This window comes from Chiloscyllium plagiosum, unplaced genomic scaffold, assembly GCF_037043375.1.
Source record: "Chiloscyllium plagiosum isolate Xiang-an unplaced genomic scaffold, Cpla_swu_hap1 HiC_scaffold_51, whole genome shotgun sequence".
NCBI classification, from domain to species: Eukaryota; Metazoa; Chordata; class Chondrichthyes; order Orectolobiformes; family Hemiscylliidae; genus Chiloscyllium; species Chiloscyllium plagiosum.
This window is the reverse complement of record NW_028270189.1, coordinates 2426130-2569875: the sequence shown is the minus strand read 5'-3', so window position 1 is coordinate 2569875 and position 143746 is coordinate 2426130. Positions and strand designations below refer to the sequence as shown.

Here is a 143746-nt window from a genome sequence, read left to right as displayed (position 1 = left end):
TGGATATAAACCCCACTGCAAACAGGCACATATACTGGATATAATCCCCACTGCAAACAGGCACATATACTGGATATAATCCCCACTGCAAACAGGCACATATACTGGATATAAACCCCACTGCAAAAAAGGGCAAGGGAGACAGTGTCAGAGAGGGAGAGAGTGGCAGAGAGAGAGAGAGAGAGAGACATAAAGATAGAGGGAAGAGAGAGAGAAACTGCAGTGGATATAAACCCCACTGTGTAAATCCTGCCCTGATTCCTAAATGAATATTTTGCATCTGTTTTTACTGTAGAGAAAGATGTGGAAGGTAGGGAACTCGGGGAAATAAACAGTGATATCATGAAAAGAGTCCATGTTCCAGAAGAGCTGGTGCTGAAGGTCTTAAAACACTTAAAGTGTCCTTTAGGGATGGAAACCACCATCTTTTCCTTGGCTGGCCTGCATGTGACTCCAGACCCATAACAGTGTGGTCGACTCTTAACTGTCCTCTGGGCAATTAGGGATGGGCAATTAATGCTGCCTAGTCCGCAACAGACTCATCCCGTCAATGAATGAAGACAAGAAAATCCTCATGTCCTAATCAAGGTGTCGCAGGACATTGCAAGAAGTTAGGGAAGAAGTTGCCGAGCCCCTAACAGAGATAGTTCTATCATCGCTGGCCATAGGTGAGGTGTTGGAAGACTGGAGGCTGGCTAATGTTGTGCCTTTATTTTAGAAATGCTGCAAGGAAAAGCCAGGGAACAACAGATCTGTGAGTCTGACATCAGTGGTGATCAAGTTGTTCAGGGGATCCTGAGAACCAGGATCTACAATACATTTGGAAAGACAGGGATTGATTACAGAGAGTCAGCCTGGCTTTGCGCATGGGAAATCATATCTCACAAACTTGATTCCGTTTTTTGAAGGGGGGACCGTGAAGATAGCTAAAGGCAGAGCGATAGAAATCATATATGGACTTTAGCATGGTTGATTGGTTAATAAGGTTAGATCACATGGGATCCAGAAACAGCTAGCCAACTGGATACCAAACTGATTTGACCACAGGAGACAGATGGTGGCTGTAGAGAGTTGTTGTTCATTGTAACCAGGGTGTGCCACAACGATCGTTGCTGGGTCCACCGTTATTTGTCACGTATATAAACGATTTGGATGAAATGTGGGGTGCATGATTAGAAAGTTTGTGGATGACTCCAAAATTGGTGGTCTAGCGGACAGTGAAGAAGGGTATCTAGTGGGCCAGTGAATGGCAAATGGCGTTTTATTTAGACAAACCAGGTGAAGATTTACACAGTTAATGGTAGGGCCATGGGCAGTATTGTTGAAGACAGAGACCTCCGGGTGCAGGTGCATAGCTCCTTGAAAGTGGCATCACAGGTAGACAGAGTGGTGAAAAAGGCATTTGCTGGCTCAGTGGTTAGCACTGCAGCCTCACAGCACCAGGGTCCCAGGTTCGATTCCAGCCTCGGGCAACTGTCTGTGTGGAGTTTGCACACTCTCCCCGTGTCTGCGTGGGTTTCCTCCGGGTGCTTCGGTTTCCTCCCACGGTCCAAAGATGTGCAGGCCAGGTGAATTGGCCATGCTAAATTGCCCATAATGTTAGGTGCATTAGTCAGAGGGAAGTGGGTCTGGGTGGGTTGCTCTTTGGAGGGTCGGTGTGGACTGGTTGGGCCAAAGGGCTTGTTTCCACACTGTAGGGAGTCTAATCTAATCTACTTCATAGCTCAGAGCTTTAAGGACAGGAGTTGGGCTGTCATGTTACAGTTGTACAAGACATTAGTAAGGCCACCTCTGCATACAATTCTGGTCACTCTGCTATAGGAAGGATGTTATTACATTGGAGAAGGGGTAAAACAGATTTAGGAGAACATTACCGAGACTGGAAGGTATGAGTTATAAGTCAAAGAGAGTGGTGCTCAGGTGGTATCCGAGGAGCAGCAGAGTTGACATTTTGAGCATAAGCTCTTCATCAGGAATGAGGTTTACAAGAATGATCCCAGGGATGAAGGGCTCGTCATAAGAGGATCACTCTGGGTGTCCGCTTAATGGGGGTTAGAAGGATAACAGGGTTCTCATTGAAGCCTTACAGGATATTGAGAGACCTGGAGAAACTGGATGTGGAGAAGACGTTTCTACTAGTAGGAGAGACTACAACTTGAGGGCACAGTGAAGGGACTGAGGTGAAGAGGTATTTCTTCAACAAATGGATAGTGAATCTGTGGAACTCATTGTGGCAAAGTGCCGTGCAAGCCAAGTTATTGAGTGTATTTAAGACAGAGGTTCGTAAAGGGATTAAGGTAGACTGGAGTTGAGAAACGTATCAGCTGTGGAGCAAACACAATGAGCCAAATGGCCTAATTCTGCTCCTTTACCTCATGGTCTTATGCAGCTTTCTACAGCTTCTCTCCACTTAAATAACATTGTTCTTTTGTCTTGCCTTCCAAATGAACAGCTACGCATTTTCTCACCTCATATCCCATTTGCCAACAATTTGCTGCCTTAGTTAACTGACCAACATCTCCCTGTAAGCTGCCTGTATCTGGCTGACAACCTGTCTTGCCATCTACACCTTTGTGTTCCATTATCCAGTTGCTGCATTCTCCCGCTCCACGCCCCTAATCCACAATCATATAGTCTGCTGACAAACCCTTGGGTTTAATCAATGGTTTTGGGACCTTCCTGTCCAGCAAAATCTACAACAGGGTAAATCTACACGAGCGGGAGATTCTCGAACTGGTGGCGGTGGGTGGGGCGGGCAGGGTTAACATATTCTGACAGTTAGGGCCAGGCCATTCTGAAGAGCTTGAGGTGCTGGAAAAGCGCAGCAGGCCAGGCCAACACCCGAGGAGCAGGAGAATCTCCAGCATCTGCAGTACTCACTTTCTCCATTCTGGAGAGATGTTTGGAAGCACTTGGTGGAGGTTTGGAACTCTCTTCCACAAACGGCAGAGAATGCTGGATCCGTTGTTAATTTTTAAATCCGAGAAAAATAAATTGCTGTTGAGCAAAGATATGACTGGATATGAGAAGGTGTCTGGAGTTGGGCCACAGATCAGCCCTGACTTCCTTCAAGGCCCAAACAGCTGAATGGTTTCTTCCTGTTCCGAATCCCCTCCAGATGCCCCTCCCGCACTCATACTCTTCTCCGTTGAGTGTAAGTTGTGACCAACGCTGACATCGTGGATCTGAGCCAGAGAGATGGTGAACATGGAGAACTAGGGATTAAGCAAAGCCCAGCCACTAACTTGCTCAGTCTGCTTCATGTCAATTTGGAGGGGTGTTTTCCTTTTCAGTCACAGTTTCAGCACTGAGGGCTGGAAAGCCGAACTGTTAAAGAGAGTTGAGACTTGGATGCTGGTGATGTAGGCATAAACGCCACAGTGAATCAACATCAGAATTGTTCATTAAATCAATACGCAAGAGCTCCACTGATTTCACTATGCATTCCGTTCACAGCAAATTTACAGGGTAACACAACAAACCAGGACTTAGGCCCCTCAGCAATACAACCATTAAAACACTGACCTCCCACCAGTGTGCCCGGTCCTCAGCACTGACCCTCCGATAGTGCGGCACTCCCTCAGCACTGCCCTCCGACAGTGCCCACTCCCTCAGCACTGACCCTCCGACAGTGCGGCACTCCCTCAGCACTGACCATCCGACAGTGCGGCACTCCCTCAGCACTGACCCTCTGACAGTGCCCACTCCCTCAGCACTGACCCTCCGACAGTGCCCACTCCCTCAGCACTGACCCCTCCGACAGTGTAGCACTCCCTCAGCACTGACCTTCCGACAGTGCCCACTCCCTCAGCACTGACCTTCCGACAGGGCCCACTCCCCCAGCACTGACCCTCTGACAGGGACCACTCCCTCAGCACTGACCTTCTGACAGTGCATGCTCGCTCAGCACTGACCCTCTGACAGTGTGGCACTCTCTCAGCACTGACCTTCCGACAGTGCCCACACCCTCAGCACTGACCCTCCGACAGTGCCCACTCCCTCAGCACTGACCTTCTGACAGGGCCCACTCCCTCAGCACTGACCCTCTTACAGTGTGGCACTCCCTCAGCACTGACCCTCCGATAGTGCGGCTCTCCCTCAACACTGACCCTTCGACAGTGTCCACTCCCTCAGCACTGACCTTCCGACAGTGCGGCACTCCCTCAGCCCTAACCTTCCAACAGTGCGGCACTCCCTCAGCACTGACCCTCCGACAGTATGGCACTCCCTCAGCACTGACCCTCAGACAGTGCGGCACTCCCTCAGCACTGACCCTCCCACAGTGCGGCGCTCCCTCAGCACTGACCCACCGACAGTGCCCACTCCCTCAGCACTGACCCTCTGACAGTGCCCACTCCCTCAGCACTGACCCTCCGACAGTGTGGCACTCCCTCAGCACTGACCGTCCGACAGTGCCCACACCCTCAGCACTGACCCTCCGACAGTGCCCACTCTCTCAGCACTGACCTTCTGACAGGGCCCACTCCCTCAGCACTGACCCTCTGACAGTGCGGCACTCCCTCAGCACTGACCCTCCGATAGTGCGGCGCTCCCTCAACACTGACCCTCCGACAGTGCCCACTCCCTCAGCACTGAACCTCAGACAGTGCCCACTCCCTCAGCACTGAACCTCCGACAGTGCGGCACTCCCTCAGCATTGACCCTCCGACAGTGCCCACTCCCTCAGCACTGACCCTCTGACAGTGCGCGCTCCCGCAGCACTGACCCTCTGACAGTGAGACACTCCCTCAGCACTGGCCCTCCGACAGTATGGCACTCCCTCAGCACTGACCCTCTGACAGTGCGGCACTCCCTCAGCACTGACCCTCCGATAGTGCGGTACTCCCTCAGCACTGACCCTCCGACAGTGCCCACTCCCTCAGCACTGACCCTCTGACAGTGCGCGCTCCCGCAGCACTGACCCTCTGACAGTGAGACACTCCCTCAGCACTGGCCCTCCGACAGTATGGCACTCCCTCAGCACTGACCCTCTGACAGTGCGGCACTCCCTCAGCACTGACCCTCTGACAGTGTGGCACTCCCTCAGCACTGACCCTCCGACAGTATGGCACTCCTTCAGCACTGACCCTCTGACAGTGCGGCACTCCCTCAGCACTGACCCTCCGACAGTGCCCACTCCCTCAGCACTGACCTTCTGACAGGGCCCACGCCCCCAGCACTGACCCTCTGACAGGGACCACTCCCTCAGCACTGACCCTCCGACAGTGCGGCGATCCCTCAGCACTGACCCTCCGACAGTGCCCACTCCCTCAGCACTGACCCTCTGACAGTGCCCGCTCCCTCAGCACTGACCCTCTTACAGTGTGGCACTCACTCACCACTGACCCTCCGACAGTATGGCACTCCCTCAGCACTGACCCTCTGACAGTGCGGCACTCACTCAGCACTGACCCTCCGATAGTGCAGCGCTCCCTCAGCACTGACCCTCAGACAGTTCCCACACCCTCACCACTGACCCTCCGACAGTGCGGCACTCCCTCAGCATTGACCCTCCGATAGTGCCCACTCCCTCAGCACTGACTCTCTGACAGTGGCCACTCCCTCAGCAATGACCCTCTGACTGTGCCCACTCCCTCAGCACTGACTCTCCGACAGTGCCCACTCCCTCTGCACTGATCCTCCCACAGTGCGGCACTCCCTCAGCACTGACCCTCTGACAGTGACCACTCCCTCAGTACTGACCTTCTAACAGTGCCCACTCCCTCAGCACTGACCCTCTGATAATGCGGCACTCCCTCAGCACTGACTCTCTTACAGTGCCCACTCCCTCAGCACTGACCCTCTGACAGTGCCCACTCGCTCAGCCCTGACCCTCTGCCAGTGCCCACTCGCTCAGCCCTGACCCTCTGCCAGTGTCCACTCCCTCGGCACTGACCCTCCGACATTATGCTCACCCTCAGCACTGACCCTCCACGACAGTGCCCACTCCCTCAGCATTGGCCCTCTGACAGTGCCAACTGCCTCAGCACTGACCCTCCGACATTACGCTCTCCCTCAGCACTGACTCTCTGACTGTGCCCGCTCCCTCAGCACTCACCCTCCAACAGTGCCCATTCCTTCAGCACTGACCCTCTGACAGTGCCCACTCCCTCAGCACTGGCCCTCCGACAGTGTGGCACTCCCTCAGCACTGACCCTCCGACATTACGCTCTCCCTCAGCACTGACCCTCCGATAGTGCGGCGCTCCCTCAACACTGACCCTCCGACAGTGCCCACTCCCTCAGCACTGAACCTCAGACAGTGCCCACTCCCTCAGCACTGACCCTCCGACAGTGCGGCACTCCCTCAGCATTGACCCTCCGACAGTGCCCACTTCCTCAGCACTGACCCTCTGACAGTGCGCGCTCCCGCAGCACTGACCCTCTGACAGTGAGACACTCCCTCAGTACTGACCCTCCGACAGTATGGCACTCCCTCAGCACTGACCCTCCGACAGTGCGGCACTCCCTCAGCACTGACCCTCCGATAGTGCAGTACTCCCTCAGCACTGACCCTCCGACAGTGCCCACTCCCTTAGCACTGACCCTCTGACAGTGCGCGCTCCTGCAGCACTGACCCTCTGACAGTGTGGCACTCCCTCAGCACTGACCCTCCGACAGTATGGCACTCCTTCAGCACTGACCCTCTGACAGTGCGGCACTCCCTCAGCACTGACCCTCCGACAGTGCCCACTCCCTCAGCACTGACCTTCTGACCGGGCCCACTCCCCCAGCACTGATCCTCTGACAGGGACCACTCCCTCAGCACTGACCCTCCGACAGTGCGGCGATCCCTCAGCACTGACCCTCCGACAGTGCCCACTCACTCAGCACTGACCCTCTGACAGTGCCCGCTCCCTCAGCACTGACCCTCTTACAGTGTGGCACTCACTCAGCACTGACCCTCTGACACTGTGGCACTCACTCAGCACTGACCCTCCGATAGTGCCCACTCCCTCAGCACTGACCCTCCGACAGTGCCCCCTCCCTCAGCACTGACCCTCAGACATTGCGTACTCCCTCAGCATTGACCCTCCGATAGTGCCCACTCCCTCAGCACTGACCCTCTGACAGTGGCCACTCCCTCAGCACTGACCCTCTGACTGTGCCCACTCCCTCAGCACTGACTCTCCAACAGTGCCCACTCCCTCAGCACTGACCCTCCGACAGTGCGGCACACCCTCAGCACTGACCGTCTGACAGTGCCCACTCTCTCAGCACTGATCCTCCCACAGTGCGCACTCCCTCAGCACTGACCGTCTGACAGTGCCCACTCTCTCAGCACTGATCCTCCCACAGTGCGGCACTCCCTCAGCACTGACCCTCTGACAGTGTCCACTCCCTCAGTACTGACCTTCTAACAGTGCTCACTCCCTCAGCACTGACCCTCTGATAATGCGGCACTCCCTCAGGACTGACTCTCTTACAGTGCGGCACTCCCTCAGCACTGACCTCCGACAGTGCGGCACTCCCTCAGCACTGACCCTCTGACAGTGCCCACTCGCTCAGCCCTGACCCTCTGCCAGTGCCCACTCCCTCGGCACTGACCCTCCGACATTATGCTCACCCTCAGCACTGACCCTCCACGAATGCCCAATCCCTCAGCATTGACCCTCCGACAGTGCCCACTCCCTCAGCATTGACCCACCGACAGTGCCAACTCCCTCGGCACTGACCCTCCGACATTACGCTCTCCCTCAGCACTGACTCTCTGACAGTGCCAGCTCCCTCAGCACTCACCCTCCAACAGTGCCCATTCCTTCAGCACTGACCCTCTGACAGTGCCCACGCCCTCAGCACTGACCCTCCGATAGTGCGGCACTCCCTCAGCACTGACCCTCCGACATTACGCTCTCCTTCAGCACTGACCCTCCGACAGTGCCCACTCCCTCAGCACTGACCCTCCGACAGTGCCCACTCCCTCAGCACTGACCCTCTAACAGTGCCCGCTCCCTCAGCACTGACCCTCTGACAGTGCCCCCTCCCTCAGTACTGTCCCTTTAATAGTGTCCACTCCCTCAGCACTGTCCGTCTCCCAGTGTCCCGTAACCTCAGCACTGACCCTCCGACAGTGCCCACTCCCTCAGCACTGACCCTCCGATAGTGCGGCACTCCCTCAGCACTGACCCTCCGACAGTATGGCACTCCCTCAGCACTGACCCTCAGACAGTTCCCACTTCCTCAGCACTGACCCTCCGACATTGCGGCACTCCCTCAGCATTGTCCCTCCGATAGTGCCCACTCCCTCAGCACTGACCCTCTGACAGTGGCCACTCCCTCAGCACTGACCCTCTGACTGTGCCCACTCCCTCAGCACTGACCCTCTAACAGTGCGGCACTCTCTCAACACTGACCGTCTGACAGTGCCCACTCTCTCAGCACTGATCCTCCCACAGTGCGGCACTCCCTCAGCACTGACCCTCTGACAGTGTCCACTCCCTCAGTACTGACCTTCTAACAGTGCCCACTCCCTCAGCACTGACCCTCTGATAATGCGGCACTCCCTCAGCACTGACTCTCTTACAGTGTGGCACTCCCTCAGCACTGACCCTCCGACAGTGCGGCTCTCACTTAGCACTGACCCTCCGACAGTGCGGCACTCCCTCAGCACTGATCCTCTGACAGTGCCCACTCGCTCAGCCCTGACCCTCTTCCAGTGCCCACTCCCTTAGCATTGACCCTCCGACAGTGCCAACTCCCTCGGCACTGACCCTCCGACATTACGCTCTCCTTCAGCACTGACCCTCTGACAGTGCCCACTCCCTCGGCACTGGCCCTCCGACAGTGCGGCACTCTCTCAGCACTGACCCTCCGACATTACGCTCTCCCTCAGCACTGACCCTCCGACAGTGCCCACTCCCTCAGCACTGACCCTCTAACAGTGCCCGCTCCCTCAGCACTGACCCTCTGACAGTGCCCCCTCCCTCAGTACTGTCCCTTTAATAGTGTCCACTCCCTCAGCACTGTCCATCTCCCAGTGTCCCTCAGCACTGACCCACTGACAGCACTCACTTCCTCAACACTGACCCTCCAGCACTGTCTACTCCATCAGCGCTGATCCTTCAACCCATCTATCAACACTGACTCTCTGACAGTGCCCGCTTCCTCAGCACTGACCCTCGACACTGCCCACCCCCTCAGGACTGACCCTCCGACATTGCCGCTCCCTCAGCACTGACCCTCTGACAGTGCCTGCATCCTCAGCACTGACCCTCCAACAGTACAGTACTCCCTCAGCGCTGACCCTCTGACAGTCCCGCTCCTTCAGCCCTGACTCTGTACAGTGTAGCACTCCATCAATACTTTTTAGATTACTTACAGTGTGGAAACAGGCCCTTGGGCCCAACAAGTCCACACCGACCCGCCGAAGCACAACCCACCCAGACCCATTCCCCTACATTTACCCCTTCACCTAACACTACGGGCAATTTAGCATGGCCAATTCTTTGCACATTTTAGGATTGCGGGAGGAAACCGGAGCACCCGGAGGAAACCCACGCAGACACAGGGAGAATGTGCAAACTCCATACAGAGAGTCGCCTGAGGCGGGAATTGAACCCGGGTCTCTGGCGCTGTGAGGCAGCAGTGCTAGCCACTAGTATTGAGCCCCTAATAGTGTGCACTCCCTCAGTTCTGATTCCAGGGAGAATGGTAAGCCTGAGTTGATTGTGGTCACATCTTTGGAATGGGGATTTGAACCTACGACCTTTAAGTCCACATCACAGTAGTGACGTCTGCCCACACACATTAGAATCTAATTTTACATCTCCCTTCTTTTAGCAGGAATGGCTTTATTGTGTTGCAATGAGTCATTGTAGAAACAAATGTAATCCTGCAGCTTGTCCAATACATCCCAACATTCACCCCCCACCTCTGCCAAACCACCATCCAACTGCACTCTCTACCTACAAGCTCCAGTTGTGCCCAGTTTTGTTGGAAGTTAATCCACAGAGGGGTGATGAACACATAGGAAGTGTAGGTGTATCAGGTCGATTGGCATTCTAGAGACAGTGTGAAAGTGTGGGAGGCTGTTACTCTTCTTTGCTGCATCCTTGGTTCTTAGAACGGCTGATTAAAAACCTCCGAGTCAAACAAACCAGGTGCCAATTGGTATCTCTGGCAGGTTTCTTGCCATTTCCACTCATTCACAAACTCTCCATCACCAGGAGCCTCAGGCTGATGGGTAATCCTGACCGGCCCCACATTATCGAGGCTCCATCTCCATCATACAGACCACAGGAAACTTCTCCACACTGTTGGAGGGTCAAGACTGAGGGAGTGCCGCACTGTTGGAGGGTCAAGACTGAGGGAGTGCCGCACTGTCGGAGGGTCAGTCCTGAGGGAGCACACACTGTCGGAGGGTCAGTGCTGAGGGAGTGGGCGCTGTTGGAGGGTCAGTGCGGAGGGAGTGGGCACTGTCGGAGGGTCAGTGCTGAGGGAATGTCGCAATGTCGGAGGGTCAGTGCTGAGGGAGTGCCACACTGTCAAAGGGTCAGCGCTGAGGGAGTGGGCACTGTCGGAGGGTCAGGGCTGAGGGAGCGGGGACTGTCGGAGGGTCAGTGCTGAGGGAGTGCTGCACTGTCGGAGGGTCAGTGCTGAGGGAGTTGGCACTGTCAGAGGGTCAGTGCTGAGGGAGTGCCACACTGTCGGAGGGTCAGGGCTGAGGGAGTGGGCACTGTCGGAGGGTCAGGGCTGAGGGAGTGGGCACTGTCAGAGGGTCAGTGCTGAGGGAGTTGGCACTGTCAGAAGGTCAGTACTGAGGGAGTGGGCACTGTCGGAGGGTCAGTGCTGAGAGAGCGCCGCACTGTCGGAGGGTCAGTGCTGAGGGAGTGGGCACTGTCAGAGGGTCAGTACTGAGGGAGTGGTCACTGTCGGAGGGTCAGTGCTGAGAGAGCGCCGCACTGTCAGAGGGTCAGTGCTGAGGGAGTGCCGCACTGTCGGAGGGTCAGTGCTGAGGGAGTGCCGCACTGTTGGAGGGTCAGTGCTGAGGGAGTGGGCAGTGTCGGAGGGTCAGTGCTGAGGGAGTGCCGCACTGTCGGAGGGTCAGTGCTGAGGGAGCAGGCAGTATCAGAGGGTCAGGATGAGGGAACAATTGCAGTCCAAAGATCAGTGCTGAGTGAATAGATACTGCTGGAGGGACAGCACGGAGGAAGTGGACACTGTTGGAGGCACAGCATGGAGGGAGTGGGCACTGGGAGAGGGACAGTGCTGAGGGAGTGAACACTGTTACAGGGGCAGTGCGGAGGGAGTGGACACTGGGAGAGGGACAGTGCCGAGGTAGTGGACACTATTAGAGGGACAGTGCTGAGGGAGTGAACACTGTTAGAGGGACAGTGCTGAGGGAGTGGACACTGGGAGAGGGACAGTGCTGAGGGTGTGGACACTGGGAGAGGGACAGTGCTGAGGGAGTGGGCACTGGGAGAGGGTCCTCCACCCCCTACTGTCATTCCTATCTCTGTCACTTCCACCAGCCCCTACACCCCATGCCTATCGCCATCCCCACATCCTCCAGCCCCTACACCCCCTCCCTATCTCTGTCCCCACCTCCTCCAACCCCTATACCACCTCCCTATCTCTGTCACCTCCTCCAGCCCCTACACCTCCTCCCTATCTCTTTCAGCTCCCTCAGCCCCCTCCACTCCCTCCCTATTTCTATCACCTCCTCCAGCCCCTACACCCCGTCCTTATCTCTGTCACCTCCTCCAGCCCCGACACACTCTCCCTATCCCCGTCACCCCCATCAGCCCCTACACCCCCTCCCTATCTCAGTCCTCTACTCCAGTCCCTACACCTCCCCCTCCCTATCCCTGTCCCCTCCTCCAGCCCCTACACCCCCTCCCTATCTCTGTCACTTCCGCCAGCCCCTACATCCCCTCCCTATCTCTGTCCCCTCCTCCAGCCCCTACACCCCCTCCCTATCTCTGTCACCTCCTCCAGCCCCTACTCCCCCTCCCTATCTCAGTCACCTCCTCCAACCCCTACACCCGCTCCCTATCTGTCACCTCCTCCCGCCCCACACCCCCTCTATCTCTGTCCCCTCCTCCAGCCCCTATACCCCCTCCCTGTCTCGGTCATGTCCTCCAACCCCTACACACCCTCCCTATCTCTGTCACCTCCTCCAGCCTCTACATCCCCTCCCTATCTCTGACACCTCCACCAGCCCCTACACTCCCTCCCTATCTCTGTCACCTCCACCAGCCCCTACGCCCCCTCCCTATCTCGGTCACGTCCTCCAAGCCCTACACCCCCTCCCTATCTTTGTCCCCTCCTCCAGCCTCTACACCCCCTCCCTATCTCTGTCACCTCCTCCAGCCCCTGTACTCCCTCCCTATCTCGGTCACGCCGTCCAACCCTTACACACCCTCCCTATCTCGGTCACTTCCTCCAGCCCCTACACCATCTCCCTATCTCTGTCCCCTCCTCCAACCCCTACACCCCCTCCCTTTCTCGGTCACCCCCTCCCTATCTCAGTCACCTCCTCCAACCCCGCTACTCCCATCCCGAACTCAGTCACCTCCTCCAGCCCCCTACACCCCCACCCTATCCCCGTCCTCTCCTCCAACCCCTACCCCCCCCCCAATCGTGGCCTGCCGTGCTGAGGGTGTCATGAGCTCTAGAATGCCCTCCCTAAGCCCCTGAACTCTCTCCCCATCACTTTTCCATACATGCCTTCCTAAAGAGCAACCTCTTCAGCTCAGACTTTGGCTTACCAGTCTGAAATACCAGCCAGTGGCCCAGGGTTAAACTTTATTGAGACCTTGTGCTGTTGGGATCAGCTGCTGGGTGAGATCACTGAGAACATGGTGGAAGTGGTGCCATCCTCTCCAGCTGGCCCTATGCACCTCAAGAGCAGACCTCCATGCAACCAGATCAATGACCTCCATGTTGTATTGTCACCTTCGCCAGAGGGATGGGACACTTAACGCCTGTTGGCTCTTGGAAAGGTATATGTTGCGTGCCAATTGGTCAACTTCCAGTACGGAAATTTACATCCTGAGAAATTCTGGGTCCGGGAGGTGAGACCTTTGGGCCTAGAAATTTTGACCCATTTTCTCCAGGGACGGGGCAGCTGCAGAGTGTGAATGCCGGAAATGAAATGGTGGATTCTGGTCCTGAAAGGGTAAATGTTTGGGCCTCAAAGTGGGCCCTGAAGGGTGAATGTTTGGGCTTAGTCCAACAAAAGTGGAAAATACACAGTGGAGCTGTTCCCTGCTTATCTTGTCCTTGGTGGTGTGTTCACTGTGGGTTCCTTCAGTGAGGGAAGAGAGGTACATCCGATTTATAACGTTTTCAAATGACCCCTCTCTTCAAAACCTTCCCACATCTGGCTGTGCACAGACCTCACGGAGTTCCTTTTGCTCGGAGCCTCTACCGTGCTCTCCAAGAAGCCTGCGACAGGGTCAACGAAGCAACCGTTTCCACCTGGGTCAGGATGCCGAGGCGTGATCTATGGCAAGGTATGAGCTGTTCAAGTTCTTCTCAAAGCCTCTTCGCGAAAACGCTACGACCAGCTAGACATGGGATCCCTCCTGCGCCCCAATTGCTGGGGATGTGTGCACAGGTGTTGGACCAGCGGACTCCCAGCTGGGAGGAGCACACTGGCCCAATGGGAGAGACGGGTCCAAGCCCGCACACTGTCCTCTGCAGATTCAAGGAGCCATCAGCCTCCACATTCCAAGGGTGGGAAGAGAGGGAGTCAAAGATGCAGGGTCAAATGGCCAGCTCACCTGTCACATGCCAGCAGAGTGGAGTGGGCTATAGGGACTGCAGAAGGTGACAGAGATAGGGAAGGGTGGACGGGTTAGAGAGTGTATCAGGGATTGGGAAGGGTGGATGGGTTAGAGAGTGTTACAGAGATAGGGAAGGGTGGATGGGTTGGAGGGTGTTACAGGGATAGGGAAGGGTGGATGGGTTGGAGGGTGTGACAGAGATAGGGAAGGGTGGATGGGTTGGAGGGTGTTACAGAGATAGGGAAGGGTGGATGGGTTGGAGGGTGTTACAGAGATAAGGAAGGGTGGACGGGTTAGAGAGTGTACCAGGGATAGGGAAGGGTGGATGGGTTGGAGGGTGTTACAGAGATAGGGAAGGGTGGACGGGTTGGAGGGTGTGACAGAGATAGGGAAGGGTGGATGGGTTGGAGGGTGTTACAGAGATAGGGAAGGGTGGATGGGTTGGAGGGTGTTACAGAGATAAGGGAGGGTGGACGGGTTAGAGAGTGTATCAGGCATAGGGAAGGGTGGATGGGTTGGAGGGTGTTACAGAGATAGGGAAGGGTGGACGGGTTGGAGGGTGTGACAGAGATAGGGAAGGGTGGATGGGTTGGAGGGTGTGACAGAGATAGGGAAGGGTGGATGTGTTGGAGGGTGTTACAGAGATAAGGAAGGGTGGATGTGTTGGAGGGTGTGACAGAGATAGGGAAGGGTGGATGTGTTGGAGGGTGGGACAGAGATAGGGAAGAGTGGATGGGTTGGAGGGTGTTACAGAGATAAGGAAGGGTGGATGGGTTGGAGGGTGTTACAGAGATAGGGAAGGGTGGATGGGTTGGAGGGTGTTACAGATATAAGGAAGGGTGGACGGGTTAGAGAGTGTATCTGGGATAGGGAAGGGTGGACGGGTTTGAGAGTGTTACAGAGATAGGGAAGGGTGGATGGGTTGGATGGTGTTACAGAGATAAGGAAGGATGGACGGGTTGGAGGGTGTTACAGAGATAGGGAAGGGTGGACGGGTTAGAGAGTGTATCAGGGATAGGGAAGGGTGGATGGGTTGGAGGGTGTTACAGAGATAAGGAAGGGTGGATGGGTTGGAGGGTGTTACAGAGAGGGGAAGGGTGGATGGGTTGGAGGGTGTTACAGATATAAGGAAGGGTGGACGGGTTAGAGAGTGTATCAGGGATAGGGAAGGGTGGATGGGTTGGAGGGTGTTACAGAGATAGGGAAGGGTGGATGGGTTGGAGGGTGTTACAGAGATAAGGAAGGGTGGATGGGTTAGAGAGTGTATCATGGATAGGGAAGGGTGGATGGGTTGGAGAGTGTTACAGAGATAGGGAAGAGTGGATGGGTTGGAGGGTGTTACAGAGATAGGGAAGGATGGATGGGTTGGAGGGTGTTACAGGGATAGGGAAGGGTGGACGGGTTAGAGAGTGTATCAGGGATAGGGAAGGGTGGATGGGTTGGAGGGTGTTACAGAGATAGGGAAGGGTGGATGGGTTGGAGGGTGTTACAGAGATAAGGAAGGGTGGACGGGTTAGAGAGTGTATCAGGGATAGGGAAGGATGGATGGGTTGGAGGGTGTTACAGAGATAGGGAAGGATGGATGGGTTGGAGGGTGTTACAGAGATAGGGAAGGGTGGATGGGTTGGAGGGTGTGACAGAGATAGGGAAGGGTGGATGGGTTGGAGGGTGTTACAGGGATAGGGGAGGGTGGATGGGTTGGAGGGTGTTACAGGGATAGGGAAGGGTGGATGGGTTGGAGGGTGTTACAGAGATAGGGAAGGGTGGATGGGTTGGAGGGTGTTACAGATATAAGGAAGGGTGGACGGGTTAGAGAGTGTATCAGGGATAGGGAAGGGTGGATGGGTTGGAGGGTGTGACAGAGATAGGGAGGGGTGGATGGGTTGGAGGGTGTTACAGGGATAGGGAAGGGTGGATGGGTTGGAGGGTGTTACAGGGATAGGGAAGGTTGGACGGGTTGGAGGGTGTTACAGGGATAAGGAAGGGTGGATGGGTTGGAGGGTGTTACAGGGATAGGGAAGGGTGGACGGGTTGGAGGGTGTTACAGAGGTAAGGAAGGGTGGATGGGTTGGACGGTGTTACAGAGATAAGGAAGGGTGGATGGGTTGGAGGGTGTTACAGAGATAGGGAAGGGTGGATGGGTTGGAGGGTGTTACAGGGATAGGGAGGGGTAGATGGGTTGGAGGGTGTTACAGGGATAGGGAAGGGTGGACGGGTTGGAGGGTGTTACAGGGATAAGGAAGGGTGGATGGGTTGGAGGGTGTTACAGAGATAGGGAAGGGTGGATGGGTTGGAGGGTGTTACAGGGATAGGGAAGGGTGGACGGGTTGGAGGGTGTTACACGGATAAGGAAGGGTGGATGGGTTGGTGGGTGTTACAGAGATAGGGAAGGGTGGACGGGTTGGAGGGTGTTACAGAGATAAGGAAGGGTGGATGGGTTGGAGGGTGTTACAGGGATAGGGAGCGGTAGATGGGTTGGAGGGTGTTACAGAGATAAGGGAGGGTGGACGGGTTTGAGAGTGTTACAGAGATAGGGAAGGGTGGATGGGTTGGAGAGTGTTACAGAGATAGGGAAGTGTGGATGGGTTGGAGGGTGTGACAGAGATAGGGAAGGGTGGACGGGTTTGAGAGTGTTACAGAGATAGGGAAGGGTGGATGGGTTTGAGAGTGTTACAGAGATAAGGAAGGGTGGATGGGTTGGAGGGTGTTACAGAGATAGGGAAGGGTGGATGGGTTGGAGGGTGTTACAGAGATAGGGAAGGGTGGATGGGTTAGAGGGTGTTACAGAGATAGGGAAGGGTGGATGGGTTGGAGGGTGTTACAGAGATAGGGAAGAGTGGATGGGTTGGAGGGTGTTACAGAGATAGGGAAGGGTGGATGGGTTGGAGGGTGTTACAGGGATAGGGAAGGGTGGATGGGTTGGAGGGTGTTACAGAGATAGGGAAGGGTGGATGGGTTGGAGGGTGTTACAGAGATAGGGAAGGTTGGACAGGTTAGAGAGTGTTACAGAGATAGGGAAGGGTGGACGGGTTGGAGGGTGTTACAGGGATAGGGAAGGGTGGATGGGTTGGAGGGTGTTACAGAGATAGGGAAGGGTGGATGGGTTGGAGGGTGTTACAGAGATAGGGAAGGTTGGACAGGTTAGAGAGTGTTACAGAGATAGGGAAGGGTGGACGGGTTGGAGGGTGTTACAGAGATAGGAACGGGTGGATGGGTTGGAGGGTGTTACAGGGATAGGGAAGGGTGGATGGGTTGGAGGGTGTTACAGGGATAAGGAAGGGTGGATGGGTTGGAGGGTGTTACAGGGATAGGGAAGGGTGGATGGGTTGGAGGGTGTTACAGAGATAGGAACGGGTGAACGGACTTGACGGGTGGGGGTTACGCAGATGAGAAGGTGTGTAGGGTTTGCTGGTTGCATATTCTGTATCTAACCCCATGCTGTCCCTGTCCTGGGAGTGTTTGATCGGGGACACTGTAGAGGGAGCTTTACTCGATATCTAACCCTGTGCTGACCCTATCCTGGGAGTGTTTGATGGAGGGACAGTGTAGTGGGAGCTTTACTCTGTACCTAACCCCGTGCTATCCCTGGGTGTGTTTGATGAGGGGACCGTGTAGAGAGAGCTTTACTCTGTATCTAACCCTGTGCTGTCCCTGTCCTGGGAGTGTTTGATGGGGGACAGTGTAGAGGGAGCTTTACTCTGTATCTAACCCTGTGCTGTCCCTGTCCTGGGAGTGTTTGATGGGGGGACAGTGTAGAGGGAGCTTTACTCTGTATCTAACCCTGTGCTTTTGCTGTCCTTTCTTGCCCTCTCCCTGACTGAACAAGAATCTATCGATCTCAGCCTTAAATTTCCACAATTCCCTATCTCTGTAACAGCCTCCAACCTGTCCCTGAATTCCCCACAGCCTTCTTTGGCAAGGAAATCCAAAAACCTCAACTCTTCGTGCATCCTGTCAATAGTATACACTGCTGCTACTGAGCGTCAGTAGTGGAGGGAATACATTCTTGTGGATGTGGTGCCAATCAAGTGGCTGCTCTGTCCCTGGACTGTGTTGAGCTTCTCGAGTTTTGTTGGAGTTGCCCCCGTCCAGGGCAAATGGGGCGTATTCCCTCACCCTCCTGACTTGTGCCTTGTCGATAGTGGGGCAGGGCTTTGTGGGGAGAGTCAGGAGGGGAGTTACTCACTGCAGAATTCCCAGCCTCTGACCCGATGGTGGGACAGGGCTTTGGGGGGAGAGTCAGGAGGGGAGTTACTCGCTGCAGGATTCCCAGCCTCTGACCCGATGGTGGGACAGGGCTTTGGGGGGAGAGTCAGGAGGGGAGTTACTCGCTGCAGGATTCCCAGCCTCTGACCTGCTCCTGTAGCCGCTGGATTGATCTGGGGCTGGTCCCAGTTCAGTTTCTGGTCAATGGTAACCCCCAGGATGTTGATAGTGAGGGATTCAGTGATGGTAACACCATTGAGTGTCAAGGGGGCGATGGTTCGATTCTCTCTTGTTGGAGACGGTCTCTGCCTGGTCTCTGTGTGGTGTGACTGCAACTTGCTCCTTGTCAGCCCAAGCCTGGATATTGTCCAGTTCTTGCTGCATTTGAACACGGACTGTATCAGTATCTGAGAAGCAGCAAATGGTGCTGAACATTGTGTTAACATCAGCGAACGTCTCTCCTTCTAACCCTCTAATGGAGGGAAGGTTATCGACGAAGCAGCTGAAGATGGTTGGGCCCAGGACACTGGCTGAACTGGTCCTCACCCTGAACAACTTCTCCTTCCAATCCTCCCACTTCCTCCAAACGAAAGGAGTAGCCATGGGCACCCGCATGGGCCCCAGCTATGCCTGCCTCTTCGTAGGATATGTGGAACAGTCCATCTTCCGCAGCTACACTGGCCCCATCCCCCATCTTTTCCTCCGCTACATCGATGACTGTATCGGCGCCGCCTCGTGCTCCCACGAGGAGGTGGAACAGTTCATCCACTTTACCAACACCTTCCACCCCGACCTCAAATTCACCTGGACAGTCTCGGACTCCTCCCTCCCCTTCCTAGACCTTCCTATTTCTATCTCTGGCGACCGAATCAACACGGACATCTACTACAAACCGACCGACTCCCACAGCTACCTGGACTACACCTCCTCCCACACTGCCCCCTGTAAAAACACCATCCCATTCTCCCAATTCCTTCGTCTCCGCCGCATCTGCTCCCAGGAGGACCAGTTCCAAAAACATACAACCCAGATGGCCTCCTTCTTCAAGGACCGCAATTTCCCCCCCGACGTGGTCGACGATGCCCTCCACCGCATCTCTTCCACTTCCCGCTCCTCCGCCCTTGAGCCCCGCCCCTCCAATCGCCACCAGGACAGAACCCCACTGGTCCTCACCTACCATCCCACCAACCTCCATATACATCGTATCATCCGCCGTCACTTCCGCCACCTCCAAACGGACCCCACCACCAAGGATATATTTCCCTCCCCTCCCCTATCAGCGTTCCTAAAAGACCACTCCCTCTGTGACTCCCTCGTCAGGTCTACACCCCCCACCAACCCAACCTCCACTCCCGGCACCTTCCCCTGCAACCGCAGGAGGTGCAAAACTTGCGCCCACACCTCCCCCCTCACCTCCCTCCAAGGCCCCAAAGGAAACTTCCATATCCGCCACAGATTCACCTGCACCTCCACACACATCATCTACTGCATCCTCTGCACCCGATGTGGCCTCCTCTATATTGGGGAGACGGGCCGCCTACTTGCGGAGCGTTTCAGAGAACACCTCTGGGACCCCCGGACCAACCAACCCAACCACCCTGTGGCTCAACACTTCAACTCCCACTCCCACTCCACCAAGGATATGCAGGTCCTTGGACTCCTCCATCGCCAGACCATAGCAACACGACGGCTGGAGGAAGAGCGCCTCATCTTTCGCCTAGGAACCCTCCAACCACAAGGAATGAACTCGGATTTCACCAGTTTCCTCATTACCCCTCCCCCCACCTTGTCTCAGTCAAATCCCTCAAACTCAGCACCACCTTCCTAATCTGCAATCTTCTTCCTGACCTCTCCTCCCCCACCCCACTCTGACCTATCACCCTCACCTTGACCTCTTTCCACCTATCGCACTTCCAACGCCCCTCCCCCAAGTCCCTCCTCCCTACCTTTTATCTTAGCCTGCTGGACACACTTTCCTCATTCCTGAAGAAGGGCTTGTGCCCGAAACGTCGATTCTCCTGTTCCCTGGATGCTGTCTGACCTGCTGCGTTGTTCCAGCAACACATTTTCAGCTCCAGCATCTGCAGACCTCACTTTCTCCCCCAGGACACTCCCCTGAGGAACTCCTGCAGAGATGTCCTGGGGCTGTACCAGGTATGACTCCAACCAGCAGAGAGGTTTCCCCCCGATACCCATTGATTCCAGTTTTGCCAGGGCTCCTTGATGCCACACTCGGTTAAATACCACCTTGATGTCAAAGGCTGTCCCTCTCCCCTCCCCTCTGGGATTCAGCTCTTTTGTCCATGTCTGACCCAAGGCTGTAATGAGATCAGGAGCTGAGTGGCCCTGGGAGATCCCAAACTGGGTGTAACTGAGCAGGTTATTGCTGAGCATGTGCTGCTTGATGACCTCTTCCATCACTTTCCTGATGATCGAGAGTAGACTGATGGGGTGGGAATTGGGCCAGGCTGGATTTGTCCTGCTTTTGTGTACGGGACATGCCTGGGAAATGTTGCACATTGTCGGGTCGATGCCAGTGTTGTATCTGTACTGGGTACAGCTTGGCTTGGGGAGCAGCAAGCTCTGGAGCATAAGTCTTCAGTACTGTTGTCCGAATGTTGGTAGGGCCCATTGCCTCTGCAGTATCCAGTGTTTTCACCTGTTTCTTGATGTCTCATGGAGTGAATCGAATTGGCTGGAGACCGATGACTGTGATGCTGGGCACCACTGGAGGAGTTCCAGATGGATCATTCACTTGGCCTTCAGGCTGAAGATTCCTGCGAATGCCTCAGCCTTACCTTTTGCCCTGACGTGCTGGGCTCCTTCACCATTCAGGATGGGGATATTTGTGGAGCCTCCTCCTCCTTCTCTAGTGAGTTGTTCAATTGTCCACCACCATTCCTGACTGGGTGTGGCAGGTCTGCAGAGCTTAGATCTCATCCATTACTTGTGGGATCCTTTAGGACTGTCTGACATTCCTGCTTATGTTGTTTGGCATGCAAGTTGTGCTGTTTGATGGCTTTATCAGGTTGACACCTCCTTTTTCTGGTATGCCTGGTGCTGCTACAGGGATGCTCTCCTGCACTCTGCATTGAACCAGGGTTGATCCCCTGGCTTGATGGTAATGGGTGAGTGGGGGATATGCCGGGCCATGAGGTTACAGAATGTGCAGGAGTACAGTTCTGCTGCTGTTGGTGGCCCACAGCGCCTCATGGATGCCCAGTCTTCAGTTGCTAGATGTGTTCGAAGTCTGAGTCAAAAAGTGTGGTGATGGAAAAGCACAGCAGGTCAGGCAGTATCTGAGGAGCAGGGGAGTTGACGTTTTGAGCATAAGCTCTTCATCAGGAATGTGTGGGGAGCCCAAGGGGGTTGAGAGATAAATGGGAGGGGAGTGAGTCTGGGGGCAAGGGCATTGGGAATGTGATATGTAGATGAAGGTAGGGGGTGATAGCTTGGAGTAGCTTCGTGGGGTCCGGAGTCAATGTTGAGGCAACTCCCTCCTGAGTGTATCCCCACCCCTGCTGCGCCTGTCCTGCCGGTGGGACAGGACATATCCAGGGATGGTGATGGTGGGGTCTGGGCCATTGTCTGTAGGGTATGAATCTGTGAGTATGACTATGTCAGGCTGTTGCTTGACTAGTCTATGAAACAGCTCTCCCAATTTTGGCACGAGCCCCCGTATGTTAGTGAGGAGGACTTTGTAGGGTCGACAGGGCTGTTTCTGCCATTGTCTCTTCCAGTGCCTAAGTCAATGCCGGGTGGTCCTTTTGGTTTCACTTCTTTGTTGCGGCTTTGTTACGATTAATACAGCTGAGTGGCTTGCTGGGTCGTTTCAGAGGGCAACTGAGAGCCGACTACAGTACATTGCTGTGGCTCTGGAGTCACATGTAGGTGAGACCAGGTGAGGATGGCAGATTTCCTTCCCTGAAAGAGATCTGCCATTTGGATAAGGAGATGAATAGGGAAGGTTTGGATAGATATGAGCCAAAAGCAGGCAGGTGGGATTAGTTTAGTTTGGGAACATGGTCAGAGTGGATTACTTGAACCAAAGGGTCTGTTTCCGTGCGGAGTGATTTTATCTATTTACAAGGGCATTTGTGAGCCAGATGGGTTTTTCCAACAATCTGCAATTAGCTGCCTCCAATCAAATGACATCTCTCCCTAAATAAGGAGACCAAAACTGCTCGCAGTACTCCAGGCGTGGTTTCGTCAGCACCAGGTACAGTTGCAGGAAGAATTCCCCACTCTTGTCCTCTAATTCCCCCCCCACCCCCAGGAATAAGGACCAACATTCCATTCGTCCTCCCTGACTCCCTGCCACCGCTTTCTGTGTTTCTCTTGCTCCACCCTAGTCCATTTCCAGCTTTTCCCCAGAGATGATGAGGGGATGGAGAAGGTGATACAGGAATGCAGAGTCGGAATCCGACACGGGAACATGGAAGGCAATTTGGGGACAGTGAAGGCAATGCAATGGAGGCCAGCAGCCCTGGTATCCAGGCAGCAGCATTACACTGCGACACCCTCAGATGTAATGACACCATACTCACACCCACTTTCAGAAAAACACAAAGGAGTTTGGCAGTTTGCCACAGCGAGGGAAGATTTCAGCTGCATAAGAGATGGGGGCTGTGGAAGCTGGAGGAATCGTACAGGGAGATAGGAATGGGAGGATAGATTGGAAGAATGTGATGGGGGAGGTTCAAGTGAACACAAGAGGGCCCCTCTTCCTCACTGCTTTGGCAAAAGGATTCAGTGCTTTCCTCAGGCTGGAGGCGTTATCAATCCCAGATTAACAACAAGAAAGACAATTGTTCTGCCTTTACATCGACTACTGTGCAATTACATTCCCGGATGGTGGTAATCCTGTTAGTGACCCTGTACACGACATAGTAATTAAACCTCAGTGCCTATCACTGTAAACAGGGCATGGGTGAAATACCATAAAGTTGGGTGGTCAGTGCTAACAGAGCGGACACTGTCGGAGGGTCAGTGCTGAGGGAGTGGGCACTGTCGGAGGGTCAGTGTTGAGGGAGTGGGCACTGACGGAGGGTCAGTGCTGAGGGAGTGGGCACTGTCAGAGGGTCAGTGCTGAGGGAGTGGGCACTGTCAGAGGGTCAGTGCTGAGGGAGTGGGCACTGTCAGAGGGTCAGTGCTGAGGGAGTGGGCACTGTCAGAGGGTCAGTGTTGAGGGAGTGGGCACTGACGGAGGGTCAGTGCTGAGGGAGGGGGCACTGTCGGAGGGCCAGTGCTGAGGGAGTGGGCGCTGTGGGAGGGTCAGTGCTGAGGGAGTGGGCACTGTCGGAGGGTCAGTGCTGAGGGAGCGGGCACTGTTGGGGGGGAGGGGGGGTGTCACTGCTGAATGGGTGTAGAATCTCAAAACGTTTGCAGACCCTTCAGCATTGATCCTCTAATAGGTTGGAGGAGGTGACAGGGATAGGGAGGGGGTGTAGGGGCTGGAGAAGGTGACAGAGATAGGGAGGTGGTGTTGGGGCTGGAGAAGGTGACAGAGATAGGGAGGGGATGTAGGGGCTGGAGGAGGTGACAGAGATAGGGAGGTGGTGTTGGGGCTGGAGAAGGTGACAGAGATAGGGAGGTGGTGTTGGGGCTGGAGAAGGTGACAGAGATAGGGAGGGAGTGTAGGGGCTGGAGGAGGTGACAGAGATAGGGAGGGGGTGTAGGGGCTGGAGGAGGTGACAGAGATAGGGAGGTGGTGTTGGGGCTGGAGAAGGTGACAGAGATAGGGAGGGTGTGTAGGGGCTGGAGGAGGGGACAGAGATAGGGAGGGGGGTATAGAGGCTGGTGCAGGTGACAGAGATAGGGAGGGGGTGTAGGGGCTGGAGGAGGTGACAGAGATAGGGAGGGGTTGTGGGGCTAGAGGAGGTGACAGAGATCTGGAGGGGGTGTAGGGGCTAGAGGAGGTGACAGAGATAGGGAGGGGGTGTGGGGCTAGAGGAGGTGACAGAGATAGGGAGGAGGTGTAGGGGCTGGAGGAGGTGACAGAGATAGGGAGGGGGTGTGGGGCTGGAGGAGGTGACAGAGATAGGGAGGGGGTGTAGGGGCTGGAGGAGGTGACAGAGATAGGGAGGGGGTGTGGGGGCTGGAGAAGGTGACAGAGATAGGGAGGGGGTGTGGGGGCTGGAGGAGGTGACAGAGATCTGGAGGGGGTGTAGGGGCTGGAGGAGGTGACAGAGATAGGGAGGGGGTGTGGGGGCTGGAGGAGGTGACAGAGATCTGGAGGGGGTGTAGGGATTGGAGGAGAGTACAGAGATAGGGAGGGGGTGTACAAGCTGGAGGAGGGTACAGAGATAGGGAGGAGGTGTAGGGGCTGGAGGAGGTGACAGAGATAGGGAGAAGGTGCGGGGCTGCGGGCTAACAGAGGATGGTCAGCCTGAGATGTTGCTGAACCAGAACTGGATATGGGGAAGTGAGCACAAGGAAAAGGTCAGAAATAAGTATGGCCAATTTAGAGGGGAAGCGATGTATGCTGACTCATCTCAGAGGAACCCAGCTGAGAAGATAAAGTGTGGGTGATGTGAAATTCCTTTGTTGCAATCCGACAACCTGCCTGGAGGCAGCCTGACATCTGTGCCCTGCCATCCCATACATATCCACAGGGTGGTGATCATCACCAGTAACTGCTCCCAACCTGTGGTCCTGGGCTATCTGGAACGCGTTCAGCCCCTACACCCCCTGACTATCTCTGTCACCTCCTCCAGCCCTTACACCCCCTCCCTATCTCTGTCACCTCCTCCAGCCCTTACACCCCCTCCCTATCTCTGTCACCTCCTCCAGCCCTTACACCCCCTCCATATCTCTGTCACCTCCACCAGCCCCTACACCCCCTCCCTATCTCTGTCACCTCCACCAGCCCCTACACCCCCTCCCTATCTCTGTCACCTCCTCCAGCCCTTACACCCCCTCCCTATCTCTGTCACCTCCTCCAGCCCCTACACTCCCTCCCTATCTCTGTCACCTCCTCCAGCCCTTACACCCCCTCCCTATCTCTGTCACCTCCTCCAGCCCTTACACCCCCTCCATATCTCTGTCACCTCCTCCAGCTCCTACACCCCCTCCCTATCTCTGTCACCTCCTCCAGCCCCTACACCCCCTCCCTATCCCTGTCCCCTCCTCCAGCCCCTACACCCCCTCCCTATCTCTGTCACCTCCTCCAGCCCGACACTCCCTCCGTATCTCTGTCACCTCCTTCAGCCCTTACACGCCTTAATATCTCTGTCCTCTCCTTCAGCCCCCTACACCCCCTCCCTATCTCTGTCACCTCCACCAGCCCCCTACACCCCCTATCTCTGTCCCCTCCTCCAGCCCCCTCCACCCGCTCCCTATCCCTGTCACCTCCTCCAGCCCCTACACCCCCTCCCTATCTCTGTCACCTCCTCCAGCCCCTATACCCCCTCCCCATCCCTGTCCCCTCCTACAGCCCCTACACCCCCTCCGTATCTCTGTCACCTCCTCCAGCCCTTACACCCACTCCCTATCTCTGTCACCTCCACCAGCCCCCTACACCCCCTATCTCTGTCCCCTCCTCCAGCCCCCTCCATCCCCTCCCTATCTCTGTCACCTCCTCCAGTCCCTACACTCCCTCCCTATCTCTGTCCCCTCCTCCAGCCCCTACACCCCCTCCCTATCTCTGTCACCTCCTCCAGCCCCAAATCCCCTCCCTATCCCTGTCACCTCCTCCAGTCCCTACACTCCCTCCCTATCTCTGTCCCCTCCTCCAGCCCCTAGACCCCCTCCCTATCTCTGTCACCTCCTCCAGCCCCAAGCCCCCTTCCTATCTCTGTCACCTCCTCCAGCCCTTACACCAACTCCCTATCTCTGTCACCTCCTCCAGCCCTACACACCCTCCCTATCTCTGTCACCTCCTCCAGCCCCCTCCACCCCCTCCCTATCTCTGTCACCTCCACCAGCCCCTACACGCCCTCCCTATCCCTGTCCCTTCCTCCAGCCCCCTACACCCCCTCCCTAATCCTGTCACCTCCTCCAGCCCCCTACACCCCCTCCCTATCTCTGTCACCTCCACCAGCCCCTACACGCCCTCCCCATCCCTGTCCCTTCCTCCAGCCTCCTACACCCCCTCCCTATCTCTGTCACCCCCCCTCCAGCCCCTACACCCCCTCCCTATCTCTGTCCCCTCCTCCATCCCCCTACACCCCCTCCAGATCTCTGTCAGCCCCTCCAGCCCCCTACACCTCCTCCCTATCGCTGTCACCTCCTCCAGCCCCTACACCCCATCCCCATCTCTGTCACCTCCTCCAGCCCCTACACCCCCTCCCTATCTGTCCCCTCCTCCAGCCCCTACACCCGCTCCCTATCCCTGTCACCTCCTCCAGCCCCTACACCCCCTCCCTAATCCTGTCACCTCCTCCAGCCCCCTACACCCCCTCCCTATCTCTGTCACCTCCACCAGCCCCTACACGCCCTCCCCATCCCTGTCCCTTCCTCCAGCCTCCTACACCCCCTCCCTATCTCTGTCACCCCCCCTCCAGCCCCTACACCCCCTCCCTATCTCTGTCCCCTCCTCCATCCCCCTACACCCCCTCCCTATCTCTGTCCCCTCCTCCAGCCCCTACACCCCTCCCTATCGCTGTCACCTCCTCCAGCCCCCTACACCTCCTCCCTATCGCTGTCACCTCCTCCAGCCCCTACACCCCCTCCCTATCTTTCCCCTCCTCCAGCCCCTACACCCCTCCCTATCTCTGTCCCCTCCTCCAGCCCCTACACCTCCTCCCTATCTCTGTCCCCTCCTCCAGCCCCTACACCCCCTCCCTATCTGTGTCCCCTCCTCCAGCCCCGACACCCCCTCCCTATCTCTGTCCCCCCCTCCAGCCCCTACACCCCCTCCCTATCTCTGTCACCTCCTCCAGCCCCTACACCCCCTCCCTATCTCTGTCCCTCCCTCCAGCCCCTACACCCCTCCCTATCTCCGTCACATCCTCCAGCCCCTACACCCCCTCCCTATCTCTGTCCCCTCCTCCAGCCCCTACACCCCTCCCTATCTCTGTCCCCTCCTCCAGCCCCTACACCCCCTCCCTATCTCTGTCCCCTCCTCCAGCCCCTACACCCCCTCCCTATCTCTGTCACCTCCTCCAGCCCCTACACCCCCACCCTATCTCTGTCACCTCCTCCAGCCCCTACACCCCGTCCCTATCTCTGTCCCCTCCTCCAGCCCCTACACCCCCTCCCTATCTCCGTCTCATCCTCCAGCCCCTACACCCCCTCCCTATCTCTGTCACCTCCTCCAGCCCCTACACCCCCTCCCTATCCCCGTGCCCCCCTCCAGCCCCTACACCCCTTCCCTATCTCTGTCCCCTCCTCCAGCCCCTACACCCCCTCCCTATCTCTGTCCCCTCCTCCAGCCCCTACACCCCCTCCCTAACTCTGTCACCTCCTCCAGCCCCTACACCCCCTCCCTATCTCTGTCACCTCCTCCAGCCCCTACACCCCCTCCCTATCCCTGTCCCCTCCTCCAGCCCCTACACCCCTTCCCTATCTCTGTCCCCTCCACCAGCCCCTACACCCCCTCCCTATCCCTGTCCCCTCCTCCAGCCCCTACACCCCCTCCCTATCTCTGTCCCCTCCTCCAGCCCCTACACCCCCTCCCTATCCCTGTCCCCTCCTCCAGCCCCTACACCCCCTCCCTATCTCTGTCCCCTCCTCCAGCCCCTACACCCCCTCCCTAACTCTGTCACCTCCACCAGCCCCTACACCCCCTCCCTATCTCTGTCACCTCCTCCAGCCCCTACACCCCCTCCCTATCTCTGTCACCTCCTCCAGCCCCTACACCCCCTCCCTATCTCTGTCACCTCCACCAGCCCCTACACCCCCTCCCTATCCCTGTCCCCTCCTCCAGCCCCTACACCCCCTCCCTAACTCTGTCACCTCCACCAGCCCCTACACCCCCTCCCTGTCCCTGTCCCCTCCTCCAGCCCCTACACCCCCTCCCTAACTCTGTCACCTCCACCAGCCCCTACACCCCCTCCCTATCCCTGTCCCCTCCTCCAGCCCCTACACCCCTCCCTATCTCTGTCCCCTCCACCAGCCCCTACACCCCCTCCCTATCTCTGTCCCCTCCTCCAGCCCCTACACCCCCTCCCTATCCCTGTCCCCTCCTCCAGCCCCTACACCCCTCCCTATCCCTGTCCCCTCCTCCAGCCCCTACACCCCCTCCCTATCCCTGTCCCCTCCTCCAGCCCCTACACCCCTCCCTATCCCTGTCCCCTCCTCCAGCCCCTACACCCCCTCCCTATCTCTGTCCCCTCCACCAGCCCCTACACCCCCTCCCTATCCCTGTCCCCTCCTCCAGCCCCTACACCCCTCCCTATCTCTGTCCCCTCCACCAGCCCCTACACCCCCTCCCTATCTCTGTCCCCTCCTCCAGCCCCTACACCCCCTCCCTATCCCTGTCCCCTCCTCCAGCCCCTACACCCCTCCCTATCCCTGTCCCCTCCTCCAGCCCCTACACCCCCTCCCTATCCCTGTCCCCTCCTCCAGCCCCTACACCCCCTCCCTATCTCTGTCCCTTCCTCCAGCCCCTACACCCCCTCCCTATCTCTGTCCCCTCCTCCAGCCCCTACACCCCCTCCCTATCCCTGTCCCCTCCTCAAGCTCCTACACCCCCTCCCTATCTCTGTCCCTTCCTCCAGCCCCTACACCCCCTCCCTATCTCTGTGTTCTCCTCCAGCCCCTACACCCCCTCCCTATCTTTCCCCTCCTCCAGCCCCTACACCCGCTCCCTATCTTTGTCCCCTCCTCCAGCCCCTACACCCGCTCCCTATCTTTGTCCCCTCCTCCAGCCCCTACACCCCTCCCTATCTCCGTCACATCCTCCAGCCCCTACACCCCCTCCCTATCCCTGTCACCTCCTCCAGCCCCTACACCCCCTCGCTATATCTGTCCCCTCCTCCAGCCCCTACACCCCTCCCTATCTCTGTCCCCTCCTCCAGCCCCTACACCCCCTCCCTATCTCTGTCCCCTCCTCCATCTCCCTACACCCCTCCCTACCTGTCAACTCCTCCTGACCCGATATCCCTCCCCCACCCGAGAGAGTGCCACACTGTTGGAGGGTCAGTGCTGAGGGCATGGGCACTTTGGGAGGGTCAGTGTTGAGGCAGCAGGCGCTGTCGGAAGGTCACTGTGAGTGAGCAAGAGCTGTCGGAGGGTCAGCGCTGAGGGAGTAGGCACTGTGGGGGGGTCTGTGATGAGGGAGTGAGCACTGTCAGAGGGTAAGACCTTGATGGAGGGTGCACTGTCAGAGAGTAGGGCCCTGAGGGAGTGGGCACTCAGAGGGTAAGGCCCTGAGGGAGTGGGCACTGTCAGAGGGTAGAGCCCTGAGGGAGGGTGCACTGTCAGAGAGTACAGCCCTGAGGGAGTGGGCACTGTCAGAGAGTACAGCCCTGAGGGAGTGGGCACTGTCAGAGAGTACAGCCCTGAGGGAGTGGGCATTGTCAGAGGGTAGGGCCCTGAGGGAGTGGGCACTGTCAGAGGGTAGAGCCCTGAGGGAGGGTGCACTGTCAGAGAGTACAGCCCTGAGGGAATGGGCACTGTCAGAGAGTACAGCCCTGAGGGAGTGGGCACTGTCAGAGAGTACAGCCCTGAGGGAGTGGGCACTGTCAGAGAGTACAGCCCTGAGGGAGTGGGCATTGTCAGAGGGTAGGGCCCTGAGGGAGTGGGCACTGTCAGAGAGTACAGCCCTGAGGGAGTGGGCACTGTCAGAGAGTACAGCCCTGAGGGAGTGGGCACTGTCAGAGAGTACAGCCCTGAGGGAGTGGGCACTGTCAGAGAGTACAGCCCTGAGGGAGGGTGCACTGTCAGAGAGTACAGCCCTGAGGGAGTGGGCATTGTCAGAGGGTAGGGCCCTGAGGGAGTGGGCATTGTCAGAGAGTACAGCCCTGAGGGAGGGTGCACTGTCAGAGAGTAGAGCCCTGAGGGAGTGGGCACTGTCAGAGAGTACAGCCCTGAGGGAATGGGCATTGTCAGAGGGTAGGGCCCTGAGGGAGTGGGCACTGTCAGAGAGTACAGCCCTGAGGGAGGGTGCACTGTCAGAGAGTAGAGCCCTGAGGGAGTGGGCATTGTCAGAGGGTAGGGCCCTGAGGGAGTGGGCACTGTCAGAGGGTAGGGCCCTGAGGGAGTGGGCACTGTCAGAGGGTAGGGCCCTGTGGGAGTGGGCACTGTCAGAGGGTAGGGCCCTGTGGGAGTGGGCACTGTCAGAGGGTAGGGCCCTGTGGGAGTGGGCACTCAGAGGGTAGAGTCCTGAGGGAGTGGGCACTGTCAGAGAGTAGGGCCCTGTGGGAGTGGGCACTCAGAGGGTAGAGTCCTGAGGGAGTGGGCACTGTCAGAGGGTAGGGCCCTGAGGGAGTGGGCACTGTCAGAGGGTAAGGCCCTGAGGGAGTGGGCACTCAGAGGGTAGGGCCCTGAGGGAGTGGGCACTGTCAGAGGGTAAGGCCCTGAGGGAGTGGGCACTGTCAGAGGGTAAGGCCCTGAGGGAGTGGGCACTGTCAGAGGGTAAGGCCCTGAGGGAGTGGGCACTGTCAGAGGGTAAGGCCCTGAGGGAGTGGGCACTGTCAGAGGGTAGGGCCCTGAGGGAGTGGGCACTGTCAGAGGGTAGGGCCCTGAGGGAATGCTGGGTTGAGGTATTAAACGTGTAACACACACACACAGACACACACACACACACAGACAGACACACACACACACCCAGACACAGACACACACTCGCACAGACACAGACACACACACAGACACACACACGCCTTCCCGACTTGGAACAATATCCAGCATTCCTACAGTGTCCTGTGTCTGAATCCTGGAATTCCTTCCTAATGAGCCTACAGGCTGTCTCTACACCACTTTCGAGGGGACTGGAATGGGTTAGGAAGGTGACTGACCATCACCTTCCAGAAGGACAGTTAGGGATGGGTGATAAATGCTGGCGCTACAAACAAGAATGTAATGATGAAACGTAAAAGATATATCCCGAAGCCACGATATCGAAACAGAGCTTGTTTCCCCCTTTGTCAAGGGCTGATAGGTCTCACTCAATCAGCATCGCTGGAAATGAACCAATCCTTACCGAAGGCCTAATTCCGAGATCCTGCTGTGCACTATCCGTACTCCATTCCCTATCAGTGACAGCACAGATTGCTTACTGAGTATAAAGCGATCTGAGACACTCAGCAGTCGCTGAAGGTGCTACGCAAATGCAAAATCCCCCTTGCAGCCCTCGTCTCAGCGTTGAGGCCTTACCCACACTGTGGATCCACCAGCTGAGGCCTGGGATTGAGAGCGATCGGTCAGGACGGAAAAGCGAAGCAGAGGCTCCCGTGAGGAGAGACATGGCGGAGGTGGGTGTGTTGTCACGAATCGGGAAGACCCTGCCTGAAAGGACAGCGGAAGCAGATTCAGTAGGAGCTGGCAAAAAACATCAGATAAATACAGAGCTGTGGGGAAACGAGGCAGCTAACAGGAAATGGGGAAATAATTAACAGCTCGGAGGGACTGAGTACGGTCTCGATGGGCCGAAGAGCCGCTGACAGTGATGAACAAACTGATTATTATCAATTCATTGGCACACGCAGTCAAACCAGCTGCTCCCAGAGTCCCCCCCCCCCCTCCCACCAGCACCACCATCCCGACCCAGTCATTCCTTCAGTGTTGTCAGGTCGGCATCCTGGAACACCACCCTCCCTAACGCGGTGTGTGTACACCACACAGGGACTGCAACGGCTAACCACTACTTACTCGAGAGGCAATTAGGGACGGGCGATAGAAACTGAATAAAATAAAGATTGCACAAATCAGGAAGAGAAGGCCATTTGCTATGGATTAGGCCAGACCGCTCCAAACATTCTTACAGAGGCAGCCCCAGACCATAACTTTGCAATCTGTTTCAGTCAGTGTACAGTGAAAATTACCCAGAGTAAGATAGCGAGGTTGACTGCTAGATTTTAAAACAGACAAAGATTTATCACAAAATTACACAATGAAACACAGAGACCAGAATAACAACTCCCTACAGAACTCAGTCTATCCAAACCAGACTTAATTATGCTGTTCCGAATATACACAACAGGCCCAAAAAGCAAACTCCCGTTAAAACCCAGTGTAAATGGAACATGTGCTTCCAGGTTGAAGGGCAGAGAGAGAGAGAGAGAGAGAGAGAGAGAGTTTCCACACGGCTCCATGTTGAACGTCCATCCAGTTCAAGACTGAACTAAAACTGCTCAGCTAGAGAGCTGACCGCTCCCCTTTCATTATACAGGTCACTTCTAAAACACAACCTGAAGTCTCATCTGTTTACATTGAAACAAAAGGCCTCTCAAACTCCTTTCCATCCCTGTACCAAACCAGACTGATCGGAGCCCGGCCTGGTGTATTACCCCTCTGAAAAAAAATCAAGGACAGAGTCTCCTTGAGCCAAGGAACAGCTTTTTAAAGAAAAGGTACTTGCTTTGTGAGGCATTCACCCTCACAGGCCTTGCTGCTCTGTTTGATATGATGGTGGCTGATCTGATTGTGGCTTCAACTCTCCACTTGTGTTTCTGCCCTCCTCCCAAAACCCTCGACTCTTACCTCGACTGAAACTCCCTCGAACTCGGCCTTAGATAGATTCAGTGACCTGGCCCTCACTGCTCTCTGTGGGAGACAGAGAATCCCACGGACACCCTTCCCGACCGTCCAAGAGAAGACATTCCTCTTTATCTCTGTCTGATGTGGGAGACCCCTCATGGTGAAACGGCATGTTCCACTCATTCCATATTGCCGCAAGAGTGCAGGGGGTGGTGGGGGGGAGGGTAGGTGACATTCTGTCAGCCTCGGCCCTGTCAATTCCCCCCTCCCCTCAGGGGCTCTGATGTTCCAGTACCAAAACCTTCCTGTTCCTCCACACTCCAATGGGTACTGGTCCAACCTGCTCATACTCTCCTCGGAAGAGACATCCCTATCCCAATGGGAGCCAGTACCTCACACCGCTGGTTCCCAATGGAAGCGAGTCCACAACTCATCCATTCCCCATGGGAGTGAGTCTCCTATTCACCATACCCCATGTAGGAGTGGGTCACCCATACCTCCCGGTCCCTGTGGGAGCGAGACCCCATTCTACCCTCTCTCTGTGGGAACGAATCCCCCATTCTCCCCTCTCCCAGTGGGATCAAGTCCCCCTTTCTCCCCTCTCCCCATGGGAGTGAGTCCCCCATTCTCCCCTCTCCATGTGGGAGCGAGATCCCCATTCTCCTCTCTCCCTGTGGGAGCGAGTCCCCCATTCTCCCCTCTCCCTGTGGGAGCGAGTCCCCCATTCTCCCCTCTCCCTGTGGGAGCGAGATCCCCATTCTCCCCTCTCCCTGTGGGAGCGAGTCCCCCATTCTCCCCTCTCCCTGTGGGAGTGAGACCCCATTCTCCTCTCTCTCTGTGGGAAAGAATACCCCATTCTCCCCTCTCCCCATGGGAACGAGACCCCATTCTCCTTCTCTCCCTGTGGGAGCGAGTCCCCCATTCTCCCCTCTCTCTGTGGGAGCGAGTCCCCCATTCTCCCCTCTCCCTGTGGGAGCGAGATCCCCATTCTCCCCTCTCCCTGTGGGAGCGAGTCCCCCATTTTCCCCTCTCACTGTGGGAGCGAGTCCCCCATTCTCCCCTCTCCCCATGGGAGCGAGGCCCCATTCTCCCCTCTCTCTGTGGGAAAGAATACCCCATTCTCCCCTCTCCCCATGGGAGCGAGACCCCATTCTCCTTCTCTCCCTGTGGGAGCGAGTCCCTCATTCTCCTCTCTCCCTGTGGGAGCGAGTCCCCCATTCCCCCCTCTCCCTGTGGGAGTGAGACCCCATTCTCCCCTCTCTCTCTGTGGAAGCGAGTCCCCCATTCTCCCCTCTCCCTGTGGGAGCGAGTCCCCCATTCTCCCCTCTCCCCATGGGAGCGAGTCCCCTATTCCCCCCACTCCCTGTGAGAGTGAGACCCCATTCTCCCCTCTCCCTGTGGGAGCGAGTCCCCCATTCTCCCCTCTCCCTGTGGGAGCGGGTCCCCCATTCCCCCCTCTCCCTGTGGGAGTGAGTCCCCCATTCTCCCCTCTCCCCATGGGAGTGAGTCCCCCATTCTCTCCTCTCTCTGTGGGAGTGAGTCCCCCATTCTCCTCTCTCCCTGTGGGAGTGAGACCCCATTCTCCCCTCTCTCTGTGGGAGCGAGTCCCCCATTCCCCCCCTCTTCCTGTGGGAGTGAGTCCACCATTCTCCCCTCTCCCTGTGGGAGTGAGACCCCATTCTCCCCTCTCCCTGTGGGATCGAGTGCCCCATTCTCCCCTCTCCCTGTGGGAGCAAGTCCTCCATTCTCCTCTCTCTCTGTGGGAGTGAGTCCCCATTCTATTGTCTATTTGAGAGCAAATCCCACATTTTCCCCTCTCCGTGAGGAGGGGACAGAGGAATATTTCGTCCTGTGTGGATTTATTATCAACTGGCTGATTTTTATGAACCCCATGTCTCACAAGCGGAGACACTATCTCTCTGCCCCCACACCACCCATCTCTATTCTGTTGGCATCTCGGTACGCCGTCTCCCCCCAGCCTGTTTCTCAGTAGAGGCATGAGCCAGTCATTTCCTGATTAGCAAACCTGCACATTTATGTGATCACCAAAATCAATATTCTTTATGTATTCTCCAGTGCCTCACTGTCCTGGAATTACTTGCAGTGTGGGTGAACCAAGGTTCTGCATGCATCTGCAAATCCTTGCTTACATTCCAATCTAGCCCAGTTCTTGGTTTGCATATTTTTCCCATAACTTGTCTAACTTCATTTATACCTTTCAGGTCCTCTTAGTTATTTACAGACAGTTGTTGGGCAAGCCTTTTAGTGTGTAGGTTCCTTTTGTTTTCTTCAAAGTTAGAATTCACACAACACCAGGTTATAGTCCAAAAGGTTTATTTGAAAACGCAAGCTTTCAGAGCGCTGCTTCTTTGACAGGTAAAGTTGGATTACTACCTGGCAGTCGTGTGACTTCTGACTTTGCCCACCCCAGTCCAACACTGGCACCTCCATGTCTTTTGTTTGATATATTCATGGGATGTGGGCATTTGGCAGAAGGCCTCATCACCAGAACTCTCCAACACGCACCAGTACCCATGCGATCCTGCTTGTATGACTGGTCTGTCTGCACCACCACACCCTTCCCCTGAAGTGAATGTGGGCGGGGAACCAGGGGCAGGGAGGTGAACACTGTCACACAAACCCTCACAGAATGTGCCTTTGCAAGGAAAGTCTGGAGACAAATGCAGTGTCGTTTTCTTCATCGACGTTCATCCCAAGCAGCTCTGAGACGCGGGACTCTGCGCTGTACAGTCTGTTCCCCAGGAAGCACACTGAGACAAACATCTGCGCCTGGAGGACATCAACTCACTGAAAGACTCTCTGCCTGAAACTTGTTGGTCTTTCAGAACGAGAAGTTGGCCCCAGCTGATTGTTGCAGACTGGCACATCCCAAGCTCCAGGGCTATGTGCTGAGGGATGCACTGAAGCTTGGGGCAGCTGCCACCAAGATGGGGTGGGGAAAAACCACTGTCTGAGGTCTTCCTGCTGAAGTTCATTGGGGGTTCGCTCAGTTATTGGACGCTCCCAATGCCACAAATGCATGTAAATATAGTCTTGTACAAGTAACAGATGCCTTTGGCTTGATGTTGGATAGCCTAGGTGAAAGTGAGGACTGCAAATTCTGGAGATTAGAGTTGAGTGGAAAAGCACAGCAGGTCAGGCAGCATCCAAGGAGCAGGAGAATCGACGTTTCAGGCAAAAACCCTTCATCAGGAATGTTGGATAGAGTCAAACCTCTTTCCCTGATATGCTACTGTACAGACTGAACTATGTTTGTGACAATGTATATACATAAAAATATATTTTATAAATATATTTTTGAAATACAAAAATGAATGCAGGTATCACTGGCTGGGTTGGTAAATGCTACACATCCTTAATTGACCCCTTTGTAACCTGCTGTAGTCCATGTAGTGCCACTAGGGAGGATCCAGCAACACTTTATTAAGAGAGACATACAGTACAAGGAGATGATGTTGGACTTGTACAGCACATTTATTAGACCTCAGCTAGAGTACTGTGTACAGTTACGGGCAGTACATTCTAGGAAGGATGTGAACACATTGGAGAGACTGCAAAAGACTTTTCCTAGATTGGTTCCAGGGATGAGAAACTTCAGAGGTGAAGACACATTGAAGATGTTGGAGAGAAGGCTGATGGGAGATTTGACAGAGGATTTCAAAATCATGTGAGGGGTGTGGGATATATCAGGGTGTCACACTGAGGATTTCAAAGAATAGACTGGGAGAAGCTGTTCACACTCTGAAAAGAAACAAGAACGAGAGGGGGTATAGATTTAAAGTAATGTGCAAAGCAAGGCTTTCCGCTCTGCGAGTAGTTAGGGTATAGAATGTACTGCCTGGAAATGTGGTAGACATTAGTTCCATCAAGATATTCAACAAGGCAATGCTTGGTTATTCTGATAAATGTAAACGTGCAAGTGTTACAGGAAAAAGCAGGTGATTGGCCCGAGGAAATAATATACATTTGATAAAAAAACCAGAGGGGGAAACGGGATAAAGACCCAGAGGGGGAGACGGGGATAGAGGAGGAACGGGATAAAGACCCAGAGGGGGAGACGGGGATAGAGGGGGAACGGGATAAAGACCCAGAGAGGGAGACGGGGATAGAGGGGGAACGGGATAAAGACCCAGAGGGAGAGACGGGGATGGAGGGGGAACGGGATAAAGACCCAGAGGGGGAGACGGGGATAGAGGGGGAACGGGATAAAGACCCAGAGAGGGAGACGGAGATAGAGGGGGAACGGGATCAAGACCCAGAGGGGGAGACGGGGATAGAGGGGGAACGGGATAAAGACCCAGAGGGGGAGACGGGGATAGAGGGGGAATGGGATAAAGACCCAGAGGGGGAGACGGGGATAGAGGGGGAACGGGATAAAGACCCAGAGAGGGAGACGGGGATAGAGGGGAAACGGGATAAAGACCCAGAGAGGGAGACGGGGATAGAGGGGGAACGGGATAAAGACCCAGAGGGGGAGACGGGGATAGAAGGGGAACGGGATAAAGAACCAGAGGGGGAGATGGGGTTAGAGGGGGAACGGGATAAAGACCCAGAAGGGGAGACGGGGATAGAGGGGAAACGGGATAAAGACCCAGAGGGGGAGACGGGGATAGAGGGGGAACGGGATAAAGACCCAGAGGGGGAGACGGGGATAGAGGGGGAACGGGATAAAGACCCAGAGGGGGAGACGGGGATAGAGGGGGAACGGGATAAAGAACCAGAGGGGGAGACGGGGATAGAGGCGGAACGGGATAAAGAACCTGAGAGGGAGACGGGGAAAGAGGGGGAATGGGATAAAGACCCAGAGGGAGAGACGGGGATAGAGGGGGAACAGGATAAAGACCCACAGGGGGAGACGGGGATAGAGGGGGATAAAGAACCAGAGGGGGAGCGGGATAAAGAACCAGAAGGGGAGGTGGATCAAGGAGAATCAGGGAATGAACTAGTGGAAGTGACGGAGGAGATTAAATATTTGAGGTTTGATGTGGAATGCACAACGATTGAGTGGTGACATCAGATTTATTCGGGAATTTAAAAAGGTGGGGGAAAGTCGGATAAATACACAATGAGTGGGAAGGATTTCGCAGGAATGTGGACGGGAAGGCAATGGGGAAGTGTGTATGTGTGTGGGAGAAAGTGTGTGTGCGCACATGTGAGAGAGTGTGTGTACATACGCGCATGTGTGTGTGTGAGCACATGTGTGAGTGTGAGGGAGAGAGTGTGTGTGTGCACGTGTGACAGAGAGCATGTGTGTCTGCACATGTGAGTGCTTGAGTGTGTGTATGAGGGAGAGTGTGTGTGTACATACGCGCATGTGTGTGTGCGCTCACGTGTGAGTGCTTGAGTGTGTATGTGAGGGAAAGAGTGTGTGTGTGAGAGAGAGTCTGCGTGTGTGAATGTGTGTGTGAGAGAGACAGCGTGTGTGTGAATATGTGTGTGAGGGAGAGTGTGTGTGAGAGAGAGAGTGTGTATGTGTGTAAGAGAGTGAGAGTGTGTGTATGTGTTAGTGTGTGTGAGAGTGTGCGTGTAAATGTTTGTGTGTGAGAGTGTGACAGAGAGAGTGTGTGTGTGTGAGGGAGAGTGTGAGAGAGAGTGCGTGTGTGAGAGAGTGAGGGGGGGGGGGTGTCAGAGAGAGTGTGTGTGTGACCACGTGTGTGTGCATGTCACACGTGAGAGATATGGGATGTGGTTTAATTCAACAGTTCTGTAAAAGAGATGTCATATGGGTGTATGGGCAAAATGGCCTGCATCTGTGCCCTACCATCATGTAATGATGGCACCTTGATCTCCAAGGATTGCGTGACTCTCCCTGACAGCTCCACCCAAGTTGCTCTAACTGACTGGCAATGTTGCTCTGTGCTTTTAGAACATCCCATACCTACCACTCAGATATGGGTAGCTGCTATCGTGGCAGCCATTAGGTGGAGCATTCATTCCACACCGGTCCCAAAGTGATTACACCTTCCACTGGAGTGTGGTGGGAAGGCCCAGAGGAGAACATGGTTAGCTGGTTGGCAATTCAATAGGCCAGACATCGGAAACACATCACCATTGGATCACCACGGGGGAAAATGGGATGGTGACTACGGCAGCCTGGATGCATGCAAAACTTCTCTTGAGCAACCGGCCACTTCCTGGCTGTAGGTTAGGGAGACAGAACTCTCACCTCACACACACCCCAGAGCACTGTCCACAGGCCAGACCCAGTCTTTCTTGAGTGCAGCAACACCAGACCTTAAGGCAATGACCTAATGAAATCCATTCACATTTACAATTCAAACACAGCCGTTTCATCATCCATTTCAACTTTCCAATCACTGATACCTCCTCCAACAGCTACACTGACCTCCAATCGCTGTCACCTCCTCCTCCAGCCCCTACAACCCTCCCTATCTCTGTCACCTCCTCCAGCCCCTACACCCCCTCCCTATCTCTGTCCCCTCCTCCAGCCCCTACATCCCCTCCCTATGTCACCTCCTCCAGCCCCTACACCCCCTCCCTATCTCTGTCCCCTCCTCCAGCCCCTACACCCCCTCCCTATCTCTGTCCCCTTCTCTAGCCCCCTACACCCCCTCCCTATCTCTGTCCCCTCCTCCAGTGACTACACCCCCTCCTTATCTCTCTCCCCTCCTGTAGCCCCCACATCCCCTCCCTATCTCTGTCAACTTCTCCAGCCTGTGTCTCAATCCACGACCTGACTGGCAGTCTGGTGTTAAACATCCTACAGACTGTCCTGGAATAACAGCCAGGAGCCTCGCGGCCAGTTTATAAATCCATCATCAAACGGCAGCCCCTTTCACCCAAATGCACTGCAGTCGTCGTGTAGATTACAAACTGGGCAAGATTTTGCAAGGGCAAAATAAAATTTCACTTTGATTCGATGGCCAGCAGTCCTCAAGGGCCCTGATCGAGATCAGATAAAGACCCAAGCTGTCTACTTTTTGTCAAGTTATAATAGTTATGTCGCACTCTGGTGAAGGCTGAATGGCCAGCCCTTGTCGCCAACCCAATATTCCACTGCCTGCAAGCTCCAAGCTAGCCCTGTGCTGCACCCCAACCCCTTTACCCCCCTTCAGCTGGCACCATTCTCTCTGTCTCTCGTCTCTGAGAACTGCCTCCCCAAGGCTTGGGGTTAAGTCAAGGCAAAAGAGAGGAACCAAGAGTTGGTGGGAAAAGAGTGGGGATCCTTGCCCGTCTGGACATCCAGCTGCTTCCACACCATGGACCACCCGCAGCCCCCCCCCACAGCCAGGGATCATCACCTTGTGGGCCTGCTCTTTGGTAAATCGAGCCTTGTTAACCGTTACCCGCCCGTGAATTCAATCGTTCAGGTGACAATTGGTACACAGGTTCATGCCTGAGTTAGTGTCAATGGCAGGATGGGGGCGGGGCGGTGTCATTTCGACACACTCGTATTACAGCATGTTCTCTCTCCCCAGCCCCCCACTCAGTCATTGTTGTGGCTGTTGCCCCCCAATCCCGCCTTGTCTTGTACAAACTCTGAGCTCGCATGCCTCTGGAAGCCGCCCGCCACTCCAAGACAGCGAGGGTAGCAGGGGCCGCGGGACGTCCCGGTTGACACCCAACCTGCGCCGGGCGACAGCGAGCATAAACAAGAGCACGTCTCATTCCCGGCAACGTCTCCAATTATACCTGCCCCCTCGAGACATCAGGGAGCTGGCTCGGTGCCAGCCCTAGGCAAGAAACCAAACCCTTATAACCTGAGAGATTCTCAGTGCACTTTGAGTTTGCAGAGAGCTGCTGACAGATTGTGCATCTCATCAGCAGGTAAGCCACCTCATTCTGTTAAATTCATCGCATCTGAAAGTGCACTAACAGGGTCAGCAGGAAATTGAAGAGACGCGGGTGAATCCAGCGTGCCTGGGGGAATGGCAATCAGTCTGGGAGCGATCTTCAGGAGGCACAGCACTCTATTTTCTTTCAAACGCTTTAGGCACGCATCCTCTTGTTCCCCACTTCCACTGACCTGCTCCAAATATTCCCATCCGACTCCTAGCTGGTTGTGCACCTTCTGAAACCCACGCTGCCTCACTCACTCCTCATGGTGCTGCCACCTCCAGCTTCACTCAGACTGCGTCCGGTTTAGCCCCATCACCTGCTCACCGCCCTCCCTTGTCCCGTTGCTGTAAATTAGCTGGGGGCACTTGAGCTCTGGCGTTTCCTCCCTCGACCCTCCGCATCTCTCCCTTTCTCCACCTTTAGGACACTCCATGAAAATTGCTTCTTTGACTGAGATTTGACATTCCCCATTGCCTTCTTACTGATGCCAAAATCACGCACCTTAGAAATTGCAGCAAAGTGGCTTGATAAATGAGATTACCGTTGCAATTCAACTGTAGAAGGTACATTTGATGAAAGAAATCTCATAGAACGAATGATCATACACTGAAAAGGACTTGAATTTCTATAGCAGCCAGCACATCCTAAGATATACAAAACATTTCCCAATCACTTAATGACCAAGTGAACTGGATGCTAATGAGAGTTCAGAGCTGAGGCTATAGGTTCTCAAATAGGCAAACTCACTGCAAACAACTGGCTTCACATACACTTTCACTTGAGTTGAACCACATTATCAGGGAGCTGTTCAATATTTCCAACTGAGTGATCCCTATCCTGGCGATGTTTGACGGAGTCAGTGTAGAGGGAGCTTTACACTGTATCTAACCCCGTGCTGTCCCGGTCCTGGGAGTGTTTGACGGAGTCAGTGTAGAGAGAGCTTTACTCTGTATCTAACCCCGTGCTGTCCCTGTCCCTGGGAGTGTTTGATGGGGGACAGTGTAGAGGGAGCTTTACTCTGTATCTAACCCCGTGCTGTCCCTGTCCTGGGAGTGTTTGATGGGGGACAGTGTAGAGAGAGCTTTAAACTGTATCTAACCCCGTGCTGTCCCTGTCCCTGGGAGTGTTTGACGGAGTCAGTGTAGAGAGAGCTTTAAACTGTATCTAACCCCGTGCTGTCCCTGTCCTGGGAGTGTTTGATGGGGGACAGTGTAGAGAGAGCTTTACTCTGTATCTAACCCCGTGCTGTCCCTGTCCCTGGGAGTGTTTGATGGGGGACAGTGTAGAGGGAGCTTTACTCTGTATCTAACCCCGTGCTGTCCCTGTCCTGGGAGTGTTTGATGGGGGACAGTGTAGAGAGAGCTTTACTCTGTATCTAACCCCATGCTGTCCCTGTCCTGGGAGTGTTTGATGGGGGACAGTGTAGAGGGAGCTTTACTCTGTATCTAACCCCGTGCTGTCCCTGTCCTGCGAGTGTTTGATGGGGGACAGTGTAGAGTGAGTTTTACTCTGTATCTAACCCTGTGCTGTCCGAGAGTGTTTTATGGGCGGGAAAGTGTAGAGGAAGCTTTACTCTGTCTGTAACCCCCTGCTGTCCCTGTCACTGGGAGTGTTTGATGGGGGGGGACAGTGCAGAGGGAGCTTTACTCTGTATCTAACCCCATGCTGTCCCTGGGAGTGTTTGATGGGGGACAGTCTAGAGGGAGCTTTACTCTGTATCTAACCCCGTGCTGTCCCTGCCCTGGGAGTGTTTGATGGGGACAGTGTAGAGGGAGCTTTACTGTGTACCTAACCCTGTACTATCCGTGTGCCTGGGAGTATTTGACGGGGAGGGACAGTCTAGAGGGAGCTTTACTCTGTATCTAACCTCATGCTGTCCCTGTCCTGGGAGTGTTAGATGTGGACAGTGTAGAGTGAGCTTTACTCTGTATCTAACTCTGTCCTGGCCCTGCCCTGGGAGTGTTTGATGGGGAGGACAGTGTAGCGGGAGCTTTACTCTGTATCTGACCCTGCCCTGTGTGATATCCCCTTCCTTTTTGAAATGGACCTTATTCCTTGAGATGCCGTCTCTAACTGGCAATGCCAACTATTGCTTGATGCTGAGTTGACAGCTCCCTGCAGGTTGGTGTAGACTGGGTTACCTGTCAGGGTTATGGTATTGCAGGATTTTGTTAATGACAAACAAAGGGTTGGATTGTGGTCCGTGCTGGAAGTAGCAGATGTCCTGGAATCAGGGCGGGAGGGAGAGCAAAAGAATGAGGACATGAGGCCCCATTCCCGATCTGTGTGTGTGATTAGCAGAAAGTGCAAGTTCTGCCTCTCGCACCAATCATATCTTGATTCCAGGACTGAGGCAATGCAATGTCTTATGAGGTGAGTATCAGTGTGTTGCTGAAGATCTCTGGTCCATGTCTGCAGGATAACTGAATGAGATAAAATGCCCTTGCCCTCTCTGTGTTCTATGGGAGTGTTTGATTGAGACAGTGTTGAGCGATCTTTACTTTCTGTTTAAAACAGAAGAAGTAGCTTTACTTTCAGAGGTAAAGAGTAGAGGGAAGTTTACTCTGTATCTAACCCTATGTGATACCTGTCCTGGTGTTTGATGGGGATATTGTAGAGGCAGCTTTACCCTTTATAGAATCCAATGCTGATCCTGTCCTAGATGTGTTTGATGGGAATGGCATCGAGAGATTGGTGGTGTGTATGATGTCCCCCTCCTCTCTCCTTATCTGTGCCCCTCATGACTTTACAAACCCAGATCATCCCTAAGCCTCCTACGCTCCAGGGAAACAAGTCCCAACCTATCCAGTCTTTCTTTATGACTCAAATCCTTCAGTCTCAATATATCCTGTTTTGCACCCTTTCTAGTTTAATAACATCTTTCCTATAACAGAGCAGCCAGAATTTTATGCAGCAGTTCCAGAACAGAGGAGTGTATGGGTTTAAGGTGAGAGAGGAAGGATTTAAAAGGAACCTGACGGGCAGCGTGTACACAAAGAGTGTGGTGTGTACACAGAACATGCTTCCAAAGGAAGTGGACAAGGAGAGTACAAAACAACATTGAAAAGACATTTGGACAGGTCCATGGATAGGAAAGATTAACAGGGATATGGGCCAAACTCAGGGAAATGGGACTAGTTCAGTTTAGGAAAACTGGTCGGCATGAACGAGTTGGACAGAAGGGCCCGTTTCCTTGCTGTATGACTCCATGACTCTAACATGGATCTTATTTTTCCAGATGCTGGAAGTGATGACTTTGGCTTGACAGATTGGAAATAATGAGGACTGCAGATACTGGAAAGGCAGAGTTGATAAAGTGTGGAGCTGGGAAAAGCACAGCAGGTCAAGCAGCGTCAACCTGAGCTACAAATCTTCTCAAAACTCACTAGGAAGTGATGAAGCATTCCAAGCTGAAACATCAACTCTTCTGCTGCTCTGATGCTGTGCTTTTCCAGCTCCACAGTTTATCAATTATCACTTGACAATCAGCTGACAACTCCCTGCAAGTTGATGCAGGCCGAGCCACCTGACAGTGGTTTTTGCAGATATTTGCTAAATGGTAAACAAAATTTGGAATGTGGACTGTGCTGGAGTTGGCAGAGGTCCTGGAATGTTCTCTGGGCCACAGACAGGGAGGGAGGGAGAGAGAAAGAATGAGGGACAACGTCACCATTCCCGATCTCTGTGCGATTAGCAGAAAGTACCAGTTCGGTCTCCCGCACCAATCACATCTCGACTCCAGAACTGAGGCTGTACAATCCCAAATGGGGTGGGTGACAGTGTGATACTGGACACGCTGGTCTATGAGACAATGGAAGGATGCGGGGTGGGGTGGGGGGAGGATGTGGAACAGTGCCAGTCCCATCTGCCCACCACTGATTGTGATACTTAGTTCATTCCAACATGTGCCTTGAATTAAAATGAGCAAAAGAGACACAGGTGGGAACAAGGAGTTCCCAGTTCAGACTGTATGTATGTCACCAGTTGCAGCAGGGACACATGCTATTGCTGGAAGCCCATGTGAGTATCTGAGATCAACGTGATTGATTTTTTCAAAGAGGTGACAAAGTGATCAATGAGGGCAGAGCAGTGGATGTTGTTTACATGGATCTTAGTCAGGCTTTCAGACAAGGTCCCTCACGGTAGGCTCATCCAGAAGAATACGATGCATGGGATCCATAGTGACGTGACCACATGGATTCAGAATTGGCTTGCCTGTAGAAGACAGAGGGTAGAGGTGGAAGGTTGTTTTTTCAAGGCTACAGATTCGTGACTAGTGATGTCCCACAGGGATCTATACTGGGACCTCTGCTGTTTGGGATATATGTATTAATGACACGGATGGAAATGTAGATGGGTGGGTTAGTAAGTTTGTAGAGAAAGTGAGGTCTGCAGATGCTGGAGATCAGAGCTGAAAATGTGTTGCTGGAAAAGCGCATCAGGTCAGGCAGCATCCAGGGAACAGGAGAATCGACGTTTCGGGCATAAGCCCTTCTTCAGGAATGAGGAAAGGTGTCCCGGAGATGTTCCCTAAAGCGCTCTGCTAGGAGGCGCCCAGTCTGAGCCTTTAGGGAACATCTCCGAGACACCCGCACCAATCAACCAAACCACCCCGTGGCCCAACATTTCAACTCCCCCTCCCACTCTGCCGAGGATATGGAGGTGCTGGGCCTCCTCCACTGCCGCTCCCTCACCACCAGATGCCTGGAGGAAGAACGCCTCATCTTCCGCCTCGGAACACTTCAACCCCAGGGCATCAATGTGGACTTCAACAGCTTCCTCATTTCCCCTTCCCCCACCTCATCCTAGTTTCAAACCTCCAGCTCAACACTGTCCCCTTGTCTTGTCCGGACTTGACCGAAGGCCAGCTCCTTTTGCACCTATCCACTCCACCCTCTCCTCCCTGACCTATCACCTTCATCTCCTCCCCCACTCACCCATTGTACTCTGTGCTACTTTGTCCCCACCCCCACCCTCCCCTAGCTTATCTCTCCACGCTTCAGGCTCTCTGCCTTTATTCCTGATGAAGGGCTTTTGCCCGAAACGTCGATTTTGCTGAAGCTCCTCGATGCTGCCTGAATTGCTGTGCTCTTCCAGCACCATTGATCCAGAATCTGGTTTCCAGCATCTGCAGTCATTGTTTTTACCTAAAAGATACTGATTGTCAACCCAGATGTGAGGGACAAGTTTTTCACAAACAGAGAGTGGTAGTTCAGAATGGGCTGCCTGGGGTGGTGATGGGGGGGACAATGTAGAGAGAGAGCTTTACTCTGTATCTAACCCTGAGCTGTCCTTATCCAAGCAGAGACAGAAATCTCTTATCTGGCTATACGTACCTCCTCCTGTGACTGCAGCCCGTGACTAATGTGTTCAACAAAGCAAAAGCTTCTAGCAGAAGCTGCTGCCAAATCAGCTCTTCCCAAACCCTCTGGCCTCCTAATGTGTTATGCACTTCGGAGAGCCTCCACACACTGGGTCACAATCAGCCAGCCCTAGACTTCTGGGTGACCAAGACCCAGTCAAATGCCAGAGGCTATCTTCAGGAGGGCAGAGTCTGCAGGGATCAACGTGACAGAATGTGAACACAGTGACACAGAGAGAGAGAGAGACAAATATAAAAAGACAGAGAGAGAAAGTGACAGAGACAGTGAGAGAGAGAAAGAAAGTGTCAGTAAGAGGGACTGAGAGAAAGAGAGAGAGACAGAGAAAGTGACAGCAAATAATAGAGAAAACAGATAGAGTGATAGAGAGAGAGAGGAAGTGACAGTGAGAGAGGCAGAGAGCAGGGGGGAGTGATATAGAGAATGAGTGTCAGTGAGATACAGAGAGGCAGGGAGAGAGTAACAGAGAAAGTGAGAGAGGTAGAGAGTGAGAGAAACGGAAAGAGAGAAAGAGAATGGCAGCACGGTGGCTCAGTGGTTAGCACTGCTGCCTCACAGCACCAGGGACTTGGGTTCGATCCCACCCTCGGGTGACTGTCTGTGTGGAGTTTGCATGTTCTCCCTGTGTCTGCGTGGGTTTCCTCCGGGTGCTCTGGTTTTCTCCCACAATCCAAAGTCCACAGGTGGATTTGCCATGCTAAATTGCCCATGATGTCCAGGATGGTTATGTGGAATGCAGGGTTACAGGGATAGGGTAGGTGTGGACTCGATGGGATGAATGCCCTGCTTCCACACGGCAGGGATTCTATATGTAGAATGACAATATTCCACTCCCCTCTCAGCCTGGGTTACCCTCTCCACAGGCACTGAATCACAGCCAGATGTCTTAATGGTGAGTCCCCAACAGGACACAAAGGAGTGAAGCTAATTGGACTTGATTAATGATAACTCCATTCTGAAATCTAACATCCATACATGGCCTGACAACACCTGTTCTCTCTGGTTCAGCTAGATCACATTCAAATGGCACAAAGAGTTTCATAGAGCAGGATGTGTGGTGTAGGGTTACCACACATTGCCATTAGAGGAGAAGAGTTCCAGGCTTTTGACCTAGTGACACTGAAAGAACCACCAATACCGTTCTAAGTCAGGGTTTGGAGGGGATCTTACAGTCAGTGGCGTTTCCAGCTATAAAGTATCTTTAATGTTACCTACACAGGAGCACAAATCTGATCCCGGACCACGGCAACACACATTAGGAAGATGCAACAAAATGTTTGAGCATCCTAAAGGTAGGATGAGGGTGACAGAAAGAAAGAGACAGAGAAAGGGAGAAAAGGGTTCAGGGAAGAAATCCCACAGCACACAGATCCCGAGGCAGAGCCATGGGAACCAAGGGATGGGAATGGCAGCAGCGTGGACAAGAGCCAACTGATAGATAAGGAAAGCTGATTCTGGATTAGTGGTGCTGGAAGAGCACAGCAGTGCAGGCAGCATCCGAGGAGCAGTAAAATCGACATTTCGGGCAAAAGCCTGCATCAGGAATAAAGGCAGAGAGCCTGAAGCGTGGAGAGAAAAGCTAGAGGAGGGTGGGGGTGGGGAGAAAGTAGCATAGAGTACAATAGGTGAGTGGGGGAGGGGATGAAGGTGAGAGGTCAGGGAGGAGGGTGGATTGGATAGGTGGAGGAAATGACCTGGGATTTGCAGTGGGAGAGGGGCTCCCTGAGATTCTTGTAGAGAGAGAAGGAAAGCTTCTTCAAGGCAGGCATCCTTGCAAGAGGATTAGCAGTTTTTACCTAGATAAGGAAAGCTGTAGAGCTGCATAGGTGAGAGATAGGATGGGGGTGTAGGGGCTGAACAGGAGAGAGATAGGGTGGGGGCTTGGGGCTGGATGGACGAGAGATAGGGTGGGGGTGTAGGGGCTGGATAGACGAGAGATAGGGTGGGGGCTTGGGGCTGGATAGACGAGAGATAGGGTGAGGGTGTAGGGGCTGAACAGGAGAGAGATAGGGTGGGGGCTTGGGGCTGGATAGACGAGAGATAGGGTGGGGGCTTGGGGCTGAACAGGAGAGAGATAGGGTGGGGGCTTGGGGCTGGATAGACGAGAGATAGGGTGGGGGCTTGGGGCTGGATAGACGAGAGATAGGGTGAGGGTGTAGGGGCTGGATAGGTGAGAGATAGGGTGGGGGTGTAGGGGCTGAACAGGAGAGAGATAGGGTGGGGGCTTGGGGCTGGATAGACGAGAGATAGGGTGGGGGCTTGGGGCAGGATAGACGAGAGATAGGGTGGGGGTGTAGGGGCTGGATAGGAGAGAGATAGGGTGAGGGTGTAGGGGCTGAATAGGTGAGAGATAGGGTGGGGGCTTGGGGCTGGATAGACAAGAGATAGGGTGAGGGTGTAGGGGCTGAATAGGAGAGAGATAGGGTGGGGGCTTGGGGCTGGATAGACGAGAGATAGGGTGAGGGTGTAGGGGCTGAATAGGAGAGAGATAGGGTGGGGGCTTGGGGCTGAATAGACGAGAGATAGCGTGGGGGTGTTGGGGCTGGATAGGTGAGAGATAGGGTGGGGGTGTAGGGGCTGGATAGGTGAGAGATAGGGTGGGGGTGTAGGGGCTGGATAGGCAAGATATAGGGTGGGGGTGTAGGGGCTGGATAGGTGAGAGATAGGGTGGGGACTTGGGGCTGGATAGACGAGAGATAGGGTGGGGATGTAGGGGCTGGATAGGTGAGAGATAGGGTGGGGGTGTAGGGGCTGGATAGGTGAGAGATAGGGTGGGGGTGTAGGGGCTGGATAGGCAAGAGATAGGGTGGGGGTGTAGAGGCTGGATAGGTGAGAGATAGGGTGGGGGTGTAGGGGCTGGATAGGTGAGAGATAGGGTGGGGGTGTAGAGGCTGGATAGGAGAGAGATAGGGTGGGGGTGTAGGGGCTGGATAGGTGAGAGATAGGGTGGGGGTGTAGAGGCTGAACAGGAGAGAGATAGGGTGGGGGCTTGGGGCTGGATAGACGAGAGATAGGGTGAGGGTGTAGGGGCTGAATAGGAGAGAGATAGGGTGGGGGCTTGGGGCTGGATAGACGAGAGATAGGGTGAGGGTGTAGGGGCTGAATAGGAGAGAGATAGGGTGGGGGCTTGGGGCTGGATAGACGAGAGATAGGGTGAGGGTGTAGGGGCTGAATAGGAGAGAGATAGGGTGGGGGCTTGGGGCTGAATAGACGAGAGATAGCGTGGGGGTGTTGGGGCTGGATAGGTGAGAGATAGGGTGGGGGTGTAGGGGCTGGATAGGTGAGAGATAGGGTGGGGGTGTAGGGGCTGGATAGGCAAGATATAGGGTGGGGGTGTAGGGGCTGGATAGGTGAGAGATAGGGTGGGGACTTGGGGCTGGATAGACGAGAGATAGGGTGGGGATGTAGGGACTGGATAGGTGAGAGATAGGGTGGGGGTGTAGGGGCTGGATAGGTGAGAGATAGGGTGGGGGTGTAGGGGCTGGATAGGCAAGAGATAGGGTGGGGGTGTAGAGGCTGGATAGGTGAGAGATAGGGTGGGGGTGTAGGGGCTGGATAGGTGAGAGATAGGGTGGGGGTGTAGAGGCTGGATAGGAGAGAGATAGGGTGGGGGTGTAGGGGCTGGATAGGAGAGAGATAGGGTGGGGGTGTAGAGGCTGAACAGGAGAGAGATAGGGTGGGGGCTTGGGGCTGGATAGACGAGAGATAGGGTGAGGGTGTAGGGGCTGAATAGGAGAGAGATAGGGTGGGGGCTTGGGGCTGGATAGACGAGAGATAGGGTGAGGGTGTAGGGGCTGAATAGGAGAGAGATAGGGTGGGGGCTTGGGGCTGGATAGACGAGAGATAGGGTGAGGGTGTAGGGGCTGAATAGGAGAGAGATAGGGTGGGGGCTTGGGGCTGAATAGACGAGAGATAGCGTGGGGGTGTTGGGGCTGGATAGGTGAGAGATAGGGTGGGGGTGTAGGGGCTGGATAGGTGAGAGATAGGGTGGGGGTGTAGGGGCTGGATAGGCAAGATATAGGGTGGGGGTGTAGGGGCTGGATAGGTGAGAGATAGGGTGGGGACTTGGGGCTGGATAGACGAGAGATAGGGTAGGGATGTAGGGGCTGGATAGGTGAGAGATAGGGTGGGGGTGTAGGGGCTGGATAGGTGAGAGATAGGGTGGGGGTGTAGGGGCTGGATAGGCAAGAGATAGGGTGGGGGTGTAGAGGCTGGATAGGTGAGAGATAGGGTGGGGGTGTAGGGGCTGGATAGGTGAGAGATAGGGTGGGGGTGTAGGGGCTGGATAGGCAAGATATAGGGTGGGGGTGTAGAGGCTGGATAGGTGAGAGATAGGGTGGGGGTGTAGGGGCTGGATAGGTGAGAGATAGGGTGGGGGTGTAGGGGCTGGATAGGCAAGAGATAGGGTGGGGGTGTAGAGGCTGGATAGGTGAGAGATAGGGTGGGGGTGTAGGGGCTGGATAGGTGAGAGATAGGGTGGGGGTGTAGAGGCTGGATAGGAGAGAGATAGGGTGGGGGTGTAGGGGCTGGATAGGAGAGAGATAGTGGGGGTGTAGAGGCTGAACAGGAGAGAGATAGGGTGGGGGCTTGGGGCTGGATAGACGAGAGATAGGGTGAGGGTGTAGGGGCTGAATAGGAGAGAGATAGGGTGGGGGCTTGGGGCTGGATAGACGAGAGATAGGGTGAGGGTGTAGGGGCTGAATAGGAGAGAGATAGGGTGGGGGCTTGGGGCTGGATAGACGAGAGATAGGGTGAGGGTGTAGGGGCTGAATAGGAGAGAGATAGGGTGGGGGCTTGGGGCTGAATAGACGAGAGATAGCGTGGGGGTGTTGGGGCTGGATAGGTGAGAGATAGGGTGGGGGTGTAGGGGCTGGATAGGTGAGAGATAGGGTGGGGGTGTAGGGGCTGGATAGGCAAGATATAGGGTGGGGGTGTAGGGGCTGGATAGGTGAGAGATAGGGTGGGGGTGTAGGGGCTGAACAGGAGAGAGATAGGGTGGAGGCTTGGGGCTGGATGGACGAGAGATAGGGTGGGGATGTAGGGGCTGGATAGGTGAGAGATAGGGTGGGGGTGTAGGGGCTGGATAGGTGAGAGATAGGGTGGGGGTGTAGGGGCTGGATAGGCAAGAGATAGGGTGGGGGTGTAGAGGCTGGATAGGTGAGAGATAGGGTGGGGGTGTAGGGGCTGGATAGGTGAGAGATAGGGTGGGGGTGTAGGGGCTGGATAGGCAAGAGATAGGGTGGGGGTGTAGAGGCTGGATAGGTGAGAGATAGGGTGGGGGTGTAGGGGCTGGATAGGTGAGAGATAGGGTGGGGGTGTAGAGGCTGGATAGGAGAGAGATAGGGTGGGGGTGTAGGGGCTGGATAGGTGAGAGATAGGGTGGGGGTGTAGAGGCTGAACAGGAGAGAGATAGGGTGGGGGCTTGGGGCTGGATAGACGAGAGATAGGGTGGGGGCTTGGGGCAGGATAGACGAGAGATAGGGTGGGGGTGTAGAGGCTGGATAGGAGAGAGATAGGGTGGGGGTGTAGGGGCTGGATAGGTGAGAGATAGGGTGGGGGTGTAGAGGCTGGATAGGAGAGAGATAGGGTGGGGGTGTAGGGGCTGGATAGGTGAGAGATAGGGTGGGGGTGTAGAGGCTGGATAGGTGAGAGATAGGGTGGGGGTGTAGGGGCTGGATAGGTGAGAGATAGGGTGGGGACTTGGGGCTGGATAGACGAGAGATAGGGTGGGGATGTAGGGGCTGGATAGGTGAGAGATAGGGTGGGGGTGTAGGGGCTGGATAGGTGAGAGATAGGGTGGGGGTGTAGGGGCTGGATAGGCAAGAGATAGGGTGGGGGTGTAGAGGCTGGATAGGTGAGAGATAGGGTGGGGGTGTAGAGGCTGAACAGGAGAGAGATAGGGTGGGGGCTTGGGGCTGGATAGACGAGAGATAGGGTGGGGGCTTGGGGCAGGATAGACGAGAGATAGGGTGGGGGTGTAGAGGCTGGATAGGAGAGAGATAGGGTGGGGGTGTAGGGGCTGGATAGGTGAGAGATAGGGTGGGGGTGTAGAGGCTGGATAGGAGAGAGATAGGGTGGGGGTGTAGGGGCTGGATAGGTGAGAGATAGGGTGGGGGTGTAGAGGCTGGATAGGTGAGAGATAGGGTGGGAGTGTAGGGGCTGGATAGGTGAGAGATAGGGTGGGGGTGTAGGGGCTGGATAGGTGAGAGATAGGGTGGGGGTGTAGAGGCTGGATAGGAGAGAGATAGGGTGGGGGTGTAGGGGCTGGTTAGGTGAGAGATAGGGTGGGGGTTTGGGGCTGGGTGGGCGAGAGATAGGGTGGGGAGTAGGGGCAGGATAGGCAAGATTTAAGGTGGGGGTGTCAGGGCTGGAGGAGGTGACAGAAATATGAAGGGGTTGTCGGGACTGGAGAAGGGGACAGAGATAGGGAAGGGGTGGAGGGGCTGGAGGAGGTGATAGAGATAGGGAGGAGATGTAGGGGCTTTAGGAGGTGTCAGTGATAGGGAGGGAGTGTAGGGGCTGAATAGGAGAGAGATAGGGTGGGGGCTTGGGTCTGGATAGACAAGAGATAGTATGGGGGCTTGGGGCTGGATAGGTGAGAGATAAGGTGGGGGTGTCAGGGCTGGATAGGTGAGAGATAGGGTGGGGGTGTTGGGGCTGGATAGGTGAGAGATAGGGTGGGGGCTTGGGGCTGGATAGGTGAGAGATAAGGTGGGGGTGTCAGGGCTGGATAGGTGAGAGATAGGGTGGGGGTGTTGGGGCTGGATAGGTGAGAGATAGGGTGGGGGTGTTGGGGCTGGATAGGTGAGAGATAGGGTGGGGACTTGGGGCTGGATAGACGAGAGATAGGGTGAGGGTGTAGGGGCTGGATAGACGAGAAATAGGGTCGGGGTGTCAGGGCTGGATGGGCGAGAGATAGGGTGGGGGTTTGGGGCTGCATGGGCGAGAGATAGGGTGGGGGTGTAGGGGCTGAACAGGAGAGAGATAGGGTGGGGACTTGGGGCTGGATAGACGAGAGATAGGGTGAGGGTGTAGGGGCTGGATAGGTGAGAGATAGAGTAGGAGTGTAGGGGCTGGATAGGTGAGAGGTAGGGTGGGGGTGTAGGGGCTGGATGGGCGAGAGATAGGGTGAGGGTGTAGGGGCTGGATAGGTGAGAGATAGGGTGGGAGTATAGGGGCTGGTTAGGTGAGAGGTAGGGTGGGGGTGTAGGGGCTGGATGGGCGAGAGATAGGGTGGGGGTGTCAGGGCTGGATAGGTGAGAGATAGGGTGGGGGTGTAGGGGCTGGATAGGTGAGAGATAGGGTGGGAGTATAGGGGCTGGATGGGTGAGAGATAGGGTGGGGGTGTCAGGGCTGGATAGGTGAGAGATAGGGTGGGGGTGTAGGGGCTGGATAGGTGAGAGATAGGGTGGGGGTGTAGGGGCTGGATAGGTCAGAGATAGGGTGGGGGTGTAGGGGCTGGATAGGTGAGAGATAGAGTGGGGGTGTCAGGGCTGGATAGGTGAGAGATAGGGTGGGGGTGTAGGGGCTGGATAGGTGAGAGATAGGGTGGGGGCGTCAGGGCTGGATAGGTGAGAGATAGGGTGGGGGTGTAGGGGCTGGATAGGTGAGAGATAGGGTGGGGGTGTAGGGGCTGGATAGGTGAGAGATAGGGTGGGGGTTTGGGGCTGGATGGGCGAGAGATAGGGTGGGGGTTTGGGGCTGCATGGGCGAGAGATAGGGTGGGGGTGTAGGGGCTGAACAGGAGAGAGATAGGGTGGGGACTTGGGGCTGGATAGACGAGAGATAGGGTGAGGGTGTAGGGGCTGGATAGGTGAGAGATAGGGTAGGAGTGTAGGGGCTGGATAGGTGAGAGGTAGGGTGGGAGTATAGGGGCTGGATGGGTGAGAGATAGGGTGGGGGTGTCAGGGCTGGATAGGTGAGAGATAGGGTGGGGGTGTAGGGGCTGGATAGGCGAGAGATAGGGTGGAGGTGTAGGGGCTGGACAGGAGAGAGATAGGGTGGGGGTGTAGGGGCTGGACAGGAGAGAGATAGGGTGGGGGTGTAGGGGCTGGATAGGTTGGATAGGTGAGAGATAGGGTGGGATTGTCGGGGCTGGAGGAGGTGACAGAGATAGGGAAGGGGTGGAGGGGCTGGAGGAGGTGATAGAGATAGGGAGGGGGTGTCGGGGCTGGTGGAGGGGACAGAAATAGGGAGGGGGTGAGGGGACAGAAATAGGGAGGGGGTGTAGCGGCTGGATGAGGCGACAGAGATTGGGAGGGTGTGTAGGGGATGACAGTGATGGGGGCAGTGTAGGGAGCTGGAGGAGGTGACAGAGATATGGAGGGGGTTTAGGGACTGGAGGAGGTGACAGAGATAGGGAGGGAGTGTAGGGGGCTGGTGGAGGTGACAGGGATAGGGAGGGAGTGTAGGGACTGGAGGAGGTGACAGGGATAGAGAGGGGGTGTAGGGACTGGAGGAGGTGACAGAGATAGGGTGGGAGTGTAGGGGGCTGGAGGAGGTGACAGGGATAGGGAGGGGGTGTAGGGGGCTGGAGGAGGGGACAGAGATAGGGAGGGGGTGTAGGGGGCTGGTGGAGGTGACAGGGATAGGGAGGGAGTGTAGGGGGCTGGAGGAGGGGACAGAGATAGGGAGGGGGTGTAGGGGCTGGAGGAGGTGACAGAGATAGGGAGGGGGTGTCGGGGCTGGTGGAGGGGACAGAAATAGGGAGGGGGTGTAGCTGCTGGATGAGGTGACGGAGATTGGGAGGGTGTGTAGGGGATGACAGTGATGGGGGCGGTGTAGGGAGCTGGAGGAGGTGACAGAGATATGGAGGGGGTGTAGCGGCTGGATGAGGTGACGGAGATTGGGAGGGTGTAGGGGATGACAGTGATGGGGCCGGTGTAGGGAGCTGGAGGAGGTGACAGAGAGATGGAGGGGGTGTAGTGGCTGGAGGAGGGGATAGAGATAGGGAGGGTGTAGGGCATGACAGTGATGGGGGCGGTGTAGGGAGCTGGAGGAGGTGACAGAGATATGGAGGGGGTGTAGCGGCTGGAGGAGGGGATAGAGATAGGGAGGGTGTAGGGGATGACAGTGATGGGGGCGGTGTAGGGAGCTGGAGGAGGTGACAGAGATATGGAGGGGGTGTAGCGGCTGGATGAGGTGACAGAGAGATGGAGGGGGTGTAGGGAGCGCTGCACTGTCAGATTGTCCCCCTCACATAGCCTGCCAGTTCTAAAACAACCGCAATGAAGTACATCACATGTGTCAATGCCATTGTCCATGGGTGTTAATGTGGTGTGTGCATTTTGATGTACTGCCATACTCAAATTGTCACAAACGTGTTGTTATTTGCTTTGAGATGTTGTTGATTCTTGCAGGTATATGTGAATGCACTTGTTTTTCACGTAGCATGCCATAGAATCAGATATTAAATGTCCTTTCTGCCCATACCTGCAGGCATTACGCCGATAGCATCCGTGATATCATCTGAGCCAGAGCCTGCCTGATCCTGTATTATCACCAGCATCAGAGACAACTCTTCAAACCTGTTACACAGGAACAGGAGGCCATTCAGCCCTCTCCTCCTCCAGCCTGTTACACAGGAACAGGAGGCCATTCAGCCCTCTCCTCCTCCAGCCTGTTACACAGGAACAGGAGGCCATTCAGCCCTCTCCTCCTCCAGCCTGTTACACAGGAACAGGAGGCCATTCAGCCCTCTCCTCCTCCAGCCTGTTACACAGGAACAGGAGGCCATTCAGCCCTCTCCTCCTCCAGCCTGTTACACAGGAACAGGAGGCCATTCAGCCCCTCCTCCTCCAGCCTGTTACACAGGAACAGGAGGCCATTCAGCCCTCTCCTCCTCCAGCCTGTTACACAGGGACAGGAGGCCATTCAGCCCCCCCTCCTCCAGCCTGTTACACAGGAACAGGAGGCCATTCAGCCCCCTCCTCCTCCAGCCTGTTACACAGGAACAGGAGGCCATTCAGCCCCCTCCTCCTCCAGCCTGTTACACAGGAACAGGAGGCCATTCAGCCCTCTCCTCCTCCAGCCTGTTACACAGGAACAGGAGGCCATTCAGCCCCTCCTCCTCCAGCCTGTTACACAGGGACAGGAGGCCATTCAGCCCCTCCTCCAGCCTGTTACACAGGAACAGGAGGCCATTCAGCCCCTCCTCCTCCAGCCTGTTACACAGGAACAGGAGGCCATTCAGTCCCTCCTCCTCCAGCCTGTTACACAGGGACAGGAGGCCATTCAGCCCCTCCTCCTCCAGCCTGTTACACAGGAACAGGAGGCCATTCAGCCCCCCTCCTCCAGCCTGTTACACAGGAACAGGAGGCCATTCAGCCCCTCCTCCTCCAGCCTGTTACACAGGAACAGGAGGCCATTCAGCCCCTCCTCCTCCAGCCTGTTACACAGGAACAGGAGGCCATTCAGCCCCTCCTCCTCCAGCCTGTTACACAGGAACACGAGGCCATTCAGCCCCTCCTCCTCCAGCCTGTTACACAGGAACAGGAGGCCATTCAGTCCCTCCTCCTCCAGCCTGTTACACAGGAACACGAGGCCATTCAGCCCCTCCTCCTCCAGCCTGTTACACAGGAACAGGAGGCCATTCAGTCCCTCCTCCTCCAGCCTGTTACACAGGAACACGAGGCCATTCAGCCCCTCCTCCTCCAGCCTGTTACACAGGAACAGGAGGCCATTCAGCCCTCTCCTCCTCCAGCCTGTTACACAGGAACAGGAGGCCATTCAGCCCCCCTCCTCCAGCCTGTTACACAGGAACAGGAGGCCATTCAGTCCCTCCTCCTCCAGCCTGTTACACAGGAACAGGAGGCCATTCAGCCCCTCCTCCTCCAGCCTGTTACACAGGAACAGGAGGCCATTCAGCCCCTCCTCCTCCAGCCTGTTACACAGGAACAGGAGGCCATTCAGTCCCTCTCCTCCTCCAGCCTGTTACACAGGAACAGGAGGCCATTCAGCCCCTCCTCCTCCAGCATGTTACACAAGAACAGGAGGCCATTCAGTCCCTCCTCCTCCAGCCTGTTACACAGGAACAGGAGGCCATTCAGCCCCCCTCCTCCAGCCTGTTACACAGGAACACGAGGCCATTCAGCCCCCCTCCTCCAGCCTGTTACACAGGAACAGGAGACCATTCAGCCCCTCCTCCTCCAGCCTGTTACACAGGAACAGGAGGCCATTCAGTCCCTCCTCCTCCAGCCTGTTACACAGGGACAGGAGGCCATTCAGCCCCCCTCCTCCAGCCTGTTACACAGGAACAGGAGGCCATTCAGCCCCTCCTCCTCCAGCCTGTTACAAAGGAACAGGAGGCCATTCAGCCCCTCCTCCTCCAGCCTGTTACACAGGAACAGGAGGCCATTCTGCCCCACCTCCTCCAGCCTGTTACACAGGAACAGGAGGCCATTCAGCCCCCCTCCTCCAGACTGTTACACAGGAACAGGAGGCCATTCAGCCCCCTCCTCCTCCAGTCTGTCACAGAGGAACAGGAGGCCATTCAGCCCCTCCTCCTCCAGTCTGTCACAGAGGAACAGGAGGCCATTCAGCCCCTCCTCCTCCAGCCTGTTACACAGGAACAGGAGGCCATTCAGCCCCTCCTCCTCCAGCCTGTTACACAGGAACAGGAGGCCATTCAGCCCCCTCCTCCTCCAGTCTGTCACAGAGGAACAGGAGGCCATTCAGCCCCTCCTCCTCCAGCCTGTTACAAAGGAACAGGAGGCCATTCAGCCCCTCCTCCTCCAGCCTGTTACACAGGAGCAGGAGTCCACTCAGCCCCTCCTCCACCAGCCTGTTACACAGGAACAGGAGGCCATTCAGCCCCCTCCTCCTCCAGCCTGTTGTTACACAGGAACAGGAGGACATTCAGCCCCTTCTCCTCCAGCCTGTTACACAGGAACAGGAGGAGGCCATTCAGCCCCCCCTCATCCAGCCTGTTACACAGGAACAGGAGGCCATCCAGCCCCTCCTCCTCCAGCCTGTTACACAGGACCAGGACTGAAAATGTGTTGCTGGAAAAGCGCAGCAGGTCAGGCAGCATCCAAGGAATCGACGTTTCGGGCATAAGCCCTTCAGGAGTGAGGAAAGTGTGTCCAGCAGGCTAAGATAAAAGGTAGGGAGGAGGGGCTCCCCCAAGTCCCTCCTCCCTACCTTTTATCTTAGCCTGCTGGACACACTTTCCTCATTCCTGAAGAAGGGCTTATGCCCGAAACGTCGATTCTCCTGCTCCTTGGATGCTGCCTGACCTGCTGCGCTTTTCCAGCAACACATTTTCAGCTCTGATCTCCAGCATCAGCAGTCCTCACTTTCTCCACACAGGACAGGAGGCCATTCAGGCCCTTTCTCAAGCTGATTGTACAGGTACAGGAGGAGGCCTTTCCCTCCTTTTCCCCAAACCTGTAACACAGTAACAGGAGGGGACCATTCAGAGTGATGCTGGGTGTGCAGTGCTGTCAATTGCTGTATTGGGCCTGCAGCCTCAGCAGTGTAAGGCACAGGTTAACTGCCTGCGGAGGCCCGGTTGTGAATTACAAGGACTGAGTGAGGCTGGATACTTTGATTGTTTCCATCACACCTTCCCAGTGAATGGGATCCTATTGAATGAGCTTGGAAGGTGACAGTGGTCACATCTCTGGAGTGACAGCGAGCTGCCGGTTTCAAGTCTAGATGATTCTTCCTGACCCCGACCTCCCCATTTTAACACTGCGTCCTGCTCACATGCCCACTTGTCTGTCCTCGGCATGGTGAAATACTCCAGCGAATCACAACTCAAACTGGAGAAGCAACATCACGTCTTCAGACTAGGCACTTTACAACTAGCTCTGATGAAGAGTCATCGAGACAGGAAACATTAGCTTACTCTCTCTCCATGGATGCTGTCTGACCCACTGTGATTCCTAATATGTTTTGTTTTCAGTATGGATTCCAGCACCTGCAGTAATTTGCTCCCATAAAAAGTTATAGCTCCCCTGTCAAAGAATTTCTGATCCAGAACAGTACACCAGAAGACAGTCACAGTGGATATCAAGTGAGCTAACACCAATATCCTGCTCAGTAAGATCCATTAAAAACAATGAAGAGCTACCCTGCAGGAATGTTATTGAATAAAGGAGAAAGTTTCATCATCTCAGCTCCGCAAAAGACAGAAACACACTCCCAGGATAGGTACACCACAAAATTAGATATGGATTACAGCCCCTCTACACTGATCCCATCAAACCCTCCCAGGACAAGGTCAGCACAGGATGAGACGCAGAAGAATGCTACCTCGACTATCTTGAAACTGAATGTCAAGCTCCCTCTACACTGTCACGTCAATCACGGCGAGGAGAGGTTTGGCACGGGGTTAGATACAGAGTAAAGCCCCCTCTACACTGTCACGTCAATCACGGCGAGGAGAGGTTTGGCACGGGGTTAGATACAGCGTAAAGCTCCCTCTACGCTGTCACTTCAATCACGGCGAGGAGAGGGTTGGCACGGGGTTAGATACAGAGTAAAGCCCCCTCTACACTGTCACGTCAATCACGGCGAGGAGAGGTTTGGCACGGGATTAGATACAGCGTAAAGCTCCCTCTACACTGTCACGTCAATCACGGCGAGGAGAGGTTTGGCACGGGGTTAGATACAGAGTAAAGCCCCCTCTACACTGTCACGTCAATCACGGCGAGGAGAGGTTTGGCACGGGGTTAGATACAGAGTAAAGCCCCCTCTACACTGTCACGTCAATCACGGCGAGGAGAGGGTTGGCACGGGGTTAGATACAGCGTAAAGCTCCCTCTACGCTGCCACTTCAATCACGGCGAGGAGAGGGTTGGCACGGGATTAGATACAGCGTAAAGCTCCCTCTACGCTTCCACTTTAATCACGGCGAGGAGAGGGTTGGCACGGGGTTAGATACAGAGTAAAGCTCTCTCTACACTGACCCCCCATCAAACACTCCCAGGACAGGGACAGCACAGGGTTAGATACAGAGTAAAGTTCCCTCTACACTGTCCCCCCATCAAACACTCCCAGGACAGGGACAGCACAGGGTTAGATACAGAGTAAAGCTCTGTCTACACTGTCCCCCCATCAAACACTCCCAGGACAGAGAGTGCCCGGGGTTAGATACAGAGTAAAGCCCCCTCTACACTGACCCCCCATCAAACACTCCCAGGACAGGGACAGCACAGGGTTAGATACAGAGTAAAGTTCCCTCTACACTGACCCCCCATCAAACACTCCCAGGACAGGGACAGCACAGGGTTAGATACAGAGTAAAGTTCCCTCTACACTGTCCCCCCATCAAACACTCTCAGGGACAGGGACAGCACGGGGTTAGATACAGAGTAAATCTCTCTCTACACTGTCCCCCCATCAAACACTCCCAGGACAGGGACAGCACGGGGTTAGATACAGAGTAAAGCTCCCTCTACACTGTCCCCCATCAAACACTCCCAGGGACAGGGAGCGCACGGGGTTAGATACAGAGTAAAGCTCCCTCTGCACTGTTCCCCCATCAAACACTCTCAGGGACAGGGACAGGGACAGCACAGGGTTAGATAAAGAGTAAAGCAACCTCTGCACTGTCCCCCCATCAAACACTCTCAGGGACAGGGACAGCATGGGGTTAGACTCAGAGTAAAGCTCCCTCTACACTGCTCCCCCCATCAAACACTCCCAGGGATAGGGACAGCACGGGGTTAGCTACAGAGTAAAGCCCCCTCTACACTGTTCCCCCATCAAACACTCCCAGGGACAGGGACAGCACGGAGTTAGATACAGAGTAAAGCTCCCTCTGCACTGTCGCCCCATCAATCACTCTCAGGGACAGGGACAGCACAGGGTTAAATACAGAGTAAAGCTCCCTCTACACTGTCCCCTCATCAAACACTCCCAGGGACAGGGACAGCACAGTGTTAGATACAGAGTAAAGTCCCCCCTACACTGTCCCCCCATCAAACACTCCCAGGGACATGGACAGCACAGTGTTAGATACAGAGTAAAGTCCCCCCTACACTGTCCCCCCATCAAACACTCCCAGGGACATGGACAGCATGGGGTTAGATACAGAGTAAAGCTCTCTCTACACTGTCCCCCATCAAACACTCCCAGGGACAGGGACAGCACAGGGTTAGATACAGAGTAAAGCTCCCTCTACACTATCCCCATCAGGACAGTGTTTACTGTCCCAGTAAACATTCCCAGAACCCAGACAATACTGGTTTACAGAGTAAAGTTCCAGTAAACAGTCCCAGGACTGGGATATCATGCTGTCCCTTTATCATGATCTTGAGTTCATCCTTGAGTATGAACCTGATCCCCAGATTTGAGCCCGAATCTCTCAGCCAATTGGATGGTGTGCTGTCATGATGGTTTTGTTTTTCATGGCCTGCAGGGGTTTGGATGTCACCAGCAATGGCCCGTGGCAGCTGGGAGAGCTGGGGAAGTTGGCTGAAGATTGCAGCGGTGATGGTATTGCTGTCTCCACCGGCCTGCTGCTCCAACATCCTGGTGGTGCCAGTGGACGGCAGCCACTGGCTCAACATGCGAGTGCTGCTGGAGGAGTTGCATGCCCGGGGACACAACATCAGTGTGCTGCGCTCGTCCTCCAGCCTGTACATCGCCGAGGAGCCCTCACTCTACCACTGCTTCACCATGTCCCTGAATGGCAAGATGGGCATCATAGAGGACCAAGAGATGTTGTCGCAGTTCCTGATGGACTCACTGGAGATCCTGCGCGGGGGACTGAGCCTGACTGCCTTTGTGCGCAACACCCAGATCACCCGCAAGATGCTGTGGGAGACTCACCACAAGCAGCAGGAGTTCATCCAGCTCCTGTTTGAGGACGGCGCGCTGATGGAGAAGCTGCAAGGAGCTGGGTTTGCCCTGGTGCTGACCGATCCCTTCTTCCCGGCCGGCGTGATGCTGGCCCACCACTTGCAGCTGCCTCTGGTCTGCCACACCCGCTGGCTGTCCTTTGGTGATAGCCACTATTTGATCGCGCCATCGCCCACCTCCTACGTGCCTGTGGTGGGCTCGCGCTACACCGCCAACATGTCCTTCCTGCAGCGGCTGGCCAACGCCTTGCACTACATCATCACTTTCAAGCTGGGCAGCGCCATGATACACCCCAGTTACGATGAGCTGTGCCACCGGTTCCTGGGGCCGGGCACCGACATCGAGACCCTGACGCAGCGCGCCGACCTGTGGCTGATGAAGGTGGACTTTGTCTTTGAGTTCCCGCGGCCCACCGTGCCCAACATAGTCTACATCGGGGGACTCCAGTGCCGACCAGCCCGGCCGCTGCCGCCAGACCTGGAGGAGTTCGCTCGGGGCTCTGGTGAGCACGGCGTGGTCTTCATGTCCCTGGGCAGCCTCGTGACACAGATCCCCGCTGAGCTGGCAGAAACCATCGCTGAGGCTTTCGCCCAGCTGCCCCAGAGGGTGATCTGGAAGTACCAGGGTGACAGGCCGGCAAACCTGGGCAACAACACCCTCCTGGTGCGCTGGGCGCCGCAGAACGACATCCTCGGGGACCCCCGGACCCGGGCCTTCATCTCCCACGGCGGCACCAACGGTATCTACGAGGCTATCTACCACGGGGTGCCGGTGCTGGGCCTGCCCCTGATGTTCGACCAGTACGACAACCTGGTGCGGCTGGACAGCCGGGGTGCCGCCCTGACCCTGGACGTGAGCCGCCTGGACTCCCAGCAGCTGCTGGAAGGCCTGAGGAAGGTCCTGAGTCAGCCCTCTTACCGGGAGGCCATGGCCCGGCTCTCGGCTATGCACCGCGACCAGCCGCAGACCCCGTTGCAACGTGCTGCCTTCTGGGTGGAGTTTGTCTTGAGGCACGGCGGAGCTGCCCACCTGCGGCCCGCCTCCTTCAGCCTGTCCTGGTACGCCTACTACAGCCTGGACGTGGCACTGTGCTTGGGCATGGTTGTGGCGTCCCTCACCGGGGTTGCCCTCCTGGCCATCAGGAGGCTTTACCAAGCCCTGAGGAGGGTGAAGGAGAAACAATCCTAACACAGGGCTTCGCTCGGTCAGTAGGCAGGGTGTCGGGGAGTGGGGTGGGTGGTGGGTGTTAGATTCTGGTCTAACTGCTACCTTTCTCTTCACCTGCAAGCATTCCTTTCTCCTGCAGGGTGGGTCAGCTATTTGACTGCGGTCGGCATCGCCATCAACCTCCAATTCCATTTCCCTGGGGCTTTGAGAAGTTGACATCCGGTGGGTTTGGGACAGGAGGGGAGCAACTCTCAGATGCTAATGCACCCACCATCATGAGAGTCCAGAATGATTCCCAGTGTAGGTACTGGGGCGGAAGTGTGGGGGGGGGGGGGGGGCAGCTATGTGCTTCATTAACTATTCCTGGGACATGGGCATCACCTATCGGCCTTGCCGTTATACTATTAATCCAGGGACACAGGGAATGTTCTGGGCACCCTCCATGCCTGATGGTGGAACAAGAGTTCAATAAAAAAAACAATCTCGAACTAAGCCTCTAACGATATCCAAGGAACTGTTGTTGATTGGAGGAAATCTCCATCAGGTTCACAAATGTGCTCAAGGGAAAGAAATCTGCCATCCTTACCTGGTCTGAGCGTACACAGGACTCCAGGCCAGAGTGATACGGTCAATTGTTAAGTGCCTTTTGGTTAATTAGGGAAGGAGAACAAGATGCTAGATACGTAACAAAAACCTGTACAGCTGTTGAGGCTTTCATGGAGGAGTTGGACAGGGACAGTGCAAAGGGAGATATAGTTTATGTTCAAAGGAGTAGAGCGATCTCTTATACCCCGTGCTGTCCCTGGGAGAGTTTAATAGGGGACAGTGTAGAGGGAGCTTTACTCTGTATCTAACACTGTGCTGTCCCTGGGAGAGTTTAATACGGGACAGTGTAGAGGGAGCTTTACTCTGTATCTAACCCCGTGCTGTCCCTGTCCCTGGGAGTGTTTGATGGGGGACAGTGTAGAGGGAGCTTTACTCTGTATCTAACCCCGTGCTGTCCCTGTCCCTGGGAGTGTTTGATGGGGCGACAGTGTAGAGGGAGCTTTACTCTGTATCTAACCCCGTGCTGTCCCTGTCCTGGGAGTGTTTGATGGGGACAGTGTAGAGGGAGCTTTACTCTGTGTCTAACCCCATGCTGACCCTGTCCTGGGAGTGTTTGATGGGGGGGGACAGTGTAGAGGGAGCTTTACTCTGTATCTAACCCCGTGCTGTCCCTGTCCTGGGAGTGTTTGATGGGGCGACAGTGTAGAGGGAGCTTTACTCTGTATCTAACCCAGTGCTGTCCCTGTCCTGGGAGTGTTTGATGGGGGACAGTGTAGAGGAAGCTTTACTCTGTATCTAACCCCGTGCTGTCCCAGTCCCTGGGAGTGTTTGATGGGGGACAATGTAGAGAGAGCTTTACTCTGTATCTAACCCCGTGCTGTCCCTGTCCCTGGGAGTGTTTGATGGGGGACAGTGTAGAGAGAGCTTTACTCTGTATCTAACCCCGTGCTGTCCCTGTCCCTGGGAGTGTTTGATGGGGGGGTCAGTGTAGAAAGAGCTTCACTCGGTCTCTAACGTTGTGTTCTCCTTGTCATGGGAGTGTTTGATGGATGACAGTGCAAAAGGAGCTTTACTCTGTACCTAACTATGTGCTGTCCCCGTTCCCGGGAGTGTTTGATGGAGGGAAAATGTAGGGGTAGCTTTAATCTACATCTAACCCAATGGTGTTCCCTGTCCTGGAAGTGGTTGATGGGGGTCAGTGTAGGGGGTGCTTTACTCTAACTAACCCCAGTGTTTGGGGGACACATACTGGCCACTTCAACATCACTTTGAGGATTAGTTCAGTGGCTTTCTGAACGATGATTATACTCCCTGAGATTAACAATAACATTACCAACACATTCGACCTCAAAGATCACCCAGCAGACAGCAATCAAACTCACGATATGCATTATGCATCGACATCACAAAACTACACCCAACAGAAAGAGATGCTTCACGTCCTCCTACCTCTGCTAGCTCTCTGAGGAGGCTCTCCCCTGAATTTCAAATTCCCTCTCGGTTCTGTTCTCATAGCTTCACCTCTGTCTGTACAGAAGGACATGCATTTTTAAAACTGTTCTCATTTTTATAGACACAGACACCCGTCCGTCACCGTGTGGGGGAATCACAGACACAGACCCCCGTCCCGTCACCGTGTGGGGGAATCACAGACACAGACCCCCGTCCTGTCACCGTGTGGGGGAATCACAGACACAGACCCCCGTCCTGTCACCGTGTGGGGGAATCACAGACACAGACCCCCGTCCTGTCACCGTGTGGGGAATCACAGACACAGACCCCCGTCCCCTCACCGTGTGGGGGAATCACAGACACAGACCCCCGTCCTGTCACCGTGTGGGGGAATCACAGACACAGACCCCCGTCCCCTCACCGTGTGGGGGAGTCACAGACACAGACCCCCGTCCGTCACCGTGTGGGGGAATCACAGACACAGACCCCCGTCCTGTCACCGTGTGGGGGAATCACAGACACAGACCCCCGTCCTGTCACCGTGTGGGGGAATCACAGACACAGACCCCCGTCCTGTCACCGTGTGGGGGAATCACAGACACAGACCCCCGTCCGTCACCGTGTGGGGGAATCACAGACACAGACCCCCGTCCCCTCACCGTGTGGGGGAATCACAGACACAGACCCCCGTCCTGTCACCGTGTGGGGGAATCACAGACACAGACCCCCCGTCCCGTCACCGTGTGGGGGAATCACAGACACAGACCCCCGTCCCGTCACCGTGTGGGGGAATCACAGACACAGACCCCCGTCCTGTCACCGTGTGGGGGAATCACAGACACAGACCCCCGTCCTGTCACCGTGTGGGGGAATCACAGACACAGACCCCCGTCCTGTCACCGTGTGGGGGAATCACAGACACAGACCCCCGTCCCGTCACCGTGTGGGGGAATCACAGACACAGACCCCCGTCCTGTCACCGTGTGGGGAAATCACAGACACAGACCCCCGTCTTGTCACCGTGTGGGGGAATCACAGACACAGACCCCCGTCCCCTCACCGTGTGGGGGAATCACAGACACAGACCCCCGTCTTGTCACCGTGTGGGGGAATCACAGACACAGACCCCCGTCCTGTCACCGTGTGGGGGAATCACAGACACAGACCCCCGTCCCCTCACCGTGTGGGGGAATCACAGACACAGACCCCCGTCCTGTCACCGTGTGGGGAATCACAGACACAGACCCCCGTCCTGTCACCGTGTGGGGGAATCACAGACACAGACCCCCGTCCTGTCACCGTGTGGGGAATCACAGACACAGACCCCCGTCCCCTCACCGTGTGGGGGAATCACAGACACAGACCCCCGTCCTGTCACCGTGTGGGGGAATCACAGACACAGACCCCCGTCCTGTCACCGTGTGGGGGAATCACAGACACAGACCCCCGTCCCCTCACCGTGTGGGGGAATCACAGACACAGACCCCCGTCCCCTCACCATGTGGGGGAATCACAGACACAGACCCCCGTCCCGTCACCGTGTGGGGGAATCACAGACACAGACCCCCGTCCTGTCACCGTGTGGGGAATCACAGACACAGACCCCCGTCCTGTCACCGTGTGGGGGAATCACAGACACAGACCCCCGTCCTGTCACCGTGTGGGGAATCACAGACACAGACCCCCGTCCCCTCACCGTGTGGGGGAATCACAGACCCCCGTCCCCTCACCGTGTGGGGGAATCACAGACACAGACCGCCGTCCCGTCACCGTGTGGGGGAATCACAGACACAGACCCCCGTCCCATCACCGTGTGGGGGAATCACAGACACAGACCGCCGTCCCGTCACCGTGTGGGGGAATCACAGACACAGACCCCCGTCCCATCACCGTGTGGGGGAATCACAGACACAGACCCCCGTCCTGTCACCGTGTGGGGGAATCACAGACACAGACCCCCGTCCCCTCACCGTGTGGGGGAATCACAGACACAGACCCCCGTCCCGTCACCGTGTGGGGGAATCACAGACACAGACCCCCGTCCTGTCACCGTGTGGGGGAATCACAGACATAGACCCCCATCCCGTCACCGTGTGGGGAATCACAGACACAGACCCCCGTCCTGTCACCGTGTGGGGGAATCACAGACACAGACCCCCGTCCCGTCACCGTGTGGGGGAATCACAGACACAGACCCCCGTCCTGTCACCGTGTGGGGGAATCACAGACACAGACCCTCGTCCCCTCACCGTGTGGGGGAATCACAGACACAGACCCCCGTCCCCTCACCGTGTGGGGGAATCACAGACACAGACCCCCGTCCCCTCACCGTGTGGGGGAATCACAGACACAGACCCCCGTCCCCTCACCGTGTGGGGGAATCACAGACACAGACCCCCGTCCTGTCACCGTGTGGGGGAATCACAGACACAGACCCCCGTCCCCTCACCGTGTGGGGGAATCACAGACACAGACCCCCGTCCCCTCACCGTGTGGGGGAATCACAGACACAGACCCCCGTCCCCTCACCGTGTGGGGGAATCACAGACACAGACCCCTGTCCCGTCACCGTGTGGGGGAATCACAGACACAGACCCCCGTCCCCTCACCGTGTGGGGGAATCACAGACACAGACCCCCGTCCCGTCACCGTGTGGGGGAATCACAGACACAGACCCCCGTCCTGTCACCGTGTGGGGGAATCACAGACACAGACCCCCGTCCTGTCACCGTGTGGGGAATCACAGACACAGACCCCCGTCCCGTCACCGTGTGGGGGAATCACAGACCCCGGTCCCGTCACCGTGTGGGGGAATCACAGACACAGACCCCCGTCCTGTCACCGTGTGGGGGAATCACAGACACAGACCCCCGTCCTGTCACCGTGTTGGGGAATCACAGACACAGACCCCCGTCCGTCACCGTGTGGGGGAATCACAGACACAGATCCCCGTCCCGTCACCGTGTGGGGGAATCACAGACACAGACCCCCGTCCTGTCACCGTGTGGGGGAATCACAGACACAGACCCCCGTCCCCTCACCGTGTGGGGGAATCACAGACACAGACCCCCGTCCCGTCACCGTGTGGGGGAATCACAGACACAGACCCCCGTCCCGTCACCGTGTGGGGGAATCACAGACACAGACCCCCGTCCTGTCACCGTGTGGGGGAATCACAGACACAGACCCCCGTCCTGTCACCGTGTGGGGGAATCACAGACACAGACCCCCGTCCTGTCACCGTGTGGGGGAATCACAGACACAGACCCCCGTCCTGTCACCGTGTGGGGGAATCACAGACACAGACCCCCGTCCCCTCACCGTGTGGGGGAATCACAGACACAGACCCCCGTCCCCTCACCGTGTGGGGGAATCACAGACACAGACCCCCGTCCTGTCACCGTGTGGGGGAATCACAGACACAGACCCCCGTCCCGTCACCGTGTGGGGGAATCACAGACACAGACCCCCGTCCCGTCACCGTGTGGGGGAATCACAGACACAGACCCCCGTCCCCTCACCGTGTGGGGGAATCACAGACACAGACCCCCGTCCCCTCACCGTGTGGGGGAATCACAGACACAGACCCCCGTCCCCTCACCGTGTGGGGAATCACAGACACAGACCCCCGTCCTGTCACCGTGTGGGGGAATCACAGACCCCCGTCCCCTCACCGTGTGGGGAATCACAGACACAGACCCCCGTCCTGTCACCGTGTGGGGGAATCACAGACACAGACCCCCGTCCTGTCACCGTGTGGGGGAATCACAGACACAGACCCCCGTCCTGTCACCGTGTGGGGGTATCACAGACACAGACCCCCGTCCTGTCACCGTGTGGGGGAATCACAGACACAGACCCCCGTCCCCTCACCGTGTGGGGGAATCACAGACACAGACCCCCGTCCCCTCACCGTGTGGGGGAATCACAGACACAGACCCCCGTCCTGTCACCGTGTGGGGAATCACAGACACAGACCCCCGTCCTGTCACCGTGTGGGGGAATCACAGACACAGACCCCCGTCCTGTCACCGTGTGGGGGAATCACAGACACAGACCCCCGTCCCCTCACCGTGTGGGGGAATCACAGACACAGACCCCCGTCCTGTCACCGTGTGGGGGAATCACAGACACAGACCCCCGTCCTGTCACCGTGTGGGGGAATCACAGACCCCCGTCCTGTCACCGTGTGGGGAATGACAGATACAGACACCTGTCCCCTCACCGTGTGGGGGAATCACAGACACAGACCCCCGTCCTGTCACCGTGTGGGGGAATCACAGACACAGACCCCCGTCCTGTCACCGTGTGAGGGAATCACAGACACAGACCCCCGTCCCGTCACCGTGTGGGGGAATCAGACACAGACCCCCGTCCCATCACCGTGTGGGGGAATCACTGACACAGACCCCCGTCCCCGTGTGGGGGAATCACAGACACAGACCCCCGTCCTGTCACCGTGTGGGGAATCACAGACACAGACCCCCGTCCTGTCACCGTGTGGGGGAATCACAGACACAGACCCCCGTCCCGTCACCGTGTGGGGGAATCACAGACACAGACCCCCGTCCTGTCACCGTGTGGGGGAATCACAGACACAGACCCCCGTCCTGTCACCGTGTGAGGGAATCACAGACACAGACCCCCGTCCTGTCACCGTGTGGGGGAATCACAGACACAGACCCCCGTCCTGTCACCGTGTGGGGGAATCACAGACACAGACCCCCGTCCCGTCACCGTGTGGGGGAATCACAGACACAGACCCCCGTCCTGTCACCGTGTGGGGGAATCACAGACACAGACCCCCGTCCTGTCACCGTGTGGGGGAATCACAGACACAGACCCCCGTCCTGTCACCGTGTGGGGGAATCACAGACACAGACCCCCGTCCCCTCACCGTGTGGGGGAATCACAGACACAGACCCCCGTCCCGTCACCGTGTGGGGGAATCACAGACACAGACCCCCGTCCCCTCACCGTGTGGGGGAATCACAGACACAGACCCCCGTCCCCTCACCGTGTGGGGGAATCACAGACACAGACCCCCGTCCTGTCACCGTGTGGGGGAATCACAGACACAGACCCCCGTCCCCTCACCGTGTGGGGGAATCACAGACACAGACCCCCGTCCTGTCACCGTGTGGGGGAATCACAGACACAGACCCCCGTCCTGTCACCGTGTGGGGGAATCACAGACACAGACCCCCGTCCCCTCACCGTGTGGGGGAATCACAGACACAGACCCCCGTCCCCTCACCGTGTGGGAGAATCACAGACACAGACCCCCGTCCCGTCACCGTGTGGGGGAATCACAGACACAGACCCCCGTCCCGTCACCGTGTGGGGGAATCACAGACACAGACCCCCGTCCCCTCACCGTGTGGGAGAATCACAGACACAGACCCCCGTCCCCTCACCGTGTGGGGGAATCACAGACACAGACCCCCGTCCTGTCACCGTGTGGGGGAATCACAGACACAGACCCCCGTCCCCTCACCGTGTGGGGGAATCACAGACACAGACCCCCGTCCCCTCACCGTGTGGGGAATCACAGACACAGACCCCCGTCCTGTCACCGTGTGGGGAATCACAGACACAGACCCCCGTCCTGTCACCGTGTGGGGGAATCACAGACACAGACCCCCGTCCTGTCACCGTGTGGGGGAATCGCAGACACAGACCCCCGTCCCCTCACCGTGTGGGGGAATCACAGACACAGACCCCCGTCCTGTCACCGTGTGGGGAATCACAGACACAGACCCCCGTCCCGTCACCGTGTGGGGGAGTCACAGACACAGACCCCCGTCCTGTCACCGTGTGGGGGAATCACAGACACAGACCCCCGTCCCCTCACCGTGTGGGGGAATCACAGACACAGACCCCCATCCCATCACCGTGTGGGGGAATCACAGACACAGACCCCCGTCCTGTCACCGTGTGGGGGAATCACAGACACAGACCCCCGTCCCGTCACCGTGTGAGGGAATCACAGACACAGACCCCCGTCCCCTCACCGTGTGGGGGAATCACAGACACAGACCCCCGTCCCCTCACCGTGTGGGGAATCACAGACACAGACCCCCGTCCTGTCACCGTGTGGGGGAATCACAGACACAGACCCCCGTCCTGTCACCGTGTGGGGAATCACAGACACAGACCCCCGTCCTGTCACCGTGTGGGGAATCACAGACACAGACCCCCGTCCCGTCACCGTGTGGGGGAATCACAGACACAGACCCCCGTCCCCTCACCGTGTGGGGGAATCACAGACACAGACCCCCGTCCTGTCACCGTGTGGGGAATCACAGACACAGACCCCCATCCTGTCACCGTGTGGGGGAATCACAGACACAGACCCCCGTCCTGTCACCGTGTGGGGGAATCACAGACACAGACCCCCGTCCTGTCACCGTGTGGGGGAATCACAGACACAGACCCCCGTCACCGTGTGGGGGAATCACAGACACAGACCCCCGTCCCGTCACCGTGTGGGGGAATCACAGACACAGACCCCCGTCCTGTCACCGTGTGGGGGAATCACAGACACAGACCCCCGTCCCCTCACCGTGTGGGGGAATCACAGACACAGACCCCCGTCCTGTCACCGTGTGGGGGAATCACAGACCCCCGTCCTGTCACCGTGTGGGGAATGACAGATACAGACACCTGTCCCCTCACCGTGTGGGGGAATCACAGACACAGACCCCCGTCCTGTCACCGTGTGAGGGAATCACAGACACAGACCCCCGTCCCCTCACCGTGTGGGGGGATCACAGACACAGACCCCCGTCCCCTCACCGTGTGGGGGAATCACAGACACAGACCCCCGTCCCCGTGTGGGGGAATCACAGACACAGACCCCCGTCCTGTCACCGTGTGGGGGAATCACAGACACAGACCCCTGTCCCGTTTCCATGTGTGGGAACCACAGACAAAGTCCTCATTTCTGGGAGGAGATGCAGGAGCAGCTAACATCTCCATAAATGAAAGCCAAGGCACTCAACAGAAGATTGACAAAAAAAGCCATCATGCCCAGAGAATTGGGAACCGGAGACCCTTCTTCAAAGTAAAACAGGTCAAGTTGAAATCTTCAAGACTGGGATCATGAGATGTCTGCTGTTTAAGTGTGATGAACGTGGAGCAGAGCTGGTCTGGGCTGAATCACTGCTGAGGATCTGCAATTCGACTGAATGAGGCAAGGCATTGGAGAGGCTGTAAGGAGTCCACTCTGTTACTGGTGGTTCTCACATTCCCCAGAACCACCTTAGTTGTGGAGTTGGGTGTTAGTGGGTTTGCAGCTGAAAGTTCCCGTGCCTGCAGCATTTCAAGAATATGGCTCACCACCATCTTCTCAAGGTGCGATTTAGGACAAGTAATCAACTCTGGATGTGTCTGAAATACACGCATCCACATCTGGAACAGGGAGTTAAAAGACATGGCACCACTTAAAATCCTCAAGCCCCTCCCGCTATTCGGTGACAGCCAGGGGTGTCAAGCTGAACCTCGGTCCAATGGTATTCCCAGCAATGACCCATGCAAAAGCAGTGACTGCAGTAGCCTCATACAACATGGTGGAAATAGTCACATAACACCTCAACTGGACAGCACAGAGCCCGAGGGGGAGAGGGGCTGAGAGGAAAAAGGTAGAAGAGAGGAGAGGAGAGGGAGAGAAATTGAGATGAGAAGAGAGGAAGACCAGAGAGACAGAGAGAGGGTGAAGTAGAGAGGAGACAAGGAGAGAGATTGGACTACAGAGGAGAGAGGGGGAGGAGATTGAAGAAGAGAGGAGGAGAGAGGGTGAGGAGGGAGGGGTAAAGTGAAGCGGGGAGAGAGAGAGGCATACAGAGGAGAGGAGGGGGGGAGGCGAGATGGGTGCAGTGAGGAAAGAGGGTAAAAGAGACAAGTGGAAGGAGGCAGAAGACAGAGAAGGGGAAAGTGACAGGACAGTTAGAAAGAAAGAAATGGGAATGAGATGAACAAGATGGAGAAGGAGGAATAGAAACAGCGACTGCATAAGCAAAGAGAGGCAGTGAGTCACAGTCTAAGATAATGGGGCAAGACATTGAAGGCTGAGGTGAGGAGAAATGTCTTCGCTCAGAGAGTGGTGAGCCCGTGGAATTCTCTGCCACAGAAAGCAGTTGAGGCTGAAGCATTGAATGCTTTCAAGAAGGAGTTGGATATATTTGTTGGGGCTAAAGGGATCAAAGGACATGGGCTAGGCTTAAACTAGAATGGGAGGAGAAGTGGGAGCCTAAGCAGGTTGACAAAGGAAAGAGGAACAAGGAAAGCAATAAACGGAGTAAAATGTAAAAAGCAAAAAAACGTAGACAGGGTAATCGATAGCAAACCAAAACTGAAACTGCTGGAAAAGCTCTGCAGGTCTGGCAGTGTCTGTGGAGAGAATTCAGCATTAACATTTTGGGTCAAGTGACTCTCCCTCAGCACTGTCAATGGCGACAGGCAAATAGGGCCAAAGAAACATTAGGATGATTAAAAATGGCAAAAAGGCAAGCCTAAAGGTATTGTATCTTAACACACAAAGCATTTGAATAAGGTAGATGAGGTGTCAGTGCAAATCAAGGTAAATTAATGCCATTATGGAGACATAGTTACAAGGAGATCAGAACTGGGAGCTTAACACTCAGGGATGTTTGACCTTTTGGAAAGACAGAAAGGAAAGACTAGGTGGTATAGCATTGCTAATGGAAAATGAAATGAAGAGAGTTGTGAGAGATGGGCAAGGCTCACACAATGGCCAATCCATTTAGACAGGTGTCAAAAATAGCAAGGGAAAAAAAAGATACGGGAAGGAATGGTGTACAGACTCCCAAACATGTAAAAATAGCAGTCGTAATGGCATAGAGATGTACAGCACGGAAACATACCCTTCAGTCCAACTCGTCCATGCTGACCCAGATATCCGAACCTAATCTAGTCCCATTGGCCCATATCACTCTAAATCTTTCCTATTTCCATACCCATTAGGTGCCTTTCAAATGTTGTAACTGTATCAGCCTCCACCACTTCGTTCCATACACACACCACCCTCTGTGTGAAAGCATTGCCATTTAGGTCCCTTTTAAATCTTTCCCCTCCAAACCTAAACCTATGCTCTCTAGCTTTGGCGTCCCCCACCCCAGGGAAAAGACTTTGTCTATCTACTCTATCCATGTCACTCATGATTTTATAAACCTCCATAAGGTCACCCCTCAGCCTCCGACGCTCCAGGGAAAACAGCCATGGCCCATTCAGCCTCTCCCTGTAGCTCAAATCCTCCAACCCTGGCAACATCCTTGTAAATCTTTTCTGAACCTTTTCAAGTTTCACAACATCTTTCCGATAGGAAGGAGACCAGAATTGCACGCAATATTCCAACATGGCCTAACCAGTGTCCTGTACAGCCGCAACATGACCTCCCAACTCCTGTACTCAATACTCTGACCAATAAAGGAAAGCATACCAAACACCTCCTTCACTATCCTAATTACCTGCGACTCCACTTTCAAGGAGCTATGAACCTGCACTCCAAGGTCTCTTTGTTCAGCAACACACCCCAGGACCCCACCATTAAGTGTATAGGTCCTGCCCTGATTTGCAGGAAGTGATAATTATGGATGACTTTAATCTTCATGTCAATTGGGTCAATCGATGAATTCATGAATGCATTAGGATTAGTTTCCTGGAGCAACACTTCATGGAGCCAACCAGGGAATAGACTATCCTGAATCTTTTGTTTGTCACGAGGCAGGCTAAATGGAAGCTTCCCTAGGGAATACTGATCATCACATGATAGAACTTAATATTCAGTTTGAACATGAGGAATGAGGGTGGGAGATAGATCCATGAGAAAGGACCTGTGGAGACACAAGAATGAATCGATGAAATGCTGGTGGGAGTTCAGCACAATAAGTTTCAGGAATCAAAGTAAAAGGAGTAAAGAGAGAATACATTTTAAACATTGATGCATGGGACAGGGAAAAAAAACCCAAGCATTCACGCACTCGTTGCTCAGAGACAAAAGAACAACAGTTTAGAAACATATAAAATCTGTGGGTCAAAGCACAAGGAGAGCCGCACTGTCGGAGGGTCAGTGCTGAGGGAGTGGGCACTGTCGGAGGGTCAGTGCTGAGGGAGTGGGCACTGTCGGAGGGTCAGTGCTGAGGGAGTGGGCACTGTCGGAGGGTCAGTGCTGAGGGAGTGGGCACTGTCGGAGGGTCACTGCTGAGGGAGTGGGCACTGTCGGAGGGTCACTGCTGAGGGAGTGGGCACTGTCGGAGGGTCAGTGCTGAGGGAGAGGGCACTGTCAGAGGGTCAGTGCTGAGGGAGTGGGCACTGTCGGAGGGTCAGTGCTGAGGGAGAGGGCACTGTCGGAGGGTCAGTGCTGAGGGAGTGGGGACTGTCAGAGGGTCAGTGCTGACGGAGTGGGCACTGTCGGAGGGTCAGTGCTGAGGGAGTGCTGCACTGTCGGAGGGTCAGTGCTGAGGGAGTGCCGCACTGTCGGAGGGTCAGTGCTGAGGGAGTGGGCACTGTCGGAGGGTCAGTGCTGAGGGAGTGCCGCACTGTCGGAGGGTCAGTGCTGAGGAAGTGGGCACTGTCGGAGGGTCAGTGCTGAGGGAGAGCCGCATTGTCAGAAGGTCAGTGCTGAGGGAGAGCCGCATTGTCAGAGGATCAGCGTGAGGAGTGCTGGACTGACGGATGGTCAGTGCTGAGGTTGCACCACTGTCGGAGGGTCAGTGCTGAGGGAGTGGACACTGTCGGAGGGTCAGTGCTGAGGAGTGGGCACAGTCACATGGTCAGTGCTGAGGGAGTGGGCACTGACAGAGGGTCAGTGCTGAGGGAGTGCCGCACTGTCGGAGGGTCAGTGCTGAGGGAGTGGGCACTGTCAGAGGGTCAGTGCTGAGGGAGAGGGCACTGTCAGAGGGTCAGTGCTGAGGGAGTGGGCACTGTCGGAGGGTCAGTGCTGAGGGAGAGGGCACTGTCGGAGGGTCAGTGCTGAGGGAGTGGGGACTGTCAGAGGGTCAGTGCTGACGGAGTGGGCACTGTCGGAGGGTCAGTGCTGAGGGAGTGCCGCACTGTCGGAGGGTCAGTGCTGAGGGAGTGGGCACTGTCGGAGGGTCAGTGCTGAGGGAGTGCCGCACTGTCGGAGGGTCAGTGCTGAGGGAGTGGGCACTGTCGGAGGGTCAGTGCTGAGGGAGAGCCGCATTGTCAGAAGGTCAGTGCTGAGGGAGAGCCGCATTGTCAGAGGATCAGCGTGAGGAGTGCTGGACTGACGGATGGTCAGTGCTGAGGTTGCACCACTGTCGGAGGGTCAGTGCTGAGGGAGTGGACACTGTCGGAGGGTCAGTGCTGAGGAGTGGGCACAGTCACATGGTCAGTGCTGAGGGAGTGGGCACTGACAGAGGGTCAGTGCTGAGGGAGTGCCGCACTGTCGGAGGGTCAGTGCTGAGGGAGTGGGCACTGTCAGAGGGTCAGTGCTGAGGGAGAGCCGCATTGTCAGAGGATCAGCGTGAGGAGTGCTGGACTGTCAGATGGTCAGTGCTGAGGAAGTGCCGCACTGTCGGAGGGTCAGTGCTGAGGGAGTTGGCACTGTCGGAGGGTCAGTGCTGAGGGAGTGGACACTGTCGGAGGGTCAGTGCTGAGGAGTGGGCACAGTCACATGGTCAGTGCTGAGGGAGTGGGCACTGACAGAGGGTCAGTGCTGAGGGAGTGCCGTACTGTCGGAGGGTCAGTGCTGAGGGAGTGGGCACTGTCAGAGGGTCAGTGCTGAGGGAGTGGGCACTGTCAGAGGGTCAGTGCTGAGGGAGTGGATACTGTCGGAGCATCAGTGCTGAGGGAGTGCTGCACTGTCAGAGTGTCAGTGCTGAGGGAATGCTGCACTGTCGGAGGGTCAGTTCTGAGGGAGTGGGCACTGTCGGAGGCTCAGTTCTGAGGGAGTAGGCACTGTCAGAGGGTCAGTGCTGAGGGAGTGGGCACTGTCAGAGGGTCAGTGCTGAGGGAGTGGGCACTGTCAGAGGGTCAGTGCTGAGGGAGTGGGCACTGACAGAGGGTCAGTGCTGAGGAGTGGGCACTGTCAGAGGGTCAGTGCTGAGGGAGTGCCGCACTGTCGGAGGGTCAGTGCTGAGGGAGTGGGCACTGTCAGAGGGTCAGTACTGAGGGAGTGGATACTGTCGGAGCATCAGTGCTGAGGGAGTGCTGCACTGTCGGAGGGTCAGTGCTGAGGGAGTGGGCATTGTCGGAGGGTCAGTGCTGAGGGAGTGGGCACTGTCGGAGGGTCAGTGCTGAGGGAGTGGGCACTGTCGGAGCGTCAGTGCTGAGGGAGTGCTGCACTGTCGGAGGGTCAGTGCTGAGGGAGTGCCGCACTGTCGGAGGGTCAGCGTTGAGGAGTGCTGCACTGTCAGAGGGTCAGTGCTGAGGAAGCGCCGCACTGTCGGAGGGTCAGTGCTGAGGGAGTGCTGCACTGTCGGAAGGTCGGTGCTAAGGGAGTGGCGCACTGTCGGAGGGTCAGCGCTGAGGGAGTGCCGCACTGTCGGTGGTTCAGTGCTGAGGGAGTGCTGCACTGTCGGAGGATCAGTGCTGAGGTTGCACCACTGTCGGAGGGTCAGTGCTGAGGAAGCGCCACACTGTCGGAGGGTCAGTGCTGAGGGAGTGGGCACTGTCGGAGTATCAGTGCTGAGGGAGTGGCGCACTGTTGGAGGGTCAGTGCTGAGGGAGTGCTGCACTGTCGGAGGGTCAGTTCTGAGGGAGTGGGCCCTGCCGGAGGGTCAGTTCTGAGGGAGCGGGCACTGTCGGACGGTCAGTGCTGAGGGAATGCCGCACTGTCAGAGGGTTAGTGCAGAGGGAGTGGGCACTGTCGGAGGGTCAGTGCTGAGGGAGTGCCGCATTGTCGGAGGGTCAGTGCTGAGGGAATGCGGCACTGTCAGAGGGTCAGTGCTGAGGGAATGCCGCACTGTCGAAGGGTCAGTGCTGAGGGAGTGTCGCACTGTCAGAGGGTCAGTGCTGAGGGAATGCCACACTGTCGGATGGTCAGTGCTGAGGGAGTGCCGCACTGTCGGACGGTCAGTGCTGAGGGAGTGCCGCACTGTCGGACGGTCAGTGCTGAGGGAATACCGCACTGTCGGACGGTCAGTGCTGAGGGAATGCCGCACTGTCGGACGATCAGTGCTGAGGAAATGCCGCACTGTCAGACTGTCAGTGCTGAGGGAGTGGGCACTGTCAGAGGGTCAGTGCTGAGGAAATGCCGCACTGTCGGAGGGTCAGTGCTGAGGGAGAGCCGCATTGTCGGAGGGTCAGTGCTGAGGGAGCGCCACACTGTCGGAGGGTCAGTGCTGAGCGAGTGCCGCACTGTCGGATGGTCAGTGCTGAGGGAGTGCGCACTGTCAGAGGGTCAGTGCTGAGGGAGAGCCGCACTGTCGGAGGGTCAGTGCTGAGGGAGCGCCGCACTGTCAGAGGGTCAGTGCTGAGGGAGAGCCGCACTGTCGGATGGTCAGTGCTGAGGGAGTGCGCACTGTCAGAGGGTCAGTGCTGAGGGAGAGCCGCACTGTCGGAGGGTCAGTGCTGAGGGAGTGTCGCACTGTCGGAGGGTCAGTGCTGAGCGAGTGCCGCACTGTCGGAGGGTCAGTGCTAAGGAGAAGCGGCAAAGTGTGGCATTAGCAGGTTCCCCTCCCCAGTGTCCAAGTGGATTAGCTTAATCCTCAGCAAAATCATTCACATCCAAAACATGCAATTCAAAAACGTGCTCTGAAATAACTGCTGACAATTAATGATCTCACCCACACCTCACTGAATTACAACAGGTTATGCATAAACAATATGACATGAGAGCTTCATGATGGAGAGAGTGAGCCTTCAATTCACTCTGAACCCGTTACCAAGTTGGGGTGGATGTGAATTGATTGTTATTCAAGCTGTGCAATTCCTCTCCCCTCCATCTATCGACCCCTCCATCTATCATGTTTGCACATCGCTGACTGTGTTCAAGGTCAGATGAGAACGAAGGGATAGGCAAAGGGGTGGGCAATGTCACTGATCCTGAGCCCAAAGACTCCGGGTTCACGCCCCGCTCAGATTCCAGACTCGGTGGGTGAGCCAATGAGACGGACAAATCCTTCCGACATACCAGGCGGTTAGGAACGGGAGATTCCCGGCCAACCACGAGAGAGGAGAAAGCAAGGGCTTGGCCACTTCCCCAGGAAAGGACATGGTCTTTATCTCTCAGGAGGTGGGAAGGAAAGGCAGTCGGCAAAGAGGCAGACCCGCATCCACGGAGCATGGTATGTGGTCCCTGTTCCGACTGGGAGGGGTGGGGGGGAGGGGGGGGGGTGTAGGCATCTGGATGGGTCTGGGGAGAGGGCCTGTGCCCGAAAGATCGAATCTCCTGTTCCCTGGATGCTGCCTGACCTGCTGTACTGTTCCAGCAATAAAGTTTCAACAATGTCAGAAATAAACTTTCTCACTGATTGAGTAGTTAGGGTACAGAATGCACTGCCTGCAAGTGTGGTGGAGGCAGGTTCAGTTGAGGAGATCACTGGATGCTTGTTTTTGGAAAGCAATGGCACGCAGAGGAATGGAGAAAAGGCAGGAGAGATTGGCACTTGGCAACAGAAACAGTGCGACTACGATGGACCGAGTGGTCTGTGCTGCATCACAGCAATTCTCTGATTTGTGTTGCATAGCAAGCTGTGCAGTGTCTGCTGCACTCCCCTCCCCCACCCAGCCAAATGGTAACAATGCAGTTCCAATGCTGGCAAATAGCTGAACAAGGTTCACTGGGATGAGGGGTGTCAGTGAGGTGAAGAGATTAGAGATGCTGGAACAACGCCTCTCCTCTGCTAGATGTCCTCCAAGCTGACTGTCAAAGAATATAGCTAAGCTCAATGGTTCTGGCAGTGATGGCCTGCTGTGCAAGGACTAGCCATTTTCCAGAAAATAAACTGGGCAAAACAGAAAGCCCTGAAGAAGGGCTCATGCCCGAAATGTCGATTCTCCTGCTCCTTGGATGCTGCCTGACCTGCTGCGCTTTTCCAGCAACAGATTTTCAGCTCTGATCTCCAGCATCTATCTGCAGCCCTCACTTTCTCTCTAAAACAGAAAGATTGCCAAGAGAGGTTCCCGGCGTAGACAGGCTTGAGCTTCTGGAGAAGCCGAGACTGTATTTCTTCGAGAAGCCGTGATATAGAAGCGCAAGTGGTAAACAAAGTCAGAGGTCTCACTACACCGGGTTATGGTCCAACAGGTTTATTTGAAACCACAAGCTTTTTGAGCACTGCTCCTTGGTCAGGTGAAGTTCCGAGGAGAAATTTGATATTCGGTCAAGGTGTCCAAACCAAGAGGAGGGGGAGGTCAGGGCCGGGCCAGAGGAACAGATTGGCAGGTGGACTGGGAGTCAAAGGGACCACAGATTGAAGGTGATCAGCCAAAGGGGAGACAGTGGGAGAACCATTTTCATGCAGGAAGTGGGGTTAGGGTCTGGAATGCACTGCCTGAGAACGCAATATGAAGTGGAGGTAGCTTCAATCGATGACTTTCAGAGGGATTTGGATAATTATCTGAACAGAATGAATGTACAGAGTTATGGTGGGAGGAAGGTGCGTGAGAGGCATGAGATGAGCTGCTCATTTGAACAGGTAGCACAGGGACAATGGGTCAAATTGCCTTCCTCCACTCCAAAACGATTCAGCAACCCTGCAGCTGGGTTTCTCAAACGCCTACATTGGGGCAGGGAGGGGGTGGCTCGGATAATATCGCCAAGCCAACCCTATTGTACAAACACAACCTGATACTGTGGCTTTCATATAACTGCGGATGCGGACGACCTGAAACGGAAATTGCTGGAGAAACCCAAAGTCTGGCAGTGTCCACCAAAAGAAAGCAGAATAATTGCTTTTGAGTACTGTGACCCTTATTCAGAACCGACAGTAGCTTGGAAAGAAATGCAAGCTGGAAGAACAGGATCTCATTTGGGGTCTTTGCAGCCTTCAGGATTCAATATCGAGTTTGTCCTTTACCTACTCACACACCCCAGGCCCTGTCATATGGCGTGGGTTGCTTTCAGCAAAGCCAACCCATTTTCACCGCCTCATCAGCCCCAATATCAGATTTTCTTCCTCCCCATTCCTCCAATTACCCAACATAATTCCTCTGCTTCAGCCTAATGCTTCTCCTTCAGCGCAGAGACCACTTTTCCCAGCTACCATCAGTTCGAAAGAAGGTTCACTGGACTTGAAACGTTAACTGTGTTTTTTCTCTCTCCACTTCAAAGCTACGATCGCTCTGGTACAGTGTGGGCTGTCTCAGACAGACAGTCTGATGAGGACACCTTGTGGACACCACCAGTTCGACACACTCGATCGACACACTGACCCCCACCTTCAACACTCACTCCCTCCACCCCCCACACTCGATCGACACACTGACCCCCACCTTCAACACTCACTCCCTCCACCCCCCCACACTCGATCGACACACTGACCCCCACCTTCAACACTCACTCCCTCCACCCCCCACTCGATCGACACACTGACCCCCACCTTCAACACTCACTCCCTCCACCCCCCACACTCGATCGACATACTGACCCCCACCTTCATCACTCACTCCCTCCACCCCCCCCACACTCGATCGACACACTGACCCCCACCTTCAACACTCACTCCCTCCACACCCCCCCACATTCGATCGACACACTGACCCCCACCTTCAACACTCACTCCCTCCACCCCCCCACACTCGATCGACACACTGACCCCCACCTTCAACACTCACTCCCTCCACCTCCCCCACACTCGATCGACACACTGACCCCCACCTTCAACACTCACTCCCTCCACCCTCCCCACACTCGATCGACACACTGACCCCCACCTTCAACACTCACTCCCTCCACCCCCCACACTCGATCGACGCACTGACCCCCACCTTCAACACTCACTCCCTCCCCCCCACACTCGATCGACACACTGACCCCCACCTTCAACACTCACTCCCTCCACACCCCCACACTCGATCGACACACTGACCCCCACCTTCAACACTCACTCCCTCCCCCTCCCACACTCGATCGACACACTGACCCCCACCTTCAACACTCACTCCCTCCACCCGCCCCACACTCGATCGACACACTGACCCCCACCTTCAACACTCACTCCCTCCACCCCCCACACACTCGATCGACACACTGACCCCCACCTTCAACACTCACTCCCTCCACCCCCCACACTCGATCGACACACTGACCCCACCTTCAACACTCACTCCCTCCACCCCCCCACACTCGATCGACACACTGACCCCACCTTCAACACTCACTCCCTCCACCCCCCCACACTCGATCGACACACTGACCCCCACCTTCAACACTCACTCCCTCCACCCCCCCACACTCGATCGACACACTGACCCCCACCTTCAACACTCACTCCCTCCACCCCCCCCACACTCGATCGACACACTGACCCCCACCTTCAACACTCACTCCCTCCACCCCCCCACACTCCATCGACACACTGACCCCCACCTTCAACACTCACTCCCTCCACCCCCCCACACTCGATCGACACACTGACCCCCACCTTCAACACTCACTCCCTCCACCCCCCCACACTCGATCGACACACTGACCCCCACCTTCAACACTCACTCCCTCCACCCCCCCACACTCGATCGACACACTGACCCCCACCTTCAACACTCACTCCCTCCACCCCCCCACACTCGATCGACACACTGACCCCCACCTTCAACACTCACTCCCTCCCCCCCCACACTCGATCGACACACTGACCCCCACCTTCAACACTCACTCCCTCCCCCCCCCCACACTCGATCGACACACTGACCCCCACCTTCAACACTCAGTCCCTCCCCCCCCCACACTCGATCGACACACTGACCCCCACCTTCAACACTCACTCCCTCCTCCCCCCCCACACTCGATCCACACACTGACCCCCACCTTCAACACCCCCTCCCTCAATCGACACACTGACCCCCACCTTCAACACCCCCTCCCTCGATCAACACACTGACCCCCACCTTCAACACTCACTCCCTCCACCCCCCCCACACTCGATCGACACACTGACCCCCACCTTCAACACTCACTCTCTCCACCCCCCCACACTCGATCGACACACTGACCCCCACCTTCAACACTCACTCCCTCCACCCCCCACACTCGATCGACACACTGACCCCCACCTTCAACACTCCCTCCCCTCGCCCCCCCACACTCGATCGACACACTGACCCCCACCTTCAACACTCCCTCCCCTCGCCCCCCCACACTCGATCGACACACTGACCCCCACCTTCAACACTCACTCCCTCCACCCCCCCACACTCGATCGACACACTGCCCCCCACCTTCAACACTCACTCCCTCCACCCCCCCACACTCGATCGACACACTGACCCCCACCTTCAACACTCACTCCCTCCACCCCCCCACACTCGATCGACACACCGACCCCCACCTTCAACACTCACTCCCTCCACCCCCCCCACACTCGATCTACACACTGACCCCCACCTTCAACACTCACTCCCTCCACCCGCCCCACACTCGATCGACACACTGACCCCCACCTTCAACACTCACTCCCTCCACCCCCCCACACTCGATCGACACACTGACCCCCACCTTCAACACTCACTCCCTCCACCCCCCACACTCGATCGACACACTGACCCCCACCTTCAACACTCCCTCCCCTCGCCCCCCCACACTCGATCGACACACTGACCCCCACCTTCAACACTCACTCCCTCCACCCCCCACACTCGATCGACACACCGACCCCCACCTTCAACACTCACTCCCTCCACCCCCCCACTCGATCGACACACTGACCCCCACCTTCAACACTCACTCCCTCCACCCCCCCCACACTCGATCGACACACTGACCCCCACCTTCAACACTCACTCCCTCCACCCCCCCACACTCGATCGACACACTGACCCCCACCTTCAACACTCACTCCCTCCACCACCCCCCACACTCGATCGACACAGTGACCCCCCACCTTCAACACTCACTCCCTCCACCCCCCCACACTCCATCGACACACTGACCCCCACCTTCAACACTCACTCCCTCCACCCCCCCACACTCGATCGACACACTGACCCCCACCTTCAACACTCACTCCCTCCACCCCCCACACTCGATCGACACACTGACCCCCACCTTCAACACTCACTCCCTCCACCCCCCACACTCGATCGACACACTGACACCCACCTTCAACACTCACTCCCTCCACCCCCCCACACTCGATCGACACACTGACCCCCACCTTCAACACTCACTCCCTCCACCCCCCACACTCGATCGACACACCGACCCCCACCTTCAACACTCACTCCCTCCACCCCCCCACACTCGATCGACACACTGACCCCCACCTTCAACACTCACTCCCTCCACCCCCCCCACACTCGATCGACACACTGACCCCCACCTTCAACACTCACTCCCTCCACCCCCCCACACTCCATCGACACACTGACCCCCACCTTCAACACTCACTCCCTCCACCCCCCCACACTCGATCGACACACTGACCCCCACCTTCAACACTCACTCCCTCCCCCCCCACACTCGATCGACACACTGACCCCCACCTTCAACACTCACTCCCTCCCCCCCCCACACTCGATCGACACACTGACCCCCACCTTCAACACTCAGTCCCTCCCCCCCCCACACTCGATCGACACACTGACCCCCACCTTCAACACTCACTCCCTCCTCCCCCCCCACACTCGATCCACACACTGACCCCCACCTTCAACACCCCCTCCCTCAATCGACACACTGACCCCCACCTTCAACACCCCCTCCCTCGATCAACACACTGACCCCCACCTTCAACACTCACTCCCTCCACCCCCCCCACACTCGATCGACACACTGACCCCCACCTTCAACACTCACTCTCTCCACCCCCCCACACTCGATCGACACACTGACCCCCACCTTCAACACTCACTCCCTCCACCCCCCACACTCGATCGACACACTGACCCCCACCTTCAACACTCACTCCCTCCACCCCCCACACTCGATCGACACACTGACCCCCACCTTCAACACTCACTCCCTCCACCCCCCCACACTCGTTCGACACACTGACCCCCACCTTCAACACTCACTCCCTCCTCCCCCCCCACACTCGATCGACACACTGACCCCCACCTTCAACACTCACTCCCTCCACCCCCCCACACTCGATCAACACACTGACCCCCACCTTCAACACTCACTCCCTCCTCCCCCCCCACACTCGATCGACACACTGACCCCCACCTTCAACACTCACTCCCTCCACCCCCCACACTCGATCGACACACTGACCCCCATCTTCAACACTCACTCCCTCCACCCCCCACACTCGATCGACACACTGACCCCCACCTTCAACACTCACTCCCTCCACCCCCCCACACTCGATCAACACACTGACCCCCATCTTCAACACTCACTCCCTCAACCCCCCACACTCGATCGACACACTGACCCCCACCTTCAACACCCCCTCCCTCCACCCCCCCACACTCGATCGACACACTGACCCCCACCTTCAACACTCACTCCCTCCACCCCCCCCACACTCGACCGACACACTGACCCCCACCTTCAACACTCACTCCCTCCACCCCCCCACACTCGATCGACGCACTGACCCCCACCTTCAACACTCACTCCCTCCACCCCCCCACACTCGTTCGACACACAGACCCCCACCTTCAACACTCACTCCCTCCACCCCCCCACACTCGATCGACACACTGACCCCCACTTTCAACACTCACTCCCTCCACCCCCCACACTCGTTCGACACACTGACCCCCACCTTCAACACTCACTCCCTCCCCCCCACACTCGTTCGACACACTGACCCCCACCTTCAACACTCACTCCCTCCACCCCCCCCACACTCGATCGACACACTGACCCCCACCTTCAACACTTACTCCCTCCACCCCCCCACACTCGATCGACACACTGACCCCCACCTTCAACACTCACTCCCTCCACCCCCCCACACTCAATCGACACACTGACCCCCACCTTCAACACTCACTCCCTCCACCCCCCCACACTCAATCGACACACTGACCCCCACCTTCAACACTCACTCCCTCCACCCCCCACACTCAATCGACACACTGACCCCCACCTTCAACACTCACTCCCTCCACCCCCCCACACTCGTTCGACACACTGACCCCCACCTTCAACACTCACTCCCTCCACCCCCCCACACTCGTTCGACACACTGACCCCCACCTTCAACACTCACTCCCTCCACCCCCCCCACACTCAATCGACACACTGACCCCCACCTTCAACATCACTCCCTCCACCCCCCCACACTCGTTCGACACACTGACCCCCACCTTCAACACTCACTCCCTCCACCCCCCCACACTCGATCGACACACTGACCCCCACCTTCAACACTCACTCCCTCCACCCCCCCCACACTCGTTCGACACACTGACCCCCACCTTCAACACTCACTCCCTCCACCCCCCCACACTCGTTCGACACACTGACCCCCACCTTCAACACTCACTCCCTCCACCCCCCCACACTCGATCGACACACTGACCCCCACCTTCAACACTCACTCCCTCCCCCCCCACACTCGTTCGACACACTGACCCCCACCTTCAACACTCACTCCCTCCACCCCCCCACACTCGATCGACACACTGACCCCCACCTTCAACACTCACTCCCTCCACCCCCCCACACTCGATCGACACACTGACCCCCACCTTCAACACTCACTCCCTCCACCCCCCCACACTCGTTCGACACACTGACCCCCACCTTCAACACTCACTCCCTCCAACCCCCACACTCGATCGACACACTGACCCCCACCTTCAACACTCACTCCCTCCAACCCCCACACTCGATCGACACACTGACCCCCACCTTCAACACCCCCTCCCTCAATCGACACACTGACCCCCACCTTCAACACCCCCTCCCTCGATCAACACACTGACCCCCACCTTCAACACTCACTCCCTCCACCCCCCCACACTCGATCAACACACTGACCCCCACCTTCAACACTCACTCCCTCCACCCCCCCACACTCGATCGACACACTGACCCCCACCTTCAACACTCACTCCCTCCACCCCCCCACACTCGATCGACACACTGACCCCCACCTTCAACACTCACTCGTTCCACCCCCCCACACTCAGCCATTCCTTTACTTGGGGAGGGAGCTTTTCTCTGATTGTAGCCCTGCACTACACTTGGGAACAGTGTTGACTCTGTACATTCCACTCCCACCTCCAACCTCCACCTCCAACATTCCAACCTCCACTCCCGGCACCTTCCCTTGCAACCGCAGGAGGTGCAACACTTGCGCCGACACCTCCCCCCTCACTTCTCTCCAAGGCCCCAAGGGAAACTTCCATATCCGCCACAGATTCACCTGCACCTCCACCCACATCATCTACTGCATCCGCTGCAGCCGGTGTGGCCTCCTCTATATTGGGGAGACAGGCCGCCTACTTGCGGAGCGATTCAGAGAGCACCTCTGGGCCACCCGGACGAACCAACCCAACCACCCTGTAGCACAGCATTTCAACTCCCCCTCCCACTCCACCGAGGATATGCAGGTCATTGGACTCATCCACCGCCAAACCACAACAACCCGACGGTCGGAGGAGGAGCGTCTTATCTTCCGACTGGGAACCCTCCAACCGCAGGGGATGAACTTGGACTTCACCAGTTTCTTCATCCCCCCTCCCCCCACCTTGTCTCAGCCGAATCCCTCCAGCCCGGCACCGCCTTCCTGACCTGCAGTCTTCTTCTTGACCTCTCCGCCTCCATCCTACTCCGACCTATCACCCTCACCTTGACCTCTTTCCACCTATCACATTTCCAACGCCCCTCCTCCAAGTCCCTCCTCCCTACCTTTTATCTTCTCCTGCTGAACACCCTCTGCTCATTCCTGAAGAAGGGCCTGTGCCCGAAACGTCGAATCTCCTGTTCCCTGGATGCTGCCTGACCTGCTGTGCTGTTCCAGCAATAAAGTTTCAACTTTGATCTCCAGCATCTGCAGACCTCACTTTCTCCTCTGTACATTCCCCACCAACTCTCCCCCCCCGCCCCCCCACCCCCCCCGCCCCCCCACCCCCCACACACACACACACACTATTCAGCCGATACTAAAAGTCTACCAACCTTTCAGAAAATCAAGGTGTTCGAAAACAGGAGGCAAAGTCAAGTTACAAGAGCTTTAATGAACAATACATCAGGAGGAACTCTGCAAAGTCACTGCAGAGTCATCAGGATGTGGCACACTGAGTGTGTGAATCAGTGTCCCTGGCTGCACAGGGCCGGGGAGGAGAGTAGGGTCCAACAACTGCATCTCGGAACATTCCAGAGCACAGGACAGTGGAGCTTGGGAACATACAGCTGCAAGTCTTCCACTGCCTACCGTCCCTTTATACAATGGTGTCAAGCTCTGCGTCCACTTCATCTCCATTGGTGAGGCATTTTGCTGTTGTCTTGTTTATAACTGTTGGGCCATGGACCCCAGGAGGTGGAAGGGAGGGGGGGGGGGGGGGGGGGGGGGATGTGCGCATCTATTCCCGCTGCTTGCTCGCTCTGCAACGATATGGTCCACACGTCGCATGTACATATGGGTGGGGAACAACCAGACGGAGCAGCTCACATCAGGGGCTCCCAGGGAGCGCAGTAAGTAACAGAAACGTGCGCACACAAACTGTCCAGCATCCGCAGAGATACATGAGGTGGGGAGGTGGGGGGAGAATGGGCTCCCCCCCAGCCCCCATTCCATAACTCCTTTGTTTACAGAAGCCAGTCCTGCGTCCTGCCAGGCAGGAGGAGAGGAGCAGGGTGGGGAGATGGCAAAGTTGGTCCATTGCCGGTGGGAAGGGGTGAGGGGGTTCACGATGTGGCCAAGGGCCACCCCCACATCACCTGCTACTGGTTGAATTCCTCCAGGCGGATTCGGTGGGGGTCGTCGGGGTGGCGTAGGACCACCCCATAACGCAGCAGGGCTTCGAGGAAGGGCGGCCAGAAAGTATCATCCAGCTCCAGGTAGGGATCATGGGGGCTCTTCATAGCCTTGGTAATGAGTAGCTGACAGAGAGAGAGAGAGAGAGAGAGAGGGGCAGAGAGACACAGACACGAGCGGATAAGGGCCAGGCTGCATTCAAACATCAAAACAAATTCAAACAACACAAAATGGCACCCGACAGATTCAAAGACAGACAGGCTGAAGGTCTTCTTGTTTGAAAAGGCAACACTTCCTTGAACGTTTAAACCCCAAAGTGCTGCTGACTGGCTTCCCAACCTCCAGCAACTCATCCAAACAGCCACTCCACCACCATCCCCAATACCATAATGTACACAGGCTCCCATTCACCCATCACTGACTTCCACGCATGTGATGAACTGACTCAGGATCTGGCAACATTGCCATTTTAAAATACTCACCTTTGTTTTCAAATCATTCCTCACTCACTCCCCCTCCCTATCCCCGTCATCCCTATCAGCCCCTACACCCCCTCCAGTCCCTACACCCCCTCCCTATGTCTGTCACCTCCTCCAGCCCCTACACCTCCTCGCTATCTGTCACCTCCACCAGCCCCTACACCCCCTCCCTATTTGTCACCCCCTACACCCCCTCCCTATCCCTGTCCCCTCCTACAGCCCCTACACCCCCTCCCTATCTCTGTCACCTCCTCCAGCCCCTACACCCTCCTCCCTATCTCTGTCACCTCCACCAGCCCCTACACCCCCTCTCTATCTCTGTCACCTCCTTTAGCCCCTACACCCTCCTCCCTATCTCTGTCACCTCCATCAGCCCCTACACCCCCTCCCTATGTCTGTCAACCCCTACAGCCCATACACCCTCCTCCCTATCTGTCACCTCCACCAGCCCCTACACCCCCTCCCTATCTCTGTCCCCTCCTCCTGCCCCTACACTCCCTCTCTATCTCTAGTCACCTCCTTCTACTCTGAGAAGTCTGTGCTTCTCCAGTTCAGGCATTTTGCACATTCTCCGATTTCCATCGTTCCACCAGACACAGCCATGCTGTGTGTTGTCGTGGGCCCTAAGCTCTGGAATTCTGTCTCTAAACCCCTCCACACCTTTTACAATCCTCCCAGCTCTCTCTCCTTTGCTATCTCTCTTCCTTTGAGACACTGTTTAAAATTCAATCTCCCTGAGCAGCTCAGAGTTAGATTTTGCTTGATTCATGCTCCTGCAGGAAAGGGTGTCTCCTCACATTAATGTGAATACTTGCACATTACCTCTCAGTCTGGTCTCCGTATCAAATACACAGGCACTTTGCATCCTAAAATCCAGACACGATAACCCCAATGCAATACTGGGGATGTGCTGCACTGACACGAGGCATTTAAACTGGAGTTATCCCCAATCCTGATCACTGTCTGGGAGGGTCAGTCTCACCTGGAAGCATGGGAGGAGGTTTACCAGTCCCAGTCCAAACCTCCTATTCCCACAGTGGCGGGCAGCATTAACTGAAACACACCTCCCCCATCCCCACCCTCCACCTCTGTCCCCATTAACCACAATCCTCACCTCAAGAATCTCATGCAGCGTGATGAAGTTGGCCGAGCCTTTATATCTCTCAGCAGCCGATCTCTGGAAAATGGGGAGTCATATGAAGGTTAATGACAGCCCTTAAACTGGTCCCTGCTCCCCTCACCACCCCTGCAGCCCGTAAAGTGGCCTTTTGGCCCTTCGCATTTGGACTAGGTCTGTAAGTGAGCAGTTCGCCCAGTGCCACTCCACCGTAAGAGGTACTCAAACCAATGGTTGAAGAATACGCCAATACTGAAACATTTTGATGGAGACTAGGTTGTGCAAGGACTGCAGATCTGCAGATAGGTCTTTGGAATGTAAACTGGAAAAAATAGCAAAATTCCAAGCAGTGAGAAACTTCAGAGTGCTTCAGTGCAGAGGGACCTGGGTGCCTCATTGCATGAATATCAGAAAACTAGTGTTTGAGTACTGCAGGTGACATGGGAGGCAAATGGAATTTGTGTGCTCATTGCTAAAGGAGAACAGTATAAAAGTAGGGAAGTGCTACTATAATCGTACAACATATCGGTGTTTCCAATGAATTGTGCACATAGTTTTGGTCCCTTTACTTGAGGAGGAATGCAATTACATTGGAGGCAGTTCAGAGTAGGCTGACTAGATAGATTCTGGTGATGACGGGTTTGTTTTATGCAAAGATGTTGAGTAATTTAGGCTTATATTCTCTGGAGAAACATGAAAATAGATTTAACTGAGGTAGATAAAATGCTGAAAGGTGATTTCAAAGTAGTCATCGATCAGATATTTCTCCTTGTCGGGAAATCTAGAACTAGAGATCCTAACTTTAGGATAAGGAGTAGCAGATTTAAAACAGACATGAAGAAAAATTACTCCTCTCAAAGGATCATGAATCTGTAGAATTCAGTCCCCCAGAGAGCAGTGGCTGCTGAGTCAAGGAGGAGACATACAAATCTTTAATTAGTTCTGAAGAATATAACTGGACCTGAAATATAAACTCTGCTTTCTCTCCACATATGTTGCCAGACCTGCTGAGTTTTTCCAGCACTTTCTTTTTTTCTCTTTAGTTTGTAATGTGTTAGGGTTATAAACAGCGGGCAAAAAAGTTGAGTTGACGTCAAGTTGAGATCAACCAGGGTTGTATCAAATGGCAGAGCAGGCTCTTGGGGTAAAATGGCCTACTCCCGCACCTAGTTCTAAAATTCTGACAGTTCCAGTGATGTGGAGAGTGCAGGAACTGGGAATTTGTCCTTGGAAGAGAAGGACAAGAGGGGCATTTGACGAGATGCTTGAAATCTAGAGGAGGCCTGGAACACAGAGGGCACACGGACTGAAGGCAATCAGCAACATGAGGAGAAACATGAGTTTTCACACTGAAAGTGGTTATGGTCTGGAACACGCTGCCTGAGAGCATGGGGAGGTGGGGGAAGCAGTTTCAAATTGAGGCTTTCAAGAAGGAATTGTATCGTTATCTGAAAAGGAATGACGTATCGAGCTAACACACGGGGAGAGGGCATAGAAACATAACTAAGTGAATTGCAGATTTGGACAGGCATAGCAGTGAACTAGATGGCCTCTCCCCTGCACTATTACAATTCTACAATGACCATTTTCTAAGAAGCCCATTTTGTATCAATTGGTTAATGTGCGCACTGAGCAGGAGGCAGCAAACGCTCCACACGGAGACGAACACAGACTGACACTGTGCAGTGTGTGTTGAGTGGGCTGCATCTGTACTGGGAGAGGATACGCACTGCAAGAATCCTCAGTCTCCAAGGCCCCAACTAACCAAAGACTAAAATAAAAACAGAAGGTGCAGGCCAAGTAGAGAATGAGCTCAATAAGACTCTTCTGCATTTGCAGATTGAGGTTCTGTCCCGCAGACACTCAAGATCACGGGGTAAGTGAAATGTTGAGTTACACTGTGAGGGGCTCGGAGGACAGGGACAAAGCTTATAGAAGACCTTGATGAGACTCCAGCTGGAAATCTGTGTGCCATTTCCATCTCTCTATTTCAGGAAATATTTTGTGTTGGAGGCGACACAGCAAAGCTTCACACTATCCCTGGGACGACGGGGAATTGACTTATGATGAGGGGCTGAGAAAATTGGGCTGTTATTCCCCAGAAATAAGAAGACTGGGAAAGGGTTTTCTCGTTACCTCAGAAAAGCAGCTAACATAATCAGAGACCTTCCCACCCCAGTTATAATCTCTTTTATCAGACAGAAGATACAAAAGCTTAAACACGAGTTCCAACAGATTCGGGAATAGCTTCTTCTCCGCTGTTATTCGACTTCTGAAAGAACCTCTCAAATTTTAAATTTAATGTTGATCTCGCTCTTTATGCACCTTCTCTGCAACTGTATTATTGTATTCCTCGCTCTGTTCTATTACCCTAATGGGGGGGGGGGTTAAACTAACTCTGCAGGGGCATGGGAACCTAGGGGCATGGCTTTAGGGTGCAGGACCTGGAGTGTAGGGAGGATAGGAACATGGCATCAATCTCAAAGGAGGGTGCCTGTAAACAGGAAAGTGGCTTGAAGTGTGTATACTTCAATGCAAGAAGTATACGAAATAAGGTAGGTGAACTTGCAGCGTGGGTTGGTACCTGGGATTTTGATGTTGTGGCTATTACGGAGACATGGGTAGAACAGGGACAGGATTGGCTGTTGCAGGTTCCAGGGTTTAAATGTTTTAGTAGGGTCAGAGGTGGGGGGTAAAAGAGGGGGAGGTGTGGCATTGCTTGTCAAAGATAGTATTACAGCGGTGGAAAGGACGATGGATGAAGACTCGCCATCTGAGGTAGTTTGGGCTGAGGTTAGGAATAGGAAAGGTGAGGTCACCCTTTTAGGAGTTTTTTACAGGCCTCCTAATAGTCTTAGAAACGTAGAAGAAAGGATTGCGAGGATGATTCAGGAGAAGAGTGAAAGTAATAGGGTGGTTGTTATGGGGGACTTTAACTTTCCTGATATTGACTGGGAAAGCTATAGCTCGAGTTCGTTATATGGGTCGGTGTTTGTCCAATGTGTGCAGGAGAGTTTCCTGGCACACTATGTAGACAGGCCAACAAGGGGTGAGGCCATACTGGATTTGGTTCTGGGTAACGAACCAGGCCAGGTGTTAGAATTGGAGGAAGGTGAGCACTTTGGGGATAGTGACCACAATTCGGTGACTTTTACTCTAGTGATGGAGAGGGATAAATGTGCACTGCAGGGCAAGAGTTATAGCTGGGGTCAGGGAAATTATGATGCAGTGAGGCACGACCTAGGATGCGTGGCTTGGAAAAGTAGGCTTCAAGGCAAGGGCACAATTGATATGTGGAGCTTGTTAAAGGAGCAACTATTGAGTGTCCTTGATAAGTATGTACCTGTCAGGCAGGGAGGAAAGGGTCGTATCAGGGGGCCGTGGTTTAATAAGGAATTGGAATCCCTTGTTAAAGGAAAGAGGGCGGCCTATGTAAAGATGAGGCGTGAAGGTTCAATTGGGGCGATTGAGAGTTATGAGGTAGCCAGGAAGGATCTGAAGAGAGAGCTAAGAGCAGCAAGGAGGGGACATGAAAAGTCCTTAGTTGGTAGGATTAGGGAAAACCCTAAGGCTTTCTATAGGTATGTCAGGAATAAAAGAATGACTAGGGTAGGAATAGGTCCAGTCAAGGATAGTAGTGGGAAGCTGCGTGTGGAGGCTGAAGAGATTGGGGAGATACTGAATGAATACTTTTCGTCAGTATTCACTCAGGAACAGGACATTGTTGCCGATGTGAATATTGAGTCACAATTAATTAGAATGAATGGCTTTGAGGTATGTAGGGAAGAGGTGTTGGAAATTCTGGAAAGGGTGAAAATAGATAAGTCCCCTGGGCCTGATGGCATTTATCCTAGGATTCTCTGGGAAGCAAGGGAGAAGATTGCAGAGCCATTGGCCTTGATTTTTATGTCCTCGTTGTCTACAGGAGTAGTGCCAGTAGACTGGAGGATAGCAAATGTGGTTCCCTTGTTCAAGAAGGGGAGTAGGGATAACCCTAGTAACTATAGGCCGGTGAGTCTCACTTCTGTTGTGGGCAAAGTCTTAGAGAGAATTGTAAGGGAAAGGATTTATGAACATCTGGATAGGAATAATGTGATCAAGGATAGTCAGCATGGTTTTGTGAAGGGCAGGTCGTGCCTCACAAACCTTATTGAATTCTTTGAGAAGGTGACTAAGGAGGTAGACGAGGGTAAAGCGGTAGATGTGATGTATATGGATTTTAGTAAGGCGTTTGATAAGGTTCCCCATGGTAGGCTACTGCAGAAAATACGGAGGTATGGCATTGAGGGTGAGTTGGAGGTTTGGATTAGAAATTGGCTGGCTGGAAGAAGACAGAGGGTAGTAGTTGATGGTAAAGGTTCATCTTGGAGTGCAGTTACTAGCGGTGTTCTGCAAGGATCTGTTTTGGGACCATTGCTGTTTGTCATTTTTATAAATGACCTGGAGGAGGGGCTAGAAGGTTGGGTGAGCAAGTTTGCGGATGATACGAAAGTCGGTGGAGTTGTTGACAGTGAGGAAGTATGTGGCAGGTTACAGCGGGATATAGATAAGCTGCAGAGCTGGGCAGAAAGGTGGCAAATGGAGTTCAATGTAGGTAAGTGTGAGGTGATTCACTTTGGTAAGAGTAATAAAAAGACGGGGTACTGGGCTAGTGGTCGGATACTTGGTAGTGTGGATGAGCAGAGGGATCTTGGTGTCCATGTACACAGATCTCTGAAAGTTGCCACCCAGGTAAATAGTGCAGTGAAGAAGGCATATGGCGTACTGGCTTTTATTGGTAGAGGAATTGAGTTCCGGAGCCCTGAGGTCATGTTGCAGTTGTATAAGACTCTGGTGCGGCCGCATCTGGAGTATTGTGTGCAGTTTTGGTCGCTATACTATAGGAAGGATGTGGAGGCACTGGAATGGGTGCAGAGGAGGTTTACCAGGATGTTGTCTGGTATGGTAGGAAGATCGTACGAGGAAAGGCTGAGGCACTTGGGGCTGTTTTCATTGGAAAAAAGAAGGTTTAGGGGTGACTTGATAGAGGTGTACAAGATGATTAGGGGTTTAGATAGGGTTGACCATGAGAACCTTTTTCCACGTATGGAGTCAGCTATTACGACGGGGCACAGCTTTAAATTAAGGGATGGTAGGTATTGGACAGATGTTAGGGGTAGATTCTTTACTCAGTGAGTTCATGGAATGCCCTGCCAGTAGCAGTGGAGGACTCTCCCTCTTTATGGGCATTTAAACAGGCATTGGATAGGCATATGGAGGATAGTGGGCTAGTGTAGGTTAGGTGGGCTTGGATCGGCGCAACATCGAGGGCCGAAGGGCCTGTACTGCGCTGTATTTTTCTCTGTTCTATGTTCTAATGTACTTTGTATGGTTTGATCTGCCTGTACTGCACACAAAACAAAACTTTTCGCTGTCCCTAAGTACGTGTGACAACAATAAATCAAACCCAAATTTAAAATAAAATCAAAGAGGGGATTATCTGCTTGAGGTCACAAGAATCTTAAGGGGCTCAGACAAGAGTTAACTCTAAATCACAAGGGAGGGCACAATCTCAGGTCTTTGGTCTGAGCTAGTGAGAAATGTTTTCACTCAGAGGGCTGTAATTCATTGGAATTCTCCACCTTGGAAGATGTGGAAACTCCACCCGCAATATTTGGACATACATAAAACCGAGGGAATTGGGGGAGCATATGGGAAAGCAGATTTAAAGCCCAAGACTGGTCACCATCATACTGAACGCAAGAACAAAGAGTCAAATGGCAGTCTCCTGCTCCCGTACTTAAATCCAGCACCAACAGCTTACCGACGTCTTTGGCCGGATGTCTTTCTCACTGGGGGGAGGGTAATGCACATCCAAGAATTTTCCCAGAGCAGACAGGAGCTCGTCTTTCTGATTAGTCACCTTCTCCAAGCGGCTTTTCAGCTTTTGGATCTCGCTAAGGTACAGGAAAGGGGAGCAGAGGGAATCAACAAAGGCATTGGGCAATCTGCACACAAATAAGGAGCTGAACGACTGACCAAATAGTGTTGACTCAGGGATAAATTCTGGTCTAAGAACATCAGGAAAAGTCACCCAGCTCCCCACTCTAACACCAATAGTGATGCTGGGATCCACTCAAGTGCAAACAGAGACCTGTGGTGTAACAACAAAACAACTCCTCCGACAGTGCGGCACTCCCTCAGCGCTGACCCGCCGACAGCGTGGCACTCCCTCAGCGCTGATCTGCCGACAGCGTGGCACTCCCTCAGCGCTGATCTGCCGACAGCGTGGCTCTCCCCCATCGCTGATCTGCCGACAGTGCGGCACTCCCTCAGCGCTGATCCGCCGACAGCGTGGCACTCCCCCAGCGCTGATGCGCCGACAGCGTGGCACTCCCTCAGCGCTGATGCGCCGACAGCGTGGCACTCCCTCAGCACTGACCCTCCGACAGTGCGGCACTCCCTCAGCGCTGATGCGCCGACAGCGTGGCACTCCCTCAGCACTGACCCTCCGACAGTGCGGCACTCCCTCAGCGCTGATCCGCCGACAGCGTGGCACTCCCTCAGCACTGACCCTCCGACAGTGCGGCACTCCCTCAGCGCTGATCTGCCGACAGCGTGGCACTCCCTCAGCGCTGACCCTCCGACAGTGCGGCTCTCCCTCAGCGCTGACTCTCCGACAGCGTGGCTCTCCCCCAGCGCTGATCCGCCGACAGCGTGGCACTCCCTCAGCGCTGACCCTCCGACAGTGCGGCACTCCCTCAGCGCTGACCCTCCGACAGTGCGGCACTCCCTCAGCGCTGACCCTCCGACAGTGCGGCTCTCCCTCAGCGCTGACCCTCCGACAGCGCGGCACTCCCTCAGCACTGACCCTCCGACAGTGCGGCTCTCCCTCAGCGCTGACCCGCCGACAGCGCAGTGCTCCTCCAGCGCTGACCCACTGACAGTGTGGCTCTCCCTCAGCGCAGACCCACTGACAGTGCAGCTCTCCCTCAGCGCTGACCCTCCAACAGTGCTGCTCTCCCTCAGCACTGACCCTCCGACAGTGCTGCTCTCCCTCAGCGCTGACCTCCGACAGTGCGGCTTTCCCTCAGCACTGACCCTCCAACAGTGCTGCTCTCCCTCAGCACTGACCCTCCGACAGTGCTGCTCTCCCTCAGCGCTGACCTCCGACAGTGCGGCTTTCCCTCAGCACTGACCCTCCGACAGTGCGGCTTTCCCTCAGCACTGACCCTCCGACAGTGCGGCTTTCCCTCAGCACTGACCCTCCGACAGTGCAGCTCTCCCTCAGCGCTGACCCTCCGACAGTGCGGCACTCCCTCAGCGCTGACCCTCCGACAGTGCGGCTCTCCCTCAGCGCTGACTCTCCGACAGCGTGGCTCTCCCCCAGCGCTGATCCGCCGACAGCGTGGCACTCCCTCAGCGCTGACCCTCCGACAGTGCGGCACTCCCTCAGCGCTGACCCTCCGACAGTGCGGCACTCCCTCAGCGCTGACCCTCCGACAGTGCGGCTTTCCCTCAGCACTGACCCTCCGACAGTGCGGCTTTCCCTCAGCACTGACCCTCCGACAGTGCGGCTCTCCCTCAGCGCTGAACCTCCAACAGTGCGGCTCTCGCTCAGCACTGACCCTCCAACAGCATGGCACTCCCTCAGCACTGACTCGCCGACAGCGTGGCGCTCCCCCAGTGCTGACCCACCGACAGTGCGGCACTCCCTCAGCGCTGACCCTCCGACAGTGCGTCTCTCGCTCAGCGCTGACCCGCCAACAGCATGGCACTCCCTCAGCACTGACTCGCCGACAGTGCGGTGCTCCCCCAGCGCTGACCGACAGTGCGGCGCTCCCCCAGCGCTGACCCACCGACAGTGCGGCGCTCCCCCAGCGCTGACCCACCGACAGTGCGACGCTCCCCCAGCACTGACCCACCGACAGTGCGACGCTCCCTTAGCACTGACCCGCCAACAGTGCGGTGCTCCCCCAGCACTGACCCGCCGACAGTGCGGCGCTCCCCCAGCGCTGACCCACCGACAGTGCGGCACTCCCTTAGCACTGACCCGCCGACAGTGCGGTGCTCCCCCAGCACCGACTGACAGAGCGGCGCTCCCTCAGTGCAGCACTGATACTGTGCTGGTGGAATTATATGCAAAAGGGGCAGGATGTGGATAGTGTGCAAAACAGCATATCGCACTCAGTACCCAGCATATCCCAACTATAGGGTGTGTCTCTCACCTGTTCTTGGAGATAGCAAGGAGATTCTGCTGCTGATGGTCAAACTTCTCTTGCACAGTCTTCTCCAACTCCAACTGCTCTTCGAGCCACTTCTGCTCCCTGCAAAAAATCCCGGGAGAAAAGAGGATCTTGATAAATAGAAGCATGAGACCATTCGGACCTCTCTTCAAACCTGTTACACAGGAACAGGGGGAGACCCATTTAACCTGTTCTACCATTTAACAAGATCATGGGTAATCTGACTGTAATCTTAAAACCACATTTGGACCTACATTTTCAACCCTTTCAACCAACGCCTCACTCATCACGAATTTATCTACTAAAATAACATAAAGACTGGCAGATTCTGCAAATCTGAAACAAAACCAGCAAATGCCAGAGAAACTCAGCAAATCTGGTAGCACCTGTGGAGAGAAAGCAGAGTTTACGTTTCGAGTCCAGTGAGCCTTCTGCCGGACCTGCTAAGAATTGATCCATCTCTGCCTTTCAAAATATTCAATGACTCTGTTTCTGCAGTTTTTGTGTGTGTGGCGTGGGGCAGGGGGTACTGTTTAAAACTTTGCCTATTTTCGATCTTGAATGAGTTTTCTTTGTTATGAATGGGTTACCTGTGATTTGTAAAGTCACACCCTTCATTCTAGATTCCTTACAGGAGGAACCAATCTCTCTATACCCCAACCTATCGAGACTCCCTCAGGATCTTTGATGTTTCAATCGAGTCTCCTTACTCTGTCAAATTCCAGTTGATACAAGCCCAGTTTGTCCAACCTTTCCTCATAAGACAACCCGTCCTATTCCAGAGATTGGTCTGAGTAAACCTTCTCTGAAATGCCTCCAAAACGTATTTCCTTAAATAAGGAGATCAATACTGTGCACAGTGTTCCAGATGCAACCTTACCTGTGCTCGGTATATTTCTAACTAGCATCAGCTTTCTTCACGATTAATGAAAACATTCTTCCTGATTACTTGCCGGACCTGCTGACTAACTTTCTGTGCTTCACACCCTAGGACTTCCCTCTGCTGCTCCCACTGGGGCCTCAATTCCACTTTGCCGTCTGTTCCCTTCACGAATCTGGACCTCACTGCTTTTACACACCATCCACCTCGCTCCAGGGACAGTGTGTCACATGTGGGATACCATCATAGACAAAAAGACTGCTGCTCAGCCCTCACAGGAGTGTACTGTCCCTCCTGCGTGGGCTGAAGATGTTGGGAAGCCGTGGTTGGTGGTTTACCCCACCCACCTCTTTGCCAAAGAGAGTACTCAAGGAGTGCCAAAGCTCACAGAGTTTGGTCAGCACCCTCTGATCAGAAATCTCTCTGGGATTTATCAGCCACTAACGTATATTATTGCACGCTTTGCTCTGGGGCCAACTCAGCCCAGAGTCCCAAAGGCCTGCAGCAAGTCAGTTGGGACACCCATAAACTGGACTGACAAAGGAGAAGCCAGTGGAGGTGGTGGGAGGGTGGGGAATAACTCTGAAACAACACTGACAAACCTTGCCAACTCCTCCTGTAAGGATTTCTTCCTTGTTCTAATGCAAGAGAGGATCATCTCCAGTTGTTTGTCGGTATTCTGTAACTGAAAGAGCAGACAGGTAGGTTGGTGAAAAGTCAGAGTAACCAATCGCCTGACCTGTTGCAGTATGCTGGCCAGACCTCTGCACAGTCCCCACAAATACTCCCATGGCCAGCTCAACATGGGGTTAGACAAACACTAAAGCTTCCTCTACCCCTTTAAATTTCAGGCAAAGCTTTCAAGCTGAAATTAAAGTTCCCTCTACACTGTCCCCATAGAATATTCCCTGGACAGGTACATACTACACCCAGGTATAGGACCGGATAGATACAGAATAAACCTCCCTCGTTTCTTTTAAACTGGAGGTAAAACGATATTGTCCCCATCCAACACTCCAAGGACAGGGACATTTCAAAATTAGATATAGAGTAAAGCTCCCTCGACTCTCCTCAATGAAAGTTAAGCTCTCTGACCCTATCCCCATCAAACACTCCCAGACCAAGTACAGGATGGGATTAGATACAGATTAAAGTTTCCTCTATTCTTTTAAACAGAAAGTAGAACTCCCTCTACACTGTCCATATCAAGGACTCACAGGACAGGGAAAGCATTAGGGACAGGGGAAAGTTAGCTCTATCATTTAAAATTAAAGTAAATGTCCCTCAATATTGACACCAAATTAAACATTCCTAGGACAGGTGCAGCACGGTGTTAGGTACAAAGTAAAGCTTTCTCTACTCTTTTGCTCCCTCCACTCTTTAAACTGAAAGTAAATGTTCCACAATACTCCCAGGACAGGTACAGTACAGGCTAGGATACAGAGTAAAACTCCTTCAACTCACGGAAAATATGTAATTCATGGTAAAGAAAATGATCTCACCTCTTGCTTCCCCAAACAGGTCAGCACCTCATGATTGGCCAGCAGAGCTACAGAAGAGAGACATGATAATACAGGCATAAAATCAGACAAGTTAGCAACAGGAAAAGGCCCACTCACCTCCCTCCTTGAGCCTGGTCCACCATTTAACACAATCCTAGCTGATGTGTGAACTAACTCCATATACTGCCTTTCCCCCATATCACTCAATGCTTTTAATTAACACAAATCTCTCAATTGTTTGGAGTTAACATTAACAGACCGAGCTTTAAGTGCCACTTGCAGGGCGTTGCAAACTCCCCCACCACCCTACAACCCCGAGCCCAAATGCGGTGTGTTTCCAAATGTCCCTTGTGAAAAGTCTGACTCTCAATTTTAGGCTATGCAACCGCACCCCCAACACCAAGCAGCAGAACCAGCTCCTCTCTATTGACTGTCAGCTCCTTAAAACATCTCACGATCCTGAATCGGTCAGCTCCTTAACTTGCCAAGCTCCAGATTTCTAGACTGCGTTTTATCTCCCCTCATCATCTCACCCCTTGCAGTCCCTGTACGGCACTGGGAAATCAGCGCTGCACTCCCTCTGTGGTTGATTTCTCCTTCAGTAGGTTTCGGTGTCTAAAACTGCTCCCACTAATCCTGTTGGGGTTCTATTTCAAATTCTAGGTGTACGGTCTAAAGAGGAGTTTGACTAAAAGCTAGGAAAGTCCCTCTTCCCTCCTTCCGGCAGTGCACGCCAATTGCCTCAGATTTGCTCGTCCATTCCGGCTCCAGCTTTACGGTCTACTCACGTTTTGGGGTTCTGTTCTTTTGGACACTCAGCTCTGCCTGGAGAGCTCTTTCCCGAGCGAACAGCACAGCCAGCTGGAGAGAGAGGGAATAATCATTATCAGGAGGAACCAGTCAGCAAGAGCTCCCGCAAACACACCATAGGTGATTGTGTTTTGAAGGATGAGGGGATAGCCTCACCAACAGTGCACCACTCCCTCGGCATTGATCCTCCAGCAGCCCACCATTACCCCAGCAGTGCGGCGCCCACTCTATACGGACACCCCAGGCATACAGAACTCACTCAGCACTGACACTCCAGTAGCCCACCGTTACCCCAGCAGTACAGCGCCCCCTCAGCACCAACCCCCACGCAACGTGGCGCTCCCTCAGCACCAACCCACCACACAGCGTGGTGCTCCCTCAGCACCAACCCCCCACACAGCGTGGTGCTCCCTCAGCACCAACCCCCACACAGCGTGGTGCTCCCTCAGCACCAACCCCCACACAGCGTGCCGCTCCCTCAGCACCAACCCCCACACAGCGTGGCGCTCCCTCAGCACCAACCCACCACACAGCGTGGTGCTCCCTCAGCACCAACCCCCACACAGCGTGGTGCTCCCTCAGCACCAACCCCCACACAGCGTGGTGCTCCCTCAGCACCAACCCCCACGCAGCGTGGTGCTCCCTCAGCACCAACCCACCACACAGCGAGGCGCTCCCTCAGCACCAACCCACCACACAGCGTGGTGCTCCCTCAGCACCAATCCCCCACACAGCGTGGCGCTCCCTCAGCACCAACCCACCACACAGCGTGGCGCTCCCTCAGCACCAACCCCCCACACAGCGTGGCGCTCCCTCAGCACCAACCCCCCAGGCAGCGTGGTGCTCCCTCAGCACCAACCCCCCACACAGCGTGGCGCTCCCTCAGCACCAACCCCCACGCAGCGTGGTGCTCCCTCAGCACCAACCCACCACACAGCGTGGTGCTCCCTCAGCACCAACCCCCACGCAGCGTGACGCTCCCTCAGCACCAACCCCCCACGCAGCGTGGCGCTCCCTCAGCACCAACCCCCCACGCAGCGTGGCACTCCCTCAGCACCAACCCCCACGCAACGTGGTGCTCCCTCAGCACCAACCCCCACGCAGCGTGACGCTCCCTCAGCACCAACCCCCCACGCAACGTGGTGCTCCCTCAGCACGAACCCCCACGCAACGTGGCGCTCCCTCAGCACCAACCCACCACACAGCGAGGCGCTCCCTCAGCACCAACCCACCACACAGCGTGGCGCTCCCTCAGCACCAACCCACCACACAGCGTGACGCTCCCTCAGCACCAACCCACCACACAGCGAGGCGCTCCCTCAGCACCAACCCCCCACACAGCGTGGCGCTCCCTCAGCACCAACCCACCACACAGCGAGGCGCTCCCTCAGCACCAACCCACCACACAGCGTGGTGCTCCCTCAGCACCAACCCACCACACAGCGTGGTGCTCCCTCAGCACCAACCCACCACACAGCGTGGCGCTCCCTCAGCACCAACCCACCACACAGCGAGGCGCTCCCTCAGCACCAACCCCCCACACAGCGAGGCGCTCCCTCAGCACCAACCCCCACACAGCGTGGTGCTCCCTCAGCACCAACCCACCACACAGCGTGGTGCTCCCTCAGCACCAACCCCCACACAGCGTGGTGCTCCCCCAGCACCAACCCCCACGCAGCGTGGTGCTCCCTCAGCACCAACCCCCACGCAGCGTGACGCTCCCTCAGCACCAACCCCCACACAGCGTGGCGCTCCCTCAGCACCAACCCCCACGCAGCGTGGTGCTCCCTCAGCACCAACCCCCACGCAGCGCGGTGCTCCCTCAGCACCAACCCCCCACGCAGCGCGGTGCTCCCTCAGCACCAACCCCCCACACAGCGTGGTGCTCCCTCAGCACCAACCCCCCACACAGCGTGGTGCTCCCTCAGCACCAACCCCCCACACAGCGTGCCGCTCCCTCAGCACCAACCCACCACACAGCGTGGTGCTCCCTCAGCACCAACCCCCACACAGCGTGGCGCTCCCTCAGCACCAACCCCCACACAGCGTGGTGCCCCCTCAGCACCAACCCCCACACAGCGTGGTGCCCCCTCAGCACCAACCCCCACGCAGCGTGACGCTCCCTCAGCACCAACCCACCACACAGCGTGACGCTCCCTCAGCACCAACCCCCACGCAGCGTGACGCTCCCTCAGCACCAACCCCCCACGCAACATGGTGCTCCCTCAGCACCAACCCCCCACGCAACGTGGTGCTCCCTCAGCACCAACCCCCACACAGCGTGGCGCTCCCTCAGCACCAACCCCCCACACAGCGTGGCGCTCCCTCAGCACCAACCCCCCACACAGCGTGGCGCTCCCTCAGCACCAACCCCCACACAGCGTGCCGCGCCCTCAGCACCAACCCCCACACAGCGTGGCGCTCCCTCAGCACCAACCCCCCACACAGCGAGGCGCTCCCTCAGCACCAACCCCCACACAGCGTGGCGCTCCCTCAGCACCAACCCCCACACAGCGTGACGCTCCCTCAGCACCAACCCCCACACAGCGTGCCGCGCCCTCAGCACCAACCCCCACACAGCGTGACGCTCCCTCAGCACCAACCCCCACACAGCGTGGCGCTCCCTCAGCACCAACCCCCCACACAGCGAGGCGCTCCCTCAGCACCAACCCCCACACAGCGTGGCACTCCCTCAGCACCAACCCCCCACACAGCGTGGCACTCCCTCAGCACCAACCCCCACACAGCGTGGTGCTCCCTCAGCACCAACCCCCCACACAGCGTGGCACTCCCTCAGCACCAACCCCCCACACAGCGTGGTGCTCCCTCAGCACCAACCCCCCACGCAGCGTGACGCTCCCTCAGCACCAACCCCCCACACAGCGTGGTGCTCCCTCAGCACCAACCCCCCACACAGCGTGACGCTCCCTCAGCACCAACCCCCACGCAGCGTGGTGCTCCCTCAGCACCAACCCCCCACACAGCGTGGTGCTCCCTCAGCACCAATCCCCCACGCAGCGTGGTGCTCCCTCAGCACCAACCCCCCACGCAGCGTGGTGCTCCCTCAGCACCAACCCCCCACGCAGCGTGGTGCTCCCTCAGCACCAATCCCCCACGCAGCGTGGTGCTCCCTCAGCACCAACCCCCCACACAGCGTGGTGCTCCCTCAGCACCAACCCCCCACGCAGCGTGGTGCTCCCTCAGCACCAATCCCCCACGCAGCGTGGTGCTCCCTCAGCACCAACCCCCACACAGCGTGGTGCTCCCTCAGCACCAACCCCCCACGCAGCGTGGTGCTCCCTCAGCACCAACCCCCACGCAGCGTGGCGCTCCCTCAGCACCAACCCACCACACAGCGTGGTGCTCCCTCAGCACCAACCCCCACGCAGCGTGGTGCTCCCTCAGCACCAACCCCCCACACAGCGTGGTGCTCCCTCAGCACCAACCCCCACACAGCGTGGTGCTCCCTCAGCACCAACCCCCCACACAGCGTGGCACTCCCTCAGCACCAACCCCCCACACAGCGTGGTGCTCCCTCAGCACCAACCCCCACACAGCGTGGTGCTCCCTCAGCACCAACCCCCCACACAGCGTGGTGCTCCCTCAGCACCAACCCCCCACACAGCGTGGCACTCCCTCAGCACCAACCCCCCACACAGCGTGGTGCTCCCTCAGCACCAACCCCCACACAGCGTGGTGCTCCCTCAGCACCAACCCCCCACACAGCGTGGTGCTCCCTCAGCACCAACCCCCACACAGCGTGGTGCTCCCTCAGCACCAACCCCCCACGCAGCGTGGTGCTCCCTCAGCACCAACCCCCACACAACGTGGCGCTCCCTCAGCACCAACCCCCACACAGCGTGGTGCTCCCTCAGCACCAACCCACCACACAGCGTGGTGCTCCCTCAGCACCAACCCCCCACACAGCGTGGTGCTCCCTCAGCACCAACCCCCCACACAGCGTGGCACTCCCTCAGCACCAACCCCCACACAGCGTGGTGCTCCCTCAGCACCAACCCCCCACGCAACGTGGCGCTCCCTCAGCACCAACCCCCACACAGCGTGGTGCTCCCTCAGCACCAACCCCCCACACAGCGTGGTGCTCCCTCAGCACCAACCCCCCACACAGCGTGGTGCTCCCTCAGCACCAACCCCCCACGCAGCGTGGTGCTCCCTCAGCACCAACCCCCCACACAGCGTGGCACTCCCTCAGCACCAACCCCCACACAGCGTGGTGCTCCCTCAGCACCAACCCACCACACAGCGTGGTGCTCCCTCAGCACCAACCCCCCACACAGCGTGCCGCTCCCTCAGCACCAACCCCCACACAGCGTGCCGCTCCCTCAGCACCAACCCCCCACACAGCGTGCCGCTCCCTCAGCACCAACCCCCACACAGCGTGGTGCTCCCTCAGCACCAACCCCCCACGCAGCGTGGTGCTCCCTCAGCACCAACCCCCCACGCAGCGTGGCGCTCCCTCAGCACCAACCCCCACGCAGCGTGACGCTCCCTCAGCACCAACCCCCCACACAGCGTGGTGCTCCCTCAGCACCAACCCCCACGCAGCGTGGTGCTCCCTCAGCACCAACCCCCACGCAGCGTGGTGCTCCCTCAGCACCAACCCCCCACACAGCGTGGTGTTCCCTCAGCACCAACCCCCACACAGCGTGGTGCTCCCTCAGCACCAACCCCCCACGCAGCGTGGTGCTCCCTCAGCACCAACCCCCCACACAGCGTGGTGCTCCCTCAGCACCAACCCCCACGCAGCGTGGTGCTCCCTCAGCACCAACCCCCACGCAGCGTGGTGCTCCCTCAGCACCAACCCCCCACACAGCGTGGTGTTCCCTCAGCACCAACCCCCACACAGCGTGACGCTCCCTCAGCACCAACCCCCACACAACGTGGCGCTCCCTCAGCACCAACCCCCCACGCAACGTGGTGCTCCCTCAGCACCAACCCCCACACAGCGTGGCACTCCCTCAGCACCAACCCACCACGCAGCGTGGTGCTCCCTCAGCACCAACCCCCACACAGCGTGGTGCTCCCTCAGCACCAACCCCCACACAGCGTGGCGCTCCCTCAGCACCAACCCCCACACAGCGTGGTGCTCCCTCAGCACCAACCCCCCACACAGCGTGGCGCTCCCTCAGCACCAACCCACCACGCAGCGTGACGCTCCCTCAGCACCAACCCCCACGCAACGTGGTGCTCCCTCAGCACCAACCCCCACGCAACGTGGTGCTCCCTCAGCACCAACCCCCACGCAGCGTGACGCTCCCTCAGCACCAACCCCCCACGCAACGTGACGCTCCCTCAGCACCAACCCCCCACGCAACGTGGCGCTCCCTCAGCACCAATCCCCCACACAGCGTGGCGCTCCCTCAGCACCAATCCCCCACGCAACGTGGCGCTCCCTCAGCACCAACCCACCACACAGCGAGGCGCTCCCTCAGCACCAACCCACCACACAGCGAGGCGCTCCCTCAGCACCAACCCCCCACACAGCGAGGCGCTCCCTCAGCACCAACCCCCACACAGCGTGGTGCTCCCTCAGCACCAACCCACCACACAGCGTGGTGCTCCCTCAGCACCAACCCCCACACAGCGTGGCACTCCCTCAGCACCAACCCCCACACAGCGTGGTGCTCCCTCAGCACCAACCCCCCACACAGCGTGGCGCTCCCTCAGCACCAACCCCCCACACAGCGTGGTGCTCCCCCAGCACCAACCCACCACACAGCGTGGCGCTCCCTCAGCACCAACCCCCCACACAGCGAGGCGCTCCCTCAGCACCAACCCCCACACAGCGTGGTGCTCCCTCAGCACCAACCCACCACACAGCGTGGCGTTCCCTCAGCACCAACCCCCGCACAGCGTGCCGCTCCCTCAGCACCAACCCCCCACACAGCGTGACGCTCCCTCAGCACCAACCCCCCACACAGCGTGGTGCTCCCCCAGCACCAACCCACCACACAGCGTGGCGCTCCCTCAGCACCAACCCCCCACACAGCGAGGCGCTCCCTCAGCACCAACCCCCACACAGCGTGGTGCTCCCTCAGCACCAACCCACCACACAGCGTGGCGTTCCCTCAGCACCAACCCCCGCACAGCGTGGTGCTCCCTCAGCACCAACCCACCACACAGCGTGGCGTTCCCTCAGCACCAACCCCCGCACAGCGTGGTGCTCCCTCAGCACCAACCCACCACACAGCGTGGCGCTCCCTCAGCACCAACCCCCGCACAGCGTGCCGCTCCCTCAGCACCAACCCCCGCACAGCGTGCCGCTCCCTCAGCACCAACCCCCGCACAGCGTGCCGCTCCCTCAGCACCAACCCCCGCACAGCGTGCCGCGCCCTCAGCACCAACCCACCACACAGCGTGCCGCTCCCTCAGCACCAACCCCCGCACAGCGTGCCGCTCCCTCAGCACCAACCCCCGCACAGCGTGCCGCTCCCTCAGCACCAACCCCCGCACAGCGTGGTGTTCCCTCAGCACCAACCCCCACACAGCGTGGCGCTCCCTCAGCACCAACCCCCACGCAGCGTGGCGCTCCCTCAGCACCAACCCCCACGCAGCGCGGTGCTCCCTCAGCACCAACCCCCCACGCAGCGTGGTGTTCCCTCAGCACCAACCCCCACACAGCGTGCCGCTCCCTCAGCACCAACCCCCGCACAGCGTGCCGCTCCCTCAGCACCAACCCCCGCACAGCGTGCCGCTCCCTCAGCACCAACCCCTGCACAGCGTGGTGTTCCCTCAGCACCAACCCCCACACAGCGTGGCGCTCCCTCAGCACCAACCCCCACGCAGCGCGGTGCTCCCTCAGCACCAACCCCCCACGCAGCGTGGTGTTCCCTCAGCACCAACCCCCACACAGCGTGCCGCTCCCTCAGCACCAACCCCCACACAGCGTGACGCTCCCTCAGCACCAACCCCCACACAGCGTGACGCTCCCTCAGCACCAACCCCCCACACAGCGTGGTGCTCCCTCAGCACCAACCCCCCACACAGCGCGGTGCTCCCTCAGCACCAACCCCCCACACAGCGTGCCGTTCCCTCAGCACCAACCCCCACACAGCGTGGCGCTCCCTCAGCACCAACTCCCACACAGCGTGACGCTCCCTCAGCACCAACCCCCACGCAGCGTGGTGCTCCCTCAGCACCAACCCCCCACACAGCGTGGTGCTCCCTCAGCACCAACCCCCCACACAGCGTGGTGCTCCCTCAGCACCAACCCCCCACACAGCGTGGTGCTCCCTCAGCACCAACCCCCCACAGAGCGTGGTGCTCCCTCAGCACCAACCCCCACGCAGCGTGACGCTCCCTCAGCACCAACCCCCCACACAGCGTGGTGCTCCCTCAGCACCAACCCACCACACAGCGTGGCGCTCCCTCAGCACCAACCCCCACGCAGCGTGGTGCTCCCTCAGCACCAACCCCCCACGCAACGTGGTGCTCCCTCAGCACCAACCCCCACGCAACGTGGTGCTCCCTCAGCACCAACCCCCACGCAACGTGGTGCTCCCTCAGCACCAACCCCCACGCAGCGTGACGCTCCCTCAGCACCAACCCCCCACGCAACGTGACGCTCCCTCAGCACCAACCCCCCACGCAACGTGGCGCTCCCTCAGCACCAATCCCCCACACAGCGTGGCGCTCCCTCAGCACCAATCCCCCACGCAACGTGGCGCTCCCTCAGCACCAACCCACCACACAGCGAGGCGCTCCCTCAGCACCAACCCACCACACAGCGAGGCGCTCCCTCAGCACCAACCCCCCACACAGCGAGGCGCTCCCTCAGCACCAACCCCCACACAGCGTGGTGCTCCCTCAGCACCAACCCACCACACAGCGTGGTGCTCCCTCAGCACCAACCCCCACACAGCGTGGCACTCCCTCAGCACCAACCCCCACACAGCGTGGTGCTCCCTCAGCACCAACCCCCACACAGCGTGGCGCTCCCTCAGCACCAACCCCCCACACAGCGTGGTGCTCCCCCAGCACCAACCCACCACACAGCGTGGCGCTCCCTCAGCACCAACCCCCCACACAGCGAGGCGCTCCCTCAGCACCAACCCCCACACAGCGTGGTGCTCCCTCAGCACCAACCCGCCACACAGCGTGGCGTTCCCTCAGCACCAACCCCCGCACAGCGTGCCGCTCCCTCAGCACCAACCCCCCACACAGCGTGACGCTCCCTCAGCACCAACCCCCCACACAGCGTGGTGCTCCCCCAGCACCAACCCACCACACAGCGTGGCGCTCCCTCAGCACCAACCCCCCACACAGCGAGGCGCTCCCTCAGCACCAACCCACCACACAGCGTGGCGTTCCCTCAGCACCAACCCCCGCACAGCGTGCCGCGCCCTCAGCACCAACCCACCACACAGCGTGCCGCTCCCTCAGCACCAACCCCCGCACAGCGTGCCGCTCCCTCAGCACCAACCCCCGCACAGCGTGCCGCTCCCTCAGCACCAACCCCCGCACAGCGTGCCGCTCCCTCAGCACCAACCCCCGCACAGCGTGCCGCTCCCTCAGCACCAACCCCCGCACAGCGTGGTGCTCCCTCAGCACCAACCCACCACACAGCGTGGCGTTCCCTCAGCACCAACCCCCGCACAGCGTGCCGCGCCCTCAGCACCAACCCCCCACACAGCGTGGTGTTCCCTCAGCACCAACCCCCACACAGCGTGCCGCTCCCTCAGCACCAACCCCCGCACAGCGTGCCGCTCCCTCAGCACCAACCCCCGCACAGCGTGCCGCTCCCTCAGCACCAACCCACCACACAGCGTGGCGTTCCCTCAGCACCAACCCCCCACACAGCGTGGTGCTCCCCCAGCACCAACCCCCACACAGCGTGCCGCTCCCTCAGCACCAACCCCCGCACAGCGTGCCGCTCCCTCAGCACCAACCCCCGCACAGCGTGCCGCTCCCTCAGCACCAACCCCCGCACAGCGTGCCGCTCCCTCAGCACCAACCCACCACACAGCGTGGCGTTCCCTCAGCACCAACCCCCCACACAGCGTGGTGTTCCCTCAGCACCAACCCCCACACAGCGTGGCGCTCCCTCAGCACCAACCCCCACGCAGCGCGGTGCTCCCTCAGCACCAACCCCCCACGCAGCGTGGTGTTCCCTCAGCACCAACCCCCACACAGCGTGCCGCTCCCTCAGCACCAACCCCCACACAGCGTGACGCTCCCTCAGCACCAACCCCCACACAGCGTGCCGCTCCCTCAGCACCAACCCCCGCACAGCGTGCCGCTCCCTCAGCACCAACCCCCACACAGCGTGCCGCTCCCTCAGCACCAACCCCCCACGCAGCGTGGTGTTCCCTCAGCACCAACCCCCACACAGCGTGCCGCTCCCTCAGCACCAACCCCCGCACAGCGTGCCGCTCCCTCAGCACCAACCCACCACACAGCGTGGTGCTCCCTCAGCACCAACCCCCACACAGCGTGCCGCTCCCTCAGCACCAACCCCCGCACAGCGTGCCGCTCCCTCAGCACCAACCCACCACACAGCGTGGCGTTCCCTCAGCACCAACCCCCCACACAGCGTGGTGTTCCCTCAGCACCAACCCCCACACAGCGTGACGCTCCCTCAGCACCAACCCCCCACACAGCGTGGTGCTCCCTCAGCACCAACCCCCCACACAGCGCGGTGCTCCCTCAGCACCAACCCCCCACACAGCGTGCCGTTCCCTCAGCACCAACCCCCACACAGCGTGGCGCTCCCTCAGCACCAACTCCCACACAGCGTGACGCTCCCTCAGCACCAACCCCCCACACAGCGTGGTGCTCCCTCAGCACCAACCCCCCACACAGCGTGGTGCTCCCTCAGCACCAACCCCCCACACAGCGTGGTGCTCCCTCAGCACCAACCCCCCACACAGCATGGCACTCCCTCAGCACCAACCCCCCATACAGCGTGGTGCTCCCTCAGCACCAACCCCCCACACAGCGTGGTGCTCCCTCAGCACCAACCCCCCACAGAGCGTGGTGCTCCCTCAGCACCAACCCCCACGCAGCGTGACGCTCCCTCAGCACCAACCCCCCACACAGCGTGGTGCTCCCTCAGCACCAACCCACCACACAGCGTGGTGCTCCCTCAGCACCAACCCCCCACGCAGCGTGGTGCTCCCTCAGCACCAACCCCCACGCAGCGTGACGCTCCCTCAGCACCAACCCCCCACACAGCGTGGTGCTCCCTCAGCACCAACCCCCCACACAGCGTGGCGCTCCCTCAGCACCAACCCCCACGCAGCGTGGTGCTCCCTCAGCACCAACCCCCCACGCAGCGTGGTGCTCCCTCAGCACCAACCCCCACGCAGCGTGACGCTCCCTCAGCACCAACCCCCCACACAGCGTGGTGCTCCCTCAGCACCAACCCCCCACACAGCGTGGCGCTCCCTCAGCACCAACCCCCACGCAGCGTGACGCTCCCTCAGCACCAACCCCCACGCAGCGTGGCGCTCCCTCAGCACCAACCCCCCACGCAACGTGGCGCTCCCTCAGCACCAACCCCCACACAGCGTGGCGCTCCCTCAGCACCAACCCCCCACACAGCGTGGTGCTCCCTCAGCACCAACCCCCCACACAGCGTGGTGCTCCCTCAGCACCAACCCCCCACGCAACGTGGCGCTCCCTCAGCACCAATCCCCCACGCAACGTGGCGCTCCCTCAGCACCAACCCCCCACGCAGCGCGGTGCTCCCTCAGCACCAACCCACCACACAGCGAGGCGCTCCCTCAGCACCAACCCCCCACACAGCGAGGCGCTCCCTCAGCACCAACCCCCCACACAGCGTGGTGCTCCCTCAGCACCAACCCACCACACAGCGTGGTGCTCCCTCAGCACCAACCCACCACACAGCGTGGTGCTCCCTCAGCACCAACCCACCACACAGCGTGGTGCTCCCTCAGCACCAACCCACCACACAGCGTGGTGCTCCCTCAGCACCAACCCCCCACACAGCGTGGCACTCCCTCAGCACCAACCCCCCACACAGCGTGGTGCTCCCTCAGCACCAACCCACCACACAGCGTGGTGCTCCCTCAGCACCAACCCACCACACAGCGTGGCGCTCCCTCAGCACCAACCCCCACACAGCGTGGTGCTCCCTCAGCACCAACCCACCACACAGCGTGGTGCTCCCTCAGCACCAACCCCCCACACAGCGTGGTGCTCCCTCAGCACCAACCCCCCACACAGCGTGGCACTCCCTCAGCACCAACCCCCCACACAGCGTGGTGCTCCCTCAGCACCAACCCCCCACACAGCGTGGCACTCCCTCAGCACCAACCCACCACACAGCGTGGTGCTCCCTCAGCACCAACCCCCCACGCAGCGTGACGCTCCCTCAGCACCAACCCCCACGCAGCGTGGTGCTCCCTCAGCACCAACCCCCACACAGCGGGGTGCTCCCTCAGCACCAACCCCCACACAGCGTGGTGCTCCCTCAGCACCAACCCCCCACACAGCGTGGTGCTCCCTCAGCACCAACCCCCACACAGCGTGCCGCTCCCTCAGCACCAACCCCCCACACAGCGTGACGCTCCCTCAGCACCAACCCCCCACGCAACGTGGTGCTCCCTCAGCACCAACCCCCACACAGCGTGCCGCTCCCTCAGCACCAACCCCCCACACAGCGTGGCACTCCCTCAGCACCAACCCCCACACAGCGTGACGCTCCCTCAGCACCAACCCCCCACACAGCGTGGCACTCCCTCAGCACCAACCCCCACGCAGCGTGACGCTCCCTCAGCACCAACCCCCCACGCAACGTGGTGCTCCCTCAGCACCAACCCCCACACAGCGTGCCGCTCCCTCAGCACCAACCCCCCACACAGCGTGGCACTCCCTCAGCACCAACCCCCACACAGCGTGACGCTCCCTCAGCACCAACCCCCCACACAGCGTGGCACTCCCTCAGCACCAACCCCCACACAGCGTGACGCTCCCTCAGCACCAACCCCCACGCAGCGTGACGCTCCCTCAGCACCAACCCCCCACGCAACGTGGCGCTCCCTCAGCACCAATCCCCCACGCAACGTGGCGCTCCCTCAGCACCAATCCCCCACGCAACGTGGCGCTCCCTCAGCACCAACCCCCCACGCAACGTGGCGCTCCCTCAGCACCAACCCCCCACGCAACGTGGCGCTCCCTCAGCACCAACCCCCCACGCAGCGCGGTGCTCCCTCAGCACCAACCCACCACACAGCGAGGCGCTCCCTCAGCACCAACCCACCACACAGCGTGGTGCTCCCTCAGCACCAACCCACCACACAGCGAGGCGCTCCCTCAGCACCAACCCACCACACAGCGTGGTGCTCCCTCAGCACCAACCCCCCACACAGCGAGGCGCTCCCTCAGCACCAACCCCCACACAGCGCGGTGCTCCCTCAGCACCAACCCACCACACAGCGTGGTGCTCCCTCAGCACCAACCCCCACACAGCGTGGTGCTCCCTCAGCACCAACCCACCACACAGCGTGGCGCTCCCTCAGCACCAACCCCCGCACAGCGTGGTGCTCCCTCAGCACCAACCCACCACACAGCGTGGCGCTCCCTCAGCACCAACCCCCCACACAGCGTGGCACTCCCTCAGCACCAACCCCCACACAGCGTGGTGCTCCCTCAGCACCAACCCACCACACAGCGTGGCGCTCCCTCAGCACCAACCCCCGCACAGCGTGGTGCTCCCTCAGCACCAACCCACCACACAGCGTGGCGCTCCCTCAGCACCAACCCCCGCACAGCGTGGTGCTCCCTCAGCACCAACCCACCACACAGCGTGGTGCTCCCTCAGCACCAACCCACCACACAGCGTGGCGCTCCCTCAGCACCAACCCCCACACAGCGTGGTGCTCCCTCAGCACCAAACCCACAAGCAACATGGTGCTCCCTCAGCACCAACCCCCACACAGCGTGCCGCTCCCTCAGCACCAACACCCCAAGCAGTGCAGCACGCCCTCGGCACCAACCCCCACGCAGCGCGGTGCTCCCTCAGCACCAATCCCCCAGGCTGTGCAGCACGCCCTCGGCACCAAACCCCCAGGCAAAGTGACGCTTCCTGGCACCGACCCTCTAGGCTCTGCGGTGCTCCCTCAGCACCGAACCCCCCCCATGCATCGTGGCGCGCCCTTGGTATGATCCCCCAGACTGTGCGACACTCCCTCGGCTCAGACCCTCCAGCCGTACTTGCGGATTTGAAAACCAGATTCTTACCGGATTTTCCGAATCCTGGACCACCTCCCTGATATCGGCAAGGGTGAGTTTATTCTGGAACTGAACACCAAGACAAAGAATGACAAAATGAGCACAGGTATTTGATCCATCAACAGTGATGAATCGGCCAGTACCGTTCCAAGTCGGGATGGTACACGGTGGTGTGTGTTTCCTCAGGGGGGATCTTGCAGGGGGTGGTGCTCCCCCCTGCGTCTGCTTCCCTCGTCCTCCCAGGCATAGAGGTGTCAGGTTTGGAAGGTGCTGTCGGAGGAGCCTCAGCGAATCACTGCAGTGCGTTTTGTAAGCGATAAACAGTGCTGCCGCTGTGCGCCGTTGGTGTTGGGAATGAGTATAGGTGGGAGTGACCGTGTCGATCGAGAGAGGTGTTGCTGGAAGACGTCAAGTTTCTGAGTGTTGTTGGAGCCGCGCCCATCCAGGCAAGTGGGGAGTATTCCATCACACTCCTGACTTGGGCCTTGTCAACGGTGGGACAGGCTTTGGGGGAAGTCAGTGGGGGGGGTTACTTGCGGAAGAAGTCAGAAGGTGGAAAAAAGCAGCAGGTTGGACAACAATGGCTTAGGAACAACAGATCATTCAATCCCTGTAGCCTGTACTGCCATTTCATGAGAACCTACCTTTGACCCAAATCTATTAATACCTTTGCTCAACAATGATTTATCAATTAAACCTGGCAAAAGAGAAGTGGGAATCAGAGGAATAGGAAAGGCTGCAAGTGTCTCACCTCTCCCAGCTCCCTCCAGGCCTCGTTGCACTCCTCCAGCACTTCCTCCTCAGCCGTGTCCGAGAGGGACTTGGCATTGACGAGAGGTGGAGGCAGGTGACTTTGGTACAGCAATGAACGTCGAGCCAGCTCCTTGGCCTGTAGGGATCACAAGGGTAAAGACTCACACTACACACAAAGGGGCACAGTCCAACCAGTTAGCATGCCACATCGAAGCCACTCTCCCCTGTCCATCCATCCACACAGTTGCCAACAACTCACCTCCCCCCCACATATTCCTCTTGCGTTTCCCACCCCAACTTCCTTTTAAAAGCATCCACTGTAATCCTTTCCACCCCATCTTCTCCCAGGGCCCCCACCAGTTCCAGGTCACATCTTAGTTACAGAACAGGAAGAGGCCATTCAGCCCATCTCCAGAGCAGTGGTGCATTTGATGCCACTCTCCCTGTAATCTCTGCACATTCAACCTTTTCAGTTACACATCGGACTCCTCTCAAAAGCCATGAGTGAACCTCTCCCCCATACTCTCAGGTGGCATGTTCCAAACCCTAGCCACCTGCTGAATGAGAAAAAAGATTTGTTTCAAATCCCCCTTCTCACTTATCCAAGACCTTCAATCTCTGTACCCCAGACTCCGTACATAAAACAGGAATAGCATTTCCTCATCAAATTCACCCAATCCTGTCTTTACCTGGTCAACCTCAATCAAATCTCTACCCCACCCTGGATTTCCTCATATCCAGAACCGCACTCTCTCTACATCCTCATATCCTTCCCAAAATGTGGTGACCACAACGGAATGCAATGCTGTAGTCCAGGGTCTAATTAGTGACCAGCGTGAGGTGAGAAGAAAGATAAGAGCACATGCAAACACAAGGGACAGGAGCAGGACTAGGCTATTCGGCCCCTCTACTTGTCACTACGACCACGGCTGATCTTGGGTTTCAGCTCCAGTTTCCCGTCTGCTCCCCATACCCCTTGATTTCCCAAGAAAACAAAATACTGCGCTGGAGCCGATGATGGAGCTCCACAACTCTCAGAGGTTGACAGTATCAAAGATCCACAAGCCTCTGACTGAAGACAAAGGCGTTTCTCATCTTAACACCCAGTACCCTCCCCACACACTGTACTTTGGACTCCCCGACCAGCCGATAGAAGGACCTGCTCACATCCTCCACAAACCCCTCTGGCAGTGAAAGAGACATCCGTGAATGGTGGATGTCAGAGAGTCGATTTTCACAGAGATCCCACGTGGGGGAATGCAACACGTTTGTTTCTCTTTACCCATTCACAGGGCGTGAGCAGCACTGGCATCTGTTACCTGTGCCTAATTGCCCTTTTGAACCAGGTGCCTAGCCAGTGTGGAGTCACATGTAGGCCCAGACTGGGTAATCACTGGGTAATGTCCTTCCATAGAGGACACAAGCAAACCAGATTTTAACGACAATGGAACACTGTCATCATCACCAGGGACTGTGGTGGGATTTGAACTACCCCCGTGTCCACCACAACATTAATTCAGGGACCTCCACATGGCTAGCCCAGTGACATTACCCACACTGCCCCAGTGATCTGTCTGAAAGCAGAGCCTAGCGGTATTACCACTGGACTATTAATCCAGAGACGAGAGTGTGGTGCTGGAAAAGCACAGCAGGTCAGGCAGCATCCGAGGAGCAGGCAAATCGACGTTTCGGGCATAATTCCAGATTTTTCCACGGCAAGGGCTTAAGAGTCTAATGATGACCATGAAACTGTTGTTTATTGTTGGAAAAACCCACCTCGCTCACTATCATCATAGAGTCATTCAGCATGGAAACAGATATTTTGACCCAACCAATCCATGCCAAACATAATCCCAAACTAAACTACTCCCACCTGACTGCTCTTTGCCCCTTTCCTATCCCTATGCTAGAAAACTTGGCTTGTTTTCTCTGGAGCAGTGAAGGCTGAGGAGAGAGTCGATAGAAGTCTATAAAATTATGAGATGCATAGATGGAGTTGACGGCCAGAATCTTTTCGCCAGAGGTATAATATCTAATGCTAGGGGGCATGAATTCAAAGGAGATGCATGAGGCAAATGTTTTACACAGAGAGTGGTAGGTGTCTGGAATTTGCTGCCAGGGCATGGTCATGGAAGCAGATACATTAGGGCCTTTCAGGGGACTTTTAGATACGCATATGAATATGCAAGGCCAGCAATGGAGGGATTTTGGACCAAGCGCAGGCAAACGGGATTAGTTTAATTTCGCATCATGTTTGACACAACATTGTGTACCAAAGGTCCCCTTTGTATCCTCTTCAATCTTCTTCGACTTATCTGAGTACCTTCTAAACGTTGTAACTATGCCTGCACCCACAACTTCCTCGGGAAGCTCATTCCACATGCGAACCACCCTCTGTGTGATGAATTTTCCCCTCATGTCTTCTTTTGAATCTCTGTCCTCTTACCTCAAAATTATGTCTCCTAGTGCTGAAATCCCCTATCCGAGGGAAAAGACAGCGACCATTAACCCCGATCTATACCCCTCATGAATTTATAAACCTCTCAACCTCCTTCGCTCCAGTGAAAAGAGCCCCAGCCTATCCAGCTTTTCTTTATAACTCAAATCTTTCATACCTGTCTTGAGGGAAGGAAATCTGCCATCCTTACATGTGACTCCACAACCATGGGATGCAGTTGACTCTTAACTGTGCTCTGGGCAATAAAATTGCTGGCAAGGCCAACGATGTCCACATTCAGTGAATGGAAGAAATCACTTGGTGATCAGATGCATTTCACAAAAGAATGCCTCCTTCTTGAGTAATGGACCCCGGGCAGCAATCCCCACCCAGACCCAGAGGAGGTCCAAGCAGCAGGAAACCCTACTGTGGACAAAAGGCACAAAGGGGTCACAGCTTACACAGCGAAGATACATTCTCACCTCTTCCATAATCTGATCTTGCAGATCCTGCAAGAAAGGGAAACAAGTGATAAAACAAAAAGGTTTCAACTCAGTGACCCCAGGCATGTGGTCTTCAAATTGCAATAATCTCCCCGTTATCCGACAATGTACGGGGAATGGGAATGTGATGGTTGCCTGGGAAATATGCCTATAGAAACCCAACACTAGTATTCCCTGATTAAAAAGAAATCTTAAATGTAAACGTCAACGTGGTCAGCGTAATTTACTCGCTGGATTATGGAAACTCTGACAGCGCTGTCAGCAGGAGTCAGCACTTGCAACTCGAAAGTCGAGCTGAGGGCATTTCAGATGAAGCCCTTGAACTCGACCCTTCCGAATAATTTTCTTATATCAGCCTGCAGGCACGCGTTCCTCTCTCGTGCAGGGATCGGGAATGCAGACTAGACTTAAGGTCAAACAGGCCCCTTCAGAGAAAATGCATTAAGAACCAAAGGGTCTGTTTGTGTGCTGCACATCTCTAAGACTCTATACCCCAAATCCTCTTGCCAGTCGCACGGCAATTCTGGATGCTCGGGGAACTTGAAGCAATTGAATGGTCTCCTGTTCCTGCATAACAGGCTCGAGGAGGGAGGTGACTGAATGGCCTCCTGTTCCTGTGCAACAGGTTCGAGAAGGGGGCTCCGGGTGACAGTAAGCCAATAACCAGGTGATATGACCCACTCCCTGACCTGGTTGATACTCACCATAACGAACCCGCTTCCTTCGCTGGCCCCCGGGATCAGCGAGACTCCCCAGTCTCCTATTAGAAACCGTCACCTGTGGAAGAAAAGTGACCAATGTGAGAGTCTGGTCTTCCCTCTGTGTCACAGGCCGCAGCCCCGAATCCCACTCCCCCTCCTGCCAAGAAGACCCGGCTTTACGGGGAATAATTAATGAATGAAATTGGGGGTATAACACATTCCCGACGACACATATTTCCTGCCATAAGATCTCTATCATTCTGCCCACATACTTTCTCCCTTCATTCTCCACTTTCATTTCTCTCCCACTGCTCCTCTCTGGCACAAAAACAATCCCCACAGACTGCTCGCTCTCCCTCTGACACTCCATCTTATCTTCACCTGACCAATTCCCCTCAAACTGTCTTCATTCCTCTCCCCGGTCCCACCTTAACCATCCCTCATATCGCCCCTCCCCTCACAAATAACACTTCCTCCTCCCATCCAACCTCCCTCACTTCCTCTTTCCCTCCCATCCCGCTCCCATCTCTTACCCATCCTCTCGCATACCTTGCCTCCCATATCTCCCATACCATTGCATATCTTCCCGTCACGTCAACCTCCTCTCCCGTATCTCCACCTCGTGTCCCCCTCCTCTCCCGTATCTCCCCCTCGCGTCCCCCTCCCCTCCCATCCCGTATCTCCCCCTCGCGTCCCCCTCCCCTCCCATCCCGTATCTCCACCTCACGTCCCCCTCCCCTCCTCTCCCGTACCTCCCCCTCGCGTCCCCCTCCCCTCCTCTCCCCCTCGCATCCCCCTCACCTCCCATATCTCCCCCTCGCGTCCCCCTCCCCTCCTCTCCCCCTCGCGTCCCCGTCCCCTCCCATATCTCCCCCTCGCGTCCCCCTCCCCTCCAGTATCTCTCCCTCTCCCAGTGTCTCTCTCGCCATACCCGTATCCGTCTCCCCCTTACCCGTATCCCTCTCCCCCTTACCCGTATCCCTCTCCCCCCCCTACCCATATCCCTCTCCACGTACCCTCTCCCTTACCTGTATCCCTCTCCCCCGTACCCGTATCCCTCTCCCCCTTACCCGTATCCCTCTCCCCCGTACCCGTATCCCTCTCCCCCGTACCCGTATCCCTCTCCCCCGTACCCGTATCCCTCTCCTCCTTACCCGTATCCCTCTCCTCCTTACCCGTATCCCTCTCCCCCATACCCGTATCCCTCTCCGCCGTACCCGTATCCCTCTCCCCCTTACCCGTATCCCTCTCCTCCTTACCCGTATCCCTCTCCTCCTTACCCGTATCCCTCTCCCCCATACCCGTATCCCTCTCTGCCGTACCCGTATCCCTCTCCCCTTACCCGTATCCCACTCCCTCTCACCGTATCCCTCTCTCCCTTACCCGTATCCCTCTCCCCTTTACACGTATCCCTCTCCACGTATCCCTCTCCCCGTATCCCTCTCCCCCTTACCCGTATCCCACTCCCCCATATCCCTCTCCCCTTACCCGTATCCCACTCCCTCTCCCCGTATCCCTCTCCCCTTACCCGTATCCCACTCCCTCTCACCCGTATCCCTCTCCCCCCTACCCGTATCCCTCTCCCCCTTACCCGTATCCCACTCCCTCTCCCCGTATCCCTCTCCCTCTATCCCTCTCCCCCTTATATGTATCCCTCTCCCCCTTATATGTATCCCTCTCCCCGTATCCCTCTCCCCCTTACCCGTTTCCCACTCCCTCTCCCCGTTTCCCTCTCCCCGTATCCCTCTCCCTCTCCCCGTATCCCTCTCCCTCTCCCCGTTTCCCTCTCCCCGTTTCCCTCTCCCCGTATCCCTCTCCCTCTCCCCGTATCCCTCTCCCCTTACCCGTATCCCTCTCCCCCATATCCCTCACCCCTTACCCGTATCCTGCTCCCTCTCCCCGTATCCCTCTCCCCCCTCTCCCCGTATCCCTCTCCCCCCTCTCCCCCGTATCCCTCTCCCCCTTACCCGTATCCCTCTCCCCCGTATCCCTCTCCCCCGTATCCCTCTCCCCCCTCCCCCGTATCCCTCTCCCCCCTCCCCCGTATCCCTCTCCCCCCTCCCCCGTATCCCTCTCCCCCGTATCCCTCTCCCCCGTATCCCTCTCCCCCCTCCCCCGTATCCCTCTCCCCCGTATCCCTCTCCCCCCTCCCCCGTATCCCTCTCCCCCGTATCCCTCTCCCCCGTATCCCTCTCCCCCTTACCCGTATCCCTCTCCCCCGTATCCCTCTCCCCCGTATCCCTCTCCCCCTTACCCGTATCCACCCCCTTGCCCCTCCCCCCTCTCTCACTTTCCCGCCTTCTCTCTCCCGCTCGCGCTGTGACCGTTAAATCATTGGCGGGAGCCCGGTCTCCGTGACGTCACGTCTGTTCGTCCCGCTGCCCAGATAGACCGTATTCACGGTGACGCGCTTCCGGCCCAGGGCACATCAGGCCACGCCCACCCCGCCAGGCCGGAGGCCCGGATGTCCCACCAGGATGGCGGCTGGGAGGCTGAAACCCAAACAGAACTTGCTGGAAATCAGACATAACGTCCCAGGGGGTGTTCGGGGACACTTCTTCAAAGCTGATAGTCGCTAGGATAATGTTTTTTTTTAAAATGCAGGGGGCTGAGGGAGTAAGGAGTAAATGATAGGCAGACATGGGAGACAAAAAAACAGAAGTTGCTGGAAAAGCTCAGCAGGTCTGGCAGCATCTGTGCAGAGAAATCAGAGGTAATGGTTCGGGAACCTTCCTGGGGACTTAAATAGGAGATGGGCACCCATATCTTCAAGGCTGCTCTCCCTGTGGACATTGTATAAGAGTGGGGTAGGGTTGTGTGTATGGTGTGTGTGTGTGTGAGAGAGAGAGATCAGGGGGTGCAGTGTGGTGTTCAGTAATAAACATTGATTAAGTGCAATGAGCCACGCACACACAGGGTCGCCCACCTTCTCTCGATGACAGGGAACCACTCATTACTTTTATTCGAGCATTAACTTTTTCATTATTGAATCCAAACCCCACAATTTGCCATGCCAGGATTCAAAGCACGCTGCCCAAATGTTTTCCTTGGTTTCTGGATTCAGAGTCTGGCAATAATACCACCTAATCCCACTAAACCGCACCCTCTCCCTCACTCCCTATACCCTTTAATATCCCAGTCAGTCTAATCCCTCTCTCTCCCTCACTCCCTATACCCTTTAACATCCCAGCCAGTCTAATCCCACTCTCTCCCTCACTCCCTATACCCTTTAATATCACAGCCAGTCTAATCCCTCTCTCTCCCTCACTCCCTATACCCTTTAATATCCCAGCCAGTCCAATCCCACTTCCTGAAGAAGGGCCTGTGCCCGAAACGTCGAATCTCCTGTTCCCTGGATGCTGCCTGACCTGCTGTGCTGTTCCAGCAATAAAGTTTCAACTTCAATCCCACTCTCTCCCTCACTCCCTATACCCTTTAATATCCCAGTCAGTCTAATCCCTCTCTCTCAATCACTCCCTATACCCTTTAATATCCCAGCCAGTCTAATCCCTCTCTCTCCCTCACTCCCTATACCCTTTAATATCCCAGCCAGTCTAATCCCGCTCTCTCCCTCACTCCCTATACCCTTTAATATCCCAGCCAGTCTAATCCCACTCTCTCCCTCACTCCCTATACCCTATAATATCCCAGCCAGTCTAATCCCACTCCACCCCTCACTCCGCACTCCCTTTAATATCCCACCCAGTTTAATCCCACTCTCCCCCCTCACTCGCTGCTCCCTTTAATATCACACCCAGTCTAACCCCACTCTCCCCTCACATTCATGCTCCCTTTAATATCCCACCCAGTTTAATCCCACTACCCTCACTCCCGGCTCCCTTTAATATCCCACCCAGACTAAGTCCACTCTCCCCCCTCACTCCCTGCTCTTTAATATCACAACCAGTCTAATCCCACTGCCCCCACTCACTCCCCATTCCCTTTAATATCCCACCCAGTCTAATCCCACTCTCCTCCCTCACTCCCCACTCCCTTTAATATCCCACCCAGTCTAATCCCACTCACTCCTCACTCCCCGCTCCCTTTAATATCCCACCCAGTCTAACCCCACTCACTCCTCACTCCCTGCCCTTTCAGTTGAGAAAGGGATTCTGCAAGAACGAGGTGGAAATTAGATTAGCGACAGATAGCAGGATAGAGAGAACGGAACAGTGCTAGTCCGAACATTGGAATAGAAATCGCGATAGTAACAGAAATGGAGTTAGAGAGGGATTGCAGAAGAGATCAGACACATCACTGCCTCTGAGATCAGGACCCTCCCATCTTCAGTACATTTCAAACCCAAGCCTCTTTGGTCAGCCCTCAGGTAAACCGACTGGCACAGGGCGCTAGGACAATGCAGTTGGGTGTTTGGCAGGCAATCCTCCAGAATATATTCGAACACTTCCTGCTCAAGGCGATGGGTGTGTTTCCCTTGGGTGACCTTTCCTTGCTTAAGGAGGGAGCTCTTTGAGAGGAGGCTGTTTGTGTTTCTCTGACCCTGGAAGGTATGATAAGTGCATACAGGAGCACGGCACACACTAGCCACATTTGGCTACGGTGAAAAGCTGGAGGAAGACAACACTTCCCAACAGGGAAACTGTTTCAGCAGAGCAGAGGACGCTTATGCAACTGGCGTGTGTGTTGGAGTGATTGGTTCCAAAGAGCTGGCAGGAAAGGGAAGGGCAGAATAGCCTCAGCCTGTTCCAGGAAACGGTGCTGAAGCCACGCTCCTTTCTGACCTGGTGGTCTCTTTTCGCAGGTACAGAGAGAGCGGGAGAGCCAAGTATGTCTGAGGTACGTAGGCAAAATTCACATTGATCTTGGTGACAGTGGCAGGTTCCGGGGGGAGAGAGAGAGAGAGAGAGAGACGGGGGGGGCAAAGAGAGGGATGGGATGAGGAGAGTTGGAGGGAGGGGGTTGGTGGGGCAGGATGAAGTGGAGGGAGGAGGGCCTGGGAACAGTAGGGGGAAAACAGTAGAGAGTGACAGAGGGGGAGTGGGGGTTAGGGATTGAATTGGTGGAGATGTGGAGGAGGGGAGACTTGGAGCGAGGGGTGTAGGGGCTGGAGGGTTGACAGAGATAGGGAGGGGGTGTAGGGGGCCAGAGGAGCTGACAGGGATAGGGAGGGGGTGTAGGGGCTGGAGGAGGTGACAGAGATAGGGAGGGGGTGTAGGGGCTGGAGGAGGGGACAGAGATAGGGAGGGGGTGTAGGGGCTAGAGGAGAGGACAGAGATAGGGAGTGGGTGTAGGGGCTGGAGGAGGTGACAGAGATATGGAGGGGGTGTAGGGGCTGGAGGAGGGGACAGGGATAGGGAGGGGGTGTAGGGGCTGGAGGAGAGGACAGAGATAGGGAGTGGGTGTAGGGGCTGGAGGAGGGGACAGGGATAGGGAGGGGGTGTGGGGGCTGGAGGAGGGGACAGAGATCAACCCAACCAGTCCGTGCCAAACATAATCCCAAACTAATCTAGTGCCACTTGTCCTGCTGCTTGCCCATATCCCTCCAAAGCTTTCCCACTCGTGTACTTATCCAAATGTTGTGTAAACGTTGGAATTGTTTCCACATCCATCACTTCTGCTGGAAGGTCACTCCACACTCAAACCACCCTGTGTGTAAGAAAACATTGCTCCTATGTCCTTCCTAAATCTCTCTAGTCTCACCTGAAGATTGTGCCCCCTTGTCCTGAAATTCCCCATCCGAGGGAAAAGACAACTCCCATTAATTCTGTCTATACCCCTCATGATTTTATAAACTTCTAATAGGTCACGTCTCAACCTCCTACCCTCCAGTTAAAAAGGACCCTGCCCTGTCCAGCCACTCCTCCTGACTCAACCCTTCCATACCCAGAAAGATCCTGGTAAATCTATCCCGAACCCTCTCCAGTTTAATAATATCCTTCCAATAACAGGGCGACAGGAACTGGACACAGTATTCCAGAAGAAGCCTCACCAATGTCCTGTACAACCCCAACATGAATTCCCAGCTCCTACACTCAAACAACCGAGCAATGAATGCAAGTGTGCTAATGCCTTCTTCACCCCCCCCCCCCATCTTTGTGTATGCAAACTTCAAAGAACAATGTACCTGCACCCCTAGGTCCCCCTGTTCTGCAACACTACCCAGGGCCCTACCATTAACTGTGTAAGCCCTCCCCGCGTTTGTTTTACCAAAATGCAATACCTCATATTTATCCAGATTGAACTCCATCTGCCACTCCTCAGCCCATTGACCAAAGTCCCTTTTTAGCCTTATAAAACCTTTTTCACTGTCTACAATGCTACCAATTTTGATGTCGTCTGCAAACTTACTAACCATACCTTCTATATTCTCATCTGAATCATTTATAAAAATGATAAACGAAAGAGAAGCCAGAATCGATCCCTGTGGAACACTGCTGGTGACAGGCCTCCAGCTCAGTAACCAACCCTCCATCATCCCATGCTCTGTCTCCTGCCGTTTTGTATCCAATCGGCGAGCTCACCCTGAATCCCATGTGATCTAACTTTACTAATTAGTCTACCATGTGGACCCTTGTCAAAGGCTTTACTAAAATCCAAATAAACGATGGCTACTGCTCTGCCCTCATCAACATTTTTAGTAACTTCCTCAAACAACTCAATCAAGTTTGTGAAACATGATTTTCCTCACACAAAACCATGCTGACTATTATAACAAAGCTCGTCCATCTTTATTCTCTCAAAGCTGTTCCTTGGCTCAAGGAGACTCTGTCCTTGATTTTTTTCAGAGGGGTAATACACCAGGCCGGGCTCCCATCAGTCTGGTTTGGTACAGGGATGGAAAGGAGTTTGAGAGGCCTTTTGTTTCAATGTAAACAGATGAGACTTCAGGTCGTCTTTTAGAAGTGACCTGTATAATGAAAGGGGAGCGGTCAGCTCTCTAGCTGAGCAGTTTTAGTTCAGTCTTGAACTGGATGGACGTTCAACATGGAGCCGTGTGGAAACTCTCTCTCTCTCTCTCTCTCTCTCTCTCTCTCTGCCCTTCAACCTGGAAGCACGTGTTCCATTTACACTGGGTTTTAACGGGAGTTTGCTTTTTGGGGCTGTTGTGGATATTCGGAACAGCATAATTAAGTCTGGTTTGGATAGACTGAGTTCTGTAGGGGGTTGTTATTCTGGTCTCTGTGTTTTATTGTGTAATTTTGTGATAAATCTTTGTCTGTTTTAAAATCTAGTAGTCAACCTCGCTATCTTACTCTGGGTAATTTTCACTGTACACTGACTGAAACAGATTGCAAAGTTATGAACTGGGGCTGCCTGTGTAAGAATGTTTGGAGCGGTCTAGCCTAATCCATAACACTATCCCTAATCAATGTTTGCCTCTCGAAGTGTCCATAAATCCTATCTGATATAATCACCTCCAACAATCTATCCATAACCGAAGTCAGACTCACGGGTCTACAGTTGGCCAATTTCTCCTGACAGCCTTTCTTAAACAAAGGTACAGTATTAACCGCACTTCAGTCATCAGGTACCTCACCTGGAGTTATAGATGATGCAAATATTTCTGCAAGGGAGTCTTATAACTTCCTCCCTTACATCCCAGAATGTCGTTGGATACATTAGGTCAGGAGATTTATAGTCTCTAAGACCTCCCGAACCTCCTCTTCCATAATGTGAGCTGATTTTAAAACATCAAAGTTTACTTCTCCACAGTAACAACTGACTGAAATATTCATTTAGTATCTCGCCCATCTCCTGGGGTCCAACACAAAGCTGACCTCCTTAATCCTTAAGGGGCCCAACCCTCTCTCTACTTACCCTCTTGCTCTTAATCGCTTTGGATTATCCTTAAACATACCTGCCAAAGCTATCTCATATCCCCTCTTAGCCCTCCTTATTTCTCTCTTAAGAATGCCCTTACACTCTTTATATTAATTAAGAAATTCAACTGAACCAAGTTGTCTTTATTCCCTTTTAGTCTTGACTAAAATCTCAATAACTTTATTCATCCATTGATCCTTAATCTTACCAGTCCCACCCTTCACTTTAACAGGAACTTAATGCCTCTGAACTCTTGTCATCACACTCTCGAACACCTCCCACTTGTCAGACTCTTTTTTTATCTGCGAACAGTCAACTCCAATCAACTTTTGAAAATCCTTGTCTCATACCATTAAAGATTGCCTTACTCCAATTAAAAACTTTAACTTTGATAAAAGTCTTACTCTTTTCCATAACCATTTGAAACTACAATAGAGTTATGATCGCTGGACCCAACATTATGATTTGTAGACGTCGGTGTTGGACTGGAGAGTACAAAGGTAAAAGTCACACAACAGAATCTGTGTAAGGTTCTGTAAATCCGTTTTTTAGATTGGAATCAGTCTGACCATTGTGGCAGAGACAGCCTCACACGGGGAAGCTAACACCTTCAGTACATTATCTGGGCTGACATGACGCCAATTGTTAAAGTTCACTTGCGAATGTAACTTTTAAAAAAGGTTTTGCGATTGAAAGAACTGAAACCAACATGGTCATTCAAAAAGGTCATAACAAACAATCCAGGTCTTTTTCAATATATAATTTCAGTTACATCACACTGTAAACCTTTGCTACAAATTCTGTGTCTTATGATCTTATACTCCACAACCACCTGATGAAGGAGCAGCGCTCTGAAAGCTAGTGCTTCCAAATAAACCTGTTGGACTATAATCTAGTGTTGTGCGATTTTTAACTTTGTGGACCCAAAGTGTTCCCCGACCTTTACTTCAGTCACCTGCCCTACCTTATGACCAAAAGAAAGTTTAGTTTTACTCTGTCTCTAGCAGGAGCATCCACATATTGATAAAGAACATTTTTTTGAGTACGTTTGACAAATTCTTCACCATCCAAACCTTTAACACTATTCTAGCCTCAGCCAATGTTTGGAAAATTAAACCCCCCCCATTATTGCAACCTTCTTATACTCCCATATATCTGAGATCTCCCAACAAAATTGTTTCTCAATTTCTGTCTTACTAGTGGTGGGCCTTTAGTACAACCCATCAAAGCGACCTTTCCATAATTTCTACCTGTATATTTTCACTGGGTGATTTTTCAGGAATATCTTCCCCAGTTACAGCAGTAATGTATTCCTTGATCAAATTCACCAGCCTCCCTCTCCCTCTTGCCCCATTTCCTAGCCTTCCTGTAGCGTCTAAAACCCACAACACTGAGCTGCCAGTCCTGTCCAAGTTTCTGTAATAGCTATGGCATCCCAAGAGCATGTTCTTAAACATGTCCTGAGTTTATCAGCTTTATCTATAAGAAAAAGAACATTTTCATTGACTTGTATATGATCTCATGATTTCCTCCAGTTGTAAGAGTTACTTGCTTCCCCTTATTTCTGGCTGGAGTAATCTATTGCCTGTCCTATATTAGACAGGGCAATGTTTGTTACAGCTTTGGAGAGATTGTTTTGCAGATTGCTGGAAGGTCATCGCTATTCGACAACTACTGTTTGAGAGGGAGAAGGGAGAATTGGGAGTATCAGTATTGCAGTTGAACAAAGGGAACTATAGAACTATGAGGGAGGAGCTGGCCAAAGTTCAATGGTTCATTACCCGAGCAGGGACAACAACGGCAGGTATTTCTGGGTATAATGCAGAAGGTGCAGGATCGGTTCATTCCAAAGAGGAAGAAAGATCCTAAGGGGAGGCAGGGTTGGCCATGGCTGACGAGGGAAGTTAAGGACTGTATAAAGATAAAAGAGAAGAGGTATAAATAGCATAGATGGGCGGGAAGCCAGAGGACTGGGAAACCTTTAAAGAGCAACAGAGGTTAACTAAAATGGCAATAGGTGGAGAAGAACTGAGGTAGGAAAGCAAACTGGCCAAAAATATAAAGGAGGATAGTAAAAGCTTTTTTTAGGTATGTTGAAAAGAAAAAAAATTGTTAAGGCTAAAATTGAGCCCTTGAAAACAGAAACGGGTGAATTTATTATGAGGAACAAGGAAGTGGCAGAAGAGTTGAATAGGTACTTTAGATCTGTCTTCACTGGGGAAGACACAAGCAATCTCCCAGATGTAATAGTGGCTGAAGGACTGAGGGTAATGGATGAACTGAAGGGAATTTATAATCGGCAGGAATTGGAGTTGGAGAGACTGTTAGGTCTGAAGGCTGATAAGTCCCCGGGGCCTGATGGTCTACATCCCAGGGTACTGAAGGAGGTGGCTCGAGAAATCGTGGACGCATTGGTGATTATTTTCCATTTTCTATAGATTCAGGCTCAGTTCCTGCGGATTGGACAGTGGCTAATGTTGTACCATTTTTAATAAAGGAGCGAGAGAGAAAGCAGGAAATTATAGACCAGTTAGTCTGACCTCAGTGGTGGGAAAGATGCTGGAGTCAATTATAAAGGATGAAATTACGACACATCTGGATAGTAGTAACAGGATAGGTCAGAGTCAGCATGGATTTATGAAGGGGAAATCAAGGTTGACTAATCTTCTGGAATTTTTTGAGGATGTAACTCTGAAGATGGACAAGGGAGATCCAGTGGATGTAGTGTACCTGGACTTTCAGAAAGCCTTTGATAACATCCCGCTTAGGGATTAGTGAGCAAAATTAGGGCGCATGGTGTTGGGGGCAAAATATTAACTTGGATTGAAAATTGGTTGGCTGACAGGAAACAGAGTAGTGATAAACGGCTCCCTTTCGGAATGGCAGGCGGTGACCAGTGGGGTACCGCAGGGATCAGTGCTAGCACCGCAGCTTTTTACAATATATGTTAATGATATAGAAGATGGTATTAATAGTAACATTAGCAAATTTGCTGATGATACAAAGCTGGGTGGCAGGGTGAAATGTGAGGAGGATGTTAGGAGATTACAGGGTGACCTGGACAGGTTAGGTGAGTGGACAGATGCATGGCAGATGCAGTTTAATGTGGATAAATGTATGGTTATCCACTTTGGTGGCAAGAACAGGAAGGCAGATTACCACCTAAATGGAGTCAAGTTAGGTAAAGGGGCAGTACAAATACACCAGTCAATGAAGGTAAGCATGCAGGTACAGCAGGTAGTGAAGAAGGCTAATAGCATGCTGGCCTTCATAACAAGAGGGATTGAGTATAGAAGCAAAGAGGTTCTTCTGCAGCTGTACAGGGCCCTGGTGAGACCGCACCTGGAATATTGTGTGCAGTTCTGGTCTCCAAATTTAAGGAAAGACATTCTGGCTATTGAGGGAGTGCAGCGTAGGTTCACGAGGTCAATTCCTGGAATGGCGGGATTACCTTACACTGAAAGACTGAAGCGACTGGGCCTGTATACCCTTGAGTTTAGAAGACTGAGAGGGTGTATGATTGAGACATATAAGATTGTTAAAGGATTGGACACTCTGGAGGCAGGAAACATGTTTCCGCTGATGGGTGAGTGCCGAACCAGAGGGCACAGCTTAAAAATACGGGGTAGACCATTTAGGACAGAGCTCAGGAGAAACTTCTTCACCCAGAGAGTGGTGGCTCTGTGGAATGCTCTGCCCCAGAGGGCAGTGGAGGCCCAGTCTCTGGATTCATTGAAGAAAGAGTTGGATAGAGCTCTCAAGGATTGTGGAATCAAGGGTTATGGAGATAAGGCAGGAACAGGATACTGGTTGTGGATGATCAGCCATGATCATATTGAATGGTAGTGCAGGCTCGAAGGGCAGAATGGCCTACTCCTGCACCTATTGTCTACTGGTTATATGATTTCCTCTTGCAACATTGCCAGACTGAATCAGAGCCTGTGCCCAAAAGCACTGAAATAAATGCCATTTGGTTCTTCCGAGTTACTACATGCTCTGACTCGCTCTCGCGTTTCTTTAATGATTGACAGGCTCTCCACACATTCAGCCTTCCCCATCAGTCCTCCCAGTCACACTGCTGCTCAGCTATCCTCCACTGCCCAGTTCTGTATCAGTAGAACGCCCCCTATTTATAGGATGAGCAAATCTCCCTGCCTTAGCAGTTTAGACCCATCCTTTTTGAGCAGCTCTTTTCTGTCCCAGGACACATTCCAACTGACCAAAAAACCTGAATCCCTGAACAATATGCCGGCTCCTCAGGCATTGATTTATCTCCTTTCATCTTTCGGTCCTTCCCTCGCTTGGGTTTGGCATCGGATGTAAACTGGAAATTACAACTGATAATGTTTGGCTTTTTAATCTTCTGCCAAACCTGTTAAATTCACTCTGTACAACTTTAACCTTTTCCCTAAAAATGTCACCCCTGCAACAATTTCCGGCCTTTCGATCTCACATTTGACAATATGCTTGAAAGGTTTTGATATATACTCCCTCCCAGGATCGCTATGACATGTCTGGGGACAGAGTCGCTTTTCTGCTCTGTGTCAAGCAGGCCAGGCGAGGTGCTGAGGAGGATTTACAGAGGCTGAGGAACCTTTTGGATTATTTCCACTTTTATGTCAAGGAGTGCATTGACCCAAAGGAAAAGGTAAATACTCATCCTTTTTTATTGAACAGTTTCGCTGAATGTTCATTGGAATTAATGCTTCCTGTGCTAGTCCATTCGTAGTGTTAGGACACAATGGTAAACCCTTCTGCTAAGTAAACCACAGAAAAACTCACCTTGCCTCGTAATCTGTTAATGTACAAGTGACAGAGAACTATCTAAATTCCACTATTTAAAGAAAAAAATAATAATTTTATTCTTTAATTCTAAAGGCGAACCATTAAACAACAATTATTTATAACTCTAATCCTCCTTTGTCTTAAAGGTTTTCTATCTACCTCCTACTCTGTAACAATATACCGACTCCCACAGCTACCTAGACCGCAATATCCCCCCAGACGTGGTCGACGATGCCCTCCACCGCATTTCCTCCACTTCCTGCTCCTCCGCCCTTGAGCCCCGCCCCTCCAACCGCCACCAGGACAGAACCACACTGGTCCTCACCTACCACCCCACCAACCTCCATATACATCGTATCATCCGTCGTCATTTCCGCCACCTCCAAACGGACCCCACCACCAGGGATATATTTCCCTCCCCTCCCCTATCAGTGTTCCGAAAAGACCACTCCCTCCATGACTCCCTCGTCAGGTCCACGTCCCCCACCAACCCAACTTCCACTCCCGGCACCTTCCCCTGCAACCGCAAGAAATGCAAAACTTGCACCCACACCTCCCCACTTACTTCCCTCCAAGGCTCCAAGGGATCCTTCCATATCCGCCACAAATTCACCTGCACCTCCACACACATCATTTACTGCATCCGCTGCAGTAATGTGGCCTCCTGTATATTGGGGAGACAGGCCGCCTACTTGCGGAACATTTCAGAGAACACCTCTGGGACACCCGGACCAACCAACCCAACCACCCCGTGGCTCAACAGTTCAACTCCCCCTCCCACTCCACCAAGGACATGCAGGTCCTTGGACTCCTCCATCGCCAGACCATAGCAACATGACGGCTGGAGGAAGAGCGCCTCATCTTCCGCCTAGGAACCCTCCAACCACAAGGGATGAACTCAGATTTCTCCAGTTTCCTCATTTCCCCTCCCCCCACCTTGTCTCAGTCCCAACCCTCGAACTCAGCACCACCTTCCTAACCTGCAATCTTCTTCCTGACCTCTCCGCCCCCACCCCAGTTTGACCTATCACCCTCACCTTAACCTCCTTCCACCTATCACATTTCCAACGCCGCTCCCCCCAAGCCCCTCCTCCCTACCTTTTATCTTAGCCTGCTGGACACACTTTCCTCATTCCTGAAGAAGGGCTTATGCCCGAAATGTCGATCCTCCTGTTCCTTGGATGCTGCCTGACTTGCTGCGCTTTTCCAGCCACACATTTTTCAGCTCTGACTCGATAAAGCCCCTACTAAATTTACAGCAACTCTATTTTCAAAACCAGGCAGCGGCTGTTGTCTCCGGTGTTGATCTTCGTCTGTTTGCAGATCTCCCTGGGCTGTCTTCTGCCTTGCGCTGCACAGATGTTTCATATGCAAAAGGTACCTTTGATGAAGAGGGTTTTCGGGCATTCTGTCTGACAATGGCTAACGTCCAAAAGGCATACTTTTTATACCCCAAACATAGGATCGTCTCATTGGATCAATGTTGGCAAAACAGTAAAATTGAAATTTGATTGGTGTTTAGTATCTTGGGGCATAATTATAACTGATTGGTTAAATTTGAACTGCTGTGAAAACTATTGAGATATCTAGGTTACAGCCCAAATGCTACAGCTTCAGGTTACAACTTTGAATTCTCCAGTACGCTCTGTGCCTGCTAGTTAGTCACACGCCAGGTGCTTGCCAGAATCCACACTCTCTTAAAGGTACAGTACATGCCTTCACCTTCACAGCAGTAGCATGCAGCTATCACTGCCTAGCTCATCACTTATCACCCCATGCCTAATTGCCACCCCCGAATAGCTGGGGGTGAGCAACCTTCCTGACCCACTGTAGTCCACCCCCAACCCCCTGTGTGGTGAGGGGGACCCCGCACAATGCCCCGTGAGGGAGGGAGTTCCAGGAGTTAGACCCCGGCGACACTGAAGGAACGGCCCATATCGCTCCCAATCAGGATGGGTGGGGGGAGGTGGCTCTGAGGGGCAGTCCCGGGGGTGAAGTTCCTCCCTGTGCCCCCTCAGGGGGTGGTGTTCCCCCCTGTATCTGCTGCCCCCTCAGGAGGTGGTGTTCCCCCCTGTGTCTGCTGCCCCCTCAGGGGGTGGTGTTCCCCCCATGTCTGTCCCTGGGAGTGTTTGATGGGGTGGGGGTTGCTCTGTCCCAGGATTGTGTTTAGCTTCTCGAGTTTTGTTGGAGCTGCCCCTGTCCAGGGCAAGTGGGGAGTATTCCCTCACCCTCCTGACTTGTGCCTTGTCGATGGTGGGACAGGGCTTTGGGGGGGAGAGTCAGGAGGGGAGTTACTCGCTGCAGGATTCCCAGCCTCTGACCCGATGGTGGGACAGGGCTTTGGGGGGAGAGTCAGGAGGGGAGTTACTCACTGCAGGATTCCCAGCCTCTGACCCGATGGTGGGACAGGGCTTTGGGGGGAGAGTCAGGAGGGGAGTTACTCGCTGCAGGATTCCCAGCCTCTGACCCGATGGTGGGACAGGGCTTTGGGGGGAGAGTCAGGAGGGGAGTTACTCGCTGCAGGATTCCCAGCCTCTGACCCGATGGTGGGACAGGGCTTTGGGGGGAGAGTCAGGAGGGGAGTTACTCGCTGCAGGATTCCCAGCCTGTGACCCGATGGTGGGACAGGGCTTTGGGGGGAGAGTCAGGAGGGGAGTTACTCGCTGCAGGATTCCCAGCCTCTGACCCGATGGTGGGACAGGGCTTTGGGGGGAGAGTCAGGAGGGGAGTTACTCGCTGCAGGATTCCCAGCCTCTGACCCGATGGTGGGACAGGGCTTTGGAGGGAGAGTCAGGAGGGGAGTTACTCGCTGCAGGATTCCCAGCCTCTGACCCGATGGTGGGACAGGGCTTTGGGGGGGGAGAGTCAGGAGGGGAGTTACTCGCTGCAGGATTCCCAGCCTCTGACCCGATGGTGGGACAGGGCTTTGGGGGGAGAGTCAGGAGGGGAGTTACTCGCTGCAGGATTCCCAGCCTCTGACCCGATGGTGGGACAGGGCTTTGGGGGGAGAGTCAGGAGGGGAGTTACTCGCTGCAGGATTCCCAGCCTCTGACCCAATGGTGGGACAGGGCTTTGCGGGGAGAGTCAGGAGGGGAGTTACTCGCTGCAGGATTCCCAGCCTCTGACCCGATGGTGGGACAGGGCTTTGGGGGGAGAGTCAGGAGGGGAGTTACTCGCTGCAGGATTCCCAGCCTCTGACCTGCTCCTGTAGCTGCTGGATTGATCTGGGGCTGGGTCCCAGCTCAGTTTCTGGTCAATGGTAACCCCCAGGATGTTGATAGTGAGGGATTCAGTGATGGTAACACCATTGAATGTCAAGGGGGCAATGGTTCGATTCTCTCTTGTTGGAGACGGTCTCTGCCTGGTCTCTGTGTGGTGTGACTGTAACTTGCTCCTTGTCAGCCCAAGCCTGGATATTGTCCAGTTTTTGCTGCATTTGAACACAGACTGTATCAGTATCTGAGAAGCAGCGAATGGTGCTGAACATTGTGCTAACATCAGCGAACGTCTCTCCTTCTAACCCTCTAATGGAGGGAAGGTTATCGACGAAGCAGCTGGAGGTGGTTGGGCCCAGGACACTCCCCTGAGGAACACGTGGTGTGTTCGAGGCAATGGGGTGGATCAATTGTCACCATTTTGGTCATAACAGACCTTCCCACAAACTGCCTTTTAAATCGCTGTATTCCCCTCAGGAAATAATCCCCGCGATGGAACAATTTCGTGAGGAACTGAAGAAACCACAGAACGTTAGCTGTGTGTTCATCTTCCTCATGACCCACGGAAACGATACGAGTATTTTCGGAGCACCGAGAGAAACCGGAGTGAAACTGGAGACGATCTTTGAGATGTTCAATAATAAACAGTGCCCTCAGCTCCAAACCAAACCAAAGGTCTTCATCATCCAAGCCTGCCGTGGAGGTACGGGTTATCCCCAGCTTCTTCAACTCAGTCTCTGTGTATCTCACCCCGCGCTGTCCCTGTCCCTGAGAGTGTTTGATGTGGGGACAGTGTAGAGAGAGCTTTACTCTGTATCTAACCCCGCGCTGTCCCTGTCCCTGGGAGTGAGGAACAGTGTGGAGGAAGCTTTACTCTGTATCTAACCCTGTGCTGTCCCTGTCCTGGGAATGTTTGATGGGGGGACAGTGTAGAGGGAGCTTTACTCTGTATCTAGCCCTGTGCTGTCCCTGTCCTGGGAGTGTTTGATGGGGGGACAGTGTAGAGGGAGCTTTACTCTGTATCTAACCCCGTGCTATCCCTGCCCTGGGAGTATTTGATGGTGGACAGTGTAGAGGGAGCTTTACTCTGTATCTAACCCCGTGCTGTCCCTGTCCTGGGAGTGTTTGATGGGTGGACAGTGTAGAGAGAGTTTTACTCTGTATCTAACCCCGTGCTGTCCCTGCCCTGGGAGTGTTTGATGGTGGACAGTGTAGAGGGAGCTTTACTCTGTATCTAACCCCGCTCTGTCCCTGTCCTGGGAGTGTTTGATGGGTGGACAGTGTAGAGGGAGCTTTACTCTGTATCTAACCCTGTGCTGGGATTGGTTGGTGGTGACAGTACTAAGACCAACTGTTCACACAATCCATACAGCGTGGACGCAGGCCATTCTGCCCATCAATTCCACCACAACCCTCTGAAAAGCATCCCACCCACACCCATCCCCCAACCCTATCACTGTAACCCTGCATTTCCCACGGCCAATCCACCCTAACCTGCACATCCCTGGGCACTAAGAGACAATTTAGCACGGCCAATCCACCCTAACCTGCACATCCTTGGGCACTACGGGACAATTTAGCACGGCCAATCCACACTAACCTGCACATCCCTGGACACTACGGGGACAATTTAGCACGGCCAATCCACCCTAACCTGCACATCCCTGGGCACTACGGGACAATTTAGCACGGCCAATCCACACTAACCTGCACATCCCTGGGCACTACGGGACAATTTAGCACGGCCAATCCACCCTAACCTGCACATCCCTGGGCACTAAGAGACAATTTAGCACGGCCAATCCACCCTAACCTGCACATCCCTGGACACTACGGGGACAATTTAGCACGGCCAATCCACCCTAACCTGCACATCCCTGGGCACTACGGGACAATTTAGCACGGCCAATCCACCCTAACCTGCACATCCCTGGGCACTACGGGACAATTTAGCACGGCCAATCCACCCTAACCTGCACATCCCTGGGCACTACGGGACAATTTAGCACGGCCAATCCACCCTAACCTGCACATCCCTGGGCACTACGGGACAATTTAGCACGGCCAATCCACACTAACCTGCACATCCCTGGGCACTACGGGACAATTTAGCACGGCCAATCCACCCTAACCTGCACATCCCTGGGCACTACGGGACAATTTAGCACGGCCAATCCACACTAACCTGCACATCCCTGGGCACTACGGGACAATTTAGCACGGCCAATCCACCCTAACCTGCACATCCCTGGGCACTACGGGACAATTTAGCACGGCCAATCCACCCTAACCTGCACATCCCTGGGCACTACGGGACAATTTAGCACGGCCAATCCACACTAACCTGCACATCCCTGGGCACTACGGGACAATTTAGCACGGCCAATCCACCCTAACCTGCACATCCCTGGGCACTACGGGACAATTTAGCACGGCCAATCCACACTAACCTGCACATCCCTGGGCACTACGGGACAATTTAGTACGGCCAATCCACCCTAACCTGCACATCCCTGGGCACTACGGGACAATTTAGCACGGCCAATCCACACTAACCTGCACATCCCTGGGCACTACGGGACAATTTAGCACGGCCAATCCACCCTAACCTGCACATCCCTGGGCACTACGGGACAATTTAGCACGGCCAATCCACCCTAACCTGCACATCCCTGGGCACTACGGGACAATTTAGCACGGCCAATCCACCCTAACCTGCACATCCCTGGGCACTATGGGACAATTTCCCAAGGCCAATCCTTCCTGGCCTACACATCTTTGGACTGTGGGAGCAAACCCACTCAGACACGGGGAGATTGTGCAAACGCCACACGGCCAGTTGCCCCAGTGTGGGCATCGAACCTGGGGTCCTGGCGCTGTGAGGCAGCAGTTGCTGAAGAGCACTGGGTCTGAGACGTATTCCTGACCCAACCACGGGTCAGCCAGAATGTAACTGTCCATCGGTGGGTGGATGCCTGTAATCTGTCACTGTAAACACCTTAACCCCTTGACCCGAGGAGAACACTGGGAAATGGTCGCAGCTTGAGCTGTTGATCGTCATGAGGCCAACAGACAGAATTCTCTGATCATAGTTTCTCTCCATTTCAGAGGAAGTTGACCCTGGGGTCGTCACTACTGGATTCCGCTCAATGAACACACAGGAAGAAGTTGAGACCAAGAAACTGCCGACAATGTCTGACACCTTTACAGTCTACCCAGCACCTCTTGGTCAGTACATATCTCAGTCCCTTGCTCAGTGAGAGGAACGAGCTCCTGGGCTGCAGACAAACCAGTTACCAGCAGAGGGCAGTGATGTACTGGAAATGTCAGGAGTCCAGAAACCAGAATCGCTGGGGGGAAGGGGATCCCAGACTGAGAGGGAGTGGGCACTGTCGGAGGGTCAGTGCTGAGGGAGAGGGCACCGTCGGAGGGTCAGTGCTGAGGGAGAGGGCACTGTCAGAGGGTCAGTGCTGAGGGAGAGGGCACCGTCAGGGGGTCAGTGCTGAGGGAGTGGGCACTGTCAGAGGGTCAGTGCTGAGGGAGTGGGCACTGTCGGAGGATCAGTGCTGAGGGAGTGGGCACTGTCAGAGGGTCAGTGCTGAGGGAGCGGGCACTGTCGGAGGGTCAGTGCTGAGGGAGAGCGCACCGTCAGGGGGTCAGTGCTGAGGGAGTGGGCACTGTCAGAGGGTCAGTGCTGAGGGAGCGGGCACTGTCAGAGGGTCAGTGCTGAGGGAGTGCCGCACTGTCAGAGGGTCAGTGCTGAGGGAGTGGGCACTGTCTGAGGGTCAGTGCTGAGGGAGTGGGCACTGTCAGAGGGTCAGTGCTGAGGGAGAGGGCACCGTCAGGGGGTCAGTGCTGAGGGAGTGGGCACTGTCAGAGGGTCAGTGCTGAGGGAGTGGGCACTGTCGGAGGATCAGTGCTGAGGGAGTGGGCACTGTCAGAGGGTCAGTGCTGAGGGAGCGGGCACTGTCGGAGGGTCAGTGCTGAGGGAGAGCGCACCGTCAGGGGGTCAGTGCTGAGGGAGTGGGCACTGTCAGAGGGTCAGTGCTGAGGGAGCGGGCACTGTCAGAGGGTCAGTGCTGAGGGAGTGCCGCACTGTCAGAGGGTCAGTGCTGAGGGAGTGGGCACTGTCAGAGGGTCAGTGCTGAGGGAGCGGGCACTGTCGGAGGGTCAGTGCTGAGGGAGAGCGCACCGTCAGGGGGTCAGTGCTGAGGGAGTGGGCACTGTCAGAGGGTCAGTGCTGAGGGAGCGGGCACTGTCAGAGGGTCAGTGCTGAGGGAGTGCCGCACTGTCAGAGGGTCAGTGCTGAGGGAGTGGGCACTGTCTGAGGGTCAGTGCTGAGGGAGTGGGCACTGTCAGAGGGTCAGTGCTGAGGGAGAGGGCACCGTCAGGGGGTCAGTGCTGAGGGAGCGGGCACTGTCGGAGGGTCAGTGCTGAGGGAGTGGGCACTGTCGGAGGGTCAGTGCTGAGGGAGTGGGCACTGTCAGAGGGTCAGTGCTGAGGGAGTGGGCACTGTCAGAGGGTCAGTGCTGAGGGAGCAGGCACTGTCAGAGGGTCAGTGCTGAGGGAGAGGGCACCGTCGGAGGGTCAGTGCTGAGGGAGTGGGCACTGTCGGAGGGTCAGTGCTGAGGGAGTGGGCACTGTCGGAGGGTCAGTGCTGAGGGAGAGGGCACTGTCAGAGGGTCAGTGCTGAGGGAGTGGGCACTGTCGGAGGGTCAGTGCTGAGGGAGTGGGCACTGTCGGAGGGTCAGTGCAGAGGGAGTGGGCACTGTCGGAGGGTCAGTGCTGAGGGAGTGGGCACTGTCAGAGGGTCAGTGCTGAGGGAGCAGGCACTGTCAGAGGGTCAGTGCTGAGGGAGAGGGCACCGTCGGAGGGTCAGTGCTGAGGGAGTGGGCACTGTCGGAGGGTCAGTGCTGAGGGAGTGGGCACTGTCGGAGGGTCAGTGCTGAGGGAGAGGGCACTGTCAGAGGGTCAGTGCTGAGGGAGTGGGCACTGTCGGAGGGTCAGTGCTGAGGGAGTGGGCACTGTCGGAGGGTCAGTGCAGAGGGAGTGGGCACTGTCGGAGGGTCAGTGCTGAGGGAGTGGGGACCACTTTCTCTCCTTTGCACTGTGTAACCATCTCACCCTGTTGCTAGGTTACGTGGCCTACCGTGACCCGGAGCAAGGCTCCTTTCTGATCACCTTCATGGATGAGGTGTTCCGACATTTTGGGGACCAGTCCCACCTGTACGATCTCTTCGTCAAGGTCAGTCGAACCAGTGACACCTCCCTCATCCCCACACGATGCCCCTGTGTCTGCAGCCCCCTCAGGGGGTGGTGTTCACCCCTGTATCTACTGCCCCCTCAGGGGGTGGTGTTCCCCCCCCTGTATCTGCTGCCCCCTCAGGGGGTGTTGTTTCCCCCCCCTGTATCTGCTGCCCCCTCAGGGGGTGGTGTTCCCCCCTGTATCTGCTGCCCCCTCAGGGGGTGGTGTTTCCCCCCTGTATCTACTGCCCCCTCAGGGGGTGGTGTTCCCCCCTGTATCTGCTGCCCCCTCAGGGGGTGGTGTTTCCCCCCTGTATCTACTGCCCCCTCAGGGGGTGGTGTTCCCCCCTGTATCTGCTGCCCCCTCAGGGGGTGGTGTTCCCCCCTGTATCTGCTGCCCCCTCAGGGGGTGGTGTTCCCCCCTGTGTCTGTCCCTGGGAGTGTTTGATGGGGTGGGGTTGCTCTGTCCCTGGACTGTGTTGAGCTTCTCGAGTTTTGTTGGAGCTGCCCCCGTCCAGGGCAAGTGGGGAGTATTCCCTCACCCTCCTGACTTGTGCCTTGCCGATGGTGGGACCGGGCTTTGGGGGGAGAGTCAGGAGGGGAGTTACTCGCTGCAGGATTCCCAGCCTCTGACCCGATGGGGGGAGAGTCAGGATGGGAGTTACTCGCTGCAGGATTCCCAGCCTCTGACCCGATGGGGGGAGAGTCAGGAGGGGAGTTACTCGCTGCAGGATTCCCAGCCTCTGACCCGATGGGGGGAGAGTCAGGAGGGGAGTTACTCGCTGCAGAATTCCCAGCCTCTGACCTGCTCCCGTAGCCGTTATGTGGTGGGTCTAGTTGAGTTTCTGGTTAATAGTCATCCCAAGGATGTTGATATTGGGTGATTCGGTGATGGTCATGTCTTTGAATGTCATGCGGCAATGGTTATATTCCCCACCCCCCCATCATGGGGCAATGGTTATATTCCCCACCCCCCCATCATGGGGCAATGGTTATATTCCCCACCCCCCCATCATGGGGCAATGGTTATATTCCCCACCCCCCCATCATGGGGCAATGGTTATATTCCCCACCCCCCCATCATGGGACGATGGTTATATTCCCCCCCCCCCATCATGGGGCAATGGTTATATTCCCCACCCCCCCATCATGGGGCAATGGTTATATTCCCCACCCCCCCATCATGGGGCAATGGTTATATTCTCCCCCCATCATGGGACGATGGTTATATTCCCCACCCCCCCATCATGGGGCAATGGTTATATTCCCCCCCCCCCATCATGGGGCAATGGTTATATTCCCCACCCCCCATCATGGGACGATGGTTATATTCCCCACCCCCCCATCATGGGGCAATGGTTATATTCCCCACCCCCCCATCATGGGGCAATGGTTATATTCCCCACCCCCCCATCATGGGACGATGGTTATATTCCCCCCCCATCATGGGGCAATGGTTATATTCCCCCCCCCCCATCATGGGGCAATGGTTATATCCCCCCCCCCCACATCCAGTCCACAGCGACCCTCCGAAGAGGAACCCACCCAGCCCCATTTCCCTCTGACCGATGCCCCGAACACTATGGGTAATGTCCGGTGGCCAATCCACCCTGTCCGACACATCTTTGGGCTGTGGGAGGAAGCCACCCAGACACGGGGAGAATGTGCAAACTCCACATAGAGAGTCGGCCCGAGGCTGGGAGCAGCAAAGCTCTGGGGTACCACAGCGTTCCGTCCGTCCGTCTCCACAGGAATGTTTGCTCAGTGTCCTGCTCTCTCTGATGCTGCAGGTGAACCACAGAATGGTGGGGAAGGAGTTACAATATGGGAACTCGACAGTGAAGACGACCCTGGTGATGGAATCCACCCTGACCAAGGCTGTGTACCTCAGTGAGTGACCGACCAGCACCCAGAGATGGTCCTCAACAGCTCCCTCTTGATGCTGTTTGGACCCCTATCCTGGAAATCGTGTTGGGGGCTTTCCTCGATGATTTCTTTGGGGACTGCTTGCCGGGTCTCTCTGTCATTCTGAAAATTGCCAGTGGCTTTCAAGCACGTGTGTAATTAAACATTTTCACTGACACTAGTGGAGTAGGTGTCAATCTTTGAGCAATACGTTCTGTTTCGATAACAATTCGAGGTCATGGGGCCTCACTCACACATAATGGTGGGGTTCTGGGGAGTGTTGCTGAACAAAGAGATCTTGGAGTTTAGGTTCATAGCTCGTTGAAAGTGGAGTCACAGGTAATTAGGATAGTGAAGGCAGCGTTTGGTATGCTTTCCTTTATTGGTCAGAGTATTGAGTACAGGAGTTGGGAGGTCATGTTGCGGCTGTACAGGACATTGTTAGGCCACTGTTGAAATATTGTGTGCAATTCTGGTCTCCTTCCTATCGGAAAGATGTTGTGAAACTTGAAAGGGTTCAGAAAAGATTTACAAGGATGTTGGCAGGGTTGGAGGGTCTGAGCTACAGGGAGAGGCTGAACAGGCTGGGGCTGTTTTCCCCGGAGCGTCGGAGGCTGAGGGAGTGAGTGTTGAAGGTGGGGGTCAGTGTGTCGATCGAGTGTGGGGGGGGGGGTTGCTCTGTCCCTGGACTGTGTTGAGCTTCTCAAGTTTTGTTGGAGCTGCCCCTGTCCAGAGCAAATGGGGCGTATTCCCTCACCCTCCTGACTTGTGCCTTGTCGATGGTGGGACAGGGCTTTGGGGGGAGAGTCAGGAGGGGAGTTACCCGCTGCAGGATTCCCAGCCTCTGACCCGATGGTGGGAGAGTCAGGAGGGGAGTTACCCGCTGCAGGATTCCCAGCCTCTGACCCGATGGTGGGACAGGGCTTTGGGGGAGAGTCAGGAGGGGAGTTACTCGCTGCAGGATTCCCAGCCTCTGACCCGATGGTGGGACAGGGCTTTGGGGGGGAAGAGTCAGGAGGGGAGTTACTCGCTACAGGATTCCCAGCCTCTGACCCGATGGTGGGACAGGGCTTTGGGGGGAGAGTCAGGAGGGGAGTTACTCGCTGCAGGATTCCCAGCCTCTGACCCGATGGTGGGACAGGGCTTTGGGGGGAGAGTCAGGAGGGGAGTTACTCGCTGCAGGATTCCCAGCCTCTGACCCGATGGTGGGACAGGGCTTTGGGGGGAGAGTCAGGAGGGGAGTTACTCGCTGCAGGATTCCCAGCCTCTGACCCGATGGTGGGACAGGGCTTTGGGGGGAGAGTCAGGAGGGGAGTTACTCGCTGCAGGATTCCCAGCCTCTGACCCGATGGTGGGACAGGGCTTTGGGGGGAGAGTCAGGAGGGGAGTTACCCGCTGCAGGATTCCCAGCCTCTGACCCGATGGTGGGAGAGTCAGGAGGGGAGTTACTCGCTGCAGGATTCCCAGCCTCTGAC

General features: G+C 55.8%; 3 protein-coding genes across 4 annotated transcripts; 2 read left to right on the top strand and 1 right to left on the bottom strand.

Moving 5' to 3' along the window:
- The first annotated feature begins 40141 nt into the window (after positions 1-40141).
- On the top strand, positions 40142-63180 carry LOC122542355 (UDP-glucuronosyltransferase 2C1-like). Of its 2 annotated transcripts, none has more exons than XM_043680047.2 (2): positions 40142-40327; positions 61088-63180. In XM_043680047.2, the coding sequence occupies exon 2, from the start codon at positions 61096-61098 to the stop codon at positions 62716-62718; it is 1623 nt and encodes a 540-aa protein (XP_043535982.2). In that variant the 5' UTR covers positions 40142-40327; positions 61088-61095; the 3' UTR covers positions 62719-63180. The 2 variants fall into 2 exon arrangements, with proteins under 2 accessions (XP_043535982.2, XP_043535981.2); XM_043680046.2 differs by lacking the exon at positions 40142-40327 and adding an exon at positions 46956-47012.
- A 25115-nt stretch (positions 63181-88295) lies between these two features.
- cenpk (centromere protein K) lies at positions 88296-121703 on the bottom strand. Its single transcript, XM_043680042.2, has 12 exons — positions 121631-121703; positions 119344-119416; positions 118619-118645; positions 115698-115835; positions 114956-115015; positions 101710-101782; positions 100922-100968; positions 100022-100104; positions 98522-98620; positions 96118-96250; positions 90312-90374; positions 88296-88843 (listed from the first exon to the last, which is right to left on the bottom strand). Exons 2-12 carry the CDS (start codon positions 119344-119346, stop codon positions 88685-88687), a joined length of 885 nt encoding a protein of 294 aa, XP_043535977.1. The 5' UTR covers positions 119347-119416; positions 121631-121703; the 3' UTR covers positions 88296-88684.
- Positions 121704-123809: 2106 nt separating this feature from the next.
- Positions 123810-142449, top strand: LOC148134937 (caspase-14-like). Its single transcript, XM_087985301.1, has 6 exons — positions 123810-124137; positions 131621-131770; positions 135600-135825; positions 138231-138350; positions 140258-140367; positions 142157-142449. Exons 1-6 carry the CDS (start codon positions 124129-124131, stop codon positions 142262-142264), a joined length of 723 nt encoding a protein of 240 aa, XP_087841427.1. The 5' UTR covers positions 123810-124128; the 3' UTR covers positions 142265-142449.
- Positions 142450-143746: the final 1297 nt, after the last annotated feature.

Coding starts and splice junctions, on each gene's coding strand:
- LOC148134937 (XM_087985301.1), top strand. Junction 131,771..135,599: donor GCATTGACCCAAAGGAAAAG/GTAAATACTCAT, acceptor TATTCCCCTCAG/GAAATAATCCCCGCGATGGA. Junction 138,351..140,257: donor AGTCTACCCAGCACCTCTTG/GTCAGTACATAT, acceptor CCCTGTTGCTAG/GTTACGTGGCCTACCGTGAC.
- cenpk (XM_043680042.2), bottom strand. Junction 96,251..98,521: donor CTTGCTATCTCCAAGAACAG/GTGAGAGACACA, acceptor CCTGTACCTTAG/CGAGATCCAAAAGCTGAAAA. Junction 88,844..90,311: donor CGCTGCATGAGATTCTTGAG/GTGAGGATTGTG, acceptor TCTCTCTGTCAG/CTACTCATTACCAAGGCTAT.